The sequence below is a fragment of the Danio aesculapii genome, chromosome 22 (genome assembly GCF_903798145.1).
Source record: "Danio aesculapii chromosome 22, fDanAes4.1, whole genome shotgun sequence".
In the NCBI taxonomy this organism is placed as follows: Eukaryota; Metazoa; Chordata; class Actinopteri; order Cypriniformes; family Danionidae; genus Danio; species Danio aesculapii.
Genome location: NC_079456.1, coordinates 1,762,440 through 1,906,618, shown reverse-complemented (window position 1 = coordinate 1,906,618; position 144,179 = coordinate 1,762,440). Strand labels below are relative to the sequence as shown.

Below are 144,179 nucleotides of genomic sequence, written 5' to 3'. Positions count from 1 at the left end.
TTTATTCCATACTTTTCTCCAGTGTGGGTTTTCATGTGTGTTTTAATCTGATTAAAGTGTGTGAAACTCTTCAGACACTGATCACACGTGTACGGCTTCTCTCCAGTGTGAATCCTCTCATGTACTTTCAGGTCTCCTGACCGTCTGAATCTCTTGTCGCAGTGTGAACACGTGTACGGTTTCTCTTCAGTGTGAATCCTCTGGTGTTTCTTCAAAGCCTGAGCTGTAATAAAAGTCTTCCCACACTCCAAGCACACATGCTCTTTCACTCCAGTGTGGATCTTCTGATGTTTTCTTAAACTTGACTGCGTTGCAAAACTCTTTCCACACTCAGAGCATGAATACGGTTTCTCTTTAGTGTGAACTCTCAGATGGTTCTCCAGGTGTGAATGAATCAAAAACGTTTTGCCGCATTGATCACATTGGTGTGGTTTCTCTCCAGTGTGGATCATCATGTGTATTTTAAGCGCTGATGATTGTCTGACACTCTTTCCACACTGAGTGCATGTGTACGGTTTCTCTCCAGTGTGAATCCTCATGTGAAACTGGAGACTCTGTTTGGATCTCAAACTCTTCCCACACTCAGTGCAGGTGAAACTTTTCTTGTCTTCTCTTCGCATTAAAAACATACCTTCAGTCAATAAATGAGGGATTTCCTCAGCTTTTACAGGTGTCTCCTCCTCATTGTCTTCAATAAAGTCTAAAATCAAAGTTAAAAAGGTTTAGTTATTAGACAGTCATAAACAATTGGAACAAAATGTGAAGTGAAAAGACTTTATATATATATATACACATTTAATTCTCAGAAAATGAAGTGAATAAAAGACTCTTTACAATAGTGTATTTATTTTTCTGTGTTTTTATTTAATATAATTTCCTAGTGCACAATTAATCAGATGAACTGCTCAAAGCTCTTATTGTTCATCAGCCTCAATACTGAAAAATCAGGAATAAACACCAACCTGTTTGCTCTTCAGTCTCTTCCTGTTTAATTCTGCAGGGTTCTGGATCACTCATCTTCTCACTGTCCTTCAATAAACGTTCAGATTTCACTTCCTCCTGATGCTCGTCTTCACTTGTAGACTGATGGGAATATTCCAGTTATGATTATTATATTTTGATTATGTCACACACATGGGGGAAGTTGCTTTTACTGATAATACATCACAATAATGTTGTATGAAGTAGTTAATTTTAATAGCAGTCTCATTTATGTAAACGGCTGGTTAAGTCTGAAACTCGCCACAGGGTGTTCGGGAAGTTAAAATATGAGAGACTCGTTTATTTGTCACCACAACAACTCAACTCCTATGTTATATACAATAAATAAACACTAGACAGCTTTATCTGTCACATTTGACATCAGCTGTGATCTATCTAGATATGTTCTGCGCTATATGTGTATTGTTTAGTTGTTCATATCGCGGTATATATCACAGAGAAACAAAATATCGCAATGTCAGATTTTTCCAATATCGAGCAGACCTAGTACAGAGATAACATTGATATAAGCAACTATGGATAACTTAAATGTAAAATATTTACCTAAAGCTAAGTATATTAGCATTAACTACATGAGCTAAAGCAGACCAAACTGCGCGATAATCAGCAGCAAATGTAAGCACATCACACTCGCGAATGTTAGAAATGACGGAAATAAAACACTGACCTTAAACAGACGCTAAACACCCGTAACATTACTGATATTAAACGGTAAAGTTTGTCATTCAGCAACGCTCCTCTCTCCACCTCATACTCAGCGCCGTGGGCGGGACATTTGCCTGCACGTTGATGTGTAAACGCCGATTGGCTGGCTGTATGTAGTACAGCGAAAGCTGATTGGCTGCCTGTTTGTCAATCAATCTCAGCAAGCTACAAAGATTTGTGGTGAGAATGCTTTGTGACTTTATTTATGCTTTAAAAGTTAGTTTTTAAAGTTTTAATGGTAGATCTGTGTACAGTGCAGGCCTGTAGCCAGCCAGGTAACAGAGGTGGTTCTTTTTTCTCAAAAAGTGGACATTTTTGCAATTATTCGCACATTTTAGTGACATTTTAAGCACTATTTTTAGCTGAATTAACTTGTCTGATGGTCATCATAATCACACTTGATATAAATATATTTCCTAAAGATTTAAATAAAGAAATTTGAAGAAATACTTATTTTTAAAATAAATATTTATTGCATCATATATCATATAGAAAAAAATAGGAATCTGTAAAAGTTTTAAAATAAAAACTAGTCTATTGTCATTTAATAGGCAAATAACAAACTGCACTTTCCTTAGTTTGACCATTTGAAAAAAATAAAACATTAATAGTAGTAATAATAATACAAATAATAATAAAGTAGAACTTTACTGTTTTTCTAGCCTCTCTTGTAAAAAAAATGTACATTTGAAAATTCATGGATAACCATAATCGCCGTATTGGTATTCAAATCAAGTTCAATATGGTCCACTTTTGGTCCCTCAGCTCATTTTTTGTTTTAAGCATAAGGTGCCAGACTTAGAATAAAAGTTAATTGTAAAATGATTTCTCTGTTTAAAAACAATGCAGCAGCGAAAGACAACTTCACTTACATCAGAACAGCCAACAGAGGAGTCCGCTTGGTCTTAAAGCCTTTTTCGATGGGTAATTTTCACTATTTATGATGGCATAGCAGTTAAATTAGGACAAACAAGCTCATATATGGGGTAAATTCTGGACTTTTGTTAGTGAGGGGTGGGTCTTCTGAACCACCCGAACCGCACTGGCTACAGGCCAGATAAAACTGTTTTAACACGTCATCAGTGAAAACCTTGCGCTTAAATATGGCTTAGATACATTTCTGAAGCATTTAATTGGGACCTAATTATGGCATGGAGGGCTAAATAGATAAATGTGGTGGATAAAGAGATTAATTTAGAAACAAGAGTCATGATCACAGATATAATATCAGATCAGCATTTATTATTACTGCTCTGGGCTATATGCAGGAATCCTAGAGGTAATTTCAATACCTCTTTAGGACTTTTTAAAGACCTTCTCAGAATATTTGAAGACCTCATCACCACTTCAAAAATCAGCATGATATTATTATGTTATAATCAGTATTAAACCTTTAACTTAACAGCTGTAGTTAAATAAAATCAATGGAGCGCATCCTTGCAACAGAACTTGCTACGAGGTTGTGTTCAGCGACAGGCTTCAGCCACTGTTTAAACTCCTCTTTCTCCAACATGGAGTACACAAACTTACATTTCCCCATTTCGCCGTCTGTTTCGCTCGATGGTTTCGCTGCATGTGGAGAGCGCCACTTCACCTTCCTGCATGTCGCAAAGTACGTGACATCACCCGGATGGAGGAGCTTGGCCGGATGCGCCCGGCCTGAAACAATCGTGTGGAACACTCAAGCTGTTGTTAATATTAGAAGGAAAATAAATATATTTATGCTTCGTTTGGAGTCAAACACTTTAGACAACGCTTGAACACAATTTAAGACCTTGTAAAAACACAATATAGACTTTTTAATAACTTTTAAGGTCCTTCATTTTCTTATCGCTGATTTGTCAACTTTTAATACTTTTTAAGACCCCGCAGACACCCTGTGCTTTTAAAGATACTCCTTATGCTCACTGCTTTAACCAAATACAAACAACCCCCAATCAAATGGAAAATGGAAATTAAAAAAGAAAGTAGTGATTTCTAAATCTGCTTGTACTGTGGTCCCTCGTTATTCGCCGGAGTTACGCTTTGAAAATAACTTGTAACAGGCGAAATCTGTGAAGTAGTCAGCTTTATTTATTTTTTTTACATTATTATAGATGTTTTAGGGCTGTAAAACTCCTCACTACTCACTTTCAAGAGTTACACTTAGATAATGCTCGACTATAATAGCAGGTTTGGCATGCTGTCTTGGGAGAGAACCCTGAGCTCGGAGATAGATGAGCCCAAGGTTCCCGCCTGGTCAATGAGCATTAGTAGGGATACGAGATCAGGTATTTCTCGAGAGTCCCCCATTTTATAATTTGGCTAATATGGTGGTTCTGATTGACTCAGTATGTATGCATTAAGTGCTTGTGACTGTTATTACAATTCGTACATGCTTTAAGTCTGTGGGAGGAAACTGGTGTACCCAGGGAAAACAGCCTAATCATAGAATGAGGAGAAGGGAAGGATATAGGGGATGAAGGACAAACACTAAATAATTGATTTGTGAATAAATCTAAGACAATAAGGAACCTGAAGTGTGGTTACAAAATATAAATAACATGTTCCAGTTACAATCTGACCTGACGCTTTACCACACACACACACACACACACAACTGGCCTGGAGAAAGACACAAGACTGCGCTTTTATGAATGACGACAGTACAAAACAAGCGAATTATTGTCTGATATAGCTACACAACAGATGACTGCAATTTTAGGGAAATATTTGACAGCAGTGATTGAATATTTCAGAGTACAGAGTAGCGCTGCATGATTCTGGCAAAAATGTGAATCACAATTTGTTTTGGCTTAAAATCAAGATCACGATTCTTTCTCACGATTCTGTAGATGTAAAATGAAGGTTAATATGATTAGCCTATTATTATTGTTAATTCTGAAACATATGGTAAAACAACAATGATTATATTAGGCCTATGTGTAGCTCTACTGTTGCTTAAAATGCTAAATTGGCTAAAAGCTCATTATGGTGGACTTGAACAGACTTGTCCTGTTTGTTAATTCACAGTAAAATGATGACATCAGAATATAACTATTCATAATTATAAAGTTGATTTATTATGTTTAAAGCATGTGCTTTTCATCTGTTATTGACAACATTATTAGATCATCAGTTTTCACTGATAAAATAAGAATTTTGGCATTATCAGATTCCTTCTTGCATTATATTCAACATTATATATAGGCTAGGGTTGTTATACTGAGATAGTAAACATTTATTTTCATGCACAACACTGTGTTCGCTATGAAGGAAAAAACATATCAAATGCTTGTCGAAATCATAACTGTAAAATGCGATATGATCATTTAAATGATGTGCGCACAGGTTTCACTTTCACTTCCGAGTGCGGCTCATGGCTGCTGTTACTGTGAGAAAACAAACACACATGCGAATCAAACCTCCCGCACGGCCCTCAAACGATCGCTCTGTGCAACAACCTGAACGCTATTAACTACATTACCTGTTATTCACAGCCTACGCAGGTTCTGTTCAGTAAAGTAGGCGTCATACGTGCACACACTCATTCTCAGAAGTAAACAAACAGTGCGTCAGCTCACGTGTGACTTCACGGCCACGAATACATTATTACATGAAGACAGAAATGACATTTCAAGAGTTCCCACTTAGATATGCTTGGCGTATAAAGCAGGTTTGGCATGCTGTCCCGGGAGAGAACCCTGAGCTCGGAGATATTTGAGCCCAGGGCTCCCGCCCGGTCAGTAAGCATATCAGGAAATCCGAGATCAGGTAGGTCTCGAGAGCTCCCCCTTTAGAAAAGGGAGGAAAAGGAGGAGATGGGGTGGAAGGGGGGATTCATCCAAACTAAGATAGAGCAGTAGGAAGAAAAGGATCCATTTATAGTAAACTAGGATCACTCTGATTGGATTATTACTGATTACAGATGAGTGGCCAGACGTGCTCAATCATATCACGTGCTCCTCTCGAAATTAGTTTATGAAACTTCACTTCTGGATGAATTATACCTTATAAATACAGTACGTGACACTTTTAACGCCATTTGAAGGTGTCCATGTTGCTGTGAAGACTTGTGCGTCCGCCTTTACTCTTCTTTCCCGACCTTGAAAATATAATTGGCTGAATCGTAGAAAAGCTGAATTAGGATCGTGTGTAGGGTCGAATCGAGATCGTGATCTTTTTTCCGATTAATCGTGGAGCGCTAGTACAGAGGAATGAATGCTAATATCAGATAGCCTGTATGTAGGACTTAATAAATGTCAACATTGACACATAGTGATAAAATGTTGAAAATTTCAATATGTTACTCTGCGGAAATCAATAACATATATGTTTGCATCCTGGTTTATGCGGTAATCATTAAGAAGCAAATAATCAAGAAGAATCCACGCACCTGTAGCGCTAGTGTTTTCTGATGTTCAGACATGAAACACCTGTTACACACGAGAAACTGTTTAGCTGCACTGATGTCATGTGTGCTGCTTTTCTCTAGTGTGGATTTTCATGTGTGTCTTAAGATGCGACAACTGTGTGAAACTCTTCAGACACTGATCACATGTGTACGGCTTCTCTCCAGTGTGAATCCTCTCATGTTTTGACAGGGTTCCTGACCGTCCGAAGCTCTTGTCGCAGTGTGAACACGTGAACGGCTTCTCTCCAGTGTGAATCCTCTCATGTGTTTTCAGGTCGCCTGACAGTCTGAAGCTCTCGTTGCAGTGTGAACACATGTACGGTTTCTCCCCAGTGTGAATCCTCTGGTGCTTTTTCAATTCTCCAGGTGTAATAAAAGTCTTCTCGCACTCAAAGCACATGTACTCTCTCACTCCAGTGTGGATCTTTTTGTGTTTTCTTAAATTTGACTGCTGTGCAAAACTCTTTCCACACTCAGAGCATGAATACGGTTTCTCTTTAGTGTGAACTCTATGATGGAGCTTCAGCTGCTCAGCCCTCAAAAATGTTTTGCCGCATTGATCACATGTGTGTGGTTTCTCTCCAGTGTGGATTTTCATGTGTATTTTAAGCGCTGATGATTGTCTGACACTCTTCCCACACTGAGCACACATGTGCGGTTTCTCTCCAGTGTGTATCATCATGTGTATTTTAAGGTTTGATAAATGTCCGAAACTCTTCCCACACTGAGTGCATGTGTACGGTTTCTCTCCAGTGTGAATATTCATGTGAAACTGGAGACTTCGTTTGGATCCCAAACTCTTCCCACACTCAGGGCATGTGTACGGTTTCTCTCCAGTGTGAATCCTCGTGTGAAACTGGAGACTTCGTTTGGATCCCAAACTCTTTCCACACTCAGGGCATGTGTACGGTTTCTCTCCAGTGTGAATCCTCATGTGAAACTGGAGACTTCGTTTGGATCCCAAACTCTTCCCACACTCAGTGCAGGTGAAGCATTTCTTGTCCCTTCTTTTCATTATTAAAAAAAATACCTTCAGGCAATAAATGAGGGATTTTCTCAGCTTTTTACAAGTCCATTATCTTCAATAAAGTCTGCAATCAAAGTATAAAAGGTTTTTTTTAGTAAATCATGAACTATCTGAGCAAAATGGAAAGTGAAAAGTCTTCATTTCCATTTATTTCTTTCTCAAAAGTAATATCAGAGCCCAGGTTTATCAAGCTTCTCAAAGTCTTACATATTGAGAATTCATGACATTTACTCCTCCTTACAAACATTTTCAATTTCTTAAAGCTCAGAATCACTTTTAATCTCCCAGTTATTTAAGCTTCAGAGGTCTCTCAAGTGGTTAGGAGTTGACAGTAGGGGTTTGTGATGGAGATGTAATGATTTCCACTGAGTGGTTCGGTATGCTTTTATGACCGTTTCCACAGTCAAAAGATACCAAACAAACCGTACCACTTTTTTGATACCACTTTCCAAAGGGTACCAAGCACAACAAAAGGGAGCCAGAGGCACAGCTGAACGCTATTGGTTTACAGACAAACGTCACTAGCTTGTGCACAAGCGAGGAGAATGAAAACAAAGGAACCACCGTTTTTAAATACACAGTCGAGTCTTTACACCAAGGGTCACTAAACTTGTTCCTGGAGGGTCGGTGTCCTGCAGATTTTAGCTCCAACCCTAATCAAACACACCTGAATGAGCTAATCAAGGTCTTACTAGGTATACTTGAAACACCAAGCCAGGTGTGTTGAGGCAAGTTGGAGCTAAACCCTGCAGGGACACCGGCCCTCCAGGACCGAGATTGGTGACCCCTGCTTTACACTGTAATAATATATACTTCAAGAGTTCCCACTTAGCTGATGATTGACTATAAAGCTTGTTTGGCATGCTGTCCCTGGAGAGAGTCCTGAGCACATAAGATCCTCGAGCCCGGGGCTCCCTCCCATTGGCAAGGCGAGAGGGGAGTTTGAGCTCAGGTAGAACTCGAGAACCCCCTTGCTATACTACATAATGAACAGATAGTGATTGCTCTTTAAGAGATAACTACTTACTAGGAGCATGTCTATGGTGCCGATTTGGATTAGTCAATTAAGTTGCATGTTTTTGGATGGTGGGAGGAAACCCACGTGAGCACAGGGAGAAAGTGTAAAGTCCGCACAGAAACGTTGACTGGTTTGGTAAGGACTAGGCATGGGCTGGTATAAAATTCTGACGGTATGATAACCTCGGGTAAAAATATCACGGGTTCACGATATCACGGTATTGTAATTACTGCTCTAAAATATATTTTTGTTTTAAATGTCAGGGATAAAAACAACAACTTTTCCCCATTCAACATGGTATACAGTTGAAGTCAGAATTATTAGCCCCCCCTGTTTATTTTTTCCCCAATTTCTGTTTAACAGATTTTTTTTCAACACATTTCTAAACATAATAGTTTTAATAACTCATTTCTAATAACAGTAAATAATATTTTACTAGATATTCTTCAAGACACTTCTATACAGCTTAAAGTGACATTTAAAGGCTTAACTAGGTTAATTAGGTTAACTAGGCAGGTTAGGGTAATTAGGCAAGTTATATTATAACAGTGGTTTATTCTGAAGACAGTTTGCTTAAATTAGCTCATAATATTGACCTAAAATGTTTTTTTAAAAATTAAAAACTGCTTTTATTCTATCCGAAACAAAACAAATAAGATATTCTATAGAAGAAAAAAAATATTAGACATACTGTGAAAATTTCCTTGCTCTGTTGAACATCATTTGGGAAATATATATAAAAAATAATAATAATAATAATATAATAATAATTCTTACTTCAACTGAATATATATATATATATATATATATATAGTTTATTTTGCAGGAGGGCTGTTACTCAGTAGAGCTTTATGTCTAGCAACGCCTCTGGAAGCGCTCCTGGTATAAAACTGTAAACTATCTTCAGTAAATTTTCTTCAGTTTTATTGAATCGAATTGAATTGATTTACACTGTTAATTTGCCCTTCCTAACAGCACGATAAGTAACTTTTAAGTAAAGCACAGCTTTAAGCTAGAACTTTTAACTCTTGATTCCTTTTTTAGCACTGTTCTTATGAGCAATTCTCAGAAGCTTGATAAATATAGACCCAGGTTTGTGCAAAAATAATCTGAACGATACATGAAACAATTGTAAAATAAATCAAAGCAGATGACATTTAGTTTAATCTTATTATAATAAATGTTTTATACATGAAAATAAAAGAAAAAATGTTTACCCTGAGAATACACTGTATTTATTTTTCTGTGTTCTTTTTTTTTTGTATTCCTATAGTGCATAAAATAATCAGATGAACTTTTTTTATTGTTCTTCAGCCTCATTATTGAAAAATCAGGAATAAACACCAACCTGTTCATTTTTCAGTCTCTCCAGCTTTATATGACTTTTCTGGATATCTCATTTCCTCACGGTCCTAAAGTAAAATGCACATAACTGACATTAGTATAAGCAACCATGAATGAATATAAGCTATTCACCTGATGCTAAGCATATTAGCATTGTCTACATGAGTTAAAGCAGATCAAACCGCAGTTATCGGCAGCAAAGTTAAGCATATCACACTCAAATAAAACACTTACATTAAATGAACACTAAATACTCGAAACATTAGTGGAATTATACGTGAAACAAAGTTAGTCACTCAGCCGCGCACCGATGAACGAATTCTCTCTCCACTTCATATCATGAAAAGCGCCGAGGGCGGGATATTTGCCAGCAAGTTCCTCAGCGAACGCCGATTGGATGCTTGTGTGTGGCTCAGCGAGCGCTGATTGGCTGTCTGTGTTGCTCAGCGAATGTTGTTTTTCCGTCACAAGCGGGAGACTGTCGTCATGACGGCAGAATATATATGCAGGACCAAAATATAGAAGGGCCGGTACCCGATGTGGGTTTTTTCTTACAACTTAATCCTCAATATTTTTACCAAATAAATCATGAAATATGATCGCAACAGTGTTATAATCTGTTTATGAAGTAAATCTAAAACAGTAAGTAAACTGAAGTGGGCTAAATAATCTCTCCTACCTGATGCTTTACTGTACACACAAAACTGGCGCGAAATTAACCCAGTCTCCTGGAGAAAGACACAAGATGGCGGAAGTCACATTTTAATGTATGAAAACAGTGCCAAACATCCGAGTTAAAGTCTGATATAGCTGCACAAATGATGGAGGCAAATATTTAGTCAAACATTTGAAAGCACTGACCGACTTTTAGTAATAAATGTTAATATCTGCTTGTATTTAGCCTAGGCCAACCTGAACACGTGACTGGAGATCCTGGGATGTGTGGATTCCTTATGGCAACACATTTAATAAATGTAAACACTGAGAAGGTGTTTTAATTTTGAACATTTTAACATTACACTGCTGAAATAAATTATATGTACATTTGCATTCTGACCTATTGGGTAAATGTAGTACTCATTAGAATTATTTACTTTACAATCTCTCACGCCAGTGTTTTCTGATGTTCAGACATGAAACACCCGCTACACGTGAGAAAACAGTTTGCTGCATTGTGTGCTGCTTTTCTCCAGTGTGGATTTACATGCGTCTCTTAAGATACGACAGACGTGTGAAACTCTACACTGATCACGTGTACCGGTTCTCTCCTACTATTTGTAGATACAGTTTTATCATTCAAAGCGATGTTTTCTAAAGCCTTATAACTCTAGTTTGACACCAAACATTACAGACTTTATCAGATACAGTTAATTACACGTTTCACTTTTATGCAAAACTACAATAAATACACGTTCTTACATACATACTAAAGCATTCACATCTATAAGCAAGAACACTTTAAATGTGAAATGTCCAAAACCACGCAGGACTTTCATGCGCAGAAAATAGCCACGTTATTTTCCTCTAGGCAGGAAAAGAGGAGGGGAGTCGATCACCCAGAGCAGTGGTCACCAAACTTGTTCCTAGAGGGCCGGTGTCCTACAGATTTTAGCTCCAACCTTAATCAAACACACCTGAACAAGCTAATCAAGGTCTTACTAGGTATACTTGAAACAATCAGGCAGGTGTGTTGAGGCAAGTTGGAGCTAAACCCTGCAGGGACACCGGCCCTCCAGGGCCGTGATTGGTGACCCCTGACTTAGAGGGACACGCATGTCTCTTTTCTTTGTCTGTAAAATTGAATTGGCATGCTCATGTGAGTACCAGATGGCCAGAACTCGCGGATAGGTCATTACTTATAAGCTGGGGTCACAACACGTTCTTTGTTTTATCAAAGGGGGGAGAATAATGTGTATTTGAATTAAGCTTCGGGTGATCATCATGTGTGCTGCTTTTCTCCAGTGTGGAATTTCATGTGTCCCTTCACATGCGACAACTGAGTGAAACTCTTCAGACACAGACCACATGTGTACGGTTTCTCTCCAGTGTGAATCATCTGGTGATTCTTCAAGGCCTGAGCTGTAATAAAAGTCCTCTGACAGTCAAAGCACAAATGCTCTTTCACACCAGTGTGGATCGTCTGATGTTTTCTTAAACTTGACTGGTATTTAAATCTCTTTCCACATGCAGAGCATGAATAAAGTTTCTCTTTAGTGTGAACTCTAAGATGGATCTTCAGGTGTGATTGAGTCAAAAATGTTTTGCCGCACTGATCACATGTGTGTGGTTTCTCTCCAGTGTGGCTCATCAGGTGTACATTAAGGGTTCCTGATCGTTTGAAACTCTTCCCACACTGAGTGCATCTGTATGGTTTCTCTCCAGTGTGAATCCTCATGTGAAACTGGAGACTTTGTTTGGATCTCAAACTTCTTCCACACTCAGTGCAGGAGAAACATTTCTTGTCTATTTTCTTTAAAACAACACCTTCAGTCAATAAATGAGGGATTTCCTCAGCTTTTACAAGTTCATCATCTTCATTCTCCTCATTCTCTTCAATAAAGTCTGAAATCAGAGTAGAAAAGGTTCAAAAATATTTAATAAACATGTAAATTAAAGACAACTGAGTGTCTCCTTTGTCACCATGAGAATACGAAATCTTTATTTTTGTGTCTATATATATATAGATATATATACATACATATATATACATACATACACATATATTTATACACACATATATATATATATATATATATATATATATATATATATATATATATATACACACATATATATATATATATATATATATATATATACATATATGTGTGTATATATAAGTGTGTATATGTATATATATATATATATATATATATATATATATATATATATATATATATATATATATATATATGTGTGTGTATATGTGTATATATATGTGTGTATATGTGTATATATATGTGTGTATATGTGTATATATATATATATGTGTATATATATATATATATATTTACACACGCATATGTACACATGCATGTGCCCCAGTGAAAATCACCAGTGTTTCAGTAAATGCTTTGAGATGTGATTTACTTCATATGCAAGTGTATTTATTAAGTCGTAATTCCAAAATAAAGACGTTGTTCTCTATGTGCAACCGAACCAATGCTGATGAAAGCAAGGTAGTTTAATCAAAAAGCAAACTGAGCATGTGCACAGAAAAACCACACCCTGTGCACCTCATGCACCACTCCTGCTTGACACTGACATGCTGCTCCCGGTGTAAGTTCCAGTTGTGAACATGCACGCCATATAGCTGCGCTGCTCACGTGCCGCTCATGCGTTGTGAAACCGGCATAATAGTCTATGTGGAGGTGTTGGCATGCAGTGAGTTTTGCAAGTCGACAAAAAGTTTAAACAATATGATGGTGATCTTATTTAGACTAAGCATGGCTCCTTGAATGAAGCAGAAAGGAAGGATGATGAGTCAGGGAGGTAAGACTTAATAAACCTAATTCAATCTCAGCAATGAGTCGAGTCTAACATAACATTCATTCATTTTCTTTTCGGCTTAGTCCCTTTATTTCTAAAACAACACACAACATAATTCTATATATCTGTGTTTTTTTTTGAGGGGGAGCTGTGGCCCAGTAGAGCTTTATGTCTAGCGACACCCCTGGAGCTGGGTCTATTCTACGCAAGCTATGATGACTTTCACCTTGATATTTTAGCACGAATGTATACTTGACCGGTGAGCCGTCTGACAAAAACAGTGCCCTTGTGAATCAAATCAGCAGGACGCCCTTCTGGATCATTCACTTGCTTTGAAGACACTTCTGACTATGTTTACATGGACATCTGTAATCTAGTTATTTGCCTTAATAGACAATAATATAATTAAGGTGTTCACGTGAAGTGCTTTCATGTAAGACTTTTCTGTAATTTTGGGTGACTTTGACTGCAGTTTGGCAGTTTCACCTTCACTCATGAGCATTTCATTCATGCCCCCATGACAAACTGGGGTATTTGATGCAAATAAGGAGCAAGGACTGGTGAGAGTGTTATGGAATTTAATAACGCACGCCAAATGGAAAGAAAAAACTTCTGCATTACACAACCTGAGCATGTGTGTGTGTGTGTGTGTGTGTGCGGTCCTTTACTGACAGCCGTGTGTGTGGATCTTGTCGGAAAATATGGCAAAGTCCTACATGACGTTAATAATTTGATTGCGGTGTTTACTTCAATAATGCCACTAATATCTGCACACTCCACACGTCTTATTTCCATTTCCGTTTAGTTCAGTGATGACTTTAGTTTTTTTTTTTTTAGAAACCCGTTCAACAAACCTGTTGGTTCTTCAGTCTCTTCTTCTTTAATTCTACAGAGTTCCTCTTCCTCTTTAATTCTGCAGACTTCCTCTTCCTTTTTAATTTTGCAGGGTTCCTCTTCCTCTTTAGTTCTGCATGCTTCCTCTTCCTCTTTAATTCTGCAGGGTTCCTCTTCCTCTTTAGTTCTGCAGACTTCCTCTTCCTCTTTAATTCTGCAGGGTTCCTCTTCCTCTTCTTCCCCTTCTTCCGTTCTGGATCACTCATCTTCTCACTGTCCTTCAATAAACTCTGTCTTTCAGATTCACTTCTTCCTGATGGTCTGATGCTCGTCTTCACTTGTAGACTGATGGGAGGAAAAACAGATCTGTCATTACTACAATTCAACTGATTGAATGTATTTATTTCCTCAGAGTTTTTTACAATGTAGATTCTGTCAAAGGTGAAGCAGCTTAACAGAGATGAAGATCTAGCAAAATGAAACTGCGTCAGTTCAGTTTTCACAGATGAAGTTCAGTTTAATGTGGTGTAAACATCACTGCTGAAAGCCCAAACACTGAAGAGAAACTTCACCAAAATACTTCATTAATGTGTTTCCTTCTTCTAATTATTGTTATACAACACTTGCTTTCCTTCAGCATGACAGAATAACGAAATTAATGCTGTTGTGATATTTCGTGGGTAGAAATGTGTTTGTCAACAAAACTGATTGCGGTTTAAGTATTTCTTTTCTATAAAACAGAGTTAAAGGGTAAATGTAAATATACAGTAGGCCTATATGATGAATGTTTAGCACAGAGACACAGTTGAAGTGAATTATCATACGTTTTACTCACTGATTAAACATTAGACAGCTTTATCTGTCACACTATATCAGCTGTGATTTGTCCTGGATGTGTTCTGCGCTATTCGGATTTGTAAGTTATTTAACAATGTTATCATGTCTCTGAAACAACTAAAATAATCAATTATATCAAATTACTAATGAAAGACTCATATATAACTTTAGTGTGAGCAACTGAGAATAAAGGTAAAACGTTTACAGCGAAGCATCGAGCTAAAAACATGATATATTAGCATTGATCACAACCGCGAGATAATCGGCAGAGAGTTAAGCATATCACACTCGCGAACATTACAAATGTCAGATATATAATAAACTTACACTGAATAGTCGCAAAACACCGTAACATCAGAGATAATACACATTAAACGGTAATGTTTGTCATTCAGCAACACTCCGATGGATTCACTCTCCACCTCATACTAAGCGCCGTGGGCGGGATATTTGCCTGCACGTTGATCAGCAAACGCAGATTGGCTGCCTCTATGTGGCTCAGCGAACGCTGATTGGCTGCCTGTGTTTGTCTATCAGTCTCAGCAAAGAGTTGTGGTCAGAATGTGGCTTTAATGTTTGTTTAAAAAGTAAAATTTTATAATGCGTTAATGGTTGATCTGTTGAGAGTGGACAAACAGAGTTCAATAAATGATTTTATAATGTCATATATGAAAACCATGCCCTTAAATATGGCTTTGATACACATTTGAAGCAGTTAACTGGGACCAAATTATGCCACGGAGAGGAAATGAAATAACTGGTGGACAACAGAATCACAAGCAGAATGCATCATCACGGCCATCATCATGTAATATCCAGGATCTACATTAATTTATGATTTTAAAGCGTACCTGTCAACATTGGGATGTGAAAACAAGGTATACATGAGAAAAAGCTGCAAATAACTTAGCAAACAGTTCAGCCTATTAAAATGAATATCTATTATAAACAAATAGAATCAAGTTAAATCTCATGAATCTTTTCCTCACTGTATGACTTGAACATTCTGATTAAAGAGCAGCGAATGAACCTCTCATTTAGCTTTTTCATTTGATCACATTAAATAACAGAGGTGTCACTAAAGTGCACAGACCTATAATGAAAGCGTTCGTATAATTAGTATACACAACATAATTAGTTGTGTTTAAAGAAAACCCACCAAGATCGACATGTTTAGATGGTATTATTATTATTATTATTATTATTATTGTGTGTATGTCTGTTCAAACATGCACTCAAACCCAGACTTTCCCTCCTCTTCAAATCATGTGCACAGAATCCGTTTAGGAAACATGTCTATTAATCAGTGTGAAGTGAGTCTGACAGGCACGCACCACTTACATGAACTGTTTTGAAGATAGCATTGCAGGGGCAGCGGCGCCTGTAACGAAAAGCAAGGGAATCCCGCCATTTTAATATTTAATTCAAAGTGTTTTATGCCTAAATAAAAGGAAAGCACAAAACAGATTCACATTTAAGCGCAAGGGGCGACCCCTGGTGGTTCGGTGGTATTGGTTGCATATTGGAAGAAACGGCCCTTTAATGTTTATTGCCACCCTTCATTGAAAGATTAAAATTCAGGAGAAATACGGGAAAATAACTTTACGGGATGAAAGCGGGAGAGAACTGAACATACGGGAGTATCCAGAGCAAAACGTAAGGGTTGACAGGTGTGTTTTAAACATAAGTACACTACAGCATTTTAACCAAACACATCATATCATCACAATAGTTGTAGCTACCCGCCGGTTATTAAAACAATCCACGCTTCCAAATACTGATGTCCATATGCATTTCCTTTATTGAACACCGTGAAAACTAAAAAATAAACAAACCGAATATTTTACACGAACACAAATCAAAAGGGACATCAAAATAAACAAATAATATACAACAACGTGTAGTTTACCGTGTTGGCCTGATAACCAGCTGTAGAATAAGCAGGAGCATTAAACGGGTGCCTGCGTTGAGATCTCACTTTGCTATCCATACAAACTCTCACAGGTTAAATCAATCAGGAAAGATCATGTGACCTCCGACTCAAGCCAATCAGAAACATAAACCAATAATGAAATACAAAACAATAAACAAAATACAAGCTGACCGATCAGCGTCAGCTACAATAGTGTTATGGATGCATGTTAGACCTTAAGTTATAAGACCACAGGACAACTCGCTAGATAGCGTGAAGGACAAACACTAAATAATTGAATGCAAGTAAATAAAAGACAATAAGAAACCTGAAGTGTGGTTAAAGAATAAATAAAGTGTCCCAGTCACAATCTGACCTGACAACACAACACAACTGATGCGAAATTAATCAAAGACACAAGATGGCGCAAGTCACATTTTTCTGGAGACGGCAATCTACAACCAAATTAATGTCAGATATACAGTAGCTACACAATGGATTGTGATGAATTTAACTAAATATATGAACTGACCAATCAGAATGGAGCATTTCAGAGTAATGAAGGTTAATAATAGCTCAGATATATCTGAACGTTTCACAGTGATGCCGAGCTGTGTGAACTCCTTTAGTCAACAAACGTATTAAAAGTAAACATTGATCAATAGTGTTCTAACATCCTAAATTCAATAAGTTACTCTGCTGAAATCAATAACATATATGTTTGTATCCTGACCATTTCGGTGATTATGGAGACAAGCTATTGATAAAAGAAGCAAATACTGAAGACGGACGGATTTACTTTACACTCAATCTCTCACGCTAGTGTTTTCTGACATGAAACACTCGTTACACACGAGAAAGGGTTTAACTTGATGTCATGTGTGCTGCTTCTCTCTAGTGTGGATTTTCATGTTTCCTAAGATACAACGAACGTGCGAAACTCTTCAGACACTGATCACGTGTGTACGGTTTCTCTCCAGTGTGAATCCTCATGTGAAAACAGGGACTCTGTTACTGTTTCCATCCCAAACTCTTCCCACACACAGTGCAGGTGAAACATTTCATGTCTTTTCTTTGCATTAATAAAACACCTTCAGTCAATAAATGAGGGATTTTCTCAGCTTTTACAAGTCCATCATCTTCACTGTCCTCAATCTCTTCAATAAAGTCTGAAATCAAAGTTAAATATGTAACATTTTTAGTAAGTCATAAACAACCTGAGCTAAATGGGAAGTGAAAAGTCTTAATTTCCATATATTTCTTTCTCAAAAGTAATATCGGGTTTATCAAGCTTCTCAAAGTCTTACATATTGAGAATTCATGACATTTACTCCTCCTTACTAACATTTTCAATTTCTTAAAGCTCAGAATCACTTTTAATCCCCAAGATATTTAAGCTTTAAGCTAATATTAAGCTTCAGAGATCTCTCAAGCGGTTAGGGGATGCCAGTAGGAGTTTGTGGAGATGTAACAGCCTGTTTCCATGAGTGGTACGGTATGGTACGATGCCTTATTATGGCAGTTTCCACGGTCAAAAGGTACCAAAAAACTAACCGTACCACTTTTTGGGTACCCATTCGAAAGTGTACCAAGCACGACAAAATGGTCCCAAAAGGCGAAGCTAGACGCGAAGCTGAGCACTATTGGTTTAAAGACAAACTAAAAGACTAGCATGTGGACAAACCAGGAGAATGAAAACAAAGTGACATTTTTAAAACACACAGCCAAGACCAGGGGTGTGCAAACTCGGTCCTGGAGGGCCGGTGTCCTGCATAGTTTAGCTTCAACTCTAATCAAACACACCTGAACATGCTAATCAGTGTCTCCAAGATCACTAATTATCTATAAGCAGGTGTGTTTGATCAGGGTTGGAGCTAAACTGTGCAGGAGACCGGCCCTCCAGGACCGAGTTTGCACACCCCTGGCCAAGACATTACATCATAATAATTCATACATATAATAATAATAATGAGCCAGGGCACCGCGGTAAGTAGTGCTGTCACCTCACAGCAAGAAGGTTGCTGGTTTGAGCCTCGGATGGGTTAACTGGCATTTCTGTGTGAAGTTCGCATGTTGTGTTCGTGTGGATTTCGTCCGGTTTCCCCCACAAGTTCACAGACGTGGAGAGGAGTCTGGATGCAGATGTGGTGCAGTGCAATCTGTGCTGCATCCATTGCTTTTTAATGGACTCACCTAACCCCACCCCTCAAAGTGACGTCACTCGCTCCAATGAGTGCATTGTGTCTGACGTTGCATCGCTGAGTGATGCAATCTCAGCTTGCATCATAACGGCTGCATCCAGATACTATTGAAGACGTGCGGAATAGAGGAGTTGGGTAAGCTAAATTGTCCATAGTGTATGTGTGTAAATGAGAGTGTATGGGTGTTTCCCAGTGATAGGTTGCAGCTGGAAGGACATGTGCTGTGTAAACTAAGATGAAAAGAAAACGAATAAATGAAGTTAAACAGAGCTTAAATGAGAAATGTTCAGATAAAGTGTCTCTGTCCCTATCTTTGCCTGTCAAATCTCTGTTTTCACCTACCAAGCCAGGTCAGAGGTCATGGAGATTACTCGAATGAAACTGGAAGCCAGATGGATTGGAAACAACATTGTTATTTGCTATTTTTATATGTTAATTCTGTTACATAGTGATTTCCTTTTTGTGCAACATAGACTTTGTGAAGTAAGAAGCTGTTGAGATGTAAATGTTGATATCTGCTTGTATTTAGCCTAGGCCAACCTGAACACATAATAGGAGATCCTGGATTGCTTTTGGCAACAAATTTAATAAATGTAAACACTGAAAGTGTTTTAATTTTGATAATTTTAAAGTCACTGAGCTGAAATAAACGAAATGTACATTTGTATTCTGACCTATTGGTTAAATGTAGTACTCATGGAGAGAGATGAACACCAAAAAAAGAAAAGAAAAAAATATTGATAAGAATTGTACTTTCCAATCTCTACGCCAGTGTTTTCTGATGTTCAGACATGAAACACTCGTTACACATGAGAAAATGTTTTGCTGTATTGACGTCACGTGTGCTGCTTTTCTCCAGTGTGGGTTTTCACGTGTCTCTTAATCTGATTAAAATGTGTGAAACTCTTCAGACACTGATCACATGTGTACAGTTTCTCTCCAGTGTGAATCCTCTCATGTACTTTCAGGTTATGTACCCGAGTAAATCTCCTGTCGCATTGTGTACACTTATATGGTTTCTCTCCAGTGTGAGTCTTCTGATGTTGTTTCAAATTATCAGCTGTAATAAAAGTCCTCAGACACTCATAGCACACGTACTCTCTCGCTCCAGTGTGGATCGTCTGATGTTTTCTTAAACTTGGCTGGTGTTTAAAACTCTTTCCGCACTCAGAGCATGAATACGGTTTCTCTTTAGTGTGAACTCTCAGATGGTTCTCCAGGTGTAAATGGGTCATAAACGTTTTGCCGCATTGATCACATGTGTGTGGTCTCTCTCCAGTGTGGATCAGCATGTGTGATTTAAGGGTTGCTGATTTTCTGAAACTCTTCCCACACTGAGTGCATCTGTATGGTTTCTCTCCAGTGTGAATCCTCGTGTGAAACTGGAGACTTTGTTTGGATGCCAAACTCCTTCCACACTCAATGCAGGTGAAATGTTTCTTGTCGCTGCTTTTCATAACATAAATGCAGTCTGTCTGTAAATGAAGGATTTTCCCAGGTTTTACAGATTTCTCCTCTTCATTCTCTTCAATGAAATCTAAATTAAAGTTAAAAAAAGGGTCCAGTTAATAGTTAGTCAAAAACAATCAGAGCGAAATGTGAATTAAAAAGACAATTTTTCTAACAATGAAGTGAATAAAAGACTCTTTAAAATAGTGTATTTATTTTTCTGTGTTTTTATTTAATATATTTCCCTAGTGCACAATTAATCAGATGAACTGCTCAAAGCTCGTATTGTTCATCAGCCTCAATACTGAATAATCAGGAATAAACACCAACCGGTTTGCTCTTCAGCCTCTTCCTCTTTAATTCTGCAGGGTTCTGGATCACTCATCTTCTCACTGTCCTTCAATAAACTCTGTCTTTCAGGTTTCACTGATGATCTGATGCTCGTCTTCACTTGTAGACTGATGGGAATGCTCCAGTGTTTATAGCTGAACTGAAGGAGGAGGAGCTCAGGCTCTGTTCACACCTGCTATTAAGATGCAACAATGGTCTGAATGGGGTGTGAAATCTTTAGAGCTTGTCAGTTTTCTAAAATATTTGTTAAACCTGTTGTGAATTTCTCTGTCTGGCTCACGGCACCAAAACTGTTGTGAAATTCTAAGATGAGGCAAAAAAAACAGGGAGACCTCCGGGTAATTCCAAAGCAGAATCCTTTAATGGGAACTCGCTGTAGCTGTGGCATTCATTGAAAGATCTCTCTGAACTAGTGCTGCAGGCATTAGTTTAAATACATTTTTACAGACGGTCTAAAACAAAGCATGCAAATGAAGTGTTGTCGTCTGCTGGGTAAATTGCCTTTCCAGCCCAGATCTCATCAGTATATAAGCACCCAATCACGATACATTTTAGCATGAAAACAAAGTGTGCAAATGATGTTCTGCAGACAGAACCTGTCCGACCAGTTGCCCGGCTTGACCATTTGTTAGACAATAGACACAGCTGTGCTGTAAAACTGACAATTTGCATTACTTTGGAGACAGTCAGGGCTCAGGAAACCAAGAGATTTAAAGGTCTGTCACACCCTAAAAACCAAAGAATATCACTTTTCAGTATTATATAATTTTGAACTATATTATATAAATGTATTATCCCACATGTTCAATAAAATATTTTCAGAATTCTGAGGTCTAAATCAAGGTTAATATTTATTTTGAGGGTAACCACACCTTTAGCTTCTAGATTATTTTAAAATGCTATATAAAAAAAATCGACACTCACATTGAGATACTAATCTAAAAGTCTTCTGAAAATCAACCCAAAACAGAATACTGTTCACAAATGCAATGTAGCATAAATAATATTATATTAAAGACAATCACAATGTCTTGAAGTTTTAAAAGCTATAATAAACAACATTTATGCTCAATATAAATGTATGCAGAAAACATGAAAAAATTGAGAAATTTAAAACAAGTGTTATTGTAAGGACGTAAGGAAGACAATTAAACCATATTGCTAAATAGTTAATAAATGTACATTTTTGTTAAACGTTAATTTTTTTAGATGGATTTGTTGGTTGTACTGAATGGCTATAGCTTTACATGGACAATTAGTGAAAATAATGACCTGTTTAAAAGTATTTAAGACCCACAACAGCATATTTCAGTGAAATTTTTAAGGCCTTAAATCTAGTTTTTGAAATTTAAGACATTTTAAGACCCCGTGGACACCCTGAAAAAACTAAAACTTTTCCCCTTTGAACACAATACATTTCATTTTGAGAAACATTTAAAATATTTTGGAGCAGTAAACATATCAGGCTGCTCTCTTTATTATTTAAAATGGCGTCTGTGGATAATTTTTCTGCTGACGATACTGTTTTCTTAAAAAGCTGAAAAATAACAAGTAAATAAAATATATCACACACACCTCAGAAACAGTATAGCAGAAAATGTTGCCGGTTTTAAAACCTTGACTTTTCCAAACGGCGGTATACCTTGAACAGTTATTGTCCCACGCCTAACATATATATCGTTATATATGGAAAATAATTATTGATATTGCATTTTTGCTATATCGCCCAGCCCCAGCATGCCTGCTGCTTATTAGCACTTATAAACCAACTATTCTCCATGATCTCAATCTACATCCCTAACCCAATGTCTAAACTACTTTAATTTCTACTAATAAGGAGCAAATTTGAAGTTAGTTCATTGAAGTAAATGAAGTCATAGTTAATGGTTTGCTAATAGCGAGAAGTGAACGTAAAAAAAAAAGGGTGACTATAAATCCTTTTCCAAATAGTGCTATTTAATCATTTGATGAAATTATAGATACAGTATATCGCAAAATTCAACCATTCATTTTCTTTTCGGCTTAGTCCCTTTATTAATCTAGGGTCGCCACAGTGGAATGAACCGCCAACTTATCCAGCATATGTTTTACGCAGCGGATGTCCTTCCAGCTGAAACCCGTCTCTGGGAAACACCCATGCCCACTCATTCACACTACGGACAATTTAGCCTACCCAATTGACCTGTACCACGGTCTTTGGACTGTGGGGGAAACCGGAGCACCCAGAGGAAACCCACGCCAACGCAGTGAGAACATGCAAACTCCACACAGAAATGCCAACTGACCCAGTCAAGGCTCAAACCAACGACCCTTCTTGCTGTGAGGTGACAGTGTTACCAACTGCGCCACCGCATTGCCCTCTATATCGCCATATATAACGCAGAAAAATAGAATAGCGCAATGTCAGATTTCTTCAATACCGTGCAGCCCTAACGTCAACATTAATGTGTGTTTTTCACTTGTGATTGAATTGAAAATGCATCTTATTAGCAGGTGCGAACAGGCCAATACAATTACCTTAATAGTGGAATTTACACACAAGATTTACACATTAGCAGATAAATGAGGTGAAAACAAGAACTACTGATATGAAATCAAGGGGATTTCGGCAGCTCTGATTATATTGAAGAGCCTCAGACTATAAACACTCATTAAACAAATATCCATTTACATCCTACGTTTGATTCACGTTTTACATTAGCTCTCACTATTAAACGGGCAAAGAATTACTTGCATATATAATCAGTGCAAAGGTTAAAAAGTGATTACATTTACATTTAGTCATTTAGCAGACGCTTTTATCCAAAGCGACTTACAAATGAGGACAAGGAAGCAATTTACACAACTATAAGAGCAGCAGTGAACAAGTGCTATAGGCAAGTTTCAGGTGTGTAAAGTCGAAGTCTGATAAAAATACAAAGTATCTTAGTGAAGTTTATTTATAAGCTAATTTGGATAGGATCACGTGTGTATGATTGCTTGCGGCTGGTCCTGCATTATCCAATTCATGATTCACCAATCAGATGATTTCTAGGCCACTTTAAATACCCTCAGTTCCATATAACAGCCATCTTAATTTTGAAGAATCCCCCCTTCCATCCCTACTCCTCCTCATTTCCTAGATGGGTGGCACGGTGGCCCAGTGGTTAGCACTGTTGCCTCACCGCAAGAACGTCACTGGTTCTAGTTCTTACCAAGCCAGTCGACGTTTCTGTGCGGAGTTTACACGTTCTCCCTGTGCTCACGTGGGTTTCCTTCCACCATCCAAACACATGCAACTTAAAGTTAATTGACTAATCCAAATCGGCACTATAGACACGCTCCTAGTAAGTAGTTATCTCTTAAGAGCAATCACTATCTGTTAATTAGCTACTACAGCAGAGTGGTTCTCGAGTTCTACCTGAGCTCAAACTCCCCTCTCGCCTTGCAAACGGGAGGGAGCCCCAGGCTCGAGGATCTTATGAGCTCAGGGCTCTCTCCCAGGACAGCATGCCAAACAAGCTTCATAATCAACCATCAGCTAAACTCTTGAAGATTATTGGGTTCAGATGTTGTGATTTACATGATCAAAGATAATCACGTTACTCTATTCATTTTAATTGTTTGTTCATTTAATTGAAAAAGCATGCTGTTCTCTGACTTAAGCAGGCGCCTCTCATGTGCGTTTTCAGTGATATAGTGTGGAAGGAGGGTTTTTTCTAGAAATGCTAGGTGAAACGCCAGTGTGGACATGGATCGTTTCGTTCTATAATGCCATTCTGAAACTAAGACGTTGTAACATGGGATGACAGAGACAACGTTAGGATCCAAGTGCAGGTTTATTCGGTAGTCAGGCAAGCAAGGGTCGACACAGGTGCAAACAGATGAATAAAGGCAAATCCAGAATCGTAGTCACTATAACAGGCGAGAGGTCGGAAGGCAGGCAGTGAACGGGGACAAACAGACAAACTTGACAAAGGTCAAAAAACAGAGAAACGAGATTAAGGAAACCGTGTTGAATTGTCACCTTACAGGTAAGCAAGACTCGGCAAGGAAGTGAGTGTGTGTGCTGCTGAAGTAGTGTGTGTGATTAGTCCAGAAGCCGCATCAGCTGTGGGAGTCCAATCAGTGGAGACTTGGAGCAGGTGTGTGTGTGTGTGTGGCATGACTGAATTTGTAGTTCATAAGATGTAGTCCATGTGAAAGTGAGTTCTTACCAGCGACCTCTGGTGGTTAGAGATCGCTGGTAATCATGACAGACGTATTAGTGTAAATTGGGCCGTGTGTATTTTTCACGACCGGGTTGTTGCTGCGTATAGGGCGATGCGGAGGATCGCGATGCCGGCTCACCATCGTGATGGTTATCGGCCATCATCCATCATGTACATTTGCATTCTGACCTATCAAGTATATGTAGTACTCATGAAGAGAGATGAGAAAGGAACTATTGATAAACGAAGCAAACACTCATCAGAAATGGATAGGCTTTCTACACTCAGGCCCGTTTACACTAATACGTTTTAGTTTTAAAACGACGTTTTAGAATGAAAATGATCCACATCCACACTAGCGTTTCACCCAGCGTTTCTGAACAACTCTCCGTCTCCATTACACCGCTGAAAACCCACATCACGTGACCGCACACACACTCTGGCATGCACTGCAGCGTGCTCTGAGCACATCTACCCTGATGAGAGCTGCACATGTTGGACTGTTCATCAAGGATCTACCGCTGGATCTAATCTCACTATATTAGTTAAATGTGATATTTAAATTCATCATGTTGTCTATATCTAATGGCATATTCCCAGACTTTGGTCTTTTGAATCTATTATTGTTCTCAGGTAATGTGTTTCGGCTGAGCGGAAAGATAAGTTAATAATGTAACCGCGTACACTGATTCTGCACATTTGACTGATCGCTTGCCTTTATTTCCTATAATGTGTAAACTCGTACGTTACACTTTTATAATGGCCATTATTGACTATTAAAACTGATATTCAGCAATAGAGAGGGTGTTTCGTATTCACTGAAATTTAAAGCAGACAGTAATGTTATAGGCTCTGTATATTAATATGCAGCTATACGACACCTCAACATTTTTGGTGTCTGTTAAGTTAATATCAAAATGAGAATAGGCAGTTCCTCATATCATGTTTTCATTTATTGTTAAGAAAGTGAAACAGCGTAGTCAGGGTGATGTGAATGAGGTTATACAGCACACTGTTCACTTTGAAGATTTACCCGATGCGTCCTCGGGAGTTTGTTTTCTATATCAAACTTGCAAAGTGTGGTGCCTTATTGGTCTTATGACATTGATCATAGGAGACACAAAAAATCAATGATGTATTCGGATATCCCGATGCGTAAAAGCACAACTCTTGATGAAACCAAGCATAAGAGAAAGGAGAGGGGCCTCCGCAAGAGGGCGCGCAGGACCAACAAACCAACTGAAGGAACTCTAACTGACCTCGCTGCTCAGTTTAAGCACATAACTCTCAGTGCATGAATGTGTAGGCACACTATCTATGAAGGCTGATAATAAAACTGCCATATAATTGACTTATACTCGGATGACTGTGTATCTGTCTTCCCGAGGGATTTTCCCACTGTTCAAATGATAAAGCATGCTCTGTGAATGTGGGATTTAATTAAGATGTGCACCTGTGTTTATGATTGATCTATGCTCTGTTTCTGAACATTGTTTATGAACCCTGTCTCCCAACACGGTCCCAGAGTCAATCGTTATCTATGAATGATGAGTATTAAAAGCTGAAATGTACAAAGCAGCTTTGCGCTTTCTGACTACTGTATATTGAATGTCTTAGGCCCTTTATTCTCAACGGAGGATAAAGTAAAGGATTTTAGTTCTGTTATTTGTCTTTTGTTTATTCTACTTTTTCACTGGATTTTATTTTATTAATAAAAGTATATTTTATTACTTATCTTCACTGGAGTGGACACTGACTTCATTTTCCAGAAACCATCAGAGTTACCCTGTGTGGTGAAGTATAAATGTAATTTATTCTGATTGCAAAAACATAAAGACGATCCTTTAACTAAACTCTAGCTAAGAAATATCGCGAAGAGAGGATCCTGGTTTATCTTTGTTTAATTAGGGTAATTAAATAAAGGCGATCCAGCACAAAAGTCTGAACTTACACGGACAGGATGCAGGACTGAACTGTGTGTGGGCTACTTAACATTGAGGGAAAAGCCCCAATCAGATAGGTGAATGTCTGCAGCCATGCCGTTTTCAGATGTCTCAGTTTACATTTAACCCCCAACATTTAGTTTCCCCCCAACATCCACACTGACACAGAGCAGCAGCAGCGTTTTAGAAAAAAAAGCTTCAAAAAAACCTCAGTTTTTGGCGCTCGAAAGTTTTCGGCGTAGTTTGTGATGGATGGCATAACTGTAGCAAAACGTATGCGTTTTAAAACGAAAATTTATTAGTGTAAACGTGGATTCAGTCTGTAGCGCTATAGTATTTTCTGGTTACACCCGTTACACATGAGAAAATGATTTGCTGCATTGATGTCATGTGTGCTGCTTTTCTCCAGTGTGGATTTTCATGTGTCTCTTAACATGCGACAACTGTGTGAAACTCTTCAGACACTGATCACATGTGTACGGCTTCTCCCCAGTGTGAATCCTCTGGTGCTTTTTCAATTCTCCAGCTGTAATAAAAGTCTTCTCACACTCAAAGCACATGTACTCTTTTACACCAGTGTGGATCTTCTGATGACGTCTTAAATGTGCCAGCTGTGCAAAACTCTTTCCACACTCAGAGCATGAATACGGTTTCTCTTTAGTGTGAACTCTAAGATGATTCTTCAGCTCTGAAACCCTCATAAATGTTTTGCCGCATTGTTCACATCTGTGTGTTTTGTGTCCGATGTGGATCTGCAGGTGTGATTTAAGGTACTCTGATCGACTAAAACTCTTCTCACACGGAGTACATGTGTATGGTTTCTCTCCAGTGTGAATCCGCATGTGTATTTTAAGGTTTGCTGATTGTGCAAAACTCTTCCCACACTGAGTACATGTGAACTGTTTTTCTCCAGTGTGAATCCTCATGTGAAAATGCAAACTTGGTTTGCATCTCAAACTCTTTTCACACTCAGTGCAGGTGAGACATTTCTTGTTTCCTCTGTTCATTATTAAAAATACCTTCAGTCAGTAGATGAGAGATTTTCTCAGCTTTAACAAGTTCATCATCTTCATTCTCCTCATTCTCTTCAAAAAAGTCTGAAATAAGAGTAGAAAAGATAACATTTGTTATCATAAAATGATATAACTAAAGCAATCTCCACTGTGCCGAGCGACAGCGCTTCTCTTACTGTTAAAAAAAACAGTCGCATCGTCAATGATGCAAGCATGCTCAGGTTCATGAGGCAAAATGCAATGCGAGAGCAGGCCGTCGGGGGAGAGGGGACAATCATGCTTCACCACGGTTCAAGGCAACTGTAGCCAGTGTGAGTATGCCCCGAGTCTTCTCTTGATCTGACACCAGGCTTTTTGATTTAAACTGGTAATTTCCCCTTCATAACAGCATGATAAGTCACTTCTAAGTAAAGCACAACTTTAAGCTGTTTTTTTACTCGATTGAATTTTTAGCACTGTTCTTATGAGCAAATCTCAGAAGCTTGATAAATACAGGCCCAGGTTTGTAGCATTTATTAATGTATTGTATTTTTAGATATAGGAGTACAAAACTAATCGGATAATTGCATATAGATTAAAAAATATCAAATAATTGTAAAATAAATCACAGCAGATGACATTTAATACATGAAAATAATTGAAAACTCTATTTATTTTTCTGTGGAATTTTTTATTCCTATAGTGCACAAAATGAATCAGACGAACTGTTAACGTTTGTATTCGTATTGTTCTTCAGCCTCATTATTGAACAATCAGGAATAAACACCAACCTGTTCATTCTTTAGTCTCTTCAGCTTCAGTGCTGGAGGACTTTTCTGGATCCCTCATTTTCTCACTGTCCTTCAATAAAATGTACATAAATAACATTAGTATAAGCAACCATGAATGAATATAAGCTATTCACCTGATGCTAAGCATATTAGCATTGCCTACATGACTTTTAGCAGATTAAACCGCGAGAATCAGCAGCAAAGTTAAGCATATCACACTCACAAGCTTTACAGGTGACAGAAATAAAACACTTACATTGAATGAACACAAAACACTCGTAACATCAGTGAAATTATACATATACACTCCAATGAATTCTCTCCACCTCATAATAAGCGCCAAGGGCGGGGTATTTGCCTGCACGTTGCTCAGCGAACGCCGATTGGCTGCCTGTATTGCGCAGCGAACACCGATTGGCTGCCTGTGTTGCGCAGCGAGCGTTGATTGGCTGTCCGTGTTGCTCAGCGAATGTTGTTTGTCCGTCACAAGCGGGAGACGGTCGTCATGACGGCAGAATAATATGCAGGACCAAAATATAGAAGGGCCGGTACCGTGTGGGGTAAATTTACGCTTCTAAAGGTTTTCTTACGACCTAATCCTCACTATTTTGACCAAATACTTCATGAAATATGATCGCAACAGTCTGTTTATGAAGTAAATCTAAAACAATAAGAAAGCTGAAGTGGGCTAAATAATCTCTCCTACCTGATCCTTTACTGTACACACAAAACTGGCGCGAAATTAACCCAGTCTCCTGGAGAAAGACACAAGATGGCGGAAGTCACATTTTAATGTATGAAAACAGTGCCAAACATCCGAGTTAAAGTCTGATATAGCTGCACAAATGATGGGGGCAAATATTAAAATATTTGAATGCAGTGACTGACTTAATATTTCAGTAATAAATGTTAATATCTGCTCGTATTTAGCCTAGGCCAACCTGAACACGTGATAGGTGATCCAGAGATGTGTGGTTTCCTTATGGCAACAAATTTAATAAATGTAACCACTGAAAAAGTGTTTTAATTTTAAACATTTTAATTTGTCACTCTGCTTAAATAAGTTAAATGTACATTTGTATTCTGACCTATTGGGTAAATGTGATACTCATGGAGAGAGATGAGCACCAAAAAAAAAGAAAAGGAAACTATTGATAAGAATAGTTTACTTTCTAATCTTTCACATCGGTGTTTTCCATCCAACTCCAATATTGATTCAGGATTTTAAAAAGTTTTGAATTAGCATTTGTTTTTATGCATGAACAGAGGTGACAGTTTGGGCTACTTATCAAAATGATCGGCTTGAGATTATTTAATTGGATGAGCCTTTTCTAGTCTAGAAAGACATAAAAAAAATTAGATCATGACTTTAATCATTATTATTGGAATGTGAAGAGACTTTCAACCAGCACAACTAGTGAAGACAATCACTTACTGCACCTGTAAATGTGCCAATTTTATAATGAAAAGACAGTTCACCGAAAGCGCTGAGGCAGGCTGGCTGAAATTAAACTTCAGCGTGACCTATTGAGTAAATGAAGTAATAATTAAAAGAGATGAACATGAAACTATTGATAAAAGAAGCAAATACTCAAGATGGATTTACTTTCCCCAGTTACACATGAGAAAACATTTTGCTGCATTGATGCCATGTGTACTTCTTTTCTCCAGTGTGGATTTTCATGTGTCTCTTAAGATATGACAAGTGTGTGAAACTCTTCAGACACTGATCACATGTGTACGGTTTCTCTCCAGTGTGAGTCTTCTGGTGCTGTTTCAAATAATCAGCTCTAACAAAAGTCTTCTCACACTCAAAGCACATGTACTCTCTCACTCCAATGTGGGTCTTCTGATGCAGTTTGAAATTTGACTGCTGTGTAAAACTCTTTCCACACTCAGAGCATGAATACGGTTTCTCTTTAGTGTGAACTCTAAGATGGATCTCCAGGTGTGAAGGAATCAAAAATGTTTTGCCGCATTGATCACATGTGTGTGTTTTCTCTCCAGTGTGGATCAGCATGTGTGATTTAAGAGATGATGATTGACTGAAACTCTTCCCACACTGAGTACATGTGAATGGTTTCTCTCCAGTGTGAATCCTCATGTGACGCTTTAGAACCTGTTTGGATGTCAAACTCTTTCCACACTCAGTGCAGGTGAAACTTTTCTTGTCTCCTTTCTTTAAAATAATACCTTCAGTCAATAAATGAGGGATTTTCTCAGCTTGTACAAATTTAACATCTTCATTCTCCTCATCCTCTTCAATAAAGTCTGAAATCAGAGTAGAAAAGGTTCAAAAATATTTAAAAAGCATGTAAATTAAAGACAACTGAGTGTCTCCTGAGAATATAAAGTCTATTTATTATTGTGTTTTTATTATATACGTATGTGTATATCTGTATATATTTATGTACAGTTGAAGTCAGAATTATTAGCCCCCCTTTGATTTTTGATTTTTTTTAAATTCTTTTTTATATTTCACAAATTATGTTTAACAGAGCAAAAAAATAAATAAATTCACAGTATGCCTGATAATATTTTTTCCTCTGGAGAAAGTCTTATTTGTTTTATTTTGGCTAGAATAAAAGCATTTTTTAATGTAAGAACATTTTTAAGGTCAATATTATTAGCCCCTTTAAGCTATATGTTTTTTCGATAGTCTACAGCACAAACCACTGTTATACAATAACTTGCCTATCTATCCTAACCTGCCTAGTTAACCTAATTAACCTAGTTAAGCCTTTAAATGTCACTTTAAGCTGTATAGAAGTGACTTGATGACAGTAAATAATATTAGACTAGATATTCTTCATGACAAAGATAAAATAAATCAGTTATTAGAGATGAGTTATTAAAACTATTATGATTAGAAATGTGTTGAAAAAATCTCTCCATTAAACAGAAATTGGGGAAAAAAATAAACAGGGGGACTAATAATTCTGACTTCAACTATATATATATATATATATATATATATATATATATATATATATATATATATATATATATATATATATATATATATATATATATAAACGAGCAATTCCAGCGCTATGTATGCGACATTTGCAGTAAAAACTCAAAACATAAATTCGCATAGAAAGTATATGTTAACATTATATTGAAGCAACTGATTATATTTTTATAACCACAGAGTTATGGAACCAGAAAAATATTAATCTGTAAACATGTTTTATACTTTAAATGAGGGAAATAAGCATGCGTTATGGATGTGACAAAAAAAAGTCTGTGGGTTTACAGTATACAACACACTTTGTAGAAATTCTGTGAATTAAACTGTACAACCCAAAAGAAATAATGCTAATCAAAAGGAGAAGAATTGGCTCACTACAGAACAAAATTTATTTAATATTTTCACGTTTTTGAGGAAAATGTGTTGTTATGGATGTGACATCTCTCCATTATGGATGTGACCGATGTGAATTGCCACTTGTGTGACTTTGGTGAATCTAATATAATAGTTTAAAAACATTGCCAGATGCATTTTTAAGTATTTCTAACATACTGTAAAATACTTACCCAAAAAAAAACAGAAACGGGTTTGACATTTTGGCGAAAACGTAATTTTTTTCATGGCAAGGTTGACATTTGCATGGAATTGCTCATATACATACATACATACATACATGTTCCAAAAATAATTCAGATACACTGTTCAAAGCTCTTTATCCTTATTGTTCATCAGGCTCATTACTGAAGAATCAGGAATAAACACCAACCTGTTAGTTCTTCAGTCTCTTCCTCTTTAATTCTACAGACTTCCTCTTCCTCTTTAATTCTACAGGGTTCCTCTTCCTCTTTAGTTCTACAGGGTTCCTCTTCCTCTTTAGTTCTGCAGGGTTCCTCTTCCTCTTTAGTTCTGCAGGCTTCCTCTTCCTCTTTAATTCTGCAGGGTTCCTCTTCCTCTTTAATTCTGCAGGGTTCCTCTTCCTCTTTAATTATGCAGGGTTCTGGATCACTCATCTTCTCACTGTCCTTCAATAAACTCTGTCTTTCAGATTTCACTTATTCCTGATGGTCTGATGCTCGTCTTCACTTGTAGACTGATGGGAGGAGAAACAGATCTGTCATTACTACAATTAAATTGATTGAATGTATTTATTTCTACAGATCTTTTTACAATGTAGATTGTGTCAAAGGCAAAGCAGCTTAACAGAGATGAAGATCTAGCAAAATGAAACTGCGTCAGTTCAGTTTTCACAGATGAAGTTCAGTTTAATGTGGTGTAAACATCACTGCTGAAAGCCCAAACACTGAAGAGAAACTCCACCAAAATACTTCATTAATGCGTTTCCTTCTTCTAATTAACACATTATTATATCTCTCGCTTATATCTCTCCATTTTAAAGGTAATGAATCACAAGATTTCTTTGCTATAATATCATCACACATTTTACCTGTTTATTGCAAAAATAGAGAAGCTGAAGACACCAAATATAATCATTATTGTTATACAACACACTTTCATTCAGCATGACAGAATAACGAAAATAATGCTGTTGTGATATTTCGTGGGTGTAAATGTGTTTGTCAACAAAACTGATTGCGGTTTAAGTATTTATTTTCTATAAAACAGAGCTAAAGGGTAAATGTAAACATACAGTAGGCCTATATGATGAATGTTAAGCACAAGACACAATTGAAGTGAATTATTATACGTTTTATTCACTGATTAAACATTAGACAGCTTTATCTGTCACATTATATCAGCTGTGATTTGTCCTGGATGTGTTCTGCGCTATTTGCATTTGTAAGTTATTTAACAATGTTATCATGTCTCTGAACAACTAAAATAATCAATTACATCAAATTACTAATGAAAGACTCATATATAACTTTAGTGTGAGCAACTGAGAATAAAGGTAAAACATTTACAGCGAAGCATCGAGCTAAAAACATGATATATTAGCATTGACCACAACCGCGAAATAATCGGCAGAGAGTAAATCGTATCACACTCGCGAACATTACAAATGTCAGATATATTATAAACTTACACTGAATAGAGGCAAAACACAGTAACACCAGTGATAATACACATTAAACGGTAATGTTTGTCATTCAGCAACACTCCTCTCTCCATCTCATACTAAGCGCCGTGGGCGGGATATTTGGCTGCACGTTGATCAGCAAACGCTGATTGGCTGCCTGTGTGTGGCTCAGTAAACGCTGATTGGCTGCCTGTTTGTCAATCAGTCCAAAAAGAACATATCTATGTTTCTTGTGGTCAGAATGTGGCTTCAATGTTTACGTTTAAAAATGCTTCAACGTCAAATGTGTTCATAATAAAAAAAAAACTATAAAACTCTCTTTTTATTGACAGCTGTCACTGTGAAAACCTTAAATATGGCTTTGATACACCTTTAAAGAAGTTAATTGGGACTATACTATTCCATGAAGCACTAAATAAAATACACGTGTTATTAGAAACAAGACATTGTAGAACATAAGTCAGAGATTATCGTCAAGATGATACAGGTGCTTTTAAAGATACTCTAATAACCTTACGCTAACTATTTTGATCAGTAATGAAATTTGATCGCAACAGTGTTTGGGTGCAATGGGTTAGAGGGCTGCAATGGGATGGTTAAACATTGCTGTGATGGCGGAAGTATTTTTATTTATTTTTGGTAGTAGTCTGTGAAGCTAGTTGGGAAATTTGTGCTGTTTTTTTGAGAACTATTTGAATGCAGCGATTAGTGTATACCATTAATCAGATTGCAGGATAACAAATTTATCTGAACGTTTGACAGTTGAGATCAACTCCCTTTGGCAGCAAAAAAAAACTAACATTGGAGCCTATATGTGAAATACAGTTTCATGTTTGCAAAGTAATGCAAGTTATCAGTTCAAAGCACGACTGTGTCTATTGAAAGCAGCAACCTCCTGCTATTCCTCATGAAGCCAATAGGGAAGTAGCTGAAACTGCAATTCATCAACTCGCCTTTGGGGGGCTGGCTCCAGAAACTGTGTAGGGAGATGGTCCGGGCTGTGTTGATGGCTGTGTAAGGAGATGGTCTGGGCTGTGTTGATGTGGTGTTGATGGCTGTGTAAGAGATGGTCCGGGCTGTGTTGATGTGGTGTTGATGGCTGTGTAGGGAGATGGTCCGGGCTGTGTTGATGTGGTCTTGATGGCTGTGTAGGGAGATGGTCCGGGCTGTTTTGATGTGGTGTTGATGGCTGTGTAGGGAGATGGTCCGGGCTGTGTTGATGTGGTGATGATGGCTGTGTAGGGCGATGGTCCGGGCTGTGTTGATGTGGTGTTGATGGCTGTGTAGGGAGATGGTCCGGGCGGGTGTGAGGTGTCTGGTCAAAGGTGTCAAATCTACAGTAGAACATATTCAGCTCGTTTGCAATATGTTTATTGCTGTCGATACCGGGGGACGGTGTCTTGTAATTAGTGAAATCTCTTAAGCCTCTCCACACTGATGCAGAGTCGTTGGCAGAACTGGTTTTGCAGCTTTTTGGTATAGTTCTTCTAAGCCACACCAATCTCCTTTGTCAATGTGTTCCTGGCCTGATTGAACAAGATTCTGTCCCCACTTCTGTAAGCATCCTCTTTGGCCTGACAAAGCTGTCTGAGTTTTGGTGTGAACCATGGTTTATCATTGTTAAATGATAAGTAGGTCCTGGTAGGGATGCATAACTCCTCACAGAAACTGATGCATGCTTTGTTTAGGCTGTCTCCACCTATGTATGTACACATGTATTTAAAACTGAGTGCCTGTCTGTACTACAGAGATCTTTCAATGGAGTTCTTATTAAAGGATGCTTTGAAGATACCCGAAAGTTTCGTCACATGAGAGAATGCTTTGCTTATGTTGATGTCATGTGTGCTTCTTTTCTCCAGTGTGGATATTCTTGTGTCTCTTAAGATGCGACAACTGTGTGTAACTCTTCCCGCACTGATCACATGTGTGCGGTTTCTCTCCAGTGTGAATGCTCTCATGTGTTTTCAGGGTTCCTGACCGTCTGAATCTCTTGTCGCAGTGTGAACACATGTACGGTTTCTCTCCAGTGTGAATCCTCTGGTGCTGTTTCAACTCCCCAGCTCTAATAAAAGTCTTCTCGCACTCAAAGCACATGTACTCTCTCACTCCAATGTGAGTCTTCTGATGCAGTTTGAAATTTGACTGCTGTGCAAAACTCTTCCCACACTCAGAGCATGAATACGGTTTCTCTTTAGTGTGAACTCTAAGATGGCTCTCCAGGTGTGAAGCCCTCATAAACGCTTTGCCGCATTGATCACATGTGTGTGGTTTCTCTCCAGTGTGGATCAGCATGTGTCGTTTAAGGCTTGATGGTTGACTGAAACTCGTCCCACACTGAGTGCATGTGCATGGTTTCTCTCCAGTGTGAATCCTCATGTGAAACTGGATACTTTGTTTGGATCTCAAACTCTTCCCACACTGAGTGCAGGTGAAATGTTTCTGGTCATTTTCCATTACAAAATCATCTTCAGTCAATAAATGAGGGATTTTCTCAGCCTTTACAAGGTCATCATCGTCACTCTCCTCATTGTCTTCAATAAAGTCTGAAATCAGAGTGAAAAAGGTTCAGTTTTTAGTTACTCATAAACAATCAGAGGAAATTGTGACGTGAAAATACGGATCTTTCTAAAAATCATTATCAGGTTTGAAGCATATTAAGGTATAGTAAATTTAGTTGTTTTAGAGAAAGAAATGGGAAAAAATGTCAGTTCAGATCACATTTAGTTTGGCCTTATGATCATATTTTTTAATAAACATGTAAATAAAAGACAGCTGAGTGTCTGTCTTCCCTGAGCGCGGGGCACAATGTAACACAGAGTTTTAAGGTATTTGCTCAGGGTTAATCATGGCATGCTTCCGAGGTTTTCACCACAATGTCGGCAGATTATTGAATTAATTATTGAATTAGTTCTGTGATTATTGAAAAAGTTCTGTGAAATGTGGATGAGAAACACAGGAGAAACCATTTTTGCAGAATAAAAGTATTTTTATTATAGTTAATCAATTTATTTATTTTTAAATCTGTATGGATGTAAAATCTGATATTGTTGTGATCACCGTCTTCTAGGCTAAAAGATGACACCATTTTAAAAGATGTTAAAAACACACAGTGACTGCTAGTTTTGTGGAAAACATACAGTGTGGTTAGCTGTAACTGGGTGTTACAATTAAGCCACACACTGTTGGACAACAATTAAACCAACAATTTTATTTTACTTTTGACTGTAATGTTGAGAACTTTACAGAAATTCTTTTTTAATAGAAAAAAATATTTTATTGCTAATTATGTAAATAAATGCATTATATAATAATCGATAAGAATGCAAATAGTTTCAAATGTGTTTATCCAATAAATAAATAAATAAACATACTGTACTACGTAGAATAAAAAAATGAAATGAGCCAATTACAGAGGAAATATGGCTACTATTTAAAGTAAACAGAAATTAAATTAACTGTGAAATCTGCCTTTATAAGCATGTGTTACAGATACCCCCCTGTCTGTTACAGCGTGCCCCGCAGGTGGAGTAAGTACTAACATTAACACTCCTGGCACTTTTTTCAATACTGCACAGAAACCATAGATCCGGCGATCATAATTCCAGTGCTCATTTGTAGGAGAGGCTTGTGTGTTATTGGTAAAACATGTGGTGTGTCTAACCCCATTACTGATCATTATTTGACCAAATAACCCTGCTCAGCCCTAAAATCTATTTATTTTCCTGTCTTCATTTTATAATAATAATAATAATAATAATAATGTACTAATAGTGCACAAATAATCAGATGAACTGCTCAAAGCTCTTATTGTTCATCAACCTCATTATTGATAAATCAGGAATAAACACCAACCTGTTTGCTCTTCAGTCTCTTCCTCTTTAATTCTGCAGGGTTCTGGATCACTCATCTTCTCACTGTCCTTCAATAAACTCTGTCTTTAAGATTTCACTGATGGTCTGATGCTCGTCTTCACTTGTAGACTGATGGGAATGCTCCAGTATTTATAGCTGAACTGAAGAGGGAGGAGCTTAATTCAAGGAGGAGGAGGAGCGTCACTGAAGGAGGAGTGGCAGATCTGCGAAGATCAAAATACTTCTTCTAATTAACACATTGTTCACCTAAAACTCTAAATTTTTAAGTAAACTAATTACGAAGTGTTTTATACTATTAGCTCAAATTATATATCTGCTTTTACTGAAAAAAAGCCCAAACATATATATTTTTTTAATTGCATAATCTTTATAAATAAAATAAACCTTCCGGCAGGTGCTTCAGGCTCCCCCGGACAAAAACCAGCAGACTGAGGAACAGCTTTTTCCCCAGAGCTGTCTTCCTTTTGAACTCTGCCCCTCACTGACTCTTGTGCCCCCCCAATACACCCCCACACTCCTCTAACTTATACTCCTCACAATCACTGCACTATTTAACATTTGCACATTTAAAGTTTGCACATATTCATTGCACTACATTGCACTGATTCACTTATTTGAACTGCACATACCCACTGCACATGTACATTTGTAATTGTTTATCTATCTGCACACCTGTACATATATTCATTTATTGTAAATCTGTTCATAGCTAATACAACCTGTATATAATGTTGATAGTACATCCATCTGTAAATATCACCATAGTTTTTCTATAACTGCACTTTATAACTTATACCTGTATCCTGCACTTGCTGCTATTGCACTGCTGGTTAGACCTAAACTGCATTTCGTTGCCTTGTACTTGTACATGTGTAATGACAATAAAGTTGAATCTAATCTAATCTAATCTAATCATCAGGAACAAACATATTGCAAATACAAAATATAAAGCGCACACACAAAAAACTAAAATAACAATGGTAAAAACAAAAGAAAGATAAATAAATAAAAATAAATTAACTTAATTACACAAAGTACGGTGTACAGCATTTCTGCATCCAATAATTTTAAGAATTGACAGGGGAATCAAAAAAGTGTCACAATAATTGATGCATATCTCAGATTTTTCTGCTTTTCAGCAATTTCACAATGGAAATAAAGAAGTCATACTGGATACAAAAAAGGGGAGATGATTTAGCAAATTTCTGTTTGTGTATGTTAAACTTTGCCAATAAAAAAAGTCATTAACAATATATTCAAGACATTATATTTTATTGTTTTCATAATAAAAAATAATATATTTTAATGTAAAATGATAACTAATATATGAATAAATAATAAAAATATCTAATAATAAATAATAATGTAAAAGTTTTGTCCTTTCAAAAATATATTTGGCTAGATTCCTCCAGAAATTCTTTACAATGTCGCGTTTAAAAAATAAATGACAAAGGCTCTCTTTATCCACATTGCAGAAACCACAGATAAAAACTAATTTAATCAATATAGACCACTTCAATGTGGTCATGTCATTGGCCCATGAACATTTCCTGCTTGTTATCAAACTATTTCATAACTAACAAGAGGTAATTCAATCATAACTTAATGTTAAAGCAGCTATCACAACATTATTTACCAATATGTGGCTCTTTTCAGATTCTCAACAGATATTAAAAATGTAAAACAGGAAGTACTCTTGGACTATTGTTTTTGTTTACATCTCTCAGAATAGTCTGTAGGAGTATGAAAAAGAATATTCTAAGAAAACAAATGTACAAATTTGCAATGAACCAGCGATATTCTTGCTGTGATGTGACAGTACCGCCCATATTACAATAGAATTAAATGCATAAATTACATTTGAGTTATTTAACATTCATGTTGGTGTAATGTTTTGAGTTTGTAGTTCTGTTATTGCTATTTTCGTGTACATGAGATGAGTAAAAGTTCACATTTAGTTTTTTTACTATGGTATGAGCCTCACGTTTACACAGCACACACAAAACCTCTATAAATCACTCCTGATTATTCTCACCATGAGCACTGGAGTCTGTGCTGTTATTTTACAAATCAATTCAGAAACTTTCGTGTGAATTAAAAGGTAATGCATTCATTTAGTCAATTAACAACTGATAGTATAGTGATTGTAAAGTGTTAAAAGCCAAACACTGGACACAATAGGATAATGATGCTGTTTAATTGAGTCTTTTGACAATAAAATGAGCTTAATGGTGGGATTTACACATGTGATGTACACAAATGAGGAGAAAACAGGAACTATTAAGAGAATTTCATCAGCGATTATATTGATGAGGCTCAGATTATGAACACTGATTAAACCACTCATTAAGAGGATCATTAACAGATCAGAGTTTAGTGTTATTTCTCGATATTATACAAATACAGCACTCTCTATAAAGGTTATAACATAAGATGAACAGCGCCTCTTACTGGCGCTGAAAGGAATTGATCCAAAACACCTCATACATTTCAATCGAGTTTTTACGTGATATTATTAGATGTATTACATTTTTTAATTTATCAAAAAATAGCAAGTGTGATAGCAAGTGTTTTGCTCTAAACATGTTCACTTTACGTCGTGTTTAGCTCCGAGTGTAAATGCGCTGCGGTCCCTTTAAGCGTGACTCCATTTTCAGTGAAATTTTTATCAAAGTTCCTGAAAAACTCAAACGGTCCGAGTTTATGAAGCCGACGCTGCTGCATTAACAATAACCGAAGGATTACAACAGTTCAGACGACATTATCCGCTAGATTTATCATCATCATCATCATCATACTTAATTTTATTTTTAACAGCAGACAGGTTTGGATCGAACCGGATCAAAATCAACAGACATGTCGAGTGAGTCCAAAATAACCAAACTTGTCTATGTAACGTTAACATCATACAAAAACATAATTTCACACAGCTATATATATGTATACACGCACATAATTTGTCCAGTACCACACATAATACAAATTAATTAAACAATACACTCAATATTACACAGTAATTAACCATTCTTCCCTTTTCCCCCTGAAAACTAACACTGTCAGCTAACAGCTAACTTACAGATTGTTTGTGGATTTGTAATGTTATGTTTTCATTCTTTATAACTGATATACGCAACATTAGTTTCATCTGTTTTATTCATTTCGCATAGATAATAGGCTAACTTAACCCCTTTTACTCTCATGTTAATGTTTAACCAGGTTAAAGTTCTCCTGTAAGGAAGTTTAAAGTCCTCATGAACATGCATCTGATTATCGCTTCCTCATTATAAGTCTATGTCAGTTTCTAGCATACAGTTTCTTTTGCATACTATGTAGGGAAGTATACATTGTATGCGTGTGTAACGGGCTACATAACCTTCAACATAGTGTGAAACCAAATGAAGTACTATGCACAGAACAATGTACACTATTTAATATTTTTAAATGGTTTTAAGTGGCATATGAAACAAACTATTAATATTAAACTATTATTAAAATGTAGCTGAAACAGTAGTAGTATGCATTGAAAATGTGTGGTCAACAAACTGCCTAGTGCCTACTAAATTCTCTTATTTAAAAAATGGTACACTCAACAGTGTGAAGTATTTTGTGCTTAATATAGTGCATACTACATATTATTTTTAGAACAATTGAAACAGTATGACCTAGTATGTGCTACATAGTACACATTTTACGTACTTAATAAAATATATTAAGTACATATAAGTACTTAACACATTAAGTACAGTGAAGTGTATGCTCAGTAGAATGCATGCTTTAGTTTATACTGTTTTCTAAAGATATACTGTGTATACTGGTTTTAACATACTAGGTAGTATATTATATTAATTGAAAAATAGTTTACGAATATATTTGAGCTGAACACTATGCGTACTACATACTATTTTTAAAGTGTATAAAGTAGTTTTCGCATACTACGTAGGGAAGAATACATTGTATGTGTGTGTAACAGGCTAAACATAACCTACAGTATAGTATGAAGTACTATGCGCAGAACAATGCACACTACAAACGGTTTTATATTTTAAAAAGGTACATACTTAACATAATCCAAATGATTTTAAAGAGCACACAAAAGTAGCATGTGCTGAACATAATGCACTGCGTTGAGTAAAAAAGTAATAAATCACAATTTTAAGCCTATATAATAAAGAGTAAAGCGCAGAAATGACATAACGTATTTTTATTTATTTTTTATTATTATTATTATTATTAGAAGCATTTTAATTAATACCTACTACATGCACAAAAATAAAATCCTAAAATGTACAAAGATGAATGTTTTCAGTGAGTTTCAGACACTCCACTTCATACAGCAGAACTAGTACTCTAGCATGCCTCTCATTAGTGCTGCGCGGTTGCTGCAGCAACATCAGAATGAGGGTGTTGTGGGGGAATCCTAATCCCCGCCCCTTTGCTGATGCATTACGGCAGTGCTCCCGCCTCCACTACTGCGCTAAGAGGTCCCCAAGCCCCGCCCCCTAGTGCTTAAATCAGTCTCCTGCATCCGTGCCTGCAGACAGACACTCGGCAGCATGTCGGACAGCAGTGCATCTCCAGCGCAGGCTAGGGGCAAAGCCAAAAGAGGCAGTTTCCACAGCCGCACCAGCCCGGGTGAGTGCTCTGCAGACGGGCAGGGAGATATGAGGGGTGGGGTCCCATATCAGATCACATCTCATCTCCACTGCACTTCAGGCCCGTGCGCAGAGTTTGCTGTATTTCTGAGCCTGATAAATAGTGCTCAGTGGATAAGTGCATGTTATTTAGCATTATTATTATGATGATGAGGATGATTATTATTATTATTATTATTATTATTATTATCAGGAAGATATTGCACTTGTCAGACGCATCTGTCCATGAACTAACTTTTAATGCACAAATGCTGAGCCAAATAAATAGTGCTCAGTGGATATGTGCGTGTCTTTTATACCATTATGATCATTATAGTTATCAGCGTCAGGCAGATATTGCATTGGTCAAATGCTTATGTCCATGATCTAGCTTTTAATGCACAAATGCTGAACCAAATAAATAGTGCTCAGTGGATATGTGCATGCCATTTATTATTGTTATTATCACTATTATTGCCATTTAATATTGTTATTATCACTATTATTGGCATTTATTATTGTTAATATCACTATTATTGTCATTTATTATTGTTATTATCACTATTATTGCCATTTAATATTGTCATTATCACTATTATTGGCATTTATTATTGTTAATATCACTATTATTGTCATTTATTATTGTTATTATCACTATTATTGCCATTTAATATTGTTATTATCACTAATATTGTCATTTATTATTGTTATTATCACTATTATTGTCATTTATTATTGTTAATATCACTATTATTGTCATTTATTATTGTTATTATCACTGTTATTGCCATTTATTATTGTTATTATCTCTATTATTGCCATTGATTATTGTTATTATCACTGTTATTGCCATTTATTATTGTTATTATCTCTATTATTGTCATTTATTATTGTTAATATCACTATTATTGTCATTTATTATTGTTATTATCACTGTTATTGCCATTTATTATTGTTATTAGCTCTATTATTGCCATTTATTATTGTTATTATCACTGTTATTGCCATTTATTATTGTTATTATCTCTATTATTGCCATTTATTATTGTTATTATCACTGTTATTGCCATTTATTATTGTTATTATCACTGTTATTGCCATTTATTATTGTTATTATCTCTATTATTGTCATTTATTATTGTTATTATCACTGTTATTGCCATTTATTATTGTTATTATCACTATTATTGCCATTTATTATTGTTATTATCTCTATTATTGCCATTTATTATTGTTATTATCACTATTATTGGCATTTATTATTGTTATTACCTCTATTATTGCCATTTATTATTGTTATTATCACTGTTATTGCCATTTATTATTGTTATTATCACTGTTATTGCCATTTATTATTGTTAATATCACTATTATTGTCATTTATTATTGTTATTATCACTATTATTGCCATTTAATATTGTCATTATCACTATTATTGGCATTTATTATTGTTAATATCACTATTATTGTCATTTATTATTGTTATTATCACTATTATTGCCATTTAATATTGTTATTATCACTAATATTGTCATTTATTATTGTTATTATCACTATTATTGTCATTTATTATTGTTAATATCACTATTATTGTCATTTATTATTGTTATTATCACTGTTATTGCCATTTATTATTGTTATTATCTCTATTATTGCCATTGATTATTGTTATTATCACTGTTATTGCCATTTATTATTGTTATTATCTCTATTATTGTCATTTATTATTGTTAATATCACTATTATTGTCATTTATTATTGTTATTATCACTGTTATTGCCATTTATTATTGTTATTAGCTCTATTATTGCCATTTATTATTGTTATTATCACTGTTATTGCCATTTATTATTGTTATTATCTCTATTATTGCCATTTATTATTGTTATTATCACTGTTATTGCCATTTATTATTGTTATTATCACTGTTATTGCCATTTATTATTGTTATTATCTCTATTATTGTCATTTATTATTGTTATTATCACTGTTATTGCCATTTATTATTGTTATTATCACTATTATTGCCATTTATTATTGTTATTATCTCTATTATTGCCATTTATTATTGTTATTATCACTATTATTGGCATTTATTATTGTTATTACCTCTATTATTGCCATTTATTATTGTTATTATCACTGTTATTGCCATTTATTATTGTTATTATCACTGTTATTGCCATTTATTATTGTTATTATCACTATTATTGCCATTTATTATTGTTATTATCTCTATTATTGCCATTTATTATTGTTATTATCACTATTATTGGCATTTATTATTGTTATTATCTCTATTATTGCCATTTATTATTGTTATTATCACTGTTATTGGCATTTATTATTGTTATTATCACTATTATTGTCATTTATTATTGTTATTATCACTGTTATTGCCATTTATTATTGTTATTATCACTATTATTGGCATTTATTATTGTTATTATCTCTATTATTGCCATTTATTTTTGTTATTATCACTTTTATTGCCATTTATTATTGTTATTATCCCTATTATTGCCATTTATTATTGTTATTATCACTATTATTTTCATTTATTATTGTTATTATCACTGTTATTGTCATTTATTATTGTTATTATCATGATTATTGACATGTATTATTGTTATTATCACTGTTATTGCCATTTATTATTGTTAATATCACTATTATTGCCATTTATTATTGTTATTATCACTATTATTGCCATTTATTATTGTTATTATCACTATTATTGACATTTATTATTGTTATTATCACTGTTATTGTCATTTATTATTGTTATTATCATGATTATTGACATTTATTATTGTTATTATCACTGTTATTGTCATTTATTATTGTTATTATCACTATTATTGCCATTTATTATTGTTATTATCACTATTATTGCCATTTATTATTGTTATTATCACTATTATTGCCATTTAATATTGTTATTATCACTATTATTGCCATTTATTATTGTTATTATCACTGTTATTGCCATTTATTATTGTTATTATCACTGTTATTGCCATCTATTAGTGTTATTATCACAATTATTGCCATTTACTAGTGTTATTATCACTATTATTGCCATTTACCAGTGTTATTATCACTGTTATTGCCATTTATTATTGTTATTATCACTGTTATTGTCATTTATTATTGTTATTATCATGATTATTGACATGTATTATTGTTATTATCACTGTTATTGCCATTTATTATTGTTAATATCACTATTATTGCCATTTATTATTGTTATTATCACTATTATTGCCATTTATTATTGTTATTATCACTATTATTGACATTTATTATTGTTATTATCACTGGTATTGTCATTTATTATTGTTATTATCATGATTATTGACATTTATTATTGTTATTATCACTGTTATTGTCATTTATTATTGTTATTATCACTATTATTGCCATTTATTATTGTTATTATCACTATTATTGGCATTTATTATTGTTATTATCTCTATTATTGCCATTTATTTTTGTTATTATCACTTTTATTGCCATTTATTATTGTTATTATCCCTATTATTGCCATTTATTATTGTTATTATCACTATTATTTTCATTTATTATTGTTATTATCACTGTTATTGTCATTTATTATTGTTATTATCATGATTATTGACATGTATTATTGTTATTATCACTGTTATTGCCATTTATTATTGTTAATATCACTATTATTGCCATTTATTATTGTTATTATCACTATTATTGCCATTTATTATTGTTATTATCACTATTATTGACATTTATTATTGTTATTATCACTGTTATTGTCATTTATTATTGTTATTATCATGATTATTGACATTTATTATTGTTATTATCACTGTTATTGTCATTTATTATTGTTATTATCACTATTATTGCCATTTATTATTGTTATTATCACTATTATTGCCATTTATTATTGTTATTATCACTATTATTGCCATTTAATATTGTTATTATCACTATTATTGCCATTTATTATTGTTATTATCACTGTTATTGCCATTTATTATTGTTATTATCACTGTTATTGCCATCTATTAGTGTTATTATCACAATTATTGCCATTTACTAGTGTTATTATCACTATTATTGCCATTTACCAGTGTTATTATCACTGTTATTGCCATTTATTATTGTTATTATCACTGTTATTGTCATTTATTATTGTTATTATCATGATTATTGACATGTATTATTGTTATTATCACTGTTATTGCCATTTATTATTGTTAATATCACTATTATTGCCATTTATTATTGTTATTATCACTATTATTGCCATTTATTATTGTTATTATCACTATTATTGACATTTATTATTGTTATTATCACTGGTATTGTCATTTATTATTGTTATTATCATGATTATTGACATTTATTATTGTTATTATCACTGTTATTGTCATTTATTATTGTTATTATCACTATTATTGCCATTTATTATTGTTATTATCACTATTATTGCCATTTAATATTGTTATTATCACTATTATTGCCATTTATTATTGTTATTATCACTGTTATTGCCATTTATTATTGTTATTATCACTGTTATTGCCATCTATTAGTGTTATTATCACAATTATTGCCATTTACTAGTGTTATTATCACTATTATTGCCATTTACCAGTGTTATTATCACTGTTATTGCCATTTATTATTGTTATTATCACTGTTATTGCCATTTAGTTTTGTTATTATCACTATTATTGCCATTTATTATTGTTATTATCACTATTATTGCCATTTATTATTGTTATTATCACTATTATTGCCATTTAGTTTTGTTATTATCACTATTATTGATATTTATCATTGTTTTATGCACAATAATACTAATAATATTTCCATGAACTAACTTTTATGCACAAATGCTGTTTTTCTGAGCTAACAAAATAGTGCTGAGTGAATATTTGCGTGTCATTTACTATCATTAGTATTACTGTCTTCAGGCAGATCAGATGCATACCTCTATGAACTAACTTTCATCTAAAAATATTGTTTTTCTGAGGCAAATAAATAGTGCTTAGTGAATTTGTGCATGTCATTTATCATCATCAGGCAGATGTCGCTCAGATCTGACATCAATGGTCAGATGCATATGCTTATGAGCTGACTTTATGCACAAATGCAGTTGTTGTTGTGTTTTTTAGCCAAATAAATAGTGGTCAATGATTATGTGCATGCCATTTATTATTATTATTATCATCATCAGACAGATATTGCACTGGTCGGATGCATAATTCCATTCACTTTTAAGCACAAATGCAGTTTTTCTGCGCCAGCTAAATAGTGCTCAGTGAATATGTGCGTGTCATTTATTATCATTGTTATTATCACATTTAGGCAGATATTGCACTGGTCAGATGCAATAATAATAATGATATGTTTATGAACTAGCTTTAGTGCACACATGCTGTTTTTCTGAGCCAACTAAATGGTGCTCAGTGAACATGTACAGTTGAGGCCAAGATTATTCACCCTCCTGTGCAATATTTATTCTTTTTCAAATATTTCTCAAGTGATATTTATCAGATTCAGGAATTTCTCACAGTATTTCCTGTAATATTTGTTCTTCTGGAGAAAGTCTTATTTGTTTTATTTCAGCTAGAATAAAAGCAGTTCTTAATAGTTTTAAAGGCATTTTAAGGTCAATATTATTAGCCCCCTTCAGCAATATTAGTTTTGGATTGTCTCCAGAACAAACCACTGTTATACAATGACTTGCCTAATTACCCTAACTTTACCCTAATTACCCTAGTGAAGCCTTTAAATGTCACTTTAAGCTGAATACTAGTGTCTTGAAGAATATCTAGTCTAATATTATGTGCTGTCATCATGACAGGGAAGAAAACATATACAGTGGTGCCAGTAATTCTGACTTCAACTGTATGTCATTTATTATCATCATCATCATCAATCCACTTTTGCACTGGTCAGATGCATGTGTCTGTGCTAACACAGATGCTAACTTCAGAGAACAAATGCTGTTTCAGTTGTTGGTCTCGTCCCGAGCGCATCAATATATTCATGATAAATGCAGAGGGCGAGAGCGTGGGATTGTGGGAAAGCGTTCGTCCAGGCGTGTGACGCTCATCAATTATTAGAGCTCCAGAGGCTCAAAACGCACTGCATTGCTGGATGAGGTTTATATTTGGTTGTGCCGTGTGTGTTTTCACATCATACGTGTTTATTTATTTACATTCATTCATTTGGCTGACGCGTTTGTCCAAAACGAGGATAAAAGAAGCAGATCGTCAGAGAGTAGCACGCTGTCTAAACGCTACGATGAGGCTAAGATGCTAAATATACAAGTTTATCATTTATAAATACAAGTTTTATTTCTTTATTTATGTAGTATTTATAATTGAGCTGGGATGAGAATCAGCACCTCCAAGTCTGAGGCCATGGTGCTCCACTGGAAAAAGGTTGGGGGAAAGTCCTGGGGAAAGTGTCTTGGGGTTTTGTTCATGAGTGAGGGAAGGATGGAGCGTGAGCATTGACAGGGGGATCGGTGCAGCGGCAGCAGTAATGCGGTCTATGTACCGGGCCATTGCGGTAAAGAAGGAGCTGAGCTCGATTTACCGGTCAATCTACGTGCCTACTCTCACCTATGGTCATGAGCTTTGGGTTTGGGCAGGGCACACCCTTATAGATAGGGTGAGGAGCTCTTTCACCCGGGAAGAGCTCGGAGTAGAGCCGCTGCTCCTCCATATTGAGAGAAGCCAGCTGAGGTGGCTTGGGCATCTGTTTCAGATGCCTCCTGGACGCCTACCTAGGGAGGTGTTCCAGGCATCTCCCACCGGGAGGAGGCCTCGGAGAAGACCCAGGACACGCTGGAGGGACTATTTCTCTCAGCTGGCTTGGTAAGGCCTCAGGAGACCCCCAGAGGAGCTGGAGGAAGTGTTTGGGCAGAGGGAAGTCTGGGGTTCTCTCCTGAGACTGCTGCCCGTGCAACCCAGCCCCGGAAAAGTGGTTGAAAATTAATGAATGAATAATAAAATATATAATGCATATTAAGCACTAATCGTAGTTGTCATGATCTCCAGCGATCTAACCACCAGAGGTCGCTGAAAAACAGTCACACTCACACAAACTACAAATCTTCCAGTTCACGGACTACAACTTCATACATGCACTCCGTTCACACACGTGTTCTAGATCCTGACTGATTACACTCGCACAGCTGAAGCTACTCGAGGACTGATTCATGGGCTAGAAGTACTAGTGATGGGAAGTTCGGATCATTTTACTAACTCGGATCTTTGAGTCTCGTTCATCGAGATGAACGAATCTTTTTTCGAGTCATTTCGTTCAATTGGTTCAATTTGCCAAAATATTATTAAAATGTTACGAATTGCTTCCAAACACATCTACAACGAGCCCAAAAGGTTGCTCACACGACAAATAAGTCATAAATACAATACTATATGAAGGAGAAAATAAAAATTCAATGTTTACCTGCTCTTTTGTCTATAAAGGTATTTTTGTCTCTTTCCTCAGCTCACCTCTTCATGTCTTCAAATGTCAGTGGTTCGTTCACGTTACACTGACAGTCACATATAATCTTAACCAATGTACACAGTCTGAGCCGATAGGAGCCATGATAATTAGTTCACCTTTCGAGTCTTCTGGTTCTTGAGTTCATCACGCGATAGAATGACTCAAACCCGAGGACTTGAGAGGTGAACGGATCCAATCTCTTTCCGGCTCTAAATGCATACGATTGGCTTCTGTCTTTCACGTGATGAACGACTCAGACCGAGGACTCGAGAGGTGAACTGATCAATTCTCTTTCCGACTCTAAACGCATATAATTGGCTCGTGAAGAACGAATGACTTAAACCCGATAGAGGACTCGAGAGGTGAACGGATCAATTCTCGTTCCGGCTCTAATCTCAAGTGATTGGCTTCTGCCTTTCCGTGATGAACGACTCAAAAGACTTGAAATGAACGATACCACCTGCACGAATGTGCGCAGTCTGCGCACGCGCGGATGAACGAATCACTTCTTGAGAGGACTCGTAGTTCCAGAGTCATTGAAGATTCGTTCAAAATGAACAAATCGTTCAAGAACGACCCATCACCTATAAGTACTACTCAAACACTGTTGCTGAGTCTTGTTATCTGTTATAGTGACATTACAACGCGTTTCCCTTTGTCTGCCTTTGTCATATTTTTGATCCTTGCCTTGTTTGTTTGTTTATTCCTGTCTGCTGCCTGCCTTCTGACCATCTGCCTGAGTATCTTACTATGATTCTGGATTGTCCTCATACATCTGTTTGCCCCTGTGTAGACCATTGCCTACCTGACCTCGCTAATAAACCTGCATGTGGATCCGCACCTCTGCTGTCAGTGTCACATCGCTGGTTACAGTAGTATAATGATGAACTTTTTGCAGAATTCAGGACAGAGTTTATATTTAGTAGAAAATACTAATAATAAATACTCATACACGTTAGTAGTATATAATAGATCTTCATATATGATTGTAAGTGTATGTATGTATGTATGTATGTATGTATGTATATATATATATATATATATATATATATATATATATATATATATATATATATATATATATATATATGGTAAAAATATGCAAATAAGACAAATTAGACAATTTTAGACAATATGCAAATAAGACAAATAATGCAAATAAAAAAAATATGCAAATAAGATAAATAAGACAAACACATCTTGCTAAATAATTGTAGACTGTTAAATTCTAATAAAGACTATGAAACCTGTTTTGAATGTAGTATTACAGTCAGCCATTTAAAATAAATCTATATTATTATAGACTTGTACTGGACGACCTGTACTGGATTTCATAAAGCCTGCATATAACAATAATAATACTTGTTAGTAACGCTCACCAAAGTGTTGTGAATTACTGCAGAGCGCCATCTGCTGGTCAGTGTGTGTGTGTGTGTGTGTGTGTGTTGATTTTGGCTGCAGGGTTTGGAGTTTACAGCACAGTTAATCACAGAGATCAGTCCGCTTCACACACACAAACACACACACACACACACACACACACACACACACACACACACACACACACACACACACACACACACACGACGCTCCACATCGGTGTCTCCTGCAGTTTCAGTGTCTCTGAAACACAAAATGAACACAAATCTCTCATTAGCAGCCCTGTGTGTGTGTGTGTGTGTGTGTGTGTTCAGCTTCTAAATATAAACCTGTGTGTATGAGTCTGAACCTCAGTCTAGACACTCATTTAAAGAGAATAACACATCATTCTCTCTCTCTCTCTCTCTCTCTGTGTGTGTTTTACCTCAGTCACAGCTTATTCGGGACAATAATCGCCCACTTTTATAGTAAAAGACTGTTTGTTTAGTTATATATGTACAAAAAAGAATAATTTTGAGGTTTTACCTGGATGTCGCCCTCTGAATTGTAAATAAAACTCCATATAAGGAAAAACCATTCAGTCGTTGGCCATCTTGGAAACTCCCCCAAGCAGCGATTGGTCAAGTACAGAATCATATAATTAAACACAAAATGACAAAAAAGTTTGGACGCAATATACAAACACTATTACCATAAAAGTCAAAATATTAAAGAAACATGTAGTTTTGAACTTGCATTTTGACCTATTAAAGAACGAGCGAGTGAATAAATGACACCAAACCAAAAATGCTGCAGTATGATTAAACTAAATTAAAACCAAGAGTAAAATTTGACATCATGAACACTTCATGAACCCACTTTACATAAATGGTTGGTCAATTGTCTGTTCTGGCTCTTGATTGGCTGTTTTTTTAGAGGCGGGGCTACAGCTGCCGTATTTAGTGCAAATGTTTTTTCTCCTGTGAATAACTGCTCAAAGTAACGAGGCCATGTGTCAACATGAATCCAAAACAACTAAAAAGTTTGGACGCAAACACAACATTTCCAAAGTGTCAAAAAAGTAGTTTAGAATTTTTATGCATTTTGACGTAATAAAGGACGAGCGATTGAATAAATTACGATAAATCAAAAACGTTGATTTATGATCAAAATTTAAGAGTGAAATTTGACAACAACATCATGAATTCTTCATTACTCAGTTTACACAATTAAAACACAATCCACTTGGTTGGTCCATTGTCGGTTCTGGCTCTCGATTGGCTCATTTTTTTTTGAGAGGCGGGGCTACAGTTGCCATATTTAGCGCCACAGTTTCTCTCTTCTCACGAATAAACAAACAACAGAAGATCATGTTGATCAAATGACAAAAATGTTTGGACGCAAACACCAAGGTAAAAACACGGTTACCTAAAAAGTCGAAATATTAAAGAAAATTTATGCATATTTCAACATATAGAGGGAAAAATTTTTGTACCAAATCCAAAATATTGCATTATGATTAAAGAAAATGAAAATAAGGAGAAATATCTGACAACAATGTCATGTTTTAATCTTCAAAACCCAATTTCAACAATTAAAACAACAGTTTTCCTGTCTGTTCTGGCTCTTGATTGGGTCTTTTTTTGAGAGGCGGGGCTACAACTGCTATACTTAGCGCTACAGTTCCTCTCCTTTCCCGAATAAACAAACAAAATAATGAGGTCATGTGTCAACATTGCTGCATATTTAAAAAAAAAAATCCAAAACAACCATATTTGGACACAAACACCAAGATAAAACACCATTGCATGAAAGTCTAAATATTAAAGACATTTTATGCATTTTAACATATTATAGAGTGAAAAAGTCATGCCAAATCAAAAATGTTGCTCTGTGATTAAACTAAATTCAAGACTGAAATTTGACAACATCATAAATTCTTCAAAATTCAGTTTACACGATTGAAACACACAGCAGTTTTCCAGATGGTTGGTCTATTATCTTGTTTGATAGGCTCATTTGTTTGAGAGGCGGGGCTATAGCTGCCATATTTAGTGCTAAAGTTTCTCTCCTCCCACGAATAAACAGACAACAGAAGATCATGTTGATCAAATGACAAAAATGTTTGACGCAAACTCCAAAATAAAAACACTGTTACCTAAAAAGTCGAAATATTAAAGAAATGTTTATACATTTCAACATTATGGAGCGAAAATTTGTACGAAATTGTTGCATTATGATAAAACAAAATTAAAATTAGGAGACATATCTGACAATATCATGTATTGTTTTTCGAAAATCTATTTACACAATTAAAAAAATAGTTTTCCAGTTGGCTGGTTGATTGTCAGTTCTGGCTCCTGATTGGTTCTTTTTTTAAAGAGGCGGGGCTACAGCTGCCATATTTAGCACAAAAGTTTCCCTCCTCCACGAATAAACAGACAACAGAAGATCATGTTGATCAAATGACAAATATGTTTGGACGCAAACACCAAGATAAAAACACGGTTACCTAAAAAGCTAAAATATTAAAGAAATGTTTATACATTTCAACATTATGGAGCGAAAATTTGTACGAAATCTAAATTGTTGCATTATGATAAAACAAAATTAAAACTAGGAGACATATCTGACAACAATATCATGTATTATTTTACGAATCTCTAATTACACAATTAAAAAAATAGTTTTCTAGTTGGCTGGTCGATTGTCAGTTCTGGCTCCTGATTGGTTCTTTTTTTTAAGAGGCGGGGCTACAGCTGCTATATTTAGCGCTAAAGTTTCTCTCGACGAATAAACAGACAACAGAAGATCATGTTGATCAAATGACAAATATGTTTGGACGCAAACTCCAAGATAAAAACACTGTTACCTAAAAAGCTAAAATATTAAAGAAATGTTTATACATTTCAACATTATGGAGCGAAAATTTGTACGAAATCTAAATTGTTGCATTATAATAAAACAAAATTAAAACTAGGAGACATATCTGACAACAATATCATGTATTATTTTACGAATCTCTATTTACACAATTAAAAAATAGTTTTCCAGTTGGCTGGTCGATTGTCAGTTCTGGCACCTGATTGGTTCTTTTTTTTAAGAGGCGGTGCTACAGCTGCCATAGTTAGAGCTACAATTTTTCCAGCCTGACCTCACGAGGAAATTTATATTTTATCAGTTTAGTGGCTAATTTGTTCGAACTAGTACGAGTTCATTTGTAAAAAAAAACGTTTGATTTTAAAAAGGAGGTGTGGCACCCAACCCCGCCCCTAAACCCAGCGTCATTACAGGATGAGGAAATCGTACTATATTGTACGAATGAGATCGTACGAATTATCCACTAAATCAAAAAGTTAAGAATTGCCGTGAGATTGTGTTGGTTTTTCTCCTCTCCTGAATGAACACAAAATAATGAGATCATGTGTCAATAGTGCAGCATACTATTTTAAAAATGCTCACTGTGTCATGTAGTGCACACTACATAGTGCATACTGCAGTGCACTAGGATTCCATTGCGAACGCAGCCACACACACATAGAGGTCTGTTCAAGCTGGTTTTTCCAGGATTCCTCTGTAAAGCAGTGTGTGGCCCGTCCCGCCTTCAATCCCCCCCACCTCCATCTACGACGTGGTACGAGCCAAACCCGTGTGAATCAGAGCGTCCCGAAACACACACTGACAGAGAGAGAGAGCGACTGCAGAGAGACACTGAACATGAAGAGGGTTTTATCCTGAGATCACACACGGGTACTGCGCACTATACTCTGCGTCCTGTAAGCTCTGCATGCGTCTCTGCTGTGTGTGTGTGAGTGAGAGATGCTTTATTTGCACTGGACTGGGATGTTTGACTGGAATGTTGTGAAACGCGTCACATGATCACTTTAAAGGCACACGATGACAGTCAAATTCTTCAGTGTTTGGGTAAAAAAAGGATGCGATATATATATATTATTCTTCAGAATAGATGTGACTGTAACGGCTATCCTGTGTGTGTGTGTGTGTATGTCATCTGCAGATGCACTTGAGTTGTTTTTGTTTAAACAGCAGCATCAGCCGCTCTGCTTCAGGCGTGAGGTGGTGTTAGACTTTGAACAGTGAGTGTCTGGAGGTTTCTAGAGTCCTGCTGCGTCTGGACGCTTCATTAATCAGATCTCTGAAGCAGGACTAATAGTGTGTGTTGGTGTTGTTGTTGTGAGTGTGATCGTCGGACTCTTGCTCTAAGTAGTTTCTAATCTAGGACATCCAGTACACAGGTGTGTTGTGACTGATCTCTGTGCTGTTGCTAAAGAGTTCTAGGCCACTGCTAGAGCCGTGCTAAGTGGTTACTAGGGCACTGCTTGTTCTTAAAATGCTAACATATTGTTGTGAGGTTGCTGGGGAGTCTGGCCTATTTCTAGGAAGTTGCTGGGGGTGTGGCTTGTTGTTATGAGGTTGCTGGGGGTGTGGCTTGTTGCTATGAGGTTGCTGGTGGTTGTGGCTTCTTGCCATGAGGTTGTTGGAGGGTGTGGCTTCTTGCCATGAGGTTGCTGGGAGTTGTGACTTTTTGCTATGAGGTTGCTGGGGGTGTGGCTTGTTGTCATGGGGTTGTTGGAGGGTGTGGCTTTGTTATGAGGCTGCTGGGGGTTGTGGGTTGTTGCTATGAGGTTGCTGGGGGCGCAGCTTGTTATGAGGTTGCTGGGGGTGTGGCTTGTTATGAGGTTGCTGGGGGTGTGGCTTGTTATGAGGTTGCTGGGGGTGTGGCTTGTTATGAGGTTGCTGGGGGTGTGGCTTGTTGCCATGAGGTTGCTGGTGGTTGTGACTTGTTGCCATGAGGTTGTTGGAGGGTGTGGCTTTTTGCTATGAGGTTGCTGGGGGTGTGGCTTGTTGTCATGGGGTTGTTGGAGGGTGTGGCTTTGTTATGAGGCTGCTGGTGGTTGTGACTTGTTTCTGTGAGATTGCTGGGGGCGTAGCTTGTTGTTATGAGGTTACTGGGGGTGTGGCTTGTTGCCATATGGCTGCTGGGGGACGTGGCTTGTTATGTGGTTGCTGGAGGGTGTGGCTTGTTGCCATGAGGCTGCTGTAGGATGTGGCTTGTTATGAGGTTTCTGGGGGTTGTGGCTTGTTGTTATGTGATTTCTGGGGGTGTGGCTTGTTATGAGGTTAGTGGAGGGTGTGGCTTGGTATGAGGTTGCTAGGGGTGTGGCTTGTTGTCATGAGGCTGCTGTAGGGTGTGGCTTGTTATGAGGTTGCTGGGGGATTGTGGCTTGCTGTTATGAGATTGCTGGGGGTGTGGCTTGTTGTCATGACTCATGAGGCTGCTGTAGGGTGTGGCTTGTTATGAGGTTGCTGGGGCTTGTGGCTTGTTGTTATGAGATTTCTGGGGGTGTGGCTTGTTGCCATGCGGCTGTTGGAGGGTGTGGCTTGTTGTTCTGAGGTTGCTGGAGGTGTGGCTTATTGTCATGAGGCTGCTGTAGGGTGTGGCTTGTTATGAGGTTGCTGGGGGGTTGTGGCTTGTTGACTAACTGAAGCTGAACTATTTAATAAGCGCTGTAATGAATAACAGTGTGTGTTTGTGTATGTTTGTGTGCAGATCTGTGTGGCTCTGTGGACTCCAGGCCTCTGATGTCCCAGCGCTCTCTGCCCGTCACACCAGTCTCACACAAACACCTGCCCATCGACCTGCGCACATCCATGGACGGAAAATACAAGGAGATCGCTGAGGTGTGTGTGTGTCTGCTCTTCAGTGTGTATCTGTGTGTGTGTTATTAACCTGTGTGTGTGTTGCAGGAGCTGCTGGCCAGGAGCCTGACGGACAGCGACATGCGCTGCGCTCCATACGAGTTTCCAGAAGAAAGCCCCATCGAGCAGCTGGAGGAGAAACGCCACCGTCTAGAGCGGCAGATCAGCCAAGATGTCAAGTAAAACACACACACACACACACACACACACACACACACACACACACACACACACGCGCACACACACACGCGCACACACACGCACACACACACACACACACACACACACACACACACACACACACACACACACAGACAAACAAAGACACAGGCATACACACACACACAAACTCAAAGAAGCAAACACACATGCACACAAACAGACATACACACATGCACAAACACAAAGACACACACACGCATACATGAATGCACACACACACAAACACACATGCACACACACACACACACACAAGTGTGCACGCACTTGATTACACACAGACACAAAAATGCACACAAACACTGAGACACACACAGACACACATACACACACAAATGCACACATACACAAAAATAGACACAGACACAAAAACATACACACACTAATGCACAGACACACAAATACACACACAAACGCATGTGCTTGCACACACTCACACAATCATGCACGCACACAAACACACACACACACACACACACAAACATGCACACAAATAGACACAGACAGAGAAACATACACACACTAATGCACAGACACACAAACACATGTGCTTGCACACACTCACACACAATCATGCACGCACACAAACACACACACAAATGCACAGACACACAAACACACACGTACACAAATGCATGTGCTTGCACAAACACACTCGCACACAAACACACACACGTACACAAACACACGGCCACTGACACACAAACATGCACATGCACGCACAAACACACACAAATGCATGTGCATGCACAAACACACTCACACACGGACACATGCGCACACACACTAAAACATGCACGCACACAAACACACACGTACACACAAACACATGTGCGTGCACACACCCGCACCCAGACAAACATGCACACACAAATAAGTACACAAACACACGCCCACTGACACACAAACATGCACAAACACACAAACATCCACGCACACTGACACAAACACGCACAAACACACGTGGGTGCACACACGCGCACACAAACACACACAGACACACAAACATGCATGTATGCAAAAACACACACACACACACACACACACACACACACACACACACACACACACACACACAGTCCTAAGCATATGTGGTGTATATAACAGTGCTGTTGGTTATGAATGAGAATGATGCAGTTCTAATATATTTGGTGTTTGTATCGGCTCATTTCAAGACTTCACTGTCATCCGCTTTAAATGTTGAAACTGTTAAGATTATACACTCAGCGGCCACTTTATTAGGTACACCTGTCCAACTGCTCGTTAATGCAAATGTCTAATCAGCCAATCACATGACAGCAACTCAGCGCAAGTAGACATGGTCAAGACGATCTGCTGCAGGTCAAAGCGAGCATCAGAATGGGGAAGAAAGGGGATTTAAGTGACTTTGAACGTGGCATGATTGTTGGTGCCAGACGAGCTGGCCTGAGTATTTCAGAAACTGCTGATCTACTGGGATTTTCACGCACAACCATCTCTAGGGTTTACAGAGAATGGTCCGACAAAGAGGAAATATCCAGTGAGCGGCAGTTCTGTGGGCGCAAATGCCTTGTTGATGCCAGAGGTCAGAGGAGAATGGCCAGACTGGTTCCAGCTGACAGAAAGGCAACAGTAACTCAAATAAGCACTCGTTACAACCGAGGTCTGCAGAAGAGCATCTCTGAACACACAACACGTCCAACCTTGAGGCGGATGGGCTACAGCAGCAGAAGACCACACCGGGTGCCGCTCCTGTCAGCTAAGAACAGGAAACTGAGGCTACAATTCACACAGGCTCACCAAAACTGGACAAGAGAAGATTGGAGAAACGTTGCCTGGTCTGATGAGTCTCCATTTCTGCTGACACATTCGGATGCTCGGCTCAGAATTTGGCCTCAACAACATGAAAGCATGGATCCATCCTGCCTTTATCAGCGGTTCAGGCTGGTGGTGGTGGTGTAATGGTGTGGGGGAGATTTTCTTGGCCCACTTTGGGTCCATTAGTACCAATTGAGCATGGTGTCAACACCACAGCCTACCTGAGTATTGTTGCTGACCATGTCCATCCCTTTATGAGCACAGTGTCTCCATCTTCTGATGGCTACTTCCAGCAGGATAACGCACCATGTCATAAAGCACCAATCATCTCAGACTGGTTTCTTGAACATGACAATGAGTTCACTGTACTCAAATGGCCTCCACAGTCACCAGAGCTCAATCCAATAGAGCACCTTTGGGATGTGGTGGAACAGGAGATTAGCATCATGGATGTGCAGCCGACAAATCTGCAGCAACTGCGTGATGCTATCATGTCAATATGGAGCAAAATCTTTGAGGAATATTTCCAGTAGCTTGTTGAATCTCTGACATGAAGGATTAAGGCGGTTCTGAAGGGGGTCCAACCTGGTACTAGTAAGGTGTACCTAATAAAGTGTCCGGTGAGTGTATATGGCAATAATAAGTTACAGTTTATGAAACATGTATGAATCCAGCAATCTCTGTCCACTCTTCTATAGTTCCTCTCTGGCTTTGAGATGAATACTTTAACAGTTCTTTAAATACAGATGAATGTTTTGAGAGGGAAACATCACGTAGACGCAGGAATTCTGGCACAGCGCTGCACTTGTTTGTGTTTGCGATCTGTGAGAATTCTTTTGCTTTGAAAACACTGACCCAGGACATTGACAATCACACACACTTTGGCTGCGTTTCAGTGTGTGTGTGACTTACAGATGCTTAAACACACACTCGTTCTGCTCGGTGGAGAGTCTCGGATTCCCTCTGCTGCATTTTAAATGAAAGTGCTTTACAAAAAATCAATCCCAGTGATTTATGCTCTGCTCTCGTGTGTGTGTGTGTGTGTGTGTGTGTGTGCGTGTGGTACTCACTCAAATCTGCTGCTTCGCCTCACGTTCTTCAAGGCTTGAGCCCGAGATTCTGGTGCGAGCCAAACAAGACTTCATGAAAGTAGATAGCACAGCCGACCTGGAGTGAGTGTTTGCCGTCCGTTTATCTCTCCATCTGGCCATCTGTCCATCCAATCATCTCTCCGTCTGTCCATCCAATCATCTCTCCTTCTGTCTGTCCATCCAATCATCTCTCCATCTGTCCATCCAATCAGCTCTCCATCTGTCCATCTGTCCATCCAATCAGCTCTCCATCTGTCCATCTGTTCATCCAATCATCTCTCCTTCTGTCTGTCCATCCAATCATCTCTCCATCTGTCCATCCAATCAGCTCTCCATCTGTCCATCTGTTCATCCAATCATCTCTCCATCTGTCCATCTGTCCATCCAATCATCTCTCCGTCTGTCTGTCCATCCAATCATCTCTCCATCTCTCCATCTGTCCATCCAATCATCTCTCCGTCTGTCTGTCCATCCAATCATCTCTCCGTCTGTCTGTCCATCCAATCATCTCTCCATCTGTCCATCCAATCATCTCTCCATCTGTCCATCTGTCCATCCAATCATCTCTCCATCTGTCCATCTGTCCATCCAATCATCTCTCCATCTGTCCATCTGTCCATCCAATCATCTCTCCGTCTGTCTGTCCATCCAATCATCTCTCCATCTGTCCATCCAATCATCTTTCCGTCTGTCTGTCCATCCAATCATTTCTCCATCTGTCCATCCAATCTTCTCTCCATCTGTCCATCTAATCATCTCTCCATCTGTCCATCCAATCATCTCTCCATCTATCCATCCAATCATCTCTCTGTCTGTCTGTCCATCCAAACATCTCTCCATCTGTCCATCCAATCATCTCTCCATCTGTCCATCTGTCCATCCAATCATCTCTCCGTCTTTGTCCATCCAATCATCTCTCCATCTGTCCATCCAATCATCTCTCCATCTGTCCATCCAATCATCTCTCCATCTGTCCATCCAATCATCTCTCCATCTGTCCATCCAATCATCTCTCCATCTGTCTGTCCATCCAATCATCTGTCTTCTAGGTTCTGCGTTTTTCTAAAGTTCTCCAAGTTCTCCAAGTTCAGCAAGTTCTATGTATTTTTTCCCCAAAAGTTGTACATTTCCTCTAAGTTTATTCCAAGTTCATTAAGTTCTTTGAGTTTTTCCAAGTTGTTTGGGTTCTGTTTTTATCAAGTTGTTTACGGGCTAAGTTTTCTCCAAGTTCTTTATGTTCTATATTTCCTTTAAGTTCTAAATTTACTCCAAGTTCTTTTAAACTTTAAGTTAAGATTGAAGTTCTTCAAGTTTTTTAATTTCTAAGTTTTCTATATATTCTTCAAGTTCTGCGTTTTCTCCAAGTGTTTAATGTTCTGCGTTTTCTTCAAGTTCTTTAAGTTCTACTTTCCTTCAAGTTCTACACTTTCTACAATATTAAAGTTCTTTTAAGTTTTCAGTTTCTTCAACTTCAGATTCTTCAGTGTCTGAGTTTTCTCCAAGCTCTTTAAGGTTTTCAAATTTCTTTAACCTCTACATATCCTTCAAGTTTTTTGTTCTCCAAAATCTTTTCAATATGTTCTTCAAGTTCGGCGTTTTCTCCAAGTGTTTATTGTTCTTTGTTTTCTCCAAGTTCTTTAAGTTGAACCTTTTGCACGAGTTCTTTAAGTTCTCTTAGTTTTTCCAAGTTCTTTGCTCTACATTTCTTCAAGTTCTACATTTTCTACAAGTTCTTCTTCATTCCAAGTTAAGATTTTTTTCATAAGTTTTCTCCAAGTTCTTTGTTTTGTCCAAGTTTTTTCAATTTCTAAAGTTCTTTAAGTTCCCAGTCTTTACGTTTTCTCTAAGTTCATTAAACTTTTCAAAAGTTCTTTGTGTTGTTTGTTTTCTACAAATTCATTAATTTCTTTTAGTTTATCCAAGTTCTTTGGGCTCTATTTATCCTTAAGTAATTTAAGTTTCAAGTTTTGTCCTTTTTTTGTCCAAGTTTTCTTCAATATCTACATTTACTGCAAGTTCTTTTAAGCTTTAAGTTAAGTTTTAAGTTCTTCAAGTTTTCTCCAAATTCTTAGGTTTTCTACAAGTTTTTCAATCTATAGACATTTTCTATAAGTTCTTCACGGTCTACATTTTCTCCAATTGTTTTATCTTCTTTGTTTTTTACAAATTGAAGTTCTTTTGGGTTTTGAAGTTTTTTGGGTTCTGTTTTGTTATACATTTAGTTCTAAATTTCCTGTTCTTTTAAGTTAAGATTTAAGTTCAAGTTTTCTCCCAATTCTTCAATTGTTCTGTAAGTTCTCTTAGTCTTTTACAAGTTCTTTGGATTCTATTTTTTTCCCAAGTTGTCCAAGATCTTTAAGTTTTTCCAAGTTCTTTATGTCCTACGTGTCCTACAAGTTCTCCAAGTTCCTTATGTTTTGTCCAAATTCTTCAATTTTTGCATATTCAGAGTGTTCAATGCTGAACTTTTTCTACAATTTCTTCAAGTTTTCTTGAGTGTTTTTGTGTTCTTCATTTTCTAGTTCTAAGATCTCTGAGTTCTTTAAGTTCTACGTTTTCTCCCAGTTTTATACGCTCTTTGTACTAAGTTCTGTTTTTATAAGTGCTTTAAGTTTTTTCTTTAAGTTAAGCCTTTCTAAAAGTCCTTTGTTTTCTCCATATTCAAGTGTTAATGTCTTTCTTTTCTTGAGTTCTTATTGTTTTCATCCTTCTGTCTCTCATCACGTGTCTGCCTGCAGTTCTACGTTTTCTCCAAGTTCTTCAAGTTCTAACGTTTCTACAGGTTCAAGTTTTAATTTCTTTCTAAGTTCTTTAAGTGTCTGTCTCTCATCACATCTGTCTGCCTGCAGGTATCTGAAGGACAGTCAGGAGGATACAGTCGACTATCCTTTTATCGAGCGAGAGACGGTGACGGAGAGAGAGTTTCAGCGGGTGTCCATCTCAGGAGAAGAGAAGTGTGGGGTGAGAATAACAGAACAACAAAACAAACAAGCGATGGGTCAATTAAGATTTCTCAATGTTCTTTAGTTTTTATAAGTTTTACTGTTTCTCAGTTACGTTTTCTTTATCTTTAAATGTCTAAGTTCCACCTTTTAAAGTTCTTGGATCTTTAAGTTCTTATTACTTTAAGTTCTAAGTTTCGCTTTTTAAGTTTAGTTAAAGTTCTCAGTTCTTTAGTTTGTAAGTTCTCTTTAAGTTCTTTAAGTTTTCTCCAGGTTCTGGAGGTTCTAAATTTTCTATTATGAGTTAAACATTTTATTTATTTTTAAACGTTTCACTTTAAGTTTTAAGCTCAGTTCTTAAGCTGTAAGTTCTAAGTTCCACTTTTTATGCTCTTCGTTCTTTTAGTTTTAAATGCTTTAAATGTTTTTATATGTTCTACATTTTCTAAAGTTAAACGTTTTCATTATTTTGAAATGTCTAAGTGCCACTTTAAGTTTTAAGCTCTTGGTTTTTTAAGCTCTAAGTTCTTTATACTTTAAGATTTCTCAGTGTTCTTCAGGTTCTTATTTTAGGTTCTTAGTTTTTTTAAGTTCTACATTTATTTAATTTGTAAGAAAACATTTTCTTCACGCTTTAAGTTCTGCATAAGTTCTAGTTTTTATGCTCTTCTTTCTTTAAGTTCTAAGTTCTTTATGCTTTAAGATTTCTCAGTGGTCTTTAGGTTCTCTCTGAGTTTTACATTTTTTTATGTTATATGTTTTCTTTATGCTTTAAGTTCTGAGGTCCACTTTTTATGCTCTTTGTTCTTTAAACATTTTATAAGTTCTATAGTTTCTTAAGTTTACGTTTTCTTTACGTTTAAGTTTCCAGTTTTTATGTTCTTAGTTCTTTAAGTTCCAAGATCTTCGTGCTTTAAGTTTTCTCCAGGTTCAAGTTCTAAGTTTTTTTCTAAGTTATGTGTTTTCTTTATGCTTTAAGTTCTAAGTTCCACCTTTTAAGCTTTAGTTCTTCAAATTCTTTAGTTACTTCTATACAAGTTTAAATATAACTTAAAGATATTAAGTTATACATTTTTAAATCACAAAGTTTCATTACTTAGATTTTAGAGACTTGAAACTTTAAAGTTCTAAGTTCTCTTCTTAGTAAGTTTTTATAAATTCAACATTTTCTTATATGTTTTCTTTATTTGTAAACGTCTGAGTTCCACCTTTTTAACTACTAAGTTCTTTAGTTTCTAAGCTATCTTTAAGTTCTTTAAGTTTTCTCCAGGTTCTTTAGGTGCTAAATTCTCTTTTATAAGTTCTATGCTTTCTTTATTCTTAAACATTTTACTTTAAGTTTTAAGCTTTGATCTTTAAGTTCTTTGTGCTTTAAGATTTCTTTGTGTTCTTTAGGTTCTGTTTAAGATTTTATAAGTTCTACATTTTCTTAAGTTATTCGTTTTCTTTATTTAGTATTTGAGTTCTCTATTTAAGTTCCACTTTTTTAAGTTCTAAGCTTTGTTCTTATTTTAGATTCTTATGTTCAGTTATCTTAAGTTTTACATTAATTTATAAGAAAACAATTTATTTCTTTATGCTTTAAGTTCTACATAAGTTCTACTTTTTATGCTCTTCGTCCTTTAAGTTCTGAGTTCTCTGTAGGTTTTCTTCATGTTCTTCTGTTATATCTGGTCTATACTTTTGTACATTCTAAGTTCTTTAAATCCATTCAGGTTTTTCTTCTCTGGATGTTTGTTGTTCTTCAATTCCTGTTTTTATTTTCAGAGGTTTAGATTTAATCTCTGAATGTCCTCAGGTTCCGTTCACAGACCTGGTGGACGCCGCCAAGTGTGTGGTGAAGGCTCTGTTCATCAGAGAGAAGTACATGAGTCTGTCCCTGCAGAACTTCAGTAGAACCACCGCTCGAAGCCTGCGGGAGCTCAATGAGAGGCCGCTGGACACCAACATATATGAGGAGCTGCACGAGAGCCCCGTCGACTCCGGTCTGAGAAACACACGCACGCACGCACACACACACACATTTACAATTGAGGAGGCATTTAGCGATTCAACAAGAAGATGCAACACACACAAGTGCTGATTATACAAATACGTCAACATTACACGTCAACACGGGGAGGACATGCAAACTCCACACAGAAATGCCATCATGGCCAGCGGGGACTCGAATCAGCGACCTTTTAGCTGTGAGGCCACAGTGCTAACCACTGAGCCACCGTGCATACTTAGTTTCGGTTTCAGTAGGTAAAGTTCATCAACCATTGTTGACCAGAGCAAAGTTTAATGTTTGTACAGCTTACATTCACAAAACTCTGTGTGATAAAAACAATATACTAATCTGAACACTGAGACACTGAATATAAAACTGTACAAATGCAGTAAATAAGAGTGAACATGATGAGGAATTGTCTAGATCACACCGTATATGAACAGTAGTTAAACATGCCTGTGTCTTACCTTTTTATCTTACCTTAGTCTTGTGTGTGTTTGTGTCAGATGTGTCCGTTCACCCACCGGTGTCTGAAACACACCCGTACGACGAGCAGAACCTGCCGTCTGATCTAGGATACAGCTGCGCAATGGTGGACGGAGTTTTCCACGTCTACACCACACAAAACCCCAAAGACAAGTGAGTTTCAGGCTCAAATGAGCGACGTTAGCTGATTGTTCAAACTGCTTATTTCAGGAGTTCCCACTTAGCTGATGATTGATTATGAAGCTTGTTTGGCATGCTGTCCCGGGAGAGAGCCGTCAGCTCAAAAGATCCCCGAGCCCGGGGCTCCCTCCTGTTTGCAAGGTGAGAGGGGAGTTTGAGCTCAGGTAGAACTCGAGAACCACTCTGCTGTAGTAGCTAATTAACACATAGTGATTGCTCTTAAGAGTTAACTACTTACTAGGAGCATGTCTATGGTGCTGATTTGGATTAGTCAATTAACTTAAGTTGCGTGTGTTTGGACAGTGGGAGGAACCCACGTGAGCACAGGGAGAACGTGTAAACTCCGCACAGAAACGTCTGCTGGTTTGGTAAGGACTAGAACCAGTGACGTTCTTGCTGTGAGGCAACAGTGCTAACCACTGGGCCACCGTGCCGCCCATCTAGGAAAAGAGGAGGAGTAAGGGTGGAAGGGGGGATTCTTCAAAAAGAAGATGGCTGTGATCTGGAACCTAGGGCTCTTATAGTGGCCTAGGAATCGATTGATTGGTGAATAATCAGTTGGATAATCCGGGGCAGCTGCAAGCAATCATAAGCACATGATCCTCTCCAAATGAGTTTACAAATAAACTCCACTTAAAGCGAGCTGAATTAACACAACTCTTAAGGATTTTTAGGGGACAACTTAATTGTTTTATATTTAATCCACTTAAGTTTGTAAAACTAATGAAGTGAACTTAATGTGTTTGTGTTAAGACAGCATGAAGGAGTTGTGTGATTAGCCCTGTCACAATAATCAACACATGGACAAATCTCACAAAGCGCTTTTCTTTTAGCATTACCCCCTTGTAACAAGCAGATGTCCTCAGTGTGCTGCATTTCTAGCATATCTGACCTGTGAATACAGATTGGAATCAATATAATCCAGAGATGGCCAAACAAGGGCCCGCGGGCAAAAGTCGGCTCTTTGTAACCTTTGATTTGGCCCCCCATCTGAGAGGAAGAATGATGGAGACGGTTGGGGCGAACGCCTTTAACTTAAAAAATCGTTATACATCGATCGTCTAAGACGATGGCGAGCTAATCAAGGCAAACGCTAGTGTAATTCTGTTATAAATGAGATTTTGTCTTTACTGTAATACGTTCATTATGAAATCTAAAAATAAATACTGTATTAGTTCATATAAAGCAATGTTTTCTAATCATTTTTAAATATTATTAAATAAATTAGGAAATCACCCATTGGAAGCTATATTTACCTTCAGCCAACTAACCTCAATCACGTTTGATTTTTTCCCTTCATAAGAATAAGTTTGGCCACCCTTGGTCTAATGAAACGATCACAGTCAGCACTACTACTTCTAAACCTGTCACTATAATCAATATATGGACTCATCGTACAACACATGGACATGAGCTCAATCATTTTTGGTGATGCAATATACATCGCCCATACATAAAAACCAATTCTAGCCACATTTTAGCTATGTGCAACATCTCTATCTCTATTGGAGGTGTCAGTGTCAGTATGGTTAAAAACACTCTAGTATTTACTCGAGTATATTTTGATGTGGGTGTCTGACAGCTAAAACAGATCTGCTAGCAGCCTCTGTTACTCTTTACCTTGTTATTATTTATTATTATTTCTTTAGGATATGCGTTTTCACATTCTGATCCGATGTCTATTGTTAGATTGTTCAAATGACTATAATTAATGAACTATTCTTCAGAATGAAATATGATGTGTTCTTTAGTTGAGTGCACTTGCATTGTGATCATTTTATTTTGTCATTCTGGTATTATATAATGAGTGGCCATAATAAAATGGTCTTAAAATGACAATAATATCATTTATCGGAATATATTTTGGTGCAATGTGTCGTACGACAGAAAATAGATATCATGGCAGGCCTGTGTGTGGATACTCTGCATTTGTTTTACTGTGTCCTCAAATCTGACACACTTAGCAGAGCCTGCGATTGGGGACGACCTGGAAAAGAAAAAGTAGATCACGAAGACACGCGAGCCGCTTCAAACACTCAAGCGGAGTTAAACTATTTTCACTGTGAAATGGCTGATATATCGAGCTGTGAATTACAGTGAAAGAATTATCACGATTTGTGTGATCCATCAAAACATCACAGTGAACTATGCTTGATTATGTAGCCGTGTGAAGCTGTTCATCAAATTATTAACAATTTACTTTATTATTTATTAATTTGATGATGTTAATATATTTCATAGGCTATTCATTCATTTTCTTTTCGACTTAGTCCCTTTATTAATCTGGGGTCGCCACAGCGGAATGAACCGCCAACTTATCCAGCATCTGTTTTATGCAGCGGATGCCCTTCCAGCTGCAACCCATCACTGGGAAACACATACACACTTATTCACACACACATACATTACGGACAATTTAGCCTACCCAATTCACCTATAGCATGTGTTTGGACTGTGGGGGAAACCGGAGCACCCGGACGAAACCCACGCGAATGCAGGGAGAACATGCAAACTCCACACAGAAACGCCAACTGACTCAGCTGAGGCTCGAACCAGCGACCTTCTTGCTGTGAGGCAACAGCACTACCTACTCCGCCACTGCGTTGTTCATAGCCTATTTTATATACAAATCCAAAACGCTTTCGCAGTCAAGTTTGCTGTGAACTTTAAAGAGGGAGAGAAGAAGATTTGACCTGTCAGTGAATGCATACGGCTCCTGAGTAGCAGAAAAGTAAGAGAAATGTATTTATTTATTACATATTTATTGCCACATCAGCAACTTATGGCTATTTCGTGGCCAAATGGATATACATTAAACTATTACATGATAAAAACAAATTCGTATTATATAAAAAAATAATAATAATAATAAAATAAATAAATAAATAAATTATTTAGACAAATATATAAAATATAAATAGATAAAATTTACAAAAAAAAAATTATTCAAAGTTAAATATGATTTTTCAGTTCTATTTTTGATAAAAAATGTAAAACTCTTCCTGGTGGTCCCTTATTAAAAATGTCCATCAAAGTGCTCTCCTTATAAAAACTTTGTCTAATGGAATTTAAAGTTCTACAGTCCAACAAAATATGTTTGATGGTGAGAGCAGTCTGGCAGATATTACATTTAGGTGATTCTTCGTTATTTAATAAATATGAATGTGTCAACCGAGAATCTCCAATTGGACATCTGGTTTAGACCGTCTGATCATGCCTGCTCTCAAAATTATCATTTGCTAAATGTCTTTCATTTATTTTCGGGTTAATTTCATATAATTTGTTGTTGATGCAGTTGTAAAGTAAGAGAAATAGTGGATTATTGTAGTTCTTTATGTATTGGTCTACGTTCATCTTCTATCTTAAGACTTCAAATGGTCTAAAATGCGGCCGCCCGTTTGCTCACCAGTAGCCACAAATACGACCATCACACCAATATTGCGCTCACTACATTGGTTGCCGGCTCATTTCCGAATAGACTATAAAATTTGACTCTTTGTTTATTAAACTTTGTATAATTTAGCGCCACTGTATCTCTCTGATCTGATCACTTTTAAGGCCCAAACCCGATTAGATCAAATTCCGACTGTCATCTATTGCAAACACCCCGATCTCGTCTCAAATGCAGAGCCTTTGCAGTTGTGGGACCGAAAGTATGGATTAAGTTACCATTAAAAATCAGATTAGCAGCCACTCTGTCTATTTTTAGTTCGATGTTAAAGACTGGTCTTCTTTCGAGTGCATTTAATATTCCCTAATGACAGTTTCAGGCTTTACTAAATTGATTCTTTCTTAAAACCTTTTAATGTTGTTACTATTGTTTTATAATGTTGTTTTAATTGTAGTGTATTGCTGTTTTGACCTGCTACTGCTATTGTACAGCACATTGGTCCACCAAAGGTTGTAATTAAGAGTGAGCTCTAGAAATAAACTTTGACATTATATGATTTGAATGAACTGTGTTAGGGAGAGAAGATAAATAAACTAAATATACTTAAGCGGCTGGTAATATACCTGGGCAGCCCACCCAAGTCAAGTCTATGTGTGGGAAGCACTATATAAATATATTAATCTATCAAAATATCACAGCAAACAATGATTAAAAATGTAGTTGTATGAAATTGTTTAACAAATGTGTATGTTGTATTTTATTAGAATTAATATGATCAAATTGTTCAAAATATTGTGTTTATATCTGTTAAAAATCAACACTTTATCTATAAAAACAACGCTTGAAAATTTAGTTTTATGATTTTTTTAATTAAATTGTTAACATTATAATTTTTTATCTATCGAAACATCACAGTAAATATGCTTAATATGTAGTTGTATTAAGTTGCTTATTAAATTAACAATTTTAATTAAAATGTGAATTAATTTTATGAAATTTTTAACAAGATATATCGACTCACTGGTGGTCAATCTGACTGAACTTGTATCATAACATATCATACGTTTGCCCTCAGTTAGTGTGTTTAACAGGTTTGTGTGTGTGTGTGTGTGTGTGTTTTCAGGAGCACAGAGCTGGACCTGCCATATCCAGACCTGCAGGATTACATTGCAGATATGAACGTGATGATGGCGCTCATCATCAACGGCCCTGTGTGAGTCTCTGTTACCCATAATGCCCTGCGTTTGGCTGTTGTCAGAAGTGTCCTATATACTGTCAGACCCTACAGGATTTCACAATCACCGAATTTAACGCAAAATCACAAAAAACTTGTGAAACTAACGTTATCTGTAGCTCAAATGACGGCATTCTGTATTTAACGTTCGCTTGGACGCAGTTTTTTTTTTTTTTTGCGAAAAACGGGAACTAAATCGTATCTGGTTTGATTTTTTTTATGACGGACGAGCGTTTCGGAGGCAGTGCGTCAATACAATTCACACAACGTGAGGGTGAATATATTTATTAATATACGAAAATTACGGACGAAAATTTCATATTCAGTGTACAATGACCTTTAGGGGTGAACTCTAGAGTCGCTCTGTTTCCCTCAGTGTTAAAAAAGATGCAAGAAATAACGCGTCAACACTTCTTATTCATTTTGAATGGGGGATGTCAAGCGTTGCCAAACTGAATTGTAGATCCGTTGACGCCGCTTCAGTGTCGTTGCTCGCTGCAGAAGTTGGGAATTTCTCAACTTTTCAAGCGGAAGTGTCAGCCAATCAGATTGCTTTATGCTAATACCCCAGCTCAGACAGTAGCCGATTGCGGACTAATTTCTATAGCCCCTTTCACACATACAGATATAATTACCGGCAATTTTCCGGAAAGGTCTGTATGTGTGAACAGGCCCTTTCTGAAAATACCGGTAAATTCGTTCCGGCTATTTTCCGGAAAGAGAAGTTGTAACATTACCGGTAATTTGCCGGAATGCTGCGCTGTGTGAACGCAGAAGGAAGATTGTCGGAAAGAGCACGTTCACGTCTAGAACGCGCTGGCGTAAGACGTCTACTTGAGCCAATCAGAACACTCAAATTTGCACTTTTTGTGAGAATAAAAGTGAATGTTTTCCCAGACACATTTAGCTGCTAGATGTTAGTCAGAGAACATTTCTGTTCCTTCTTAATGCCTACTGTGTAAATAATTATCGATAATTGCTTATGATAAGCCGTTGTTTGTTTACCTCCAACGCATGTGCACGTAAAGCAGCTGGTGAGTGCCAGCACACACACATATATTATGAACATCTCGACATGCGAAAGTGTTTCTTCATGCTTTCATCAAAGTTGTGATCCATCCTCAGAGGTTGTGATGTAGTCAAATGTTTACTAATACAAGCGCAGACGTTTAGAGCTCATTTCTGCTTAATGATGTCAGAATGTACCGCTATTTTGGGATGGATGTGTGAACGGTCTTTTCCGGAAAAATTCCGTAACGTTCTCGCCTGTGTGAACAGCGCTTTTTTGAATTTACCGCTAAAGTCGTTCCGGATATTTTCCAGATGTTTAGCGGTATCCCAGTGTGAAAGGGGCTATTGGCTGATGCTGTTATGGTGATCACGTTCAGACCCCAACTTCAGACACGCCCTCCGTCAAGCGTTGACGCTGAAGCCCCGTGTGAATCGGGCGTAATAAAACAAAAATAACGAATTAATGTGTGTACATTTTCAACTAAAGACATGCTGCACAATTAGCCGCACATTTTGTGAAAACTCAAAATCTGTCATTTCAGTGGTATTGTTATGTTTCCTTTGTGAAATCCCATGTTGTGTTTGCGCAGGAAGTCGTTCTGCTATCGGCGGCTCCAGTATCTGAGCTCCAAGTTTCAGATGCACGTCCTGCTGAACGAGATGAAGGAGCTGGCGGCGCAGAAGAAGGTGCCTCACCGAGACTTCTACAACATCCGCAAGGTGACGACAGCGTTGAACACACACACACTGTTGTAAATAAGCTCATTTTTCAGCTCCTCTATAGCAGTGTTTCCCAACCCTGTACCTGGAGGCACACCAACAGCACATACTTTGGGTATCTCCCTTATCTGACCCATTACCTTCAGCTTTTGGAGTCTCTTCTGATGTTCTGCTGAGCTGATTCAGGTGTGTTTGATTAGGGAGAGCTTGAAAACGTGTACTGCTGCTGTGCCTTCAGGAACAGGCCTGGGAAACACAGATACAGGCACGCTGTAGCATTTTAAAGTCACATCGATCAGCTGGTTTGTCGATAAGCTAATATACGAGTGATCCGCTGATGAATCACGGCTTTAAATTGCTCCAGTGTGCCTGTACCTGTGGTTACACTCAGTGAACAGCGGTGAGTTTGGTGAACTGATGACCTTCACGGCCAATCACAGTCATTTTTGTTGAGCACGTGAACACAATGACTGCTATTACCAAACTGTTATGTAGCTACATCGTGTAATAAGACCAAGAGGAAATAAAATATGCTATGTTATAGGCTGAAATGGCAAGAGGAACTATATTCTCGTGTTGGAGTTATAATCAACGTATGAATAATCGTACGATGGCTGCAGAAGTGCGATGATATTACGCTGTTAGCTAGTTACCTAGCTGGGGACTATTCGCAGGTGCTGCATAATATTATTTCTGTCAGTACAAGTTATTCATACAATTATCAAAACTCTTTTTTCGTTTTTGAGTGGGATGCTAACGGTCTAATCTGATTTAATGATCAATGCTAAGCTAAGCTAACAGTGCTCCTGCCAGACTCGGAGATCGGCTGAATGGATTTAGAAATGGTAAAACTCTGCTGTTTAACTGTAGAAGAGCTGTAAAATGAGTATAAAGTAATGAGTATACACTAGACACGGGCCGGTTTACGATTCTAACCTTGGATTAAAATATCAGTTTCGCGGTATCATGATCACTGCTCTTTAAATGTTTGGGTAAAAAAAATAAACAGTTTTCCACATTGAACACAATAGTAACGCTGACAGTGTTTGTGCAGGTGGACACACACATTCACGCCTCGTCCTGCATGAACCAGAAGCATCTGCTGCGCTTCATCAAACGCGCCATGAAGAAATACCCTGACGAGATCGTGCACATGGAGAACGGCAGAGGGCAGACACTGATGGACGTGTTCGAGAACATGAACCTGACGGCGTATGACCTGAGCGTCGACACCCTTGACATGCACGCGGTACTACATGCACGCACGCACACACACACACAAACAAAAGCACTTTATGTATATATACAAACACACCAAATACACAGACATGATAAACACCATAAAACTCACTGGCCACTTTATTAGGTACACCTTACTAGTACCGAGTCGGACCCCCTTTTGCCTTCAGAACTGCCTTAATCCTTCATGTCAGAGATTCAACAAGCTACTGGAATTATTCCAGAGATTTTGCTCCATATTGACATGATAGCATCACACAGTTACTGCAGATTTGTCGGCTGCACATCCCCGTTCCACCACATCCCAAATGTGCTCTATTGGATTGAGCTCTGGTGACTGTGGAGGCCATTTGAGTACAGTGAACTCATTGTCATGTTCAAGAAACCAGTCTGAGATGATTCACGCTTTATGACATGGTGCGTTATCCTGCTGGAAGTAGCCATCAGAAGATGGAGACACTGTGCTCATAAAGGGATGGACATGGTCAGCAACAATACTCAGGTAGGCTGTGGTGTTGACACCATGCTCAATTGGTACTAATGGACCCAAAGTGTGCCAAGAAAATCTCCCTTACATCATTACACCACCACCACCAGCCTGAACCGCTGATACAATGCAGGATGGATCCATGCTTTCATGTTGTTTCATATATATGTATGCTTGTGTGTGTATACATATATAGACAGATACATATCATATATAAACACAAACACACTGAACTCTTACTAACTGATCATCTGATCTTCCTCCTCAGGACAGAAACACCTTCCACCGTTTCGACAAGTTTAACTCCAAATATAATCCCATCGGTGAGTCGATCCTCAGAGAGATCTTTATCAAGACCGACAACCACATCCACGGGAAATACTTCGGACACATCGTCAAGGTAATCGCGCTAATATACTAATACACACGCACATTAAATCGTAATGTTTAACCCGAAACATTCTTTGTGCTGCGTGTGTTTCCTGTGTGTGCAGGAAGTGATGTCAGACCTGGAGGAGAGTAAATATCAGAATGCTGAGCTGCGTCTGTCAGTGTACGGCAGGTCTATGGACGAGTGGGATAAGTTGGCAGAGTGGGCTGTCACACACTCTGTGTATTCAGACAACGTGCGCTGGCTCGTGCAAATCCCACGACTCTTGTGAGACACACACACACTAAACACACTATAAAAAGCAAACATGTGCTATAATTACCTAATACACTTCAAAAGCTTAGTATTGCTGCTTTTTTCTGTAGCTGTAGAGAATATGAGCTGGTGTGTGTTTTGTTCGCAGTGACGTTTACCGCACAAAGAAGCAGCTGAGTAACTTTCAGCAGATGCTGGAGAACATCTTCCTGCCACTGTTTGAGGTCACCATCAATCCCAGCAGCCACCCGCAGCTACACCTCTTCCTGCAGCACGTCAGTTTCTTTACGTTTCCCTTGTCTTATGTTCATTTCATTGTAAATCGATTCAGAATTAGGTTTTAGATGGCAAAATCAGCTTATTCTCTAAAAAAATATGCTATGTTGAAGACTACATCCAGACTGTTTCTTCTCTCTTCGCCTCTCTTCCTCTTCTGGCCCAGTCAATATCCTGAGCACCTATGCTCCTACGCTCTGCTCCTTAGCTGAGATTGATGGTGGTCTCAAGCTCTTCATAAAATTTGTCCTCAAAGACATCTCTACCACAGAACACCTGTTCCTACTCAGAGACTTCAATGCCCGGATTGGAGCTGACTACAATTCCTGGCCCCTTTGTATCATTCACTTTGGCATTGAGAAGCTTAATGAAAATGGTCAGAGATTGTTAGAACTCTGCTTGTACCATGACCTGTGCATCTCAAACACGTTTTTTTAACCAAACCCTGCCATAGAGTGTCCTGGCGTCGCCCTAGCTCCTGTCACTGGGACCAGCTAGATCTTCTCACTACCCGCAGCTATCACAGTGCAGACTGTGACACAGACCACTCACTAGTTGGAAGCAAGGTACGCCTTCACCTCAAGCAGATCCATAACTCCAAACAGAAAAGACTACCACGTATCAACACAGATCTGACATCAGTTCCAGAAGTATGTATACGTTTTTCCAGTACCATTGCAGAAGCCCTTAGGGACTGCCCTGACATTCGAGATGCCATCTACAACTCAGCAATGCCAACTTTTGGCAAGTAGGAGAGAAGAAATCCAGACTGGTTTAAAGAGAGAATAATTAAACTTGAGCCAGCCATTACAGCTAAACATACAGCTCTGCTGGATTTCAAACACACGCCTTCAGAGAAGACATTAGCTGCACTTCAGAAGGCCAGAAATGATGCCCAGCAAATTGCCAGAGAGTGCGCAAATGAGTATTGGTTGAACATCTGTCAGAGTATTCAGCTCGCTGCAGAATGTGGGAACATTCGGGCTATGTACAAAGGAACGAAGAAAGCATTTGGCCCAAGTACCATCAAAATCACTCCCCTGAGGTCTGCTACCGGCAACATCATCACGGACCATGGTAAGCAAAGGGAGAGATGGGCAGAGCACTATCAGTAGCTGTGCTTAAAGGAGAACATTGTCACTGACACGGCAATGCAAAGCATGACCACCTTGTCTGTGTTAGGAGAACGTCATGCTCTGCCGTCTGTAGATGAACTCAGTAAGGCCATCGACTCACTAGCATGTGGAAAGGCACCAGGTAGTGATTGCATTCCCCAAGAGGTCATCAAGGTGGAAAAGAGTGCTCTTCTTGACCACCTCCATGAACTCTTACTCCAGTGCTGGGAGGAGGGAACAGTTCCCCAAGACATGCGAGATGCCAACATCATCACGCTTTATAGGAATAAAGGAGACAGCAGCAACTGTAACAACTACTGTGGCATCTTCTTGCTTAGGATTGTGGGAAAGGTCTTTGGCCGTGGGGCGCTGAACAGACTGCAAGTACTAGCTGAATGCGTCTATCCAGAGTCACAGTGTGGCTTCAGATCCCAGAGATCAACAATCGACATGATCTTCTCACTGAGACAGCTACAAGAGAAGTGCTGGGAGCAGAGACAGCCACTCTACATCGCCTTCATCAACCTAACTAAGGCCTTTGACTTGGTCAGAAGAAAAGGCCTCTTCACTCTATTGCACCGAACCGGATGTCCTTCCAAGCTTCTGAAGATAGTTACATCCTTTCACAATGAAATGAAAGGTACTGTCCAGTTCGATTGACTCACCATCAGAAGTGGGTGAAACAAGGCTGTGTTCTTGCCTCGACACTCTTTGGTATCTTCTTCTCCTTGATTTTGTGTCATGCCTTTAGTCAGTCGGAGGATGGTGTCTACATCTGTACTAGGAGCGATGGCAACCCATCTAACCTTGCGTGTCTACATGCAAAGACCAAGGTGCGCAGGGTGCTGATCAGGAGATGATGTTTGCTGACGATGCTACCCTGACTGCCCATAAAGAGGTAGCACTTCAGCATCTTATAAGCAATCTTGCTCAAGCCTCTGATGAGTTTGGACTTACCATCAACCTCACAAAAACCAAGGTCATGGGCCAGGATGTCAGCAGCACTCCCAAGATTTCCATCGGGGATCACACCCTTGAGGTAGTTGAGTCGTTTACATATCTTGGCTCTACTATCTCCAGCAACCTCTCTCTGGAGAATGAACTGAACACCAGAATTGGCAAGACATCAATCGCCATGACCTGATTGACCAAGAGAGTGTGGAACAACAGGCTGCTCACTATGAACACCAAAATAAAAGTTTATCTGGCCAGTGTCCTCAGCACTCTTCTCTATGGTTGTGAGACATGGACTATGTACTCCTGGCAAAAACACAGACTCAATTCTTTCTTCTTCGCTGCCTGAGAAGGATCCTGGGCATCTACTGGCAGGACCATGTCTTAAACACAAATGTGCTAGCAAAGGCAAAAAACCCCATGCATGCACTCCTTTCCCAAAGACACCTTTGCTGGTTAGATCATGTCTGCCTTATGCAGGATGGCCGAATTCCCAAAGACATAATGAGCTTGCCTTGTGCACCAGACCAACAGGGAGACCAGTGCTCCGGTATAAAGACCTCTGTAAGCGTGACCTGAAAGCTGGAAGCCTGAAGCCAGACTTAAAAGTTTGGTTTGAACCTAGTTGAGCTGTGGCAAGCCTAGAGCACCATCTGCTGTTAAACACTAGCCTAGAGCGCCATCTGCTGTCAAGCAGTAGCCTAGAGCACCGTCTGCTGTTAAACACTAGTCTAGAGCGCCGTGTGCTGTTAAACACTAGCCTAGAGCGCCGTGTGCTGTTAAACATTAGCCTAGAGCGCCGTCTGCTGTTAAACACTAGCCTAGAGCGCCGTCTGCTGTTAGTAGCCTAGACTAGCAAACATTTACACTGTGCAGGATGATGTCATCAGTACCTTATGTTTGTTTTACCTGTACAGTTGAGGTCCTGATGTCCACTAAAATTATATTGTTGTTGATGTTGTTTTTTAGGTGGTGGGTTTCGACAGCGTTGATGACGAGTCCAAACCGGAGCATCACATCTTCAACCTGGACAGTCCGTCTCCGGCACGCTGGTGTGATGACGATAACCCGCCGTACTCGTATTATCTCTACTACATGTATGCTAACATGACCGTTCTCAACCACCTGCGCAGGTACTAAATGCCATAATGAGAACATGAATCAGTTCGCCAGTCACTCTGAGTCACATGACGCTTTCTCTGAGCAGGAGGCGGGGCTTCCATACCTTCGTTCTGCGACCTCACTGCGGGGAGGCGGGGCCTATTCATCACCTCGTATCTGGATTCATGCTGTCAGAAAACATCTCACACGGACTGCTGCTCAGGAAGGTACATGAACACTAGGGGAATCAGAACACAGTGATTCACTAAAAGAATCGGTTCAAATGAGTCATTTTTAATTGCTGTACTGCTTGTGTTGTATGTGTCTTGATTTGGTAAGATGAACCAGTTCATATGAGCCATTTGATTATCAACCAGGCTCCAATAGTCACTCTATACACATTCGTTTCATTAAAAAGAATTGGTTCCTAAGTCTTTTAATCATCAGCTAGAGTACTTTATTAACAGTTTGCATTTTGATTCATAAAAAGAATCAGTTCATATGAGTCATTTGATTATCAAAAAGACTACATTAGTCACTCTGTATGGTTCGATTTATTAAATGAGTTGGTTCATAAGAGTCTTTTAATCATCAGCCAGTGTGTTTTATTCACTGTTTACATTTGATTCTCTAAAAGAATCAGTTCATATGAGCCATTTGATTATCAACCAAACTCTTATTAGTCACACTGTATGCGTTCGATTCACTAAAAAGAATTGGCTCAAAAGTCTTTTAACCATCAGCTAGAGTACTTTATTCACTGTCCGCATTTTGATTCATAAAAAGAATCAGTTCATATGAGTCATTTGATTATCAACAAGACCACATTAGTCATTCATTCTGTATGCATTCGATTTACTAAAACGAATTGGTTCATAGGAGTCATTTTATAATCAGCCAGGGTTTTTTTTTCACTATTTACCTTTGATTCTCTAAAAGAACCAGTTCATATGAGTCATTTGATTATCAACCAAACTACATACGTCACTCTGTATGTGTTTGATTCACTAAAAAGAATTGGTTCATAGGAGTCATTTTATAATCAGATAGAGTACTTTATTCACTGTCTGCATTTGATTCTCTAAAAAGAATCCGTTCATAAGAGTCATTTGATTATCAGCTAGACTAGATTAGTCACTCTGTATAGGTTTGACTTATTAATAAGAATCAGGTCATAAGAGTCAATTAACGAGCCAGAGTATTTTAATTCACTGTTTGCATTTGGTTCTCTAAAACGAATTGGTTCACAAGAGTCATTTGATTATCAGCCAGACTATATTAGTCACTCTTTATACGTTTGGCTCATAAGTCATAAGAACAATTTAATCAGCCCGAGTGTATTATTCACTGTTTGCATTCAATTCTCTAAAAAGAATCAGTTCATAAGAGTCATGTGATTATCATCTGGACTAGATTATTCACTCAGTATACATTCGACTCACTTGCAAGAATCAATTCATAAGAGTCACTTAATAAGCCAGAGTACATTTTCCACTGATGCATTTGATTCTCTCATATTCAAATTGGTTCATAGGAGTCATTTAAAGACTACAGTAGTCACTCTGTATGTATTTGATTCACTCAAAAGTATTAATTCAGTAAAATTATTTGCATTTGATTCAGTAAAAAGAATCAGTTCAGAAGAGTCTTTTGATTATCTGAAAGCTAATAAGAGTCACTCATTCATAGATCATTAGCTTCAGTATTCATCTTCGCACTTTTATCAAACACACAGTAGTGAGTAATTAAACAGGAAGTAGAATTGTTGAGTACCTGTGTGTGTTGCAGGCTCCAGTGCTGCAGTATCTGTACTATCTGGCTCAGGTGGGAATCGCCATGTCTCCTCTCAGCAACAACAGTCTGTTTCTGAGTTATCATCGTAACCCGCTGCCCGAATATCTATCCCGCGGCCTGATGGTGTCGCTGTCCACCGACGACCCGCTGCAGTTCCACTTCACTAAGGTAAAACACAATGCGAGAGCTCTGGCTGTTTCTACTGGACCTCTGACAGTATCAGATTTTCTTGTTTTGATTAATTATCCCGATATTCGATATTATCACCTTGAACTAATCTGCAAAAAACATTAATTAACAGTGACAATATAACAGTAAGTACTTAATAAGTGTATTGCTTTATTGTGTACACTACCTGACAAAAGTCCTGTGGTGGATCTCAGTTGTAAGAACCATCATGGAGCCAAGATTCTCACAGAAATCAGTCAAGTTTGGCGAAGGAAAAATCATGGTTTGGGGTTCCATTCAGTATGGGGGCGTGCGAGAGATCTGCAGAGTGGATGATCAACATCAACAGCCTGAGGTATCAAGACATTTGTGCTGCCCATTACATTACAAACCACAGGAGAGGGCGAATTCTCCAGCAGCAGCAGCCTCCACATCAAAGCTCCTGAAAGCAAAGAAGGTCAAGCTGCTCCAGGATTGGCCAGCCCAGTCACCAGACATGAACATTATTGAGCACGTCTGGGGTAAGATGAAGGAGGAGGTGTTGAAGATGAACACAAAGACTCTTGATGAACTCTGGGAGTCCTGCAAGAAGGCTTTCTTCACCATTCCAGATGACTTTATTAATCAGTGATTTGAGTCAATCAGAGATGTATGGATGCAGTCCTCCAAGCTCATGATGGAGTCAGACACAATATGCATTCTGTTTCCACTGCAGCATGAGCACATATTCTATACTGGACATTATTGAAGGTTCAGTGAGCAGACTTTAGTCTAAGCAGTCAGACCTTACTGTCCTAATCAAATCATTAATAATCAAGACATGATCAGATTATATTGTGCTCAAATAAACGTCATCTAGAGGCCTTTACCTTTCATATAAGCCACTTCTGATAACAAATGATCAAGAAGTTAGTATTTGCTGTTCCTAAAACTCAGATAATCAACAAGACTTTTGTCAGGTAGTGTACAGACATTACGTAAACAAATGTTTAACCAAATTTAAATGCAAAATGAATTATATAAAGCACAACATGTAACACTTTATTATAAAGTCTCATTAGTAATCATCAGTAATAGACTAAAGTCAACATTGAGAGACAGATTTATTAGTTACTCTGCTAACATTAGCTCAAACATACAACTTAAACTATATGTAACTTGATTTAATAAACGAGCAAGACTCGTACTCAGATTACAGATTTAACCAGTTATTAGGTGTTAACGTTAGGTAATGTTTAAAAAAAAGAGTTTAGTGGTCACACTTTACAATAAGGTTCATTAGTTAATGCATTTACTAACATGAACTAATCATGAACAACACTTGTACAGCATTTATTAATCATAATTCAACATTTATTAACATCCAAGTCCATGCTTGCTAACATTAGTTAATGCACCGTGAGTTTAACTAATAATGAATGACTGTATTTTCATTAACTAACATTAACTAACATTAACAAATACTGTAGTAAATGTATCGTTCATTGTTTGTTCATGTTAGTAAATGCATTAATTAACATTAACTAATGAACCTTATTCATAGGTGGAGCGTGTGTAAGGCTGGGGAAGGCTTAGCCTCCCCCTGGCCAGAGACCATGGAGATAGCAGCAAAGAAAAAAACTGCATTGAAAACATGTAACAGGTGTAAGGCGGAATATGAATGTAATTTAATGTTGATGATTAACACAACACTTTAGCTATTGTAAGTTTGTAAATCAAATTTAAAGTCCCCCTCCACACAATAATGGAACTGTCCAACCCCGCACATTACACTGATGAGAACTGTTTATTACTGGAGTTAGCAGCTGCTCTGAAAACCAAACCAAAAGTGCTGGCCAGCGGACTATTCTGATTTGCTGGTCAAGGACAGAAGTATTAAATGACAAATGAGTATTACGAGAGAGATATAATAAAATATTATTCTGGTTTAATTTGTTTTCAGCATTAAATTGGTAGTTTGATTGTAGCGTAGTCTAGCCTGTAGTGGAGTAATCTTGTTTAGGCGATCGTTTGGAGATTTACATTTTAAAGCTCAAATATTCATTGCTGAATTACAAGTTCGGTTTTTGATTGACCTCGTGAAAAAGAGAATGATTTCGTATTCTCGGGGCCAGCGCATCCAGAGGCGACCGCTAAGGGTGGCAGAATAGTGAGGGCTGCGTCTGCGATGATGAATTAACAGCTTTATTGCTTCTGTCTTCAGAGTCACACGATCCTTCAGAAATCGCTCTTATTAAGAGTAATAAAGTTATTACTGGTAATAGTAAGAAAAGCAACAAGTAGTAATAATTTAGTTTGAAACTGCATACAGTAAGTACTAAATAAATATTTCATAAATAAGTATTTAAGTTTTTTATATGTAATAAACGCCGTCTTGATGAACAGAATCATTTTAATCAGATTTTTAAAAGTAATAATAATCAAAAATAATAAGCTGACCCCAAACTTTTGACCGGTAGTGTAGATCAGTGGGAGAGTTTAATAAAATAATTGAATACGTGTGTTGATTATAATAGACGTTTGTTGATAGGCGGTGCTTTGTTAAAACCTCTTCTTGGTCGGTCGCAAATCTTTTTAAATGCATTAAAGGGCAGCGCATATATTAGCCTTACCCTGGAGTTTGTTCACCCTCCGCCTGTGACCTTATTGTAAAGTGTGACCAGTTTAGTTAAATGATCTAATCTTAACTATTGGAGTGCTCGGTGTTAATGTGCAGAATGTTCAGTCAATATTTCAGCATGTATTAAGTCTGATTAACGTGAAAATTTGACCGATTAAGCTAATTAAGATCACACACCGAACGCTTTTCTGTTCTGAGAACGTGAGCTGCGCCGCACTGCCTTTGTTTGTTGACGAGGATTAAAGAAGTGCGCTGTGCTTTTTTTTGTCGCTAAGCAACCGCTTAATCAGCTGCGTATTGTGTGCGAGCTCTGCCTTTGATGTTATTATAATTATAACATTTAATAATACTGTGATATTTACAGTTTGGGAAGTCATACAGCTCTGAGTAACTCGAAACAGTGACCGCTAGTCTTAGGTCCATCTTTAAAAGTCCCCATAGTCATCATGACAACACAAACACTGCTGTCACCTCAACGGAAACCCCGCCTCTGCTTTCATTTGATTGGAGGATTAAAAAAGACGCAACTGACGTAACGCGCTTTTTCCCGCTTAGAGTTGACTTCTGTTCAACTTAGAATGCAACGGCAAAGACACGAGGCTCAGCAGAGCGCATAAGCAGCGCGCAAAACAATCACGACCATTAGAAAAGCATTTAAAACAGGCGCCTCTCAAGCATATTAGGTCTGATCAAGGCTTAAGTCTCTAATTATCTGCCCTTGTTATTAACACTACTGTAAATACAGAGTGAATATTCTTGAAACGCACTCGTAAAGTTGAAATAAAAATAATTACCGACTGTGTTTTGAAGTGTCTGTGATATCAGTATGTTCATTATCATCATATATTGAATATCAGCATGTCTAGTTTTTACTGGCGAGTGGGGAATCAATATGGCTGATTTGTGTTGTGTTGTGTGTGTTTCAGGAGCCGCTGATGGAGGAGTACAGTATCGCCACTCAGGTCTGGAAGCTGAGCTCATGTGACATGTGTGAACTGGCCAGAAACAGTGTGTTAATGAGCGGATTCTCACACAAGGTAACCACACACACACACACACACACACTATTAAACACATGTGTTAGTAAGAGCATTGACAGGGTTCCCACGGGTCATGAGATTTCTGGACTACCTGTGAGTTTTAAAAGGTATTTGCCAGGCATTGCAGGTCAGGGACTATCAGTCAGTTTGTTTATCATCTCTTTGCATGATCTGAATCTACTGTTTATATATTGAGAAGGGAACGCTGAGAGAAACCGGAAATGTTGACCTCGTAACTATAAAAAGCCTACCACAGCATGTTTGATTACATAAATGACTCAAATTCATTCACTTTTCAGCTTAGTCCTTTAAATAATCAAGGGTCGCCACAGTGGAATGAACCGCCAACTTATCCAGAAGATGTTTTATGCTAGAAGCCCTTCCAGCTGCAACCCATCACTGGGAAATGACTCAAATGATCAAAAATCATGTTAAAATTTCAGTTTTTAGTGTTTCACACAAATAATGTGGTGTTTTTCCTGAGGTTTCGCACACCAGACGAGCACTTCCTATATGTCAACGTAATGTTATTTGGTAACACTTTACAATACCATAAGGTTACATTAATTAATGCATTTACTAACATGAACAAACAATGAATAATACATGTATTACAGTATTTGTTCATGTTCATGCACTCAACTAACGTCAGTGTTGCCAGATTGCAAATGTCAAAGTATCGTACCAGAACCTCAAAATTATCGTATTTAGGGGAAAATTATCGTACACGAGTCAAACGTAGAGTATACAGCAGTTATCTAGACAAATAACGTTTTGACACAACGTGAAAATGAGCACAATACATAAAAAACGAGGCATACCTTAGTGGGGAGGTTTAACCTCCACCTCAGAGTCGCTGTCATTGAATACCTGCGTGTTGCCAGCAGTTGAGTCGATTTCATGGCTTTGTTTTGATGAGATTATCTTTCGAAAAACACGTTCACATGACGCATTTGAATAGGAAAAAAGGAGAACATCGTGGGGGAAACTCCCCCGTCCTTCCCACCTTCCTTTTCAGCACAGATTTTTTAAACTGTAATGCTTAAACCATCGAGCTCAAGCTGAAAACGGCTGACTTAAGCGCGGCCGCGCACGGGTGGAATGTTAACTCATGAGCCATTCTCCATGTTGATTGGCTGAGAAGATGTAACATAAGATGAGATGGAAAACGTGCCTAACTCCACATTCTAGACACTAGAGAAAAGATGCAGCTAGATAATAATAATAAGTATAGAAGCTCTAAGGTTACAATTCATTTGAAATGCCATAGAATTCTGAAATGATCGAACACTAGAGGATTTTTCTCATTATTGATCATCATTGAGGTCGAAATTATCATACTGTAGGAATGAAAATTAACATATGCTTTTGTTTATATGACAAAACATGTCTTTTTGACTCAAGAAGGTCCATACTGACTCCAAAGGCAGATACTGATAAGATCAGGGCCTGGTGTGTGGACTTTGGGGGTTTTACGATGTGGTCACATGTTGATTGGTCAGTTTGAATGTCTCAGCATTTAGGCTTTAGTCACATGGTCAAGAAAGATACAAAATAGGTGGTAAAACGCTGCTCTGCCTCTTCTCTTTTCCTGCTCTGCTTTCCTGCTCTGCTCTTCTCCTCCTCTGGAGTCTATCTTCTCTGACTCTACTGCAATCAGGCTAACTTCTGGGCCTGCTCTCTTTGTCTCTCTCTACCTCCCCCTGTGTTTCTCCTTCTACCTCTGGAAACTTTAATTTTACATTTAAGCTGGGTACAATTTATATCACATGCTTTATCATTCCAGATTTGATCATTTTATTCAGGTATTTTGTAATTAATTCAGTTGTAACCATAGAGAATTATTGTCATTAAATCATTTCATTATCAAGTATTTGTGAATTACTTTTGATTTAACATCAACACTTAATAGCTCCATAATGCAATACAATACAATCACATAATGTCAGCGCTCTCCCACATTTATAGCTATTAATCCTGCCCTTATTTCTGTTTTTGGTATAAGATTGCAGAGGAATGGTTTGACTAGAATACAGATTTTTACCATCAATACTTATTTTTTAGTCATTCGGCAGAACTACAGTTCGAACTGCTGTGGTTTTAAGACCCCTTCTTACAATACAAATACGATAATTATACGTCTGGCAACGCTGACTAACGTTAACAAGCATCAATGTGGACGTTAATAATGCATTAGTAAAGGTTGAAATATAATTAATTGATTCTGCAGTATTGTTCATGTTAGTAAATACATTAAGGAATGAAACCTTACTGTAAAGTGTGACTGTTGTTAAATATAAAAACAACGCAGAGCGTACAGAAGGAGTCTGAATACTGTCCTGACTGCTCTAAATCTGCAGCAATCCAAATAGAAATCAATTAAACTCAGTTTGAGTTGCTTGATTTTGCATTAAATTCAGCAAAAGCAGAATCACAATATTCTGAAGGCCCTGCTCAACACCACAGCTGCCTGTTGTTCATTATAGCTCAAGTGAATTCAGCTTTTTAAGTCAGTGATTTGAGATTTAGCTTGACGTGTATTAAACCCTGTATTTAATACTGTCCTGTAAAGCTTTGACGAGACGAGCTCATGCTTTCCCCTCCTGTTTTATCTGTGTCTGTCTTAGTCTAAGAGTCATTGGCTGGGTCCTGATTTCACCAAAGAAGGGCCGATCAGTAACGACATCCGACGCACAAACGTCCCGGACATCCGCGTGGCGTATCGATACGAGACCATGTGTGAAGAGCTGCACCTCATCATACAGGCCGTCCGGACGCAAGAACTGGACAGCATTGAGGAGGAGGAGACGCTGTGCTTCACATCCAGCCAATCAATACGCTAGAGACGAACTGTGACTCCGCCTGCACATTAGAGATGAGCCTCAGCCCCGCCTACATGCTTTCCTGTCCAATCAGCACAATCTAGAAGAGCCATGACCCCAATTGTCTAGTCTGCACTCTGCAGATTAGCATGACCACGCCCACATTCTTACCCATCTTATTAGCACACTGCAGATGAGCAATGACTCCACCCACACACTATAGACAAGCCTTGACCCCACCCACATGTTTGCTTGTTTAATCAGCAAGCTGTGAATAAGCCATAACCCATCCCACATGCTAGGCAAGTTTCAACCCCACCCACATGCTCCCCCATCCAATCAACATACTGCAAATGAGCTATGGCTCCACCCATACACTAGTCGACACAAGACTCCACCCACATGCTCCACTATCCAATCAGCACACTGCAATTGAGCTGACTCCACACACTAGAGATGAACATTGACCCCGCCCATATCCTTGCATATGCAATCAGCACACTGCAATTGAGCTATGACTCCACCCACACACTAAAGACAAGCCTCTACCCCGCCCACATGCTTCTCTATCCAATCAGCACACTGGAAATGAGCCACCCAGAGACTAGGTACACAAGACTGGACCCCACCCACATGCTCCACTATCCAATCAGCACACTGCAATTGAGCTGACTCCACACACTAGAGATGAACATTGACTCCACCCACATCCTCGCATATTCAATCAGCACACTGCAGTTGAGCTATGACTCCACCCACACACTAAAGACAAGCCTCGGCCCCGCCCACATGCTCCCCTATCCAATCAACTTACTACAGGTTAACCATGACCCAGCCCACATGCTACAGTCGAGTTTTGACTCCACCCACATGCTCTTACAGCCAATCAGCGTGCTGTAATTGGGCCAAGACCCCACCCAAACATGAAAGACGAACCTCAGCCTACCCACAAACTCATCTATCCAATCAGCTTGCAAGAAATAAGCCTTGACCCCGTCCACACACTCCTAGTCAACATTGCTAGTTTGAATTTGTGACTCCGCCCACTGGCTCATCGCAAGCTGAGACTCCACCCACATTCTCAGTTGAAGTTGTGACTCCACCCACTAGCTCATTAGAAGAGCTCTACCGCATTCTCATTTGAAACTGATTCCGCCCACTGGCTCATCTAAAAAGGTGACTCCGCCCACATTCTCATGTAATGCCGTGGCCCCGCCCACACATGTATCTGTCCAATCAGCACACTCTAGAAGGACCAAAGCCAGATTGATCTCATGTCGCTGCATGTTTAGAGATGTTTTAGCTATGCATCAGTATTATACTACAAGTGTGCGTGCAAATAACGTTATACCTCCGCGAGACCTCACACCCCTCACGTGCCTTTTAGAGACTTTTATTTTGAAGGTTTACTTTGAGGCGTAAATATATATTAAAAAAAAAAAAAAAACACCCTGAATCTGAATAAATGTAAAATTAATAATTTAAAATAGTACATCAGTTTGAAATAAAATATTAATAGAGCGTAATAATATCAGTATTACTATACAAAACGTTAAAAACAATATTCACGTCAATATATATAATGTTGCACATGGTTATATTAATATCAATATTTTACCAAGTTTAGCTCTGTGATGTCACGTTTTTAAGCTACTTTTATTTTTCGTTTTCATTTTTACGTATATATTCGTTATTATAGCTCACTGTGAACACGTCTATTAGTTTCTCGTTCGACTATCTAGTCAATTTCATCATTATTTTGAAGGATTTCTATTCTCTGGTGTATCTGGAAAGCGTTTCTTTAATGTCCTCCAGGAGGCGCCGTTGAGCCTGAACCTGTTAAAACTCCCATTTCTGCGATATATACACATCTACATTTCGCACATTAGATGTATTTTATAGTTTATTATTAGTTCGCATTTCAGAGCCAGCATGTGTTCGCTAGTTTTAGCGGAACGTTAAACTGACTGTTAACCTTCGCACAATATTATGATCACAACGACTAAAGAATCACAGCAGACGTGAGCTCGGAATAGCATGATTTATAGAAATTAGCACATTAACCAAGAGCAAAGCATGACGTACAACACGCTAGCAAGCCAATGTTCGCAAATAACAATACGAAATCTATTTTTGGCGAGATTGAGGAATGAGTCTGTCCAGACGAGTGTTGATTTCAATAAAGCATGCGTGTTCAATCTCCTGAGTTTCTGTGCAGTTTTTTGGTATCAATAAATATAACGAAGTCCTCATCGCTGTTTCCTCGTCATCTATTAGCGATGTGTTGACGTTGTTCAAATCATCGGTCTCACTTCACTGGCCATCTAGAGAGAATAAACACAATCAGTACAATAATCCATCATTTTATCGTATGTTTCTTAGTGTGAATGTGCGAACACCCACCGCGAGCGCAGATTTGATGTTCTGCAGCTGGTAGAAAACACGTCCGCCCTCTTCAGGACAGATCGTTTTCAGTTCGTCGCGTGTCATTCCCAACAACATCGAGCCGCTGACGCCCCCTAGACAGCGAACCGTACTGACACACACATAGATAGAATGCTCAGTTTAGTGCACTACTCAGTATGCAGTACATTCAGACATGTTCAAATAAGTGCACTGCTTAGTGTGCATTACATGCAGGCATGCTCAGATTAGAGCACTAATTAGTGTGCAATACATCCAGGTATGCTCAAATTAGTGCACTAATTAGTGTGCAGTACATCCAGGTATGCTTAGATTAGTGCACTACTAAGTGTGCAATACATCCAGGTATGCTTAGATTAGTGCACTACTAAGTGTGCAATACATCCAGGTATGCTTAGATTAGTGCACTACTTAGTGTGCAATACATCCAGTTATGCTTAGATTAGTGCACTAATTAGTGTGCAATACATCCAGGTATGCTCAGATTAGTGCACTACTTAGTGTGCAGTACATCCAGGTATGCTCAGATTAGTGCACTACTTAGTGTGCAGTACATCCAGGTATGCTTAGATTAGTGCACTAATTAGTGTGCAGTACATCCAGGTATGCTTAGATTAGTGCACTACTTAGTGTGCAGTACATCCAGGTATGCTCAGATTAGTGCACTACTTAGTGTGCAGTACATCCATGTATGCTTAGATTAGTGCACTCCTTAGTGTGCAATACATCCAGGTATGCTCAGATTAGTGCACTACTTAGTGTGCAGTACATCCAGGTATGCTCAGATTAGTGCACTACTTAGTGTGCAGTACATCCAGGTATGCTTAGATTAGTGCACTAATTAGTGTGCAGTACATCCAGGTATGCTTAGATTAGTGCACTACTTAGTGTGCAGTACATCCAGGTATGCTCAGATTAGTGCACTACTTAGTGTGCAGTACATCCATGTATGCTTAGATTAGTGCACTCCTTAGTGTGCAATACATCCAGGTATGCTCAGATTAGTGCACTACTTAGTTGCAGCACATACAGGCATGCTCAGTTTAGTGCACTAGTTAGTGTGCAGAACATACAGACACACTCAGATTAGTGCACTAGTTAGTATGCAGTACATACAGGCATGTTCAGATTAAGCCACTACTGAGTGTGCAGTACATATAGTGATGGTCAAAAGTATTGGCACCCTTGGTAAATAAAATTGGGAGGTAATAATTCATTGTTTATACTTTTTTAATTCCATGGCTGTCTCAAATACTTGATTCTGATTGGTCAGTTGTGACAGTTCAAGGCTTGTTACTCCCTGATTATACTAATTATCTCATTGGGGAAGTTCATCTTGATCATCAGTGAACACATTCACATCCATGTTTATATGCTGGAGATCTTGTGGCTGAAGGTTAGTGTATGCTCCATTCAGCCGTTTTTTGATTTCGTGCGTCTAATTAAAGAATTAATGAACTATTAGAGCTCAGAACAATGTTTCGTCTCTAAATGTTAAGTGTTGTGGTGAGTAGCGGTGTCATAAGAGGGATAAATTATAGCCAGAATGATAATAATTCCAACACAACATTATAATGACACAATAAAGCCTTCAGTGTTGCTGCTGATAAACCGGTCAGGCTTTATTCTGAGATGACAACCTCCTGGATGTACTGGATGCCTTATTTAATATGTATTATGTAGATAACCCTTCACTATTCTGCACTTCTGATTGGCTGCTGTTTTAATATTTCACATTTTTCTGTTGTGTTCTGACAGCTACAAAAGCATTTATAACTGTTACCTGCTGTTAATTTCCTAATGCTAAATAATACATATAAATCAAAAATCTTTATTGTTTTATTAATTTGTTTTATGAATGTTATTTTGGATTTTAAACTTTTCTAAATGAGATTCTGGAAAAAAGAGTGCTAATAATGTTTACTAAGATGCATTGAAAAAAAATATGAAAACCTGCCATCAACTTTGTGAATTTTTAAATTTATTTTATATATATACACACACGAACACACACTCACCGGCCACTTTATTAGGTACACCTGTCCAATTGCTTGTTAATGCAAATGTCTAATCAGCCAATCACATGGCAGTTACTCAATACATGCAGACATGGTCAAGACGATCTGCTGCAGTTCAAACTGAGCATCAGAATGGGGAAGAAAGGGGATTTAAGTGACTTTGAACGTGGCATGGTTGTTGGTGCCAGACGGGCTGCTCTGAGTATTTCAGAAACTGCTGATCTACTGGGATTTTCACGCACAACCATCTCTAGGGTTTACAGAGAATGATAAAGAGGAAATATCCAGTGAGGGCAGTTCTGTGGGCGAAAATGCCTTGTTGATGCTGGAGGTCAGAGGAGAATGGCCAGACTGGTTGCAGTTAATAAAAAGGCAACAGTAACTCAAATAAGCACTCGTTACAACCGAGGTCTGCAGAAGAGCATCTCTGAACACACAACACGTCCAACCTTGAGGCGGATGGGCTACAGCAGCAGAAGACCACACCGGGTGCTGCTCCTGTCAGCTAAGAACAGGAAACTGAGGCTACAATTCACACAGGCTCACCAAAACTGGACAATAGAAGATTGGAGAAACGTTGCCTGGTCTGATGAGTCTCCATTTCTGCTGCCACATTCAGATGCTCGGCTCAGAATTTGGCCTCAACAACAGGAAAGCATGGATCCATCCTGCCTTGTATCAGCGGTTCAGGCTGGTGGTGGTGGTGTAATGGTGTGGGGGAGATTTTCTTTGGGTCCATTAGTACCAATTGAGCATGGTGTCAACACCACAGCCTACCTGAGTATTGTTGCTGACCATGTCCATCCCTTTATGAGCACAGTGTCTCCATCTTCTGATGGCTACTTCCAGCAGGATAACGCACCATGTCATAAAGCGTGAATCATCTCAGACTGGTTTCTTGAACATGACAATGAGTTCACTGTACTCAAATGGCCTCCACAGTCACCAGAGCTCAATCCAATAGAGCACCTTTGGGATGTGGTGGAACGGGAGATTGGCATCATGGATGTGCAGCCGACAAATCTGCAGCAACTGCGTGATGCTATCATGTCAATATGGAGCAAAATCTCTGAGGAATAATTCCAGCAGCTTGTTGAATCTCTGACATGAAGGATTAAAGCAGTTCTGAAGGCAAAAGGTGGTCCAACCCGGTACTAGTAAGGTGTACCTAATAAAGTGGCCAGTGACTGTATGTATATAAACATGTTTTTTCTCCTCTCTTCATCAAATCTTCTAATAACACTAACAGGCATGTTCAATTTCCATTGTTAAACATATATAAGGTTATATCCAAGCAGCTTATAACAGAATAGTACAAAATAATAATAATAAGGCGAATAAAACATTAAATCACACTAACACAAGTGAAGTAACTGGATCAGTCCACTGTAAACATTAGTGTAACTCACATTTTACTGAATCCCTTATGCTCCAGCCATGCCCGCACCTCCTCCGGCCTGGACTTCCTGTTGAGCGCAGGAGCAGACGGAGCTTCCTGTGGATCATCAGTGTTAGTTTGTGCTGTAGTTTTGACTGTAGATGCCGCGAGCGTCAGATACACACCTCTTTCTCCTCCTCCTGATTCTGCTGCTGCTGCTGAAGCATGTTATTCGGGACGAAGCCGATCTGCCCTCTCTGATTCTTCACCTTCCACCACTTCTTCGACATGTCCAGCAGCTACAACACATATTGGTATTGGTGGTTTATGAGGACTCTCCATAGCTGTAATGTCTTTTCTACAGTAAAACCCTTCTTATATGTGTGTATATGAAGTCAAGCTCATGGTAAAGCAGCAGGTCTGTGCTCAGTGTTCTCTGTCCTCAGAGTGTTTCTGACCTGCAGCTCTTCTCCTTTAGTGATGGAAAGCTCTCTGTCGTTACGAGCTGAGAAATCAAATATCGCTCGCATGAAACTCGCCGGCAGCTCACTGCAAACACACACACACACACACACGATGAAAACCTGTTGATTTCATTGAACTTGTACAGAGTTTACAACACTGACATCTGTACCTCTGCTCTGGCTCAAGCTCCGGCTCTGCTATACGGCTCTGAAACAGACAAACAAACAAGCATCTGAATGGTGTGTGTTACACGTGTGCCATGTCTGCTTGCATGTGTGTTTGCTGTGATGGCATGTGTGTTTGCCATAACAGTGTACGTGTTCGCTGTAATGGAGTGTGTTTGCTGTAACATTGTACGTGTTTGGACGTGTAACGGCTTGTGTGTTTCCCATAAAGATGCGTGTGTTTGCCATAACCGCTTGTGTGTTTGCCATAATGACACGTGTGTTGCCGTAACTGCCTGTGTGTTTGCCATAACCGCTTGTGTGTTTGCCATAATGACACGTGTGTTTGCCATAACCGCTTGTGTGTTTGCCATAATGACACGTGTGTTGCCGTAACTGCCTGTGTGTTTGCCGTAACGACACGTGTGTTTGCCATAACCGCTTGTGTGTTTGCCATAATGACACATGTGTTGCCGTAACTGCCTGTGTGTTTGCCGTAACGACATGTGTGTTTGCTGTAACGACATGTGTGTTTGCTGTAACGACATGTGTGTTTGCTGTAACGACACGTGTGTTTGCTGTAACGACACGTGTGTTTGCCGTAACGACATGTGTGTTTGCCGTAACGACATGTGTGTTTGCCGTAACGACATGTGTGTTTGCCGTAACGACATGTGTGTTTGCCGTAACGACATGTGTGTTTGCCGTAACGACATGTGTGTTTGCCGTAACGACATGTGTGTTTGCCGTAACGACATGTGTGTTTGCTGTAACGACATGTGTGTTTGCTGTAACGACATGTGTGTTTGCTGTAACGACATGTGTGTTTGCCGTAACGACATGTGTGTTTGCCGTAACGACATGTGTGTTTGCTGTAACGACATGTGTGTTTGCTGTAACGACATGTGTGTTTGCTGTAACGACATGTGTGTTTGCCAGAACCGCTTTTGTGTTTGCCGTAATGACATGTGTGTTTGCCGCAACGACACGTGTGTTTGCCGTAACGACACGTGTGTTTGCCGTAAAGACATGTGTGTTTGCTGTAACGACATGTGTGTTTGCCGTAACGACACGTGTGTTTGCCGTAACGACACGTGTGTTTGCCGTAACGACACGTGTGTTTGCCGTAACGACACGTGTGTTTGCCGTAACGACACGTGTGTTTGCCGTAACGACACGTGTGTTTGCCGTAACGACACGTGTGTTTGCCGTAACGACACGTGTGTTTGCCGTAACGACACGTGTGTTTGCCGTAACGACATGTGTGTTTGCTGTAACGAGATGTGTGTTTGCTGTAACGACATGTGTGTTTGCCGTAACGACATGTGTGTTTGCCGTAACGACATGTGTGTTTGCCGCAACGACACGTGTGTTTGCCGTAACGACACGTGTGTTTGCCGTAACGACATGTGTGTTTGCCGTAACGACACGTGTTTGCTGTAACGACATGTGTGTTTGCCGTAACGACATGTGTGTTTGCCGTAACGACATGTGTGTTTGCCGTAACGACATGTGTGTTTGCCGTAACGACATGTGTGTTTGCCGTAACGACACGTGTTTGCTGTAACGACATGTGTGTTTGCCGCAACGACATGTGTGTTTGCCGTAACGACATGTGTGTTTGCCGTAACGACATGTGTGTTTGCCAGAACCGCTTGTGTGTTTGCCGTAACGACATGTGTGTTTGCCGTAACGACATGTGTGTTTGCCGTAACGACATGTGTGTTTGCCGTAACGACATGTGTGTTTGCCGTAACGACATGTGTGTTTGCCGTAACGACATGTGTGTTTGCCGTAACGACATGTGTGTTTGCCGTAACGACATGTGTGTTTGCCGTAACGACATGTGTGTTTGCCAGAACCGCTTGTGTGTTTGCCGTAACGACATGTGTGTTTGCCGTAACGACATGTGTGTTTGCCGTAACGACATGTGTGTTTGCCGTAACGACATGTGTGTTTGCCGTAACGACATGTGTGTTTGCCGTAACGACATGTGTGTTTGCCGTAACGACATGTGTGTTTGCCAGAACCGCTTGTGTGTTTGCCGTAACGACATGTGTGTTTGCCGTAACGACATGTGTGTTTGCCGTAACGACATGTGTGTTTGCCGTAACGACATGTGTGTTTGCCGTAACGACATGTGTGTTTGCCGTAACGACATGTGTGTTTGCCGTAACGACATGTGTGTTTGCCGTAACGACATGTGTGTTTGCCGTAACGACATGTGTGTTTGCCGTAACGACATGTGTTTGCCGTAACGACATGTGTGTTTGCCGTAACGACACGTGTGTTTGCCGTAACGACACGTGTGTTTGCCGCAACGACACGTGTGTTTGCCGTAACGACACGTGTGTTTGCTGTAACGACATGTGTGTTTGCCGTAACGACATGTGTGTTTGCCGTAACGACACGTGTGTTTGCTGTAACGACATGTGTGTTTGCTGTAACGACATGTGTGTTTGCCGTAACGACATGCGTGTTTGCCGTAACGACACGTGTGTTTGCTGTAACGACATGTGTGTTTGCTATAACGACATGTGTGTTTGCTGTAACGACATGTGTGTTTGCTGTAACGACACGTGTGTTTGCTGTAACGACATGTGTGTTTGCTGTAACGACATGTGTGTTTGCTGTAACGACATGTGTGTTTGCCGTAACGACATGTGTGTTTGCCGTAACGACATGCGTGTTTGCCGTAACGACACGCGTGTTTGCCGTAACGACACGTGTGTTTGCTGTAACGACATGTGTGTTTGCTGTAACGACATGTGTGTTTGCTGTAACGACATGTGTGTTTGCTGTAACGACACGTGTGTTTGCTGTAACGACACGTGTGTTTGCTGTAACGACACGTGTGTTTGCTGTAACGACATGTGTGTTTGCTGTAACGACATGTGTGTTTGCTGTAACGACATGTGTGTTTGCTGTAACGACATGTGTGTTTGCTGTAACGACATGTGTGTTTGCTGTAACGACATGTGTGTTTGCCATAACGACATGTGTGTTTGCTGTAACGACATGTGTGTTTGCTGTAACGACATGTGTGTTTGCAGTAACGACATGTGTGTTTGCCGTAACGACATGTGTGTTTGCTGTAACGACATGTGTGTTTGCTGTAACGACATGTGTGTTTGCAGTAACAACACGTGTGTTTGCTGTAACAACATGTGTTTGCTGTAACGACATGTGTGTTTGCTGTAACGACATGTGTGTTTGCCGTAACGACACGTGTGTTTGCTGTAACGACATGTGTGTTTGCCGTAACGACACGTGTGTTTGCTGTAACGATACGTGTGTTTGCCGTAACGACATGTGTGTTTGCTGTAACGACATGTGTGTTTGCCGTAACGATACGTGTGTTTGTTGTAACCACTTGTGTGTTTGCCGTAACGACACGTGTGTTTGCCGTAACATTGCATGTGTTTGCTATAACGACTCTTGGTAGCTGTAATGGTGCACATGTTTACAGCAACAGTTTGTGTTTGGCCTAATGGCGCATGTTTGGTATATATGTTTGCTGTAACGATGTGTTGAGGTGTGTGTTCATACCATCTGTCGAGCCACAGATGTTCGTGGTGTGTCTTCTTTGCTCGTTTGTTTATATGTGGGCTCCTGCTTGCTGATTGGTTTATATGCAGGCTCTTGCTTGCTGATTGGTTTATATGCGGGCTCCGGGTTCCTAATAGCCGGCGGCTCCCAACCATCATCAAACACCGGCGTGAATGTGGGAATATCATCATCATCCTCCGGCCACTTAGTGCTGCATCACACACACACACACACACACACACACACACACACACGCACACACACGCACACACACGCACACACACGCACACACACGGAAAATCAGAGACATCACACAGCTCATCTGAGAGAGTTTGTGTTTTGAGTGGGAACATAGGTGTGTGTCAGTGTTTTGTACCTTGGGATGTTCCAGGCGTCTCCCAGTGACTGCCACAGATGATCTTCCTCCGGCGTGGCCTCCTCACTCAGAAACACCACACACTCCGGCTCGAAGAGAGGAGCCACGATTGACTGAGGAAGATCCTCGTTACAGTGATACACCACCTACACACACAGACATACACACACACAGATATAAACACAGATATACACTGCACTCAGATCTGTAAGGCAGGTAGGCATCTCTCACCAGCTCCAGTATGGAGAACAGGCAGTGTGTGAGTTCAGCAGCGCTGGGGTTGTCTATCTTCCCCTGCAGTTTGCCCTGATCAACAGATTGGTCGTCAATTGGAGCATGTCTTCATTTAGTACATATTTTATAATGTTAAACATTAAATAGTTCACTTTCAGGCCCTCCAGGACTTCACCACAAAAATAAATCAGATTTTTGTGACTAAAATGACTGATTATGTTGCCAGTTTTTGCACATTTTAATAATTATAATTTTTTTGGCCCTCAGAAACCAGTGATCTTTCGCTATAATGCAAACACAGAGAAACTCTATTATATGTATTTGAAATATTATACTGTTATTGAGTGTAAAACTCTGCAAATGGCACTCTGTGATGCAGCAGGAATGTGAACAGTGTCCTGACTGACCAGAATATGCAGGAAATCTGCGGCAATTCAAAAAAATAGCGAGCTTTACGTAATTTTGCCACGTTTGCTTCATTTTGAGTTGAATTCAGCAATCGTGGAGTAGTGAAACACTGGAGGGTCTGAGGTTATCTACAGAGGAGCAGTATTTGTGGCACCAGCAGGTTGAAGGCCATCTTGATCTTCCTCAGACAGACGGTGAACTCTTCATCTGACGGCATTCCCTTCACAGCTACAGAAACAACACACGCCATGTTTATTCACAAAGCACATATCATACACTCTGCTTATTCACAGCGCTTTACATAAACCAAAATACAAATAACAAAGAATAGAAATGATTATTAACAGAACACAGACAGAGGAGACGTGTCACACTAGCTTTGTTTCCATCCACCTATATATACTGTAGGTGCATTTGGCGACTAATTTCAATATGCATGTCCTCCTAAACACTTCAAGCTACTAAAGCCAAACTTACTCGAGACCTCCAAACTGGTCTGACTCGGGTTGCTATATCTTTTCCAACTGATCGGACTTTTGGTATTCTGAAAACTGACCTGGAAAATTTGGAAAAGTCCCATTGACTTAACATTGGACCAAATTTTGTGACCTCATAACTTTGCACCAGACTGTCATACAAACTTAAGGTTGGGCTCAATTAACTCACACTACCAATCTGCCAATCACTGATGACCTTTCAACTTACTAGCCACACCCTAGCAACCACTTACAGCACCCTAGCAACTGTTCCATAGACTTCCATTGTAAAAAAAAAAACTGCCATTGACTTTACATTGGTCATACTAACAACATACCAATTCATACTAACAATATACTACTCCATACTAGCAACATACAGTGCATCGGGAAAGTATTGATAGCGCTTCACTTTTTCCACATTTGTTTATGTTACAGCCTTATTCCAAAATGGATTAAATTGATTGATTTCATCAACATTCTACACACAATACCTCATAATGACAATGTGAACAATGAGTTTTTGAAATTGTTGAAAATTAAAAAATATATAAAATCAGATGTACATCAGTATTCACATCCTTTGCTCAATACTTTGTTGATGCACCTTTGGCAGCGATTACAGCTTCAAGTCTTTGTGAATATGATGCCACAGTCTTGGCACACCTGTCTTTGGGAATTTTTGCCCATTCCTCTTTGCAGTACCTCTCAAGCTCTATCAGGTAGGATAGGAAGTGACGGTGTACAGCCGTTTACAGATCACTTCAGAGAAGCTCAATAGGATTTAATCTGGGCTCTGGCTGGGCCACTCAAGGACCTTCACTGAGTTGTTGTGAAGCCACTCCATTGATATTTTGGCGGTGTGCTTTGGGTCATTGTCTTGCTGGAAGATGAAGCGTCGCCCCAGTCTGAGGTCAAGAGCACTCTGAAGCAGGTCTTCATTCAGGATGTCTCTGTACATTGCTGCATTCATCTTTCCCTCTATCCTGACTAGTCTTCCAGTTCCTGCTGCTGAAGAACATCCCCACAGCATGATGCTGCCACCACCATGCTTCACTGTAGGGATGGTATTAGCCTGGTGATGAGCGCTGCCTGCTTTTCTCCAAACGTAACGCCTGGCGTTCACTCCAAAGAGTTCAGTTTGAGTCTCATCAGAGCAGAGAGTTTAGTTTCTGATGGTCTGAGAGTCCTTCAGATGACTTCTGGCTAATTCCAGGCGGGGAGTGTCTTCAGTCTGGCCACTCTACCATACAGATGCCTGATTGGTGGATTGCTGCACAGATGGTTGTCTTTCTGTAAGGTTCTCCTCTCTCTACAGAATAATGCTGGAGCTCAGACAGAGTGACCATCAGGTTATTGATCACCTCCCTGACTAAGGCTCTTCTCCCCCAATCACTCAGCTTAGATGGCTAGCCAGCTCTGGGAAGAGTTCTGGTGGTTCAAACATCTTCCACTTACGGATGATGGAGGCCACTGTTGGAACTTTCAGAGCAGCAGAAATGTTTCTGTAACCTTCCCCAGTCTTGTGCCTCAAGATAATCCTGTCTCGGAGGTCTACAGACAATTCCTTTGTCTTCATGCTTGGTTTTTGCATTGACATGCACTGTCAACCCTGGGCCCTTATATAGACAGGTGTATGCCTTTTCAAATCATGTATAATCAACTGAATTGACCGCAGCTGAATTACTGAACTACTTCAATTATTTAAACTGTAAAACTACTTCAAACTTTCAGACTAGGCTTTCTCAAGCCACCATAAAGTTTGTCTATGAACTTTACTTTAAGTTCTCTTTTGTTTCTCGTTGATCTGAAACACCGCTTTATCTACTAATATTTTATACAATATTTCACTTGTGCGCATAAATCTAGTTCCAACGCAGGCTCATTCTGAATATGTAGTCCCGTGGACAATTCTGGAGACTACGAAATATGTCTCAGGAGGTACGTATTTTTGCAGCTTTTGTTTTCCACTGTGTGCGCTTTTTTTCGCATCTCAAATGTCTCTCACGAGTGCCGTTCGCGCCTGCGATGTTCTCGCGTAAATCCACCAGAGGCCGCTGTCGAACGACTGTCTGTCTGACTGACTGAATGATTGACTGGGCAACCGGCCAATCAGCTGACCCACCCTCCTCCTTCCCTAAACCCAACCAGTTTTACCGATTGACCTGCCCACCCCCTTACTTCCCTAAACACAACCAACAATTTACAAAAGCTGTCCAGAAAAAGAAAAGCCCTCGTCTGATTTTTACCACGTTTTCGGATTTCGTTTTCCACGCTTACCTGATTTCTGGAACCGCTCTTCCCCGTACTCGAACCTGGTCGTCATGGTCAACTCCTCTCTGCATCTCAAGTCCGCCGACATACACGACAAGCTAACTGGACAAACTTGTTACGGCGGGAAAGCCCTCCACACGGAGGTAAGCGGTCAGCCGGTAAGCACGAAAAGGAACGCCGTCATATCGCCCGTAGCGTTCGCTTAAATGAAATGCAGCCGTAGTACCTCCGGCTACATAATTTGCAGTCTCCAGAAACGTCCTCGGGACTATGTTTTTCAGAATGAGCCTGGGTTGTCTAATTCTTATGTGTTTGGAAGCACAGCTAATGAAAACCTCACCTTTCTGCTTTTTCTTCTTCTTCTTCTTGTCCATCTTTGGTGCGACGGCCGTCAGTCTGCCAACGAACGCTTCAATGTCGTTTATAAGATGATTCAGGATATCCTGCAATTCAATTCAATTCAATTCAAGGTTATTTTAGTCAATAATAACTAACACTAACAGTAAAATTGTTGGTCAAATAGCATTTACAGTAACTAGCACCAGTCGATGAAAAACTAGCTGATATAATTAGAATAATCGTCACACGCTCACCACGTTCCTCTCACGCTCCGTATACGGCTTCTGAGGGGATGGGGCTTGTCTGATGGGCGGTTCTTCTGTACGAGGGGGTGTGGCCTGTTGGTGAGGTGGAGTTTTTGTTTGAGGGGGCGGGGCCACTACTTTAGGATGGGTGGAGTTGTTTCTGGAAGTGGGTGGAGTAGCGGCTGGACTGTCATCTGGACACAACAACAGACAAACCATTTAAATACAAGCAGAATAATGCAATGGTCATCGTTTAAGCTTTTATTGACTCTTCTGTAACGGTCTAGAACTAGTTCAGCACTGTTTTGAATGTCTCAATCTATTTGTTTATTAATTAGATCTTTATTTATTTGGGTTGGGTTAATACCAGCTTTACATAACCTATAATACATGTATAGTTTACTGCACTAGTCTACGTTATATTTTGAGTTCACAATTTCAAAACAATACAAATTTGATAGAACAAATATAAGCAGTAAAATGCTATTTTTTGACGTAATATTATACAGAAACAGCATCCTCTCACCATAGTCCGGCGCGGCCCAGCGTTCAGCGAGTCTCTGGAGGATCAGCTCTGGTGGAGGAGATACTCGTCTGGAGTTTTTCTGCATGATGTTTCCTACGGGAGCTTTACTGCACCATCAAGTGACATCAGAGTTACATTCACGGGTCATTACTGAGCAGTTAAACTGAACCGTTGATTACGGGATCAAATTCAAGCCTAAAGTACTGCGGTCTCGGATTGAAAAATACTGCGTAAATCAAAGTATTGACATTGTGTGTAAAATTATAAAGCCCAAAAGTGAGAACTAAATGCAGAATACGAAACGAGGGCATGTACCAAAAGACAACATACCAGGTACCAGAAGATGCGTATTATTTTTCTATTCGCGACCGCAATACTTTAGGTGGAAATTTGATCCCATAGTTAATCTGCTAACCTCCTGTTACTCTGTCTGGGGTCATCTCTGCTGTTCTGCAGGAGCCGCTGGAGGTCCTTCTTCAGATAATCAGCCTGAAAAACAGAAGAGAACAGCTATTATCTGAAACATTGTGAAATTTGACCAATCTGAGTCATGAATAGTGAGTAATGGAGCGTTTGGTATTATAAATATCAGCTGATATACCAGTCAATGGCCAATTCAAAAAACAAACTAACACAAGAATTCCAAATATCATCAAATATATTGATAGATAATTGATGTGATTGATATATTGACTGATATTGGTTGAAATACCGGTTAAAAGCTGATGCTGATTATTTTAAAAAATGTTTATCATCTGAGAATAGATATCGATAATTAAAAATGCCAAGTATATTGGCTGACAACAGTTGATGACAAATGTCAATAATTACAAATGCAAACTATATCGGCTCGGCCGATATCAGATGACAGAGGGTTAAAATTAAAATGGCCAAATAAAAAGGGCTGATATTGGTTGATTACAGGTGGAGATAAATACAATTTCCAAACATCGCCTGATATCGATTGGTAAAAGATGCCAATAATTGAACGTTTTCAAATATCAGCTGATTTTGATCGATAACAGATGTTGATTAATAAAAATGCTAAGTATATCGGCTAACATGGGTTGAAAACAAATGTCAATAATTAAAAATGCTGAGTATATCGTCAGATATCAGTTGATGATGTCGATTATTAAAAACGGCAAGAATATTAGCTGATATTGGTTGATAACAGATGTCGAAAATTAAAAATACCAGGTATATTGGTTGACATCAGTTGATAACAGATGCCGATAATTGAAAAAAATGCCAAGAATATTAGCTGATATCGGTTTATAACAGATGTCGATAATTTAAAATGTCAAGTATATCAGCTGGCACTGATTAATAACAATTGACATTATTAACGATGTCAATAATCTAAAACAGCAAGAATATCGGCTGTCGATAATTAAAAATACCAAGTATTTTGGTTGACACCGGTTGATAACAGATGCTAATAAATTAAAAAAATGCCAAAAATATTGGCTGACATTCATTGATAATAGATTTTTTTAATTAAAAATGAAAAGGCTATTAGCGGATATCAGTTGATAACAGATGTCGATAATTAAAATAACCAAGTATATCAATTGATAACAGATGTCAATAATTAAAAAAATTGCTAAAAATATTGGCTGCCATCCATTGATAATAGATGTTGTTATTTAAAAATGCCAAATTAGCTGATATAGGTTGATAACAGATGCCGATGATTAAAAATGGCAAGTTTATCGGTGGGCATATGATGATAACAGATGTCGATAATTAAAAATGTCAAGTATATCGGCTGATATCGGTTAATAACAGATGTTGATAATTGAAAATAACAAGTATTTGGGCTGACATCGCTAATAACAAATGTCTATATTTAAAAATGGCAAGTATATCGGCTGTTGATAATTAAAAATACCAAGTATATTGGCTGACATTGGGTTATAACAGATGACGATAATTAAAATTGCCAAGTATATCGCCTGACATTGGGTTATAACAGATGACGATAATTAAAATTGACATTGGTTAATAACAGATAATTAAATATGTCAAGTATATCGGCTGATATCGGTTAATAACAGATGTTGATCATTAAAAAATGGCAAGTATAATGGCTGACATCAGTTCATATCAAATGACGATAATTAAAAATACCAAGTATATCGGCTGACATCGCTTAATAACAGATTTCAATAATTAAAAATGCCATAATAGCTGTTCACAGTCAAAAATGTAAAGAATATAGCTGATATCGGTTGATAACAGATACCGATAATTCCAAATGCAAAGTATATTGGTTGATATCGGTTGATGACAGATGGTGATAATTGCAAATGCCTGACATCGGTTGATAACAGATGGCTAAATATCGGTTGCCTAGTGATTGCGAGCTCACCCTGAGAGTTTCGCTCTGGAACATGAAGACGCTGACAGTTCGACTGCCTTGTTCCCTCACTGAGATGGTCAGCAGCGAGTCGTAAACGCTCTCATCCAGAACAGCCTTCAGCTCCAGAACGCTGCTCAGTGGCCAGGACTCCAGCACCTCCTGGAACCGAAACAACAGCACCATGAGCTCCTGCTTCTCCTGATACAGTGGAGATTATAAGCAGAGACGGACCCTGGTCTCGATGTCGGCCAGTCGCAGAGCTGCATCTTGCACCTCCAGAATGACGTCCTGACCCCAGACCCGACCCGTGGCGTCCAGATACTTCAGCCGCTCCAGACAGTCATCCACATCACAGATCTGCTGACCGTCCAGCTCACAGGTGAACAGATGCTGATGAGTACAGAAAAAGAAGTTGCGTTTTAATTTTACGTTAAAATGCGCATAATATATAATAAAATACATAATACGTTAAATTATTAACTAAAAATACACCTAATGGGAATGCATCCAATTTGAAATAACACCCATATATCGCGTAAAAAATCATTACACTTCACTTTGTGCAGTACAGTTACTTAACACTATTAGAATTTGTTAGCACTGGCATCATGTGTATTTCACATTGCTAGCACACATTGTTTTAGCAGGTCGCTATAGCAACAAAGTTAATAGCATGTTTGTACAATGTTATTCATATGTATTGTTTATCAACACAATGTTAGCATGTTTGGCAAGTTGCTAAGCTGTTGTGTTAGTTAATAGCAGTTTTTACAGATGCTAAGACGTTTTAACATCATTTAGCAAGAAATGGAAGAGTTTAAATTTGAAGCTAGCATGAACATTTGGTTTTTTTTTTAGGTAGCAACTCTCACATGGTCACCTACTGAAGCTAAGCTGGGCTGTGCCTGGTCAGTACCTGATGGGAGACCATTTGGGAAAGCTCGGACCAGCAGAGAGACCTCAACCTGCAGTCTGTGTGGGTCCTAATGCCCCAGTATAGTGAAGAGGACTTTATACTATCAGTGAACGCCATCTTTCAGATGAGACGTTAAATCGAGGTCCTGACTCTGTGGTCGTTAAAAATCCCAGGATGTCCTTCAAAAAGAGTAGGGGTTTAACTCCAGCATCCTGGCCAAATTTGCCCACAGGCTTCGACTTGTCTTACCTTGTCAGATTGTCATATCTCCCGTTCAAAAAGTAGGCAGCACATTTTAATGACTCAATATACTACCCATTAGATTTTGGCACCAGTGTAATTTTTAATGTGTATTAATGTGAAATGAAGCTGTAATATCACCCTAACCTACCTAATCCCTAACCTCAGAACCATTCAAATACCGTGTTGGTCACATAATCTGATGGGTAGGATAGAATGTCAGGAGACCGTCATGTCATTTAGGTGGATGCTGCACACTGGTGGTGGATGAGGAGACTCCAACCCCCCTCCGACAACATATTAATGCGAAGAGTCGCAATAATAATAATAATAATAACAAATAAAAGATGTATTGAGCAAACGTCTTCACAGGTATTAGAAAATAGCTAGCATTATAGATAGATCTAATGTTTGTTAGCATGCTTTTTGGAATGAATTATCTAAAGATGATCAGTTTTAGTAGCACAACATTGTTAAATGAAAATGGTGTCATTTCACAATACCTTTTTAAATCGGCACTTATAAATATTACTATTGTTAAGCAAATTCGTCATGCAAACGCAGCTAGAGCCAGTGATCATGTGTCTGAGATTGATGAGGGTCTTTACCTCCACGCGGTGCTGGAACTGATGCATCTGTCTGTTCACAGACTCTGCATATTCCTTCCTCTGATCTACAGGAAACACACAGACACAAAATCACTGAACACACAGTATAATACAGCATATACTCGTCAGAAACACCAAACACAATCACACAAGTACAAACAAATAATAATAAAAGGGTTAACAAATGCACTATTTAGGATTAAAATATATATATATATATATATATATATATATATATATATATATATATATATATATATAAATATATATATATATAGATAGATATATAATATTATAATAAAGTTTAGTATTTAAATATTAATGTACTCAATATTATGTTATATGATGCATTATACACACACTGCATGCTAAATCAAATATACGTATTACAAATAATTAAAAATGAATCTTTAAATGCTATTTAAATCCACAGAAAACGTATATAATTCGGATGTAACATTAATATTAAACAGAAATAATTATATGGACACAAAACACTTGACAAACCCAATAATAAACCCCCAGCAAAGCTTCAATCTGCCGGTATTTAACTTCCTTTTAGTTTCTATTAAAGAACTACAACTAACCCGGTTATCCAAACAAAGGGAGAGGTCGTGTACTATAAATAGTTGAGAGTTATATAAAGGTTGAGTCACTAACCGCATGCGATAAAATGTTAATGATCAGCTCTGTGACGTCACATGATCAATACTCACGGTAAATGGATTTAGCGCTGGGTCTGGATAAATCCAACACATCTGAAGACGACTCGTCCGCTGCAGTTACACTACAGAACACACACACTTCTGAGAAATGAATCATAAGAGTTGTTTACCACACACGACTCAGATTCGAATCTCACCTGGAGCGGAGTGATTCAGTGTAACCGCCGGACCAGCCGAACGGACTCGAATCCCGCAGCATCACTTCAGCACTTCAAAACTCCACCTAAAGAAGGAAAAACATTTGATGTTGGCTTGAGAAACCATAGTCTGCACGTTTTGGAAGTTTTAAGGCAAAGTTGTTACAGTTTAAAGTCCTCATTATATAAGTTTATACATACAAATAAGTAGATAACACAGTTGTTAGCATACGTAGCATTGATAGCATGTTTTAGCAAGCTGCAAATAATTGAATATGTCGATACTTTCGACGCTCATAGTATGTTTTATAAAGTTGCTAATATGTTTAACATGCTATTAGCATGTTTTAGCATATTGCTAATCTGTTTAAGAATTTACAGGTTTTTACACAGTCATAAGGATCTTTTAACATTTAATATGTTGCTAGCATGTTTAATACTATAGATAATTATTTGATTTTTTTTTTATTTAACAATGACAACACATTCAATACAGAATTATAACCTTTTCAAACTCGCTAGCGGGAGATGCAAATAATTTAAAAGAAATAATTACAGAGTGTACAAACTTGGATTACTCGAATGGTTTTGTTTTTTAGGGCAATATAGATTTAATATAATACTTTATTTCAGTTTTAAATGCTATGAAACATGTTTTTTTCCCTGTAAATTTACATTAACCTAATTTATAATTAGATTTGGCATTAGTTATCAGCATCAGCCACCAACCGATATACTGACTGATATTTGCCATAGTCTATATATTAAAAACACAACCACAAGACACTAGCCATTTATCGACAGCATTGGGCAAAGTTACTTTAATTCTTTCATTCATTCTCCTTCGGCTTAGTCCCTTATTTATCAAGGGTCGCCACAGCAGAATGAACCAGCAACTATTCCGGAATATGTTTTACACAGTGGATGCCCTTCCAGCCACAACCCAGTACTGGGAAACACCCATACACTCTCACAGTCATACTCATACACTACAGCCAATTTAGTTGACAGCGCACGTGTTTGGACTGTGGGGGAAACTGGAGCACCCAGAGGAAACCCACGCCAACACTGGGAGAACATGCAAACTCCACACAGAAACCCCAACTGACCCAGCCGGGACTCAAACCAGCAACCTTCTTGCTGTAAGCCGCCGTGAGCCACCTTGCCTCCCCTAAAGTTACCTTTAAAGTAATATATTGCAAATAAATCTAAACAAAAACACAAAAACAAAACTTACTGTAACATTATTTTCCGTAAAGTGAAAATAATCAACATCTCCTGACTTTTTTAGTGACTCAAGTTAGTAACATATTACACTTTTAAAAGTCACTTAAGCCAATACTGCTTAACGATAAATACAAGTCAATATATTGGCTAACATTTGTCATTTTTAAAATCACATGATCTATTTATCATTATACCAGTCAATATTAGCCATTTTTAATGATCACATCAGAGTTTACAGTTAATATTATTAAATAAATTACCTAAAAATAACCACTACTGAACGTCCTGTATTAGTTATTCAAATTACTACCTGGGAATTTTCTGTGCCAAACTTTTGTGTAAACTAAAGCAGACTCCATTCCTTAAGGTAGGGGTCACCAAACTTGTTCCTGGAGGGCCAGTGTCCTGCAGATTTTAGCTCCAACCCTAATCAAACACACCTGAATGAGCTAATCAAGGTCTTACTAGGTATACTTGAAACACCCAGCCAGGTGTTGAGGCAAGTTGGAGCTAAACCCTGCAGGGACACCGGCCCTCCAGGACCGAGATTGGTGACCCCTGCCTTAAGGGGATCGCACAGCGCACAGCGGAGTCGTAGCTGGGCACTGCAGACAGCTGCCGGTATGCGTACCCTGATATAAACATATGTTTACAATTCTAAAATGCATAGCGTGGCGCATCCGATGTGCGACCCCCTTTACAACGGTCTTGTTGTGAACGGTTACAGCCCTTTTTCATCTTTGTTGAAACTTGCACTGCTAACCATTAACAATTTATGTTAATTTGGTAAGCTGAACGCATTCTGTACTGTACATGAGACATGGCGGAGACTGATTGACAATAGTCTACAGCCAATCAGGATGCAGAACTGTATGAGCTGTCCAAAAAAAAAAAAAAAAAAAAAAAAAAAAAAAAAAAAAAATCAATGAAATTGCGAAAGGTGAACCGCGCTATAGCGAGGGATCACCAATTCTGAGAATTAAGTTTTATATTCAATATTTAACGGTCGCCTAATAATTTTTTTTGGTTACTTAAAAAAAACCCAAAAAACAACCAAAGAACTAACATTAGGCAAACGTTACGTGATTGTTGGGTACTTTGAAGTGATATTTGATTTGATTTTTTTATTTTCGAACAAAATATCATAGATAAAATATCACTAACAAAAAATACATTTCAACATGGTGGACAATGGAGTGGGATGAAGCACAAGCTTAATATTTTCCCACCCCATTACTACATACATCATTCGTCTATTACTTAAACTTATTTCTTCTTTTACTGATCTCTTCTTTCTACATGAAACATATTCTATCCTTTTGGCATCTTTGACAAATGATATGTTTGGTTCCATTTGTACCTTTATATTTTGTAACATAAACCCAGAGGAAAAAACACAGTACTGCAAATAGCCATTAATGAATTTCATCATACCTTTCTCTTCTGATGCCTTCTCAATCACCTTCATCATTATATTCCTCCACAGACAGACATACAAACACTTTTTAAAGTTGTTCTTGTTTTCAACCTCCTAAAATGTAGTTCTTCTCTCAGATTATATCCCACTTGTCGTTCTTCGAAAAACGTTTGTTTGCATTTCGGAAGTAGTTTATTCCTAGCTTTAAACATTAATTCTGATTTAAATTTAACCAAATTGTTGAACTTAAGTATCTTTAATTTCAAGAGTTCACACTTAGCTGATAATCAATAAAGCGTATTTGGCATGCTGTCCCGGGAGAGAGCCCTGAGCTCGTAATATCCTCGAGCCCGGAGCTCCCTCCCGTTAGAAGGGCGAGAGGGGAGTTTGAGCTCAGGTAGGTCTCGAGAACTCCCCTGCTTGTCGCCGCGTGAGAAGTGTAAACTAGTGTTGTTTTCGGTGATAATTTGGTTTAATCGATTGGCTATTGTTTATGTTTTTGGACGGTGGGAGGAAACCGGGGGACCCGGAGGAAACCCACGCGAACACGGGGAGAACAGGTAAACTCCGCACAGAAACACCAACCAGCCCGATAAGAGGTTAGACCAGCGATGTTCTTGCTGTGAGGCAACAGTGCTAGCCACTGGGCCACCGTGTCGCCCTATCGGAAAAAGGGGTGGAAGGGGGGGAAGCTTCAAGACGAAGATAACTGGAGTGAAGAACTCTGGTTATTTATAATGCTTCCGTAATCATCTAATGGGTCAGATTACGGAGCTAATGAGGAGCCAGCCGTGTTGATCATAAGCACGTGATCCTCTCGAAATTAGTTTATAAATAAACCACACTTAAAAACAATGGATTTGTATGCTCCAAATACCCCACATTTTCTATGAGTCTATTTACTTTTTTCTGAATTGTGCAGACGGATCGTAAATTAGATTTATACGTAATAGTGTAGAAGTGGTGTTTAAAGGTAGTTTTACAGTAATACTATGGTATTTTGGCACATTTTGAAGTACAGCATGATAATAGCGCGTTATACAAATTGTACAGCCTGATCTCACGAGAAAACGTAAGTATTTTACGTTTTGTCAGTTTTGTGGCTAATTCGTACAAATTCGTGCGAGTTCAGTCGTATGAAATTGTACGATTTTTAAAAAGGAGGCGTGGCACTTAACCCCACCCCTAAACTCAACCGTCATTGGGGATGAGCAAATCGTACTAAATTGTACAAATTAGATCGTACAAATTAGCCACTAAATCAAAAAGTTACGAATTGCTGTGAGATTGTGTTGCAATTGTACTACGGCATAGTTTGAAATAGAAATAAGTACTACATGAGAGTTATATGATGCCACCTTTACGTTATACCAGATCATACGTTTAATATCTCCACCATAGTATTTGCGTAACAATTACGAAGTGTTTGGTTTTCTCAGAAAAAGCCTACAGCGGCCGAGTTAAAGTTCAGCGATCACAGTTAAAGATCTGCGCAGGTTTATGAGCTCATAAAGAAAGATGGAATATGACTGAAGCACAGGACGAAACCACACAATCACACACACATATGAACAGATTTAAAGATTTAACGTTAAATTAAGGACGGAAACTAACTGTAACAGAGGGAAAACAATAGAACTAGCATCTATTCTTCATCCTCGTCATCGATATCTCAGACACACACTCCTGTGATCTGTGATTTTAGCAGTTCCTGTCACTGATGTAAGTGTTGAAAGACTTACCGCGGTGTTCCTGAGCTGTGTGTGTGTGTGTAGTTTGAGATCCTCACAGTGTGTTTTCAGGGTTTTTGCTCATTCTGAAGCAGAGGAAGAGCAGCAGCCGCTCCCAAACACTGCAGGAGCAAAGTCTGATCTGATCACAGTCTTGAAGGAGGAGCTCAGGCTGGTGGAGAACACACACACACATGCTCACACAGACAAACTACAACACATACATCACTCACAATGTCACAAAGTTTACACGTCATTCACACTGACAAACCAAACACACACACACTACAACACACATCACTCACACTAACAAACTACATCACACACTAACACCACTTACAATGACTCACACACTGAGAAACTACAACACACACACACCACTCACACTGAGAAACTACAACACACACACACACCGTTCACACTGACAAACTACAACACATACATCACTCACACACAAACACTACTTACAATGACACAAACTAGACACGTTATTCACACTGACAATCCAAACACACACACACACAAACTATAATACACTATTAAACACCTCACACTAACAAACTAGAAGCTGATTCAGCTCGTGACTAACCGAGAGATATAGGCGAGATGTAAACTCAGAAATGCTAGAAGATATGATTAGCATTCAGAATTAATTTCAAGATAAAACTTTAATAAAAGAAAAATAAAGTGAGAAAGACGAAGCATTGTTTAAACATTAGAATTGGAAGACGACAGAAATGCAATTGTAGAAAACTGATCAAAACAAAGCCAGAATTGCAGGATATTTTCTTCAAAATCTGTTTACATTTGGAGTTATACCTCGCTATTCTAACGTCATCATCAGCATCAGAAATGGACTGTATTTAAGAGCGTCTTAAACCTGACAGGAATCTGCTGATAGTCAAACTATACTGAACACCGTCACATCTGGAGGATCCAGGAACCTTCTGAGTTTGAACATCAAGCCTTTAATAATTGAGCTGAAGAAGTCAAACGTTAAACAGAGAGTTTGAGCAGAGCTGAGTCAACATCCGAGTATATATTAACTACTAAATAATATCAGATGATCATCATATGCTTACACATTAAACACTACACACTACACACACCAGACAGTAGTTCAAAAGAAAATAGGACCACAAATAAACAAAAAAACACTTTCATGTTGTTTATTTATTTCTTTTTATAAATCCATCTATAACCTAGCACATTCAATTCAATTCAATTCCCCTTTATTAGTATAGCGCTTCTACAATGTAGATTGTGTCAAAGCAGCTTCACATAAAAGGTCACAGTAAATAGGAACAGTGTAGTTCAGTTTGTAGTGTTTAAGTTCAGTTCAGTTGAGCTCAGTTCAGTGTGGTTTAATAATCACTACTGAGAGTCCAAACACTGAAGAGCAAATCCAACGATGCGCAGCTCTACAGATCCTGAACCATGCAAGCCAGTGGCGACAGCGGAGAGGGAAAAAAAAAACTTCACTAAAGGCGAAAGCGAAGAAAAAAAACCTTGAGAGAAACCAGGCTCAGTTGGGCACGATCATTTTAATTTCTCCGCTGGCCAAACGTCTTGTGCAGAGCTGCAGTCTCAGTGGCGGAGGCTGGAAGCTGGCCTCAGCGAAGATTCGTCTGTCTCTGGAGCGTCTCATGTTCTCCACTCCTCCATGACCATCACAGTAGCTGCTCAGGATACGGCCTGGTCCAGGATTATGGAAACCTTGGGATCATCTCGTCGTTGGTCTTGGATCGAATCAGTGACTCTGCATAGTCTGAGGGCCTCGGGAAAAGTATCCCCAGGTGGAAATGGAGAATAAAGAAAATAATATATACATCAAACAAATAATAATGGCACAACACTGTCTGCAATAGAAACACAAGACACAAATCAACACTCAAATAAACACACACTACCTGACTAAAGTCTTGTCTTGATCCCAGACAAGACTTTGCTAAGAGCAACAAAAATAACTGGACTTCTAGTTGATCATGTGGAAGTGTCAGAAAGTAGATTTTTTCCATGAATCATGTGTTGATCTGCATCCCAATCATCACTAATACTGCTGAAGACCTACTGGAACCACCTTTTAAGGGCCTTTATTTTCTGATCATTGATTTAATCAACCTTTAATACATTAAGACCCCGCGGACACCCTGTATATTCTTCTGTAACGTGTTCCCTACCTTTATTTAAAACCCGCTTTATAAAATAAAGCTCCGCAAAAACAAACACACACTTCCCTTTTGTTTTTCTTTTTTTATTATGATTTAAATTGATGAATCCATACAATACAGGACAAATCTACAGTCTAACACATCAAACACAGGAACACGCTATAAAATAAAGACAAACACAAACGAACGGCGTGATCCTCACAGCGGAAGCAGGAGAATAAACAGAAGTGGCGCATGATAATAATGGCGTAACATACGTCTGCAGTAAAAACACTAAAGCGTGTATAAAAGTAACACACACACACACACACACAACTCAAACTGACATGTTTACACACAAACGAATGCATACACAAAATAAAAACACACACACACACACATACACACCAATGCATACACAAAACACACACACGCAAGCATACACAAACCTACACTCACATGAACCCAGGCACACACAATCAGACACACACATCTACACAACACGCACAATGCATTTACAAAACACAAACAAACACACACACACACACTCAAACATACATACTCACACAAACCATCGCTCAAGCTGACAAGCACACACACAAACAAACATACACACAAAACACACACACAAAAACTTACACACAAAACACACACATAAACAGACAAAAACCAACACACATACACACTCAAGCATACATACACACACAAACACACAAACCAACGCTCAAGCTGACACACACACAAAACACACACATAAACAGACAAAAATCAACACATACACACACACTCAAGCATACATACACACACAAACAAACCAACACTCAAGCCGACACACACACAAAAAACAAACATACACACAAAACACACACAAACATACACACAAAACACACACATAAACAGACAAAAACCAACACACATACACACTCAAGCATACATACACACACAAACACACAAACCAACGCTTAAGCTGACACACACACACACAAACATACACACAAACACACACACAAACAGACAAAAATCAACACATACACACACACTCAAGCATACATACACACACAAACAAACCAATGCTCAAGCCGACACACACACAAAAACAAACATACACACAAAACACACACACAAACACACACACATAAACAGACAAAAACCAACACATACACACACACACTCACACATTCATACACACACAAACAAACACACGCACACACAAACCAATGCTCAAGCCGACATACACACACAAACATACACACAAATATACACACACACAAAACACACACATAAACAGACAAAAACCAACACATAGACACACACTCAAGCATACAAACACACACACACACACAAACCAACACTCAAGCTGACACACACACAAACAAACATACACACAAAACACACACAGACAAAAACCAACACACACACTCAAACATACACACACACACACACACAAAACACACACACACAAAACACACACATAAACAGACAAAAACCAACACACACACTCAAGCATACATACACTTACACAAAACACACAAACAAACGAAACAAAGACAAAACCAACAAACACTCAAACACACAAACAAAACACACACACACAATTGCATATACAAAACACACACACACAAACACACACACACACACACAAAAAGACAAAAACCAACACATACACACACACTCAAGCATACATACACATACAAAGACACAAACCAACGCTCAAGTCGACACACAAACACACACACAAAACACACACAAACAAACATACACAAACAAAAACCAACACACACACTCAAACACACACACACACACACACATAAACAGACAAAAACCAACACATACACACACTCAAGCATACATACACACACAAAAACCACACACAAACAAACGAAACATACAGACAAAACCAACACACACACACTCAAACACACAAACACAATTGCATATACAAACACACACACACACAAACATACGCACGCACGCACGCATGCAGAGAAACACACACAGAGACCCAGAAGCGTGTATAAAAGCGTGTGTGTGTTGAGCGTTACTGCGTGTGCAGGGCAGATGAGAGCTGCAGGGCGGCCCCCGGTGGCAGTGGCCAGTTCTCGGGCCCCTGGTGCGTCTGCAGGAGCCGGTAGAGCTGCTTCAGGTGCGTCACGATGTTGTCTTTAATATCCGGGATGGAGATCTGCAGACGCACACTGCCGCTGTCGAAGGAGCGCGTGCAGTCGCCGGAGAACATCTCGCTGATCATACGAGCCACAACTGGAACCACCTGAACACACACACGCACACACATGAATGAATGGGTATCCAGACTATATTCAGTCATCAGACAGAAAACATCCCCACACACACTACCATCACTCACTCACTCACTCACTCACTCACTTACTCACTCACTCACGTCAGACTGAACAATGTCTTTAGCAGGTACACATCTCTTTTACGCGCTTGTGCTGATCCTCCAGCCTGATCAAGGAAACAGAACTATTTTACGTTTGGTCAGTTTAGTGGCTAATTCTTGAGTTCAGTCGTACAAAATTGTACGATTTTAAAAAGAGGCGTGGCACCCGACCCCACCCCTAAACCCAATCGTGATTGGAGATGAGCAAATTGTACAAAACTGTATGAATGAGATCCTGCAAATCCATATGGATGAGCCACTTAACAGATAAGTTATGAAGTACCATGAAAGTGTCGGACCCTCCAACGGGAATCAACTTCCTGATAAAACTGGATCGTATCTTCACACAGACTACAGGTGTCTTATGTCAATCCATCTGTGTGTGTGTCTATCTCTTTCATTTTTCTCTTTCTTTCTCTCTTTTTTCTTTCATTTTTCTTTCCTTCTTTTTCTCCTTCCTTCTTTTTCTCTTTCTTTCTTTGTCTCTTTCCTTTTTCTCTTTTTTTCTTTTTAGCACAATTATTTTTTTCTTTTCCTCTTTCTTTCTCTCTTTCTTAATTTCTTTTTCTCTTTCCTTTTCTTTTTCTCTTTCTTTCATTTTTCTCTTTCTTTTCTTCTTTTTCTTTCTTTCCTTCTTTTTGTCTTTCTTTCCTTTTTCTCTTTTTCTTCTTTTTCTCTTTTTTTCTTTCCTTCTTTTTCTCTTTTTCTCTTTCTTTCTCTCTTTTTCTCTTTCTCTCTTTCTTTCTCTCTTGTTCTTTCTCTTTCCTCCTTCCTTTCTCTTTTTTTCTTTTTTCTTTCTTTTCTTCTTTTTCTCTTTCTTTCATTCTTTCTCTCTTGTTCTTTCTTTCTTTCTTTCTTTCATTCTCTCTTTTTCTCTTTCTCTCTTGTTCTTTCTTTCTTTCTCTCTTTCTTTAATTCTCTCTTTTTCTCTTTCTTTCTCTCTTGTTCTTTCTTTCTCGTTCTTTCTCTCTTGTTCTTTCTTTCTCTCTTGTTCTTTCTTTCTCGTTCTTTCTCTCTTGTTCTTTCTTTCTCTCTTGTTCTTTCTTTCTCGTTCTTTCTCTCTTGTTCTTTCTTTCTCTCTTGTTCTTTCTTTCTTTCTTTCTTTCTCTCGTTCTTTCTTTCTTTCTTTCTCTCTTGTTCTTTCTCTCTTGTTCTTTCTTTCTTTCTTTCTCTTTTTCTCTTTCTTTCTCTCTTGTTCTTTCTTTCTTTCTCTCTTGTTCTTTCTTTCTCGTTCTTTCTCTCTTGTTCTTTCTTTCTTCCTTTTTTTCTTTTTAGCACTTTTAGCTTAGCAACAATTATTGTATTATATTAGACTGTTATTATCTCGCTCAAAAATGACCAAAGTATAACTAGTGCTAGTTCTGTGTCCATGCTCACCGTATATACCCTCAGTCACTATTCCCTATATCAGTACACTTGAAGGACTGAAAGTTCACTCACTCAGAACACAGGAAAGGAAAGCATTTTGTTTGTGTTTTGCTGGGTGATAAATCATTCAGATGGATTAAAATGTCAATTTCAGACCCTGTGATAGTTGTTGTAGTGAGCTGTCTATTAGTAATGAAACAAAGTATTTGGATTTCTGTCATCTATTGTTCATTTTGTAATATATTTTCAGCACCTATTTTTATTTTCACTGCAGTTATTTTATGTCTAATTCTGTAAATACATGCTAAACACTACTTTGAGACATTGTTCACAGCTAAAGAATGTTGAATAAGAATTTGGTGGAGAAAAATGATTTCTGTGCTAATATAAGAGATGATCCCAAGGTTTCCATAATCCTGGACCAGGCCGTATCCTGAGCAGCTACTGTGGTGGTCATGGAGGAGTGGAGAACATGAGACGCTCCAGAGACAGACGAGTCTTCGCTGAGGCCAGCTTCCAGCCTCCGCCACTGAGACTGCAGCTCTGCACAAGACGTTTGGCCAGCGGAGAAATTAAAATGATCGTGTCCAACTGAGCCTGGTTTCTCTCAAGGTTTTTTTTCTTCACTTCCACCTTTAGTGAAGTTTTTTTTCCCTCTCCGCTGTCGCCACTGGCTTGCATGGTTCAGGATCTGTAGAGCTGCGCATCGTTGGATTTGCTCTTCAGTATTTGGACTCTCAGAAGTGATTATTAAACCACACTGAACTGAGCTCAACTGAACTGAACTTAAACACTACAAACTGAACTACACTGTTCCTATTTACTGTGACCTTTTATGTGAAGCTGCTCTGACACAATCTACATTGTATAAGCGCTACACAAATAAAGGTGAATTGAATTGAATAAGAGCAGTTAAAACAGACCGGTCAATTTTGACCAGGAACACTAAAGTAAGGGGCAGGATATCACCACGACAGGAGGGTTGAATAAATAACAACATACTTTCAGAGAACCGTTTTTCAATTTCTGTGCAGCTAACAAAACAAACACAAATCTTTACATCTTCTTATCTAATACAAATAACACCTTAAAGATGAAGGAGAAATGGGAGACAGAAATTAAGAGAACAATTTCTCTGGAAACTTGGGAGGACGTTTGCAGTGAAGTGCATTTTGTGACCAGTTCTAATATCAGGAGAGAAGTTAAATGGAAGGTTACAACTAGATATTTCCGATCTCCACATATAATTTCAAAATGGAACCCTTCCTGCTCTAACAACTGCTGGAGAAATTGTGGACAGATTATTATAAACCACACTCATATTCTGTGGTCACGTCCTAAATTAAGTAACTATTGGAAAGAAGTATTTACTGCCCTTAAGGAAATCCTCCATAATGAATTTTCTATAGATCCCACAGTTGCTCTGCTAGGTGTATGCCCTGATTTACTTAGTACAAATCTTACTTGCTGCAGCTTTGAAGTGCATCACATGCAGATGCAAAATTCTGAACCTCCATCATATAATGCTTGGATATATAAAGTGTGGGAACTGTATCAAATGGAACAAATCATGTATGCATTACAACTTCAAAACACAATTATCCTAAAGAGATGGTCTCCTGTCATGCATCTAATTCCTCAATAACAAGCCATACTGAACTGAGTGAAGTATCGGAGAACAAAGCCACTTTTTTCTTCACTTCTATCTTTTTTTAATGTATTTATTAATTATTATTGTTGTTGTTTTGTGGAATATGTTCTCTCTTTTATATGTCTTAAGGATGCTTTTTGTTCTGTACATGTATTTATTCTAACATGCAAGAAAACGGTAACACTATATTGTTCTCCATGCACTGTTGTATTCTCTAATAAAATAAGCTAAAAAAAATCTTTATATCATATTAGGGCTATCATATAGAAAACAACAATATACTTCAATTTGAGATGCATAGATCAACTGGCTAAAAACAGGAATTAGCTCTAGATTTAGTTATCTGCTCCAGTCTGTTAGCAGCGGCGCTCAGTCACACAGCCGCATACGTCATAAACACTGAACTTTTTCCACAGTGTGTAAAGAACATATGAAGAGTTTGGTTGGATTTTATTATTGGAAATCACTGTTCAGATGTACCTTAATCCAGTGTTTCCCAACCCTGTTCCTGGAGGCACACCAACAGTACATATTTTGAATGTCTCCAACACCTGAAGTTAATGGGTCAGATAGGGGAGTCTCTTCTAATCTTCTGATGAGCTGATTCAGGTGTGTTTGATTAGGGAGAGGTTGAAAATGTGTACTGTTGAGGAACAGGGTTGGGAAACACTGCCTTAATCTATGTGTGAACTGCTGCCATCAATAACATTTAAGAAAGTACACTTTAGGCTCAGTACAAAATGTACATTTTCACAAAACGTGATATATCCGCCAGACCAGCTTCTTTACAAAGTGTGATATAACGTAGGGCTGCTCGATTATGGGAAAAATCATAATCACGGTTATTTTGGTTATAATTGTAATGACGATTATCAGTTGAAGTCAAAATTATTCGCCCTGGTGTGAATTTATTTTTAATATTTCCCAAATGATGTTGAACAGATTCAGGAATTTTTCACAGTATTTCTTCTAATATTTTTTCTTCTGGAGAAAGTCTTATTTGTTTTATTTCGGCTAGAATAAAAGCAGGTTTAAATATTTTGAAACCTATTTAGGGTTAATATTATTAGCCCCCTTAAGCAATATATATTTGATTGTCTGCAGAAGAAACTACTGTTATACAATGACTTGCCTAATTACCCTAATTAAGCCTTTGAATCGCACTTTAATCTTAAATGCTTGTATTTTGAATATATAAAATATGTGCTGTCATCATAGCAAAGATATAAGAAATCATATATTAGAAATGAGTTATTAAATCTATTATGTTTAGAAACGTGTTGAAGAAAATCTTTCCATTAAAAAGAAATTGGGGGAAAAGAGTCGCTAATAATTCAGGAGGGCTAATAATTCTGTCTTTAGCTGTATATATACAGTTATTTTCCTCCCTGTAAATAAGACAAATAAATACAATAGAATAAAAACATGAAAGAAACTGTGCTTTAAGCATCTTCACTGTAAGAAAAACACTTCAGCAACTGAAGTCCTTCAGTCAAAGGGATTTTCTCCTTTTGTTGTTTGATTAATAATAACAAAAACAGGCGGCTGGAGGAATATTGGGCGCTGTCACTTTAATGGTTTCACTTTCACATGTCTTTTGATTCTCAACTCGTTTGTTTATTACACAAATGAGGGTTAATAAGAATAATCACTAAACACCGCATTGACACCTAGTTGACCATTAAAGCGCTCACATTAAGATTACTTTGAGCGCACAGTGTGCGAATGAGACCGAATGCTATCCGCATGATGCGTGTGTGTGTGTTTACTTAATTGTTTACACTGTAGGCGAGATGTCGGTCATGTAAGCTACGTCACTGATCAACAGCTGTCTGTCAGTCAGAGAATCAAGCTAACGTCACGGATTTCGATGATGGATTGGAGCCGGTCATTCCAGCTGCTGTTAGGAGAAAGAGGAAGGCATCTAAAGAAAATCATCAAAGGGAGAAGACCAAACGGGCAAGGCACTCAGGACAGGGAAACATCCGAAGATTAATCATCGTGCGAGAAATGCTGGTCTGTGTCATGCCGACAAACTGTGAGATGAAGATACAGCCTTCAACTACACAAAAACGCTACAGAAGTGGACCAGGATAAAATACTCCTGCGTCTGTCAACAATACACAAATGCAGCAGGGAACGAGTCTCCGCTGATGTTAAGGAGGCCAGGGAGGTTACAGTGAAATACTGCCTTTTTTCCTGCGCTCCTCCCCAACACAAGATACCAGTCTGCAGGGCTTCATTTCTAAGTGTCCTTTGTAAGTTTATTTTTTAAATCATTTCTTACATGTAGCCGAGTAGCCTATCTGAAGATTTATTTATTTATTATGTTGCATCTATTATTTATAGCCTAAAACCTCACGTTAATTCTTGTGTTTGTTGATTTATTATCAGAGAGGGCACAGGTTGTTTTGGAGAAAGTTTTGAAGTTTAGCTTTTTCACAACAACCAAAAAATAAGCCATTATTATTATTATTCCACTGAAATAATTCATTAAACATGACAGGGCGAGGTGAGCTTGTGTTGCGGACTCGGTGCAACAGAGACTTGTGACACCGCGGCTCCGCCCACTCTGATCATACAGGTTTGGTTTTCAGCAGCGGTGTGAAGAAGCCGCCCTCCACTCTTTCTGTAACAAGCTACAAGTCATTTATCTAACTAACTTAATCTTACTTATCACACAAAACATTGATTCACTAGCTTCTCTTAACTAATTAAACTCTAGTGCTATTTTGGGATTTCCGCCTGGATTTTGCCTACGCAAATTTAAAAGCTTCCCAAATCCACATACAGAGGAGCAAATGCAAAAAAATGGTATTGTTTTAAAGAAAACCCTTTCAATTTTCATAAAGCACTATTGAAAGTGTTTACAATACCTGTATATGTTCTCTGTGTTATAATAAACACCTAATAAAAGAATTGCTTTTTGTAATTTTTTTATAAACTCTAATTTGAAAGTGGACCCTTTAGGTTCTGTGTGGTCCAGCTTGCTGTAATTAATGTTGGTGGTTCCTGCACATGTCTGTAATCATAGGAAAAAAGAAAAATGTCTCTACCATAATCTATGCTAAAGTTATTGTATTCCAACTGATGAGAGGCGCTGCACAAGCCACAGGGATCAATCATTGTCTTCATATTTGACTATTCTTTAGTTTGATCAAACATAATTCACTGTGTTTGGACCACGTCAGACATATGAAAGGATTACTTATGCACCTCAAAAACAGAGGAGAAATGGCTGTGAAGCACACAGCATAAGGTAAGAGATGACAGCTGTCTGTGCTCTCAGGGGCTGCTTATTGATCATTAATGTACTGTTTTCACTTCTGCAGCATGGAAACACGGCGATTCATTCGACAACTGTTTGATATGAGAATATAATTCAGTAAAAAGAACGCTAGAACCGTATGAGCACCGGCAAGAGCTTTCATTTGAGCTAGAACTTGTACATGTGTCATATATGAACCATATGAAAAATATGAAAATGACCCAATGTTCAACACCCAGCTCGGGTATCCAAAATACTGTGTATTTAAGTGTTAATAACTTTTGTACAGTAGAATAAAAACCAAAGTGATGCAGATGTGCATAAAATATAGCTTCTACACTTTAAACGAAACCACTAAAGGAGGTCTGGTGCAATGCTAACCCTTTAAATCTTAAAGCGAAACTTGACGTCTTTACTGGTTAATGGTATTACAGTAGTAGAATATAGCCGAAGGGGGATATAGCGTTTTGCCAAAAAATAAAAAAAAAAAAATGTTGTGTACATTCTGTACAAAACTAACTCAGAATATTATTATTATTATTATTATTATTATTATTATTATTAATCAATCTTTGTATACATTATTCCATATATTTATGATGTATTGTTTTTTAACCAATTTAAGATGTTTGACAATATTAAGATAAATATGCTGCATTTTGGCATGGTTTTTGACTTATTTATGAACTATTTATGGACTTAAAATTAAATAAAAACATCCCGGATTTGAAGAATATTTTGTTCCTGGCCTTCACTGAGCTCAAGTAATAGTTCAATGTACAAAGACTTGACTGTTGATGTCTTAAACAATAATGTCAAATAACCAACATTTCTCAAAATGGATATATCTCGTTATGCAACAGAACTCTTCATATATATAAATATATATATTTGACTGTGGTCAGTTATGTTTTGTTAGTGTTGTTAATGCAGTTTATGGGATACTGATGTAGATTTTTTATTATTACTTATTTATAATTATTCATTTAATTTGCAATATAAAAATTTCCCAAATCATGCAGCCTTAATTGACCCTATTCTTAAAGAAGCTATAGATCTAAAGCTATAATAAATTAATAACAATAAATTAATTTCAGATTCAAAAGTAGTATCTACTTGAGTTGTAGGTGATTTTAGTCTCAGCGACCCATAATGCATTGTGTTTGTGTGGTCTGACCTGCACCATGATGAGTTTGCGCTCTCTGGGTCGACCGTCGGGCCACTCCTCTCCGAAACACAAGTGAATATCATACAGAGGAGTTTCAGAAGACTGACCACGCTGATGAGTGATCACCCCTGCACACACACATACACACAACAGCACATATCAGAATAAACACACACAACAACAGAATAAAAACAACCACACACACACTAATTAATGAAATGAGTGAAATTAAGCACTTCTCATCTAAAATTTACAATTATTAAACGCATTGGAATAAATGAAAAACTAAAATTTATTTGAATTTATAACTTCAGTTAAAGAAAATTATAAAAACTGTCTTATTTCTAACAAAATTACATTATTAAAAATTCTTTTTTTCATAAACATTCACATTATTTGTAGTAATTAAAAAAAAAAATTATATATATACACATATACATATCTATATATATTAGTGCTGTCAATCGATTAAAAAAAATGAACTAATCACACTTTTTTTTAATTAATCACAATTAATCACATTTAAAAGACTGAAACTTGTAATTTTGGCTATTCAAATGTAAAATTAATGTAAACGCAAGACAAAATCTATTTAAATTCTAAATATAATTGTTTATTAGAATTTTGGTTTAACTTGTAACACAGATTTCTTCATGTAAACAACACACCCACAATAAACCATCAAGATCCTGTCTTGACAGCCATATTTATTACAGAAATTAAAACACAGGCATGTTAATGCCACTTGAGTTTCAAAACAATCAATGCCAATAAAGAAAAAAATTATTTCCATGTTAGATTCTAAGCGGACTGCAAAAAAATGCCAAAATACAGGCGTTGCAGATCTGGAAAATAGAAAAAATTATAATAACAATAAAGAACTGAATACAAACAATTGCGCTCATTGTAAAGTTGTATTGCTGTGAGTTGAGAACATTAATTGTAGAGTAGAAACAATTTTGCTTAGTCCTCCTTTACATTCAGCCAGTTGCTAAAACAGTGCAGTCTGTTGACATTATTCGGGGGACAATGTGGACCTTTTCTTTTGAATGATGTGAGCTGAGAGTGCAACGCAATCTCACGGCAATTCCGAACTTTTTGATTTAGTGGCTACGGACAACAACGTTTAGGCAGGTTTGTTGCTAAGGAACGCGCGCACGCACACACAGACACACACACAACGCGCGCAGGACAGGGCAGCCAGAGCGACTCTCTTCAGATTGAACATGCATGATCGCGTTCATCAAATTAGCTTAAACTAAGCATTCTAAAGTATGGCTGTATTTCACAAGGATTATGACACAACAACGCGAAGCAGACTCTTTACAAAATTGAGTTTAAGGGGGAAACACGTCAAACTTAATGAAACAATGGAGTGCGCATGCTGAAAGGCAGAGGAATGGACTGTCTTAGACAGCTCGCGACTTCATCTGGCACTTTCTAAGTACATTTACATGGACACCAATACTCCGATTTTAATACGATTAAGATAATACTCTTAAGAGTTTACCATGTAAACAGCGATTTTTGATTACCTTAAAGGACCACCGAGTCACGAAATGCGGAGGTTTTTCTTTCCATTCGCCATGCGGTATCAAATTCCATTAAAACAGAAGTCAAAAGTTAAGAATGAAATGGCCGAAATTGCATGAAACTCTGGAGGAAACGCTGGAGAGCCTGGTGATGCAACATTAATTGTTTTATACTGAAACTTGCCTTCAAAAAGTGCTTCCTTGGTCTTATCCATATTTATTTGCATGTTGAACACGTCGGCCACAACAGAAAAAAAAAACTGCAACTGTGTTAATTTTTTTTAATGCGTTAAATATTTCTAATTAATCGCATGCACTAACACACTAATTTTGACAGCACTAATATATATATATATATATATATATATATATATATAAATAAATAAATAGAACAGTTTTGTCTGGTTTTTGAATCTGATTGGTTGATGCGTAACAGCACTCCAGCCTCTTCACCCTTGTTTTACTCCACCCACATACAGCAACAAGCAGAGGACACTCTACAGTTTGACAATTGCTGCTGTTGGACAACATAATGTACTCTTAAGGCTTTTTTAGTTGAGAATGTAGTTGTTTAGATTGCAACTTTACCTGCAGTTTATTTATAAGGATAGTGCCTATTTTAAATATTTATTATTTCTGAGACAGCGTGTCAGTGGCCATCAGTCTGTAATACTACAGACGGTTGACAATGTCCATACACAAGATGGTGACAGACCGCATAAGCTCTTAGACGAAGAAAAATCCAGCGTACTTTTAAACTACAGCTGATCAAATCATTATTAAACAGGTAAATGACTAAGTCGATCTCTCTCTTTTGTATGTTGTAGTGCTGTATTTATATCATATAATTGTAGTGTATTAAGTGTGACATGGGACTTGTATAGTAGGAATGTGTGTTGTGTTGGCAGATAGAAAGAAGAAATGCTCACGTGTTCAGCGCTTTTCCTTATCGCAAACACAACAGTAATCTGGTAGTGATTGCGCTGCTTATTTCTGGGTTAATTATTGTGATCTCCCGATTGCAACAGAGAAATACTGTAGACTGTAATAGACTGTAGACTGATGGCATTTCATGCTGTTCAGCCTTATAATCTTAAAATGTGAGCAACATCACCTGTTTTGTCATCACTTTAGACATTACGCTAGAGAATCATTCAAACACTAGCTCTACAGTGACGTTGGTGAAAAATCACACCAGACTCGTAAAAGTAAAAGCGAAGGTTTGAGCAACTGAACACGTTTCCCCAAATCCATAAGCTCCACTATATTCCTGCCTCCTCATATCTGAATACACTGCTGAATAATGCGTGTCTCTCACCGCTGAGGAAGGACTCGAGGCAGAAGAGCTTGACCTTTTGCTGGCGCTCGATCAGGTTGGGAGCGTTTGGGTTGGGGGCGCAGGGACCGGACCAGTACACCTTACACTGGCAGAGGCGCACGGCGTAGATGTCATGTCCGCTGACCTCCAGGATGAGCCCGCGGTCCATCACGTCCAGCAGCCGGCTCGTGAACATGCGCTGCTTATCGTTAGCGATGTGCTCTGTGGGCGGGAAGCGCACCTGCTCAAGGCTCACGGGGCCGAACAGCTCCTCCTGGTTCACTATGGGGCCCAGGTCCCCGTAAAACAGACGACAGCCCTGTGGGTTACTGACAATCACTGGGGGACACACCTCTTTACCACGGTAGTAGAACTGCACCTCCAGATCAGTCACTGCAGACACACACACACACACAAAGAGGAAGACACACACACATTCAAAAACACACAAATGAAATGATTAGACACGTTTAGCACATATCTGACATACTTCAGCACATGCCTAACATGTTTTGCTAACATAAACGAACAGTGTTAACATTAACTAGCAAGTTGTCAAAACTTTTCCAAGATGTTAGCTAGCCTGTTTTGATGTTATGATTAAATCAATTAGCATGTTTTGCTAACATGTTTAGGATGATGTTAGTTTTTACATTTATAGCATGAATTGGCATGTTTCAGGGTAAAGGTAACATGTTTGCTAGCATGTTTTTAGGTTGTGATTGCATAAACTAGCATGTTTTGCATGCTGTTAGTTTAACATGTTTATAGCACAAATTAACATGTTAACACATTTCTAGCATGGTTCACCAGAGCTAAAATGCTTTAATACTATGTTAGCGTGAGTTATCTTGCTACTGTTTAAGTTGTTAGTGTGAATTAGTATGTTGCTAACATGTTTCCAATATTGTTATTAACTCTCCTAAGGTTTATCTTATGTTTACATTCATTTAAAATAAACAAACATGTTGCTAGCATAATCACACTGTGCTACAGCGAATTACCACATTGTTAGCATTAACAAAAACCTTTAACATTGTTTACACACTATTTAGCATAATTTGGCAGTTTTAAACATAAAGATTAGGTTACCGTGAATTAGCATTTTGCTAACATAGTTTTTTTTTGTATTTGTATATTGTTAACATGTTTTCATGAATTAGCATGTTACGAACACTAATTAGCACATTGGTAGCATGAATTCACTTGTTTTTAAAACATGTTAGCATGTTTTCCATATTTCTAACTTGTTGTAACATGTAAGTAGCATGTTTTACCATGTTGGCTGCATGATTTAACTTTGCTAGCATGTCCTTGGCTAGTTGCTAGTTACAGGTATGTAGCTTAAGTAGTCATTTAAGCTACATAACCATGACTAGCAACTAGTATAGAACATGCTAAATCAGGTTTTGCCTTTCTGAAGAACACCTGGATTTTGAGTGTTGTAGTGGACTACAGATGTGTGTGTGTGTGTGTGTGTGTGTGTGTGTATATATATGCCGTACTGGGCAGAGAGCTGATCCAGGTCTCCGGCGTGATGAACATGTTGTCGAGAGCGGTGGGCGTCTGTATCTCCATGGGCGGCGGCTGCATCTCCACGTCCTCTGGCTCCTTCTTGGGCCAAACATTAGCAGGAGGAGCGGCGGTGGCCGGAGGAGCAGCAGCAGGAGGAGGAAGAGCAGGAGGAGGAGGAAGAGCAGGAGGAGGAGCACAGCTGGACGGCTGAAGAGGAGACACAGAGCCTGGAGGAGTCCAAACCGCAGCCAGAGGAGACGCACTCATGCCTAAACACACACAGGCTATTAAGCGAACTGAAACTAAAACTAACATAACTAACTAAACTACTGGTCAAAAAATATTCTCATTAAATAAAATGAAGTGAAATAGATAAAATAAATTCACAAATCAAAAACCAAACTAATGAAGTCACTATATGAATGAATAAGTATTAGTGTATCTGTGGATACACTTTTACACACATATACATCTTCATTATTTGCCAAAGGAAAAAAAGGTATAAGCAGAATAATGCACTCCGGGCCATTGAATTATTAGAAAATAATGCACAGGGTACTTATTTAGCAAACCAAAACTGAAACTAAAACCATTGGTCAAATATTTTCCTCACCTGAAATAAAGCAAGAAACAAAATTCACAATAAATGAAAAACTAAAACTAAGAGTTTAAAATAAAATAATTAGCAAAAATAATAATCATTTTCAGACTTAAGTACTCATTCTGTTCTAAAATCTGACATGGTGGTTTAGAGAAACATCTATAAATGTGCTTTTACACACAAACACACTTTCTTCATTTGCCAAGAAAAACAAAAACAGGTACAAGCAGAATAATGCACCGTGGGCCATTAAATTATTAGAAAATAATGTACGGGGTATTTATTAAACCAAAACTGAAACCAAAACTACTGGTCAAACATTTTTATTAACTAAAATAAAATTACAAAAATTCACAATAAATGAAAAACTAAAACTAAAGAGTTTGAAATAAAATAAAATAATTAGCAAAAATAATAATTCATTTGCACACTTTCTTCATTTGCCAAGAAAAAAGGTTTTGTTAGACCTAAACTGCATTTCGTTGCCTTGTATGTGTACATGTGTAATGACAATAAAGTTGAATCTAATCTAAAAAACAAAAACAGGTACAAGCAGAATAATGTACTGTGGGCCATTGAATTATTAGAAAATAATGTACAGGGAATTAGTAAACCAAAACTGAAACTAAAACTACTGGTCAAACATTTTTATTAACTAAAATAAAATTTAAAAAATTCACAAAAAAATTAAAACAACTGAAAGAGTTGCTGAAAAAAACTGAAATAAAAGATAATTATAAAAAAATAATGATCATTTTCTAAATTAATAAACAGTCATTTTGTGGTTTAAAATCTGACCTGCAGTGGTTTAGAGAAACACCAGTAGATGTGCACTTACACACAAACATTTTTTATCATTTGCCAAAAAAAAAGTGCAAGCAGAAAATTGCATTCCAGGCCATTATTCACACAGCTTTAATTGCGTGCTTTATTTTCGGCTGACAAAAATATTGTCTAAAAATTGCATTTTTTGTTTCTGGGCAAAAAATACGAGCTGCAAAAAAGGCTACACTGTGCGCTGGTTTCACTCTTGTTATTGTGTTTCTTGTGGTTTGTAATATTTAATGTGATACAACAATAATAGCGATGCATGAATTTTCATCTCCTGAAAAATGTCAGCAAAAAAAATGGCATTTTAGGTTTATGGTTTAAAAAAATAGCCAACAATATGAGGTGTTGCACAGAGTAAAGAAGCTTTCACACCAGACGCAGAAAGCGCTATGCTATAAAACCCATTTATTTCAGTGGCTCGCACTACACAATGGTGGTTTGTTGTTGCAACGCCCAAAGCACTAGAGCAGCAGAGCACGTCGTTGACTTTATATTATTAAATAAAATAATAATTATTTATTACTAAGCATTTTGTTTTTTCTGGCCAAGTGCATCCAGAATTATTCGTTTTGGCCCAGATTTTTAATTATAATTCTCTAGCTATTACAGAAGCGTCAAACTAAGTACCTGGAGGGCTGCAGCCCTGCACAGTTTAGCTCCAACCCTGCTTACACTTACCTGTAGGTTTCAATGATTGATCAGCTGAGTTCAAATAGGGTTGGAACTAAACTGTGCAGAGCTGCGGCCATCCAGGAGTTTGACACCTGTGGTCTATAAAAATGAATAACTTTTGTTGTGCGATATATTATCACAGACAACCACAAAAAATACAATATTATCGTCATTTTAAGACCAATTTATCAATATATAAAAGCATAATGAAAATATACTAAACGTTTCAAAGAAGGCACAGCCTCAGAGCCACAGCCACCTCTTGCATCATCATGATGGACCAATGAGAGTCTGACAATGTTTAGTAGCTGAAGCAAATGTTTTAAACTCCTGAAATGAGCTTCAAAATTTACTTTTTTCTTTGATTTCAGTATTTCAGAGCCTCGACGCCATTATTCTCTCATACCGTGTGATGCATATGGAGGAGGTGGTTCAGGAGTGTCCGGGATGTCGTCTTCGTCTCCATCCGTCTCATATGTGGGAACTGAACCTGATGCAGAGCATTAAAAATGAATAATTAAAAATATATCTCAGCTAGCTGCCAAGAAAATATTCTGTTATTTATATACTTACAATGTACATAGACAAACACAAATACATAAAACTACAGAAATACACTTAAAAAAGTTAATTATAAATACAAAAAATTATATAACTACATATACAAAATAAAAGGCAATAAAAAATATGCATATAATGCAGAGGCAGGCAAACTCGGTCCTGGAGGGCCGGTGTCCTGCATAGTTTAGCTCCAACACTAATCAAACACACCTGAACATGCTAATCAGTGTCTCCAAGATCACTAATCTATAAGCAGGCGTGTTTGATTAGAGTTAGAGCTAAACTGTGCAGGACACCGGCCCTCCAGGACCGAGTTTGCCCACCCCTGACATAATGCATCTCAATGAAAACAAAATCATTTTAAATTTAATTTAATATCTGCACTCCAGTAATGTGATCTCATTCTGCACATTTAATTACTTAAAAACTTCTTGATGGATAATTTAGCATTTATTAATTATTAATATTCAGATCTGAAGTATGAAATTGTAAAATGTATTTAAGTGAAATGCAGATACACACACTAAGACTTTCTGTTTGTCTGTTGTGTGTGTTACCGGGGTTGCTGGGTGTCTGTGGGATGTCACACACATCATAGATCTTCAGCGGGTTCATAGGAACCTCTTTAGTGCCGTCGTAGATGAGGTTGAACTCACGACTCTTGTTTAAAGCACATCTGAGCTGCGCTTTCCATTTAGCTGGATCCGGTTCATCCACTCCTTCCTGATACTTACCCGTCTCCACTGCCCAAGCCTGACAACACAAAGATATAAACACACTGATTAAAAACACACACTTCACAGATGAAAACAACGGAACACAAACACACACAGATATAAACACACAAACAAGAAAACAGGGGTCTGATCTTCGTACATCATTTAAATGATCTAAGATGATTGGTGGAGAGGAGACAGAGTGATGAAGCCAATGTTGAGCTCGGTTTAACGTCTCATCTGAAAGACGGTGCTCACTGAGCAGTATAGAGTCCCCTTCACTATACTGGGGCATTAGGACCCACACAGACCACAGTTAGTGAGGCCAGCGCCTCCTGCTGGCCTCACTAACACCACTTCCGACAGCAACCTAGTTTTCTTATGTGGTCTCCCATCCAGGTAACTAGGCTCAGCCCGGCTTAGCTTCAGTGGCCAACCATGTAAGTTGCAGAGAGCTAGCTGCCGGGTTTAATCTTGATAACTGATCTCTGGCTAATTTGATTCTTCAGACAGATCACGAACAACAGATTAAGGATGTACTCACACTAGGCAGGGTTGTCTTGAACTGTACTGAACGCAATTGTCCCCCCTTCCCTCTCCCCGTACTCACACAGCATTTTTGCCTTCCGAACCTGAGCATGCATCAGTTTGAGTTCAGTTTAACAAAAGAGAAGTGCTCTGTACAATAGAGATTGCTTTAGTTATATGGTTTTGTTTTATTTTTAGTCATTCAGAATTCAGTGACACGCAGTCAAATATTCTGCTGAACAGATCCAGCAATTTTGACGCTCATAAATGACAAGTCCTCGTGCTGCAGGTATTAGGAGGTTTGCTGAAGGTGCAGCTGTTGTACAGTAAGGAGTTTGTTTTTAATAAACCACGACAGTTTGCGTTCATTAAACAGTGAGAATGATTAATAAATCCATATCAAACAGTCCCTTAAAAGTCACGTCTTGTCTTCAGTTTCTGGCTCAGGAGCTCTTTTCATTCACGCAACAAGCGTACTGCGCCAACGCTCAACCAGACCACATTTTGGCACACCTCTTTCAACTGGGCCAGGGTCAGTAAACTGAACCACACCTGGGCCCGATTCGCAGCACTCACACTTGTCATGAACTGATCAGAGATCTGCACGTGTTGTGAAGGACGGATCTCTCATCCTCCAAATCATGATCAGCAATGCAGCGATTGGCTGACAGACAGCTCAGCGGCACAATGACATCATCTGATTGATATTCGATTATCTTGATTTATTAAAGGGCTACTGGCAAATGCCACTGACGCAGCGTGCTTTAGATATTTCTGCGTTTGTAACACCGGATAACTTTCTGCAATATACTGTTATGGTCTTTGGGATGCGAAATGTCCAGCAGCCATTTAAAGGTTGATGCAGAAAGTATTATCCGGTGTTATAAACTGCAAGGCATATCTTGATGATGTTGTGATTTATCTGTTTAGTGTTCACCTGTTTGGCTGAAGCCTCATTTACAGTGAATTTTAAAGAGTGTGAGGTCGTGGCTGCAGGCTTTACACTTTCATGTGTCAAGAGTATTTATCACTTTATTTAGTTTTACTTTTAGAGCAGATTTGCTTTAGGATAGTGTTCAGGTTTCTTAATCATGTGGCATAAGGCTTAACTGGCTGTTTAAATTAACTGGCTGCATCAAAAAAATCATTCTGATGTTGAAAAGATTTCTGAATTTTTTGCGAAACATCAAATCACCGGCATATTAGCTGTCACAATGTGCAAGACTCCTATAAATTATTATTCCTTAAAAAATTTGAGAATGCTGGCCATGTCATCATATAGAAATTGTATAAAGCTGGTTAGTACCTTTTCAAAGTATACATTTGTATAAAAAAAGTCCATATTGGTATCTTAATTGGCATATATATATCTATATATACACACATACATACATACATACATACACATACATACATATATACACACACATACATATATACATGGTTTCCGCTACATTCATTCTTCCATGGCGGGGTGCAACGCCAAAATTCATCTTGCCACGGCCACATTACAGCTTCTCATTCAAAACAGTGTATTTTTTAATAGCGGGTGATAATCGCACCAAAACGTATTAAAGGGTAAGCGAATTATAACATCGTGAACTTTTCTGTAACCGACCTTAGTAGTGCTGTGCGTCATTTGTTTAACCCTTTAAGGTTACGTGCTGACTGACTGACTGACTGACAGGTGCAAGAGGCCAGCAAACACGACGTATAGCCGTTTCACTTTACTTCAGGATGCATTAATGCCGCTCTGTAGGTCTATTGGAGACATTCATAAATATTCCTAGCAAATCTAATATATGTTGGAGACATACTCGTTATATAAACGCACTAAACCACACATCAGCAGCGTTTATTTGAGAGCACACAAGAAGATCTGCGCTTGAGCAGCGTGTATTTGAGGGCGCGCAAGAAGTTTTGTGCATGAGCAGAGGAAATCGGCGCACAAGTAAAGAGATTCGCATGCTGTAGGCTATTACATGAATGCGATCTCGACTCGTAATACTGCGCTCACAACACTTGTCATTGAAATAACGCAACAGGTAGTTAGTAGATCGGTGTAAAAAAAGGCCTGCCGCCACAGCTGGAAAAAATCCTAGAGGAAACACTGAGATATATATATATATATATATAGTTGGTTCATACTACATTGTACTTTCAGCATCACCTTTGCTTGAAATGACACGACCTAATCCCATTTAAATGAAATAATCTGCTACTCGCGGGCAGGTTAGAGCTACCAGACCTGTTGCTGTGACACCAACTGTTGAAGTTTTGAAGAAAGAAACTGTCCTGTCAAATCATCAATAACTAAATCCAGCTAAGTGAGTAATTCACATATGAAGAACACCCCAAAAACACACACACAAATACATGATTATAAATACACACACACAAATTAATATAAAACACACAGATAAAAACACATGCATACATGCATATATATATATATATAAATATAAAACCCAGATTAAAAACAGTTAAACATACACACACAAATATATAAACAGATAAACCCATTCACACTTTCTTTCTCTCAGACAAATATACTGAGCACACACACACCAGGTAAAAACAATATTAAAATCTCTCAGACCTTAAAGATGGTGTTCTCCTCCTCCTGCTGCGGTGTGTGTCGTGTTGCATGTTTCCAGGGGATCTGGAAGCGTTTGGCGTCTCTGTCCAGCCAGGTCAGCCCAGGAAATGTGGCATTGTCCACCTGAGAGACCAGCCAGGGCTTCAGACGCACACGGCGCGGATGAGACGACATCACACCGACTGTACACACACACCTCATCATGACTTTAGAATTTTGTTTTTATATTTGCCATGAATTTTACAATTTTAACATAACTCAAATTTGCCTAAAAAATCTAATTAAATAAAGCAATTAATAAAAGTGGATAAATACATTTAGTCCTTTTGGAAAGAATTTTAATTATTATAACAATTTTAATAGTTTATATTAAAATACAAATTACAAAACATGACAACATTCTATAGAGGATATAAATAATCCAAAAAAAACCCACAAAAGGTTTAACAGAAACGTATAAATATTTAATAATAATAGAAATAAGAATAGAAGATAAAACTAATCTAAAGCTAATCCCTGAGACCTATCAAAACTAGCAATATTTTAGAAAAGATTGACAGTTAAAATAGTTACATAATAAATTACTTATTTTTTATGATAATAGATTACTTTTAATATTGTTTTTAATTATATTAAAGTGACTTAAAAAATGTCAAATGTTTATTTTGGTTTTTATTTATTTTTTTTAACAAATGTTACGTTTTCATTTTATTAAAAACAACTTGACAAATTAACAATACATTCTTTCATGCATATTTCATGCAACATCTGTTAATAATCATAATGACCTTCAGTAGAGCATTAAAAATAGAATTAAACCGAGTCTAAAAATATATATTGATTTTGCTCATCTAAAGTAAACTTACCATGGCTTGTCTGAATAACGATTATTGCTTTTTATCATAAACGTTATATATTATTATAACAAAATAAACAAACTGAGACTACAACCGCTTTAACATTTTAAATGTGCAAATATTGCATTAATTAATTAAAATATGTTAACAATATCAGCTGAAACTGCAACTTTATTGAACATATCTTAAGTTTCAATTGATTATAAACAACTTGACTGAACATACAAGACAGAAAAAGCTCATATATTGTCAAAAACATTAATCCAATGCATAATTTGACAAGAAAAGCCAAATAATACTGTAAATAAAGAGCCGCTGACTTTGATATTTGATTCCCAAGCAAGAAAATATCCTTGTCGTCGATTAAAACGCTGAAATTCACATTACAGCGATTTATATTGCTGGAATGCGTGTAAAAGACTGTAAACATCAACTATAAACGCGATATTAATATTAATGAGTCTCACCTGAGTGTTTCAGGAAGCGCTTGCGTCAAAGCAGGAAAAAACAGCAATCCTGAGGCCTTTGCCGCCAAAACGAACGGTTTTCTTATGATTAACGTGTTTAATGTCGGTGTGTTTCGAGCACAGGTGAGGTAAAAGACTCGCAGAATATCCGTGTGTCCGTGTGAAACTGTGTGAACTGAGTTTCATGTGTGTCTGAATCTCTGCTCGAGAGTTTCACCCTCCGCCGAAACTCAGGTACAGCGGTGACGTCACGGGCATTTCTCTGAATCACGCGCACACAAACAAGCACGGGCGCGCGCACTCGTGGGCTTCAAGTTCAGTATTTTTTTTTTTTTTACCAATTTTATTCAGTTTAATGAGGTCATGCCACACATTCATGTTCCTTTACGCAAGTTAATTATAATGACTGCAGGCTTAATTAAACTATCTTTTTAATGAAACAAACTAACCGTTTATAAACAAAAATGTAAAAAATGTTTTTTATTTCATTGTTAGAAGGTATAAGTTAATTATTTTATTCTTGTTTTAGTAGACAGCAGTGTTAACTAAAGACAAAACTGTTAAAAAAAAAAAAAAAAAATATATATATATATATATATATATATATATATATATATATATATATATATATTGAAAAGTGTAATTAAACAAAATACAATAATTATAAATAAACTTAATAAAAAAACTTTTAAATTATACACATTAAAATAACTTATATATATATATATATATATATATATATATATATATATATATATATATATATATATATATATATAGCATGAAAACTTTAAAAACAAAAGTTAGAAATTGACACTAGCTGAAATGAATGCTAAAATTACTAAAGTAAAACTACAATAAAATGGAAAAATTTGTATTTGTATTTTTGTTATTATTATTTACATTTTCTATAAATATGATGGTTTAATTTAGCAGTTTTTCTATGGCTAATTTCTGAGATCCTCTAATACGCCCTATGCACCTGAAGGCCTTCTATAAACAACCCAGTGACCTAAACACACACATTCCTTAAAACACATTATATTTACACCTCACAACTGAATATACATATATACATATATATATATATATATATATATATATATATATATATATATATATATATATATGTGTGTGTGTGTATATATATATATATATATATATATATATATATATATATATATATATATATATATGTGTATATATATATATATATATATATATATATATATATATATATATATATATATATATATATATATATATATATATATATATGCACTTTAAACATTAGTAAACTCTATAATGTATTTATTTGATTTTGAACATTCTGTAGATTTTTATTATTTAATAATAATTACCCCCTGGCAATTTTTTTGTACTGTTAAAATGTTGCATGCTGTTCTTTAAATAGAAAAGAAAATAACAAAACTGTTAGATAAAAAAATCCGATAAGAGCTTAAATCTGAGCCGCATCATTGCTCGTCAATGTTAAACTACTTGAAACTTGACCAATCAAATTAAAGTAGGCGGGCTTGAAGATGACAGAGCGCCTACAGCGCAGCGCTCGATTTAACGGTCAAAAAAGTGAGATGTAAGTTGTAACCACAAACTAAAATGTCATATTTGACAGTTGTTTTTAGACAGACATGTTAAACGACTGCCAGAAATAATTAGGTAAGTAATAAACTTCTGTCAAACTGCAATAGTTAAAATTTAAAAAGGAAAAGTATTGAAATATATTGCTCTGTCCGTGAGGATTACAGTGAGCTCGCGGAATTGAGTTATTTTACTATGTAAACCAGATTAATACTATTATATTTTGGATCAGGAATCAGTTATTTGATTAATATACGGCTATGTAAGTGCTAATGCCCACAGCATTGTTTTTGTTGTCCAATTTTTGGCGTTAAACATCTTTAAACGTCCCAGGGTTTCTTAAGTCTCCAAATACCCCTAATAAGCTCAACTTTAGGACTTCCGTTAGTGATGGTGAAATGAAGCTTTCCGAAGCACCAAAGCTTTCCCTTTAAGTGTATCGTAAAAAGGTTCATTACTCCAAGCTTTCAAAAGCAGCACACAATACCGACATCTTGTGGTGAAATGGTGAACATGTTGCATGCCTCAAAGGACCGATTGCAATAAGTATAATTAAGAAATATATGTATAGTTTTTAACGTTTCATGAATTAAATAAATTTCTGCTTTCTAAAAAATAAATACATGACAATAATAATTATTAAATAAAAAATTATGTGTGGATGATGAATTTATGGAACAAATGGAACGACTGTGACAAGTGAAGATAGAAGCAGACTATGAATCTGCTTTGATCAATAAATGAAGCCTTATTTATATAAACTTCAGCCTTAGTCCGAAACCTATGAGTTTGGCAAGGCTTGTGTAGGCATATAATCAAATAAAAAGCACATTGTTGAATAGTAAAGTGTTTGTGAACTGGGAGTTGAGTGCTTGTGAACTGGTGAGCAGACATTTTATTGTCGTAAATACAAGAAATTTAAGATTTTTATTAAGGAACTAAGTCTATTTCTTTTTTTATTTACTACTTCCCCTGCCTTTGAAAATATTCTCTCACATGGGACTGATGATGAGGGAGTGCATAAAAATTCCAGGGCAAGTAAATGGAGGTGTGGATAGACACCCTTTTGGGTAGGCCAGAAATGCAGGGGATCTTCTGTGCGGGGGATATTTGGGTCACTGTGGTACTGTTGAACTTCAACAATGGAATCTACAGTCGCAATTTTCATTTTCCTAGTTTCTACAATGTGACTGTCCGGCAGATCCCACAGACCTATAGATAAAATAATACAAATACAATGTTTAATGGAACTGAATGTAAATCTCTGCAACAGCCACACACTCTATAACCCCTGAGTGTACTGCATCACTTGTGGCTCCTGTTGTCTCTGGGTGCGATGAGGGGATTTGAGAGGACGTGGATGTTGTGTTTTCAGATGCTCTAATCATTGCTGCACATTTTGATGAGAGGCGTCTCACAGCATTCTGTGCATTTAGAGTGGCAAGGGTCATAACGCTCATGGTCTCATATGTAGACATCCTCTCCGAAAGAAGTCTCAAGAGGTTATGTTGCACAACTGTTATGCAGTCTCGTCCTGAACATTTGAGGTCTTGGAGGTGATTGACCTTTGAGCCTGACTCTCTCTTCTCCTCTGACAATTCAATGGATGCCTCATTGACGTGACACATCACACAAAGACATTCATTTATTGTTTGGTACTGTTCTGCAGTCAAAGGTGTGAGGTTGGTCTTTAAAGTTGCTAGAGCAGCACCTACCGGCTCCAGCATGGCATAGGTGATGTACCAACGTGTTTCCACCTCCTGAATTAAATTAAGGCTTGGTTTACCCATCTGATTTTGTAGCATCAATAGTCTTTCTCGTGCTGTTGTGCTTCTCTTAAAATGAGCCACAATCTTTCGTGCATTTTCACGAATATCCTCTAATCCTGGTGTTTGCTCTATTGCCTTCTTAACAACCAGATTTAGAGCATGTGCTATGCAGTTTGTGTGGCGCAATTTCAGTTTGGTTGCACATGCAATCATGTTTGCAGCAGCATCAGTTAACAGACATCTAAATTTATGTTGAATGCCCCACTCCTCCATCAAAGCTGACTTCACCTCAGCTATATTTTCTGAAGTGTGAGCATTGGAAAATTTTACCACTCCCAGTAAAACTGTGGACATCTGATCACTGTCAATTTATAAAATGACATATCACGGCGAGATCAGATGTAAGGCTTACAACTCTGGCCTTTTTCACCTCTTCTTTTGCCTTCTCTTTGGCCTCTTGTATTTTTCCTGCACCATTTTGTTTAGTGTCTGGCGTGATGAAAGATTGTAGGTGGGATCCAACATTCCTACAAACTCATTAAAACCAGTGTCTTCGACAATAGAAAATGGCTGCTAATCTTTAACAGCCATGTTGACTGAGGGCCTGTCAATCATCTGTTTTCTGGTCCCTGTAATGCAATAAAGTGCTTAAACTTGTGTAATACATAAGTACGCACAATTGAAGATATCTCATTGTAAAGACAGCAACTGACAAAAATAAATAAATGAAATGACTGATTGTAATGATAAACAAAACTACTGATTCAATGTGATTTACCTTGGTTGCTAGTAGCTGGTCCATTTCCAGGAGACGTGTGTGCATGTTTAGCTCTAAAATGTCTCAACATTGAGGATGTGTTATTATTGTAGGAAAGCTGCTGAGAACAAATGAGACACTCAACCTGCAGAAGTAAACATATAATGATTGTCAAAGAGTAGACAAAGCTTTATATTTAGTTTTTATAAATATTATTATTCTTTTTTATAATTGTTTTATTTTAAAATAACATTAAAATCACAACAATGCATCATCATTACTATTATTATACGCTTACTTCATTTGTTGAGACCAGATGAAAATGCTGCCAGACTTCTGAACGGCCTCTTTTCGTGGCTGGTTCCATGTTGAAAATTCGAGAGCTCACTACAGACTTCTCTACGTCACTAGTGACTGCCGATTTGCAAAACCCGAAACCTGCTCAACGGATTCGCGTTACTTTTGAACCATGAAACGAAACAGCCACGTGATTGTTGGCCTAAACGAAGCTTCGGATGTCACTTATCACGTGGTTATGGCAAAACGAATCAAGCTTCGGCACACTGCTTTGTTACGAGGTGTGTCGTTTTTTTCGAACGTCACATCACTAACTTCCGCTGCTATTGTAAAACCATGTACAGCCCACTGTCATGCCAGTATGTGAGTACAAGTCGGTTAATTGACTCGGTTGGCTGAACAACGCAAGGACACCTAAACCAAAATTGCCTTTGTGTACTTCGATGTTTTAAACAACAAATTTTAAACAACAAAACCACAAGTGTTGATCATGGCTGTTTCTCAATACCAAGTACGCAAAGTTGCATCCTTGGAAGTTCAGACTTGCAAAGTTCAGACTTGGAAGAATGAACTACCGAGGACGCAAAGGTACTTCTTCAAATGGAACGGCAATGTACTTTATAATGTCACTTACCTCACCATGGATTCATCGGTTTCACTGTAAATCAACAATAAAATGATATAATTATATAAATCACAGCCTTATAATTACTATTATATTAATATTATAAATCTATATTTTTGATTTAAGAAAATATAAACGTAAATAACCATAAATGTGAAATGAAATGGGTTATTATACACAGACTCAAGTCTTTGAGTATCAGATTTAATAAACTACAATGGACATTATACAAGTATAAAGTACAAGATGTGAATAATAGGAAATAAAGATAACGTTAGGCAATTTGGTAAACAAAGACAAACGGTGTACAACACGGTAACATAATTACAGACAATTATAAAACATAACAAAATAACACTGCCAAAATTATACACCTGAGAACAAGTAATAGATTTGAAAAGGACCAAAGACTGTCCGTTAGATATGCACAAGATGTATTAAATATCATGTTTTAACTACAAGGAAGAGATGAGATCCAGCGGTACATCCGTGATGGACTGGCCGATGTAGAGCTGCTCTCGGCGGGGGAGGTGATGACGAAGCTCCTGCTGACAGACTGGGGGTCAGAGTCCGCATAAGCTGAGGCACATCGTCAAAGATGCGCTATCTTTATAAACAAACTGCCAATTGGAGTTTAAAACAACCACATTCTCGCCTGAAAAACTCTTAAAATTGTATTTTGTGACACAACAGAGGAGTATTTTTAAAACTGTGCGGGTTTTCTCCTCCGCCATTTGCTTTCACTAGTTACGCTGCAATGCATTCTGGGATACCTGTGCTTCGCAAGTTCGCACAAGTCACCTCTCTATGCATCCTTGGCAAAAGGGGCAGAGCAAGTACACATCCGGGAATTTTATCTGTACTTGGCAAGATGTGAACTTTGAATTGGAATAGTACTTCGGCGACGGTTCATGACGTTTCACGAGGACACAAGAACGCAAGTACAGACAAGAACGCATATTGAGAAACAACCCATAAGTTATATATAGTTGCAACTCTAAATCTCATCAGTTTTCATGCAATTAGCATACACTGAACGCTTTGCATATGTCTGTGTTTTTTATTGAAATATGAGTTTTAAATAAAGATACTGAGTTGCATCCGCAGAAGCAGCATCATTAGTTTGCTAATTTTTAAAAAAGTAGGACCGAGATGAAATACACAATTTAAAGATTTATACTTAATGTGTACATTTTGTCTGATTTTCTTTCAGCCCCTGCCGGGCGTTGCACAGCAGTTCTCAGCTATCAGCGTTTTTATTTCAAGAGTTCCCACTTAGATATGCTTGGCGTATGAAGCAGGTTTGGCATGCTGTCCCGGGAGAGAACCCTGAGCTCGGAGATATTTGAGCCCAGGGCTCCCGCCCGGTCGATAAGCATATCAGGAGATCTGAGATCAGTTAGGTCTCGAGAGCTCCCCCTTTAGAAAAGGGAGGAAAAGGGAGGAGATGGGGTGGAAGGGGGGATTCTTCCAAATGAAGATATAAACAGTAGGGAGAAAATGATCCATTTATAGTAAACTAGGATCACTCTGATTGGATTATTACTGATTACAGATGAGCGGCCAGATGTGCTCAATCATATCACGTGCTCCTCTCGAAATTAGTTTATGAAACTTCACTTCAATTTCAGTTCAAGCTATTGTTCCGCAATGGCGTCGAGTTCAGGTAAGAAACTAAATTAATAGGCTACAAATATACGCAGAAACATTTACTCAATTATCTATGACACATTTATATGTAACGGTAGACTATAAATAGTGGTTTAAGTTAGAAAAATTATATTTTACGTTTATTTTAGACGCTTAAAATCCAGGAAGAGGCCCATATGAAAACGAGTTTGAAATTTGATATACTCACTGCACTCACCTGTCCATCTTTAGCCCTCGTGAAATGTAATGTGCCCGGTCAAACATCAATGACCTTTAAATAATCGCTTCATCTTGTTATACTACATCTACATTTCTGTTTACATAATAGATTCACTCTTTTCAGGAATATTATATGTAAGTGGTACTGATGGGAGAGAGAGTATTGAATGTATTGCCTTATTAGCTTCTCTGACTGTTTCATGGCAAGAACCAGACCAAATTTACATTTTATAAATATCGCTTTTCTATAATTATAAAAAATATATAACACTAAAGACATCAACAGCAACAAATACATAAGATAGGTTTGCGTTTGATAATAATTTGACCACTTTTAAAAGATTGGCTTTTGTATAATAGCACTGTTTGTATTTGTGTTGTTCGGGTTAGGTAAATAAAGCTCTGGTGACTGGAATTGGATCTTTATTATTGGGACAGGCTTTTTTTAATTAAGCTTTTATTAAAAGGGTGGTGTTTGCATTTAATCGTTTTAAGATAATAGTTCTGTAACCTTACGATTTTGAACTTACTGTGTACTTTCTGGTGACTGCAACACAAATAAATAAATACAGTGATTCATTCACTCAAATTGTGCTGCTATTCCTCTTTCAATGATATTCTGAATAGTAATGAATCGGTTTTTTTTACAAAACATTTACAATACTTACATACTGATCTGTTATCATTTTGTTTGAAAAGGTGTTCTTCACAAAATAACCTACTTGAACATGAGCACTACGAAGCCAAATGCACAAACGTAATAGTAGTTATACACAACATCATCTTAAGTCTCTAAGTTAAAGATAAAACTTACAAATAAAAGTTGCTCGGTAAATATTCGTTACTTGATTGACATCCGTAACCATTAATGCACAGTCAGCCTGTATAAGGCACAGTTAGCCTAATATGAATAAATTAAAAACAGAATAGCTACTCGCTAGTATATTGACAAAATGCCCAGACTTTTCTTCAAATTATGTACTATTTTGCCTTAAATAATTATACGTACATTACGTAAACCTTAATTAATCGCACCTGAGGATTTCAGGAAGTCACAGAGCGTCCTTAGAGGACTTTACCGATCTTGAGAGGACTTTACCGCCAAAACGAGCAGCTTTCCTGGTGTGTATTTCCGGGAATTTCGGTCGTAACTCAAATCCTTCGCTTCCAGATTCACCGCGTGCCCGTGTAAAACTGTGTAAAACGAGTTTTATTTGTTTGAATCTCTGTCGAAACTCTGGTAAAGCGGTAAATACTGAACGTCACGGGCACTGATTCTCCTCACAACCACGGGAGCGCGCACGTACACTACACATGCGCTAATTCCAATGTGACGCTATTTAGTCTTTAGTTTAATGCTATTGAGGTTTATTTCTTTATTTAAATAAGTGATTTCTGCTGACATATTAACATTCTAACAATAAAACTAGCAAATATATTTATTTAGCGTTTTTTATAAAATGTAAAATTCAACAAACATATGGTCAATATTATATGAATTCAGTAATTCAAAATGTATTAAAAATAATGAAATAAGGTTTATTTTAATTGAGTAGATGCTTTTATTTTTAATTTAATCAAATATTAAATTCAAGGGGATACTTTAAATGTTACTAACAGTGCCATTATTAACCAATGAAATCAAAATCTTAAATAACACATTTAAAACACTTTAAAACCTTAAAAATAAATAAATAAATAAAAATGGAAACAAAAATTAAAGCCAAAATTTAGTTGATTTAAAGAAAGCTATTAAACTATAAAATTGCTGAATTAACATTATCATATAATTTTAAAATTAACAATAATAAAATACTGTAAATGTATATAAATATTACCTAAATAACATTGATCAATGGTGTCTTTTCATGCACAATATCATTAGTTTCATCTGTATGTCTGTGTTTTATATCAAATATTAATTTAGTCACAAATATTTGGCACTAAAATAACAATTACATTCACTTTCAGTTCAATAATTCACTTTAAAACTCTTTCATGTTTTATTTTGAAAAGAGAACACAAGTGCAAAATAACAGTAGCATTATAAATGTCCCCTACAATATCATTTTACACAAATAACACATTATTCCCCTGATATGCATCACAGTACTTAAGATATTGTATATTTTAAGAGAAAGCAACATGTATAAGTGCACTTAAAAACATTTTATCTAGATTCATTCGTGAAAATCCCTAATGCATACAGCGGGATAATGGGAGAATAATCAGCTGCTGTTCTGGAATTCACTCAAATAAAACACTCTTAAAGGGACTACCATAGTATTTGTTTTTCCTACTATGCAAGAAAGTAGCTGCAGTTTCCAACATTCCTTAGCATATTTTAATTTGTGTTCATAAAACTTGTGAAGTTTTAAAACCTCTCAAGGGTGAATAAATGATCAATAAATGAAGAGTTTCCTTCTAAAATTAGCATTTTTCTCAGACTCTTGTGTGTAATTTAGTCATTCCACTTTTATGGCAATACATGGAGTATTTTAATTGCCTTTAAAGAAAAGCGAGGTAACTTTAAAGACATGTAAACGGGAACCTAATAAAAATGCTTATTTTAGATGAAATATTTACATGGCACTTAAAAGCTTATGCATTAGAATTTTTGGTGAACATGGTGAACTGTCCCTTTAAGAGTATATTTCATATGTTGATTTTTAGGTGTACTGTCCCTTTAAGAGTGTATTTCAGATGTTGACATTTAGGTATACTGTCCCTTTAAGAGTGTATCTCAAAACTTAATTTTTAGGAGTACTGTTCCTTTAAGAGTGTATTTCAGATGTTGATTTTTAGGTGTACTCTCCCTTTAAGAGTGCATTTCAGATGTTGATCTTTAGATGTACTGTCCCTTTAAGAGTGTATCTCAAAACTTAATTTTTAGATGTACTGTCCC

The 144,179-nt window shown here is 37.8% G+C and overlaps 9 protein-coding genes and 1 pseudogene across 15 annotated transcripts in view; 1 reads left to right on the top strand and 9 right to left on the bottom strand.

Moving 5' to 3' along the window:
- LOC130215938 (gastrula zinc finger protein XlCGF49.1-like) overlaps nt 1-1,806 on the bottom strand; it is a 2,772-nt gene extending 966 nt beyond the window's left edge. The window contains exons 1-3 of the mRNA XM_056447807.1: nt 1,670-1,806; nt 963-1,083; nt 1-700 (exon numbers count right to left, since the gene is read on the bottom strand). The exon at nt 1-700 is cut by the window's left edge and continues 966 nt beyond it. Of these exons, the coding sequence (XP_056303782.1) occupies nt 1-700; nt 963-1,017 (755 nt within the window). The 5' untranslated portion in view covers nt 1,018-1,083; nt 1,670-1,806. The remainder of the gene's footprint in view (nt 701-962; nt 1,084-1,669) is intronic.
- Nucleotides 1,807-3,048: 1,242 nt separating this feature from the next.
- LOC130215935 (gastrula zinc finger protein XlCGF7.1-like) lies at nt 3,049-7,118 on the bottom strand. Its single transcript, XM_056447803.1, has 2 exons — nt 6,083-7,118; nt 3,049-5,890 (listed from the first exon to the last, which is right to left on the bottom strand). Exon 1 carries the CDS (start codon nt 7,113-7,115, stop codon nt 6,159-6,161), a length of 957 nt encoding a protein of 318 aa, XP_056303778.1. The 5' UTR covers nt 7,116-7,118; the 3' UTR covers nt 3,049-5,890; nt 6,083-6,158.
- A 3,098-nt stretch (nt 7,119-10,216) lies between these two features.
- On the bottom strand, nt 10,217-14,070 carry LOC130215944 (putative zinc finger protein 833; the record flags this gene model as incomplete). Its single annotated transcript, XM_056447814.1, has 2 exons — nt 10,217-12,051; nt 13,833-14,070. Coding segments are annotated over 2 exons (861 nt in total), but the record flags the coding sequence as incomplete, so codon positions are not given.
- Nucleotides 14,071-19,783: 5,713 nt separating this feature from the next.
- Nucleotides 19,784-21,613, bottom strand: LOC130215945 (gastrula zinc finger protein XlCGF49.1-like; annotated as a pseudogene).
- A 3,396-nt stretch (nt 21,614-25,009) lies between these two features.
- On the bottom strand, nt 25,010-29,220 carry LOC130215942 (gastrula zinc finger protein XlCGF7.1-like). Of its 3 annotated transcripts, none has more exons than XM_056447811.1 (3): nt 29,185-29,220; nt 28,479-28,548; nt 25,010-27,792 (listed from the first exon to the last, which is right to left on the bottom strand). In XM_056447811.1, the coding sequence occupies exon 3, from the start codon at nt 27,700-27,702 to the stop codon at nt 27,082-27,084; it is 621 nt and encodes a 206-aa protein (XP_056303786.1). In that variant the 5' UTR covers nt 27,703-27,792; nt 28,479-28,548; nt 29,185-29,220; the 3' UTR covers nt 25,010-27,081. The 3 variants fall into 3 exon arrangements, with proteins under 3 accessions (XP_056303786.1, XP_056303785.1, XP_056303787.1); XM_056447810.1 differs by lacking the exon at nt 29,185-29,220 and adding an exon at nt 28,735-28,799; XM_056447812.1 differs by lacking the exon at nt 29,185-29,220 and having other exon boundaries at nt 28,479-28,658.
- An 84-nt stretch (nt 29,221-29,304) lies between these two features.
- LOC130215936 (gastrula zinc finger protein XlCGF7.1-like) lies at nt 29,305-33,731 on the bottom strand. The gene is made up of 3 exons (XM_056447804.1): nt 33,497-33,731; nt 32,219-32,542; nt 29,305-30,749 (listed from the first exon to the last, which is right to left on the bottom strand). The coding sequence occupies exons 2-3, from the start codon at nt 32,460-32,462 to the stop codon at nt 30,094-30,096; spliced, it is 900 nt and encodes a 299-aa protein (XP_056303779.1). The 5' UTR covers nt 32,463-32,542; nt 33,497-33,731; the 3' UTR covers nt 29,305-30,093.
- Nucleotides 33,732-35,238: 1,507 nt separating this feature from the next.
- On the bottom strand, nt 35,239-37,434 carry LOC130215941 (gastrula zinc finger protein XlCGF49.1-like). Its single transcript, XM_056447809.1, has 3 exons — nt 37,343-37,434; nt 35,469-36,033; nt 35,239-35,393 (listed from the first exon to the last, which is right to left on the bottom strand). The coding sequence occupies exons 1-3, from the start codon at nt 37,395-37,397 to the stop codon at nt 35,327-35,329; spliced, it is 687 nt and encodes a 228-aa protein (XP_056303784.1). The 5' UTR covers nt 37,398-37,434; the 3' UTR covers nt 35,239-35,326.
- Nucleotides 37,435-40,051: 2,617 nt separating this feature from the next.
- Nucleotides 40,052-88,120, top strand: ampd2a (adenosine monophosphate deaminase 2a). Of its 5 annotated transcripts, none has more exons than XM_056447374.1 (18): nt 40,052-40,225; nt 56,440-56,570; nt 56,637-56,767; nt 59,708-59,776; nt 62,545-62,656; nt 64,436-64,622; nt 65,137-65,269; nt 69,811-69,900; nt 71,523-71,652; nt 72,707-72,901; nt 73,647-73,778; nt 73,873-74,036; nt 74,173-74,299; nt 77,339-77,502; nt 77,577-77,697; nt 79,259-79,432; nt 82,979-83,089; nt 85,720-88,120. In XM_056447374.1, the coding sequence occupies exons 1-18, from the start codon at nt 40,219-40,221 to the stop codon at nt 85,933-85,935; spliced, it is 2,394 nt and encodes a 797-aa protein (XP_056303349.1). In that variant the 5' UTR covers nt 40,052-40,218; the 3' UTR covers nt 85,936-88,120. The 5 variants fall into 5 exon arrangements, with proteins under 5 accessions (XP_056303349.1, XP_056303346.1, XP_056303347.1 ...); XM_056447371.1 differs by lacking the exon at nt 40,052-40,225 and adding an exon at nt 41,887-41,994; XM_056447375.1 differs by lacking the exon at nt 40,052-40,225 and adding an exon at nt 54,486-54,617.
- Nucleotides 87,942-110,296, bottom strand: eps8l3a (EPS8-like 3a). Its single transcript, XM_056447377.1, has 20 exons — nt 110,168-110,296; nt 105,782-105,867; nt 105,636-105,706; nt 104,920-104,984; nt 103,387-103,545; nt 103,165-103,314; nt 101,206-101,279; nt 100,791-100,897; nt 100,274-100,458; nt 100,021-100,123; nt 97,085-97,158; nt 96,520-96,594; nt 96,289-96,434; nt 95,913-96,123; nt 92,369-92,406; nt 92,193-92,283; nt 91,920-92,033; nt 91,766-91,851; nt 88,318-88,450; nt 87,942-88,238 (listed from the first exon to the last, which is right to left on the bottom strand). Exons 2-20 carry the CDS (start codon nt 105,841-105,843, stop codon nt 88,209-88,211), a joined length of 1,974 nt encoding a protein of 657 aa, XP_056303352.1. The 5' UTR covers nt 105,844-105,867; nt 110,168-110,296; the 3' UTR covers nt 87,942-88,208.
- A 1,483-nt stretch (nt 110,297-111,779) lies between these two features.
- irf6 (interferon regulatory factor 6) lies at nt 111,780-134,617 on the bottom strand. Its single transcript, XM_056447785.1, has 8 exons — nt 134,359-134,617; nt 133,035-133,216; nt 129,749-129,944; nt 129,037-129,120; nt 126,517-126,795; nt 125,012-125,404; nt 122,171-122,289; nt 111,780-114,574 (listed from the first exon to the last, which is right to left on the bottom strand). Exons 2-8 carry the CDS (start codon nt 133,206-133,208, stop codon nt 114,344-114,346), a joined length of 1,476 nt encoding a protein of 491 aa, XP_056303760.1. The 5' UTR covers nt 133,209-133,216; nt 134,359-134,617; the 3' UTR covers nt 111,780-114,343.
- Nucleotides 134,618-144,179: the final 9,562 nt, after the last annotated feature.

Coding starts and splice junctions, on each gene's coding strand:
- LOC130215936 (XM_056447804.1), bottom strand. CDS start 32,462: ATGAGTGATCCAGAACCCTGCATAATTAAAGAGGAAGAGGAACCCTGC. Junction 30,750..32,218: donor AGAGACTGAAGAACTAACAG/GTTGGTGTTTAT, acceptor CTCTGATTTCAG/ACTTTATTGAAGAGGATGAG.
- LOC130215935 (XM_056447803.1), bottom strand. CDS start 7,115: ATGAAAAGAAGGGACAAGAAATGCTTCACCTGCACTGAGTGTGGGAAG.
- ampd2a (XM_056447371.1), top strand. CDS start 41,916: ATGTCGGACAGCAGTGCATCTCCAGCGCAGGCTAGGGGCAAAGCCAAA. Junction 72,902..73,646: donor ACACCCTTGACATGCACGCG/GTACTACATGCA, acceptor CTTCCTCCTCAG/GACAGAAACACCTTCCACCG. Junction 79,433..82,978: donor TGCAGTTCCACTTCACTAAG/GTAAAACACAAT, acceptor TGTGTGTTTCAG/GAGCCGCTGATGGAGGAGTA.
- eps8l3a (XM_056447377.1), bottom strand. CDS start 105,843: ATGCTGCGGGATTCGAGTCCGTTCGGCTGGTCCGGCGGTTACACTGAA. Junction 103,546..104,919: donor AGTTCCAGCACCGCGTGGAG/GTAAAGACCCTC, acceptor TGTACTCATCAG/CATCTGTTCACCTGTGAGCT. Junction 96,595..97,084: donor AGATGGCCTTCAACCTGCTG/GTGCCACAAATA, acceptor TCTGTTGATCAG/GGCAAACTGCAGGGGAAGAT.
- irf6 (XM_056447785.1), bottom strand. CDS start 133,208: ATGTCGTCTCATCCGCGCCGTGTGCGTCTGAAGCCCTGGCTGGTCTCT. Junction 129,945..133,034: donor AGGAGAACACCATCTTTAAG/GTCTGAGAGATT, acceptor TTGTGTTGTCAG/GCTTGGGCAGTGGAGACGGG. Junction 114,575..122,170: donor GCAAACTCATCATGGTGCAG/GTCAGACCACAC, acceptor GTGTGTGTTCAG/GTGGTTCCAGTTGTGGCTCG.
- LOC130215942 (XM_056447811.1), bottom strand. CDS start 27,702: ATGAACAGAGGAAACAAGAAATGTCTCACCTGCACTGAGTGTGAAAAG.
- LOC130215941 (XM_056447809.1), bottom strand. CDS start 37,397: ATGAGTGATCCAGAACCCTGCAGAATTAAAGAGGAAGAGACTGAAGAG. Junction 36,034..37,342: donor AGAGACTGAAGAGCAAACAG/GTTGGTGTTTAT, acceptor CTCTGATTTCAG/ACTTTATTGAAGACAATGAG. Junction 35,394..35,468: donor TGCGACAAGAGATTCAGACG/GTCAGGAACCCT, acceptor GTGCGGGAAGAG/TTACACACAGTTGTCGCATC.